This window comes from Balaenoptera ricei, chromosome 3, assembly GCF_028023285.1.
Source record: "Balaenoptera ricei isolate mBalRic1 chromosome 3, mBalRic1.hap2, whole genome shotgun sequence".
Classification (NCBI taxonomy): Eukaryota; Metazoa; Chordata; class Mammalia; order Artiodactyla; family Balaenopteridae; genus Balaenoptera; species Balaenoptera ricei.
Genome location: NC_082641.1, coordinates 173,585,329 through 173,720,392, shown reverse-complemented (window position 1 = coordinate 173,720,392; position 135,064 = coordinate 173,585,329). Strand labels below are relative to the sequence as shown.

The 135,064-nt window shown below is 53.8% G+C and overlaps 11 protein-coding genes across 16 annotated transcripts in view; 7 read left to right on the top strand and 4 right to left on the bottom strand.

Moving 5' to 3' along the window:
• Positions 1–7,489, top strand: part of ASF1B (anti-silencing function 1B histone chaperone) — a 9,717-nt gene extending 2,228 nt beyond the window's left edge. The window contains exons 2-4 of the mRNA XM_059919811.1: positions 3,627–3,742; positions 5,722–5,898; positions 6,280–7,489. Coding sequence (XP_059775794.1) covers positions 3,627–3,742; positions 5,722–5,898; positions 6,280–6,486 — 500 coding nt within the window. The 3' untranslated portion in view covers positions 6,487–7,489. The remainder of the gene's footprint in view (positions 1–3,626; positions 3,743–5,721; positions 5,899–6,279) is intronic.
• Positions 7,490–9,333: 1,844 nt separating this feature from the next.
• PRKACA (protein kinase cAMP-activated catalytic subunit alpha) lies at positions 9,334–25,547 on the top strand. The gene is made up of 10 exons (XM_059918296.1): positions 9,334–9,583; positions 17,064–17,125; positions 17,585–17,713; positions 20,198–20,296; positions 21,324–21,406; positions 22,168–22,294; positions 22,387–22,482; positions 22,586–22,708; positions 24,755–24,919; positions 25,337–25,547. Exons 1-10 carry the CDS (start codon positions 9,538–9,540, stop codon positions 25,460–25,462), a joined length of 1,056 nt encoding a protein of 351 aa, XP_059774279.1. The 5' UTR covers positions 9,334–9,537; the 3' UTR covers positions 25,463–25,547.
• On the top strand, positions 14,577–14,814 carry SMIM46 (small integral membrane protein 46). Its single transcript, XM_059919810.1, has one exon. It carries the CDS (start codon positions 14,577–14,579, stop codon positions 14,727–14,729), a length of 153 nt encoding a protein of 50 aa, XP_059775793.1. The 3' UTR covers positions 14,730–14,814.
• Positions 25,548–27,783: 2,236 nt separating the features above from the next.
• On the top strand, positions 27,784–31,096 carry SAMD1 (sterile alpha motif domain containing 1). Its single transcript, XM_059918295.1, has 5 exons — positions 27,784–29,125; positions 29,548–29,842; positions 29,935–30,031; positions 30,130–30,241; positions 30,353–31,096. Exons 1-5 carry the CDS (start codon positions 28,172–28,174, stop codon positions 30,509–30,511), a joined length of 1,617 nt encoding a protein of 538 aa, XP_059774278.1. The 5' UTR covers positions 27,784–28,171; the 3' UTR covers positions 30,512–31,096.
• Positions 31,097–32,273: 1,177 nt separating this feature from the next.
• On the top strand, positions 32,274–35,129 carry C3H19orf67 (chromosome 3 C19orf67 homolog). Its single transcript, XM_059919809.1, has 6 exons — positions 32,274–32,628; positions 33,316–33,457; positions 33,575–33,675; positions 33,762–33,947; positions 34,289–34,423; positions 34,888–35,129. The coding sequence occupies exons 1-6, from the start codon at positions 32,294–32,296 to the stop codon at positions 35,060–35,062; spliced, it is 1,074 nt and encodes a 357-aa protein (XP_059775792.1). The 5' UTR covers positions 32,274–32,293; the 3' UTR covers positions 35,063–35,129.
• A 3,159-nt stretch (positions 35,130–38,288) lies between these two features.
• MISP3 (MISP family member 3) lies at positions 38,289–40,789 on the bottom strand. 3 transcript variants are annotated; one of them, XM_059919807.1, is made up of 3 exons: positions 39,519–40,766; positions 38,932–39,005; positions 38,289–38,671 (listed from the first exon to the last, which is right to left on the bottom strand). In XM_059919807.1, exons 1-3 carry the CDS (start codon positions 40,084–40,086, stop codon positions 38,654–38,656), a joined length of 660 nt encoding a protein of 219 aa, XP_059775790.1. In that variant the 5' UTR covers positions 40,087–40,766; the 3' UTR covers positions 38,289–38,653. The 3 variants fall into 3 exon arrangements, 2 of the variants coding, with proteins under 2 accessions (XP_059775790.1, XP_059775791.1); XR_009502686.1 differs by having other exon boundaries at positions 38,647–38,671; positions 38,932–39,052; positions 39,519–40,789; XM_059919808.1 differs by lacking the exons at positions 38,289–38,671; positions 38,932–39,005 and adding an exon at positions 39,008–39,089 and having other exon boundaries at positions 39,519–40,789.
• Positions 40,790–45,859: 5,070 nt separating this feature from the next.
• PALM3 (paralemmin 3) lies at positions 45,860–54,605 on the top strand. Its single transcript, XM_059918294.1, has 7 exons — positions 45,860–46,000; positions 48,632–48,680; positions 49,580–49,660; positions 50,183–50,325; positions 50,464–50,548; positions 52,233–52,278; positions 52,375–54,605. The coding sequence occupies exons 1-7, from the start codon at positions 45,960–45,962 to the stop codon at positions 54,366–54,368; spliced, it is 2,439 nt and encodes an 812-aa protein (XP_059774277.1). The 5' UTR covers positions 45,860–45,959; the 3' UTR covers positions 54,369–54,605.
• Positions 54,606–54,750: 145 nt separating this feature from the next.
• On the bottom strand, positions 54,751–71,233 carry IL27RA (interleukin 27 receptor subunit alpha). Its single transcript, XM_059918291.1, has 14 exons — positions 70,983–71,233; positions 70,422–70,539; positions 66,958–67,115; positions 66,718–66,875; positions 65,060–65,219; positions 64,682–64,755; positions 61,509–61,692; positions 61,235–61,423; positions 59,235–59,336; positions 59,002–59,160; positions 56,326–56,451; positions 55,847–55,940; positions 55,568–55,661; positions 54,751–55,448 (listed from the first exon to the last, which is right to left on the bottom strand). Exons 1-14 carry the CDS (start codon positions 71,080–71,082, stop codon positions 55,194–55,196), a joined length of 1,971 nt encoding a protein of 656 aa, XP_059774274.1. The 5' UTR covers positions 71,083–71,233; the 3' UTR covers positions 54,751–55,193.
• Positions 71,234–71,379: 146 nt separating this feature from the next.
• RLN3 (relaxin 3) lies at positions 71,380–89,803 on the bottom strand. 2 transcript variants are annotated; one of them, XM_059918293.1, is made up of 3 exons: positions 89,570–89,803; positions 73,152–73,350; positions 71,380–72,213 (listed from the first exon to the last, which is right to left on the bottom strand). In XM_059918293.1, exons 2-3 carry the CDS (start codon positions 73,333–73,335, stop codon positions 71,984–71,986), a joined length of 414 nt encoding a protein of 137 aa, XP_059774276.1. In that variant the 5' UTR covers positions 73,336–73,350; positions 89,570–89,803; the 3' UTR covers positions 71,380–71,983. The 2 variants fall into 2 exon arrangements, 1 of the variants encoding a protein (XP_059774276.1); XR_009502528.1 differs by lacking the exon at positions 73,152–73,350 and having other exon boundaries at positions 72,131–72,213.
• A 508-nt stretch (positions 89,804–90,311) lies between these two features.
• Positions 90,312–122,332, top strand: RFX1 (regulatory factor X1). Of its 3 annotated transcripts, none has more exons than XM_059918289.1 (22): positions 90,312–90,664; positions 97,541–97,913; positions 104,888–104,997; positions 105,235–105,318; positions 105,997–106,104; positions 107,045–107,161; positions 108,277–108,372; positions 108,774–109,145; positions 109,839–109,933; positions 113,171–113,537; positions 115,338–115,519; positions 116,538–116,657; positions 116,748–116,863; positions 117,090–117,208; positions 117,291–117,400; positions 117,852–118,003; positions 118,078–118,175; positions 119,596–119,745; positions 119,840–120,048; positions 120,481–120,634; positions 120,718–120,763; positions 120,913–122,332. In XM_059918289.1, the coding sequence occupies exons 2-22, from the start codon at positions 97,592–97,594 to the stop codon at positions 121,080–121,082; spliced, it is 3,297 nt and encodes a 1,098-aa protein (XP_059774272.1). In that variant the 5' UTR covers positions 90,312–90,664; positions 97,541–97,591; the 3' UTR covers positions 121,083–122,332. The 3 variants fall into 3 exon arrangements, with proteins under 3 accessions (XP_059774272.1, XP_059774271.1, XP_059774273.1); XM_059918288.1 differs by having other exon boundaries at positions 97,537–97,913; XM_059918290.1 differs by lacking the exon at positions 108,774–109,145 and having other exon boundaries at positions 90,317–90,664; positions 97,537–97,913.
• Positions 122,333–122,438: 106 nt separating this feature from the next.
• On the bottom strand, positions 122,439–130,387 carry DCAF15 (DDB1 and CUL4 associated factor 15). The gene is made up of 13 exons (XM_059918287.1): positions 130,230–130,387; positions 128,547–128,644; positions 128,322–128,457; positions 127,577–127,683; positions 127,358–127,497; positions 127,102–127,272; positions 124,497–124,931; positions 124,300–124,391; positions 124,069–124,197; positions 123,891–123,976; positions 123,552–123,656; positions 123,359–123,474; positions 122,439–122,967 (listed from the first exon to the last, which is right to left on the bottom strand). Exons 1-13 carry the CDS (start codon positions 130,359–130,361, stop codon positions 122,912–122,914), a joined length of 1,803 nt encoding a protein of 600 aa, XP_059774270.1. The 5' UTR covers positions 130,362–130,387; the 3' UTR covers positions 122,439–122,911.
• Positions 130,388–135,064: the final 4,677 nt, after the last annotated feature.

Genomic DNA, 135,064 nt, shown 5'->3' with positions numbered 1-135,064 from the left:
TGAGTTCTGTGTCCAGGGTTCTTTATCTTTGCTATAACCTGGGAAAGAAGGCATCCTATTTTAGATGTGGAGCGTAAACAGGACTCAGAGGAGGGAAAGGGGGTGCTATTATTATTTATACCTGGACAATAAAGCTTTTGCTCAGAGAAATTCCAGTTGGAAAGCCAACTCTGGCCTAGAAATCTAGACTCTTTGGTTGTACCTGTTGAGCTGTCCTTCACTCTAACCTGCCAACTTCCTTTCTGCCTCTTCCCACAGAGCAGAGAGAATTTGTTTCCTGCCTCCCAGACAGATGGAATGGGCCTGGCTCTAGAAGTCTCTCAGATTCTGGAGGAATCTCAGTCTTGTTACCTGGTGACTTCAGACACTGGCAACTGAAGAGCTGAACACCCAATCCCCAGTCTGACCCATTTCTCAAGGGTTCTGAACCCCTTTTGCTCTCTTTTCTCCTCAGCATCTGGAAATAGATGCTTCCAAGGCATGGGTCTACATTCAATACATTGGGTGTGTTTTTCCCTTGTTTAGTTGAGAAATTCAACAGGTACTACTTGAATAAGTCTTGGAGCCAGATGTTCTGACCCACACCTAACACCCTGAGGTCAGGCCAAGGTTCATATGTATGATTACGAACAAAGGGAAAGTGATAAACAGAAAAAGACCTACTAGATAAGTTGTTGTTTTTATAAATTTATTTATTTATTTACTTTTGGCTGCCTTGGGTCTTCATTGCTGTGCCCAGGCTTTCTCTAGTTGCTGCAAACAGGGGCTACTCTTTGTTGTGGTGCATGGGCTTCTCACTGCGGTGGCTTCTCTTGTTGCAGAGCATGGGCTCTAGGCGTGCGGGCTTCAGAAGTTGTGGCTCGCGGGCTCTAGAGCGCAGGCTCAGTAGTTGTGGCGCAGAGGCTTAGTTGCTCCACAGCATGTGGGATCTTCCCGGACCAGGTCTCAAACCTGTGTCCCCTGCATTGGCAGACGGATTCTTAACCACTGCGCCACCAGGGAAGTCCTGTCGTTTTTAAGGCAGGAAACAGATTCTCCAGCTAGTTCAACTACGATATATATATTTTTTTAACGTGTCTTTCATCATATCATTGGTTTGGGTTTTGTTTTCATACATAGTAGAGCAGCATCTTGTGCAGTGGTTAGATTATAAAGTTAAGGCATAAAGACAAAGTGTAATGTAAGGAATTCCCTGGCAGTCCAGTGGTTAGGACTCTGCACTTCCACTGCAGGGGGCCCGGGTTCAATCTCTGGTCAGGGAACTAATCCCACAAGCCACATGGCATGGCCAAAAAGAAAGAAAAAGTAATGTAGTCAATTTACCCTTGAAATTACTCAGAATGTTAGGCACACAATGTTACATGTGTGCGACTGTGTCCCATATTCAGTAGGACTGAGTTTGTGCTGTGTTGGTGATTGATGCCCCATATCTCATTCAAAAGTGAAGTCACTTCAGTATGCTTCTGCTTAAGACACTTGAGCAGGTTTCAGGCAATTCCAATTTGTAGATCCTCATTTCAGTCATCTTCTGTCTTCCATAGGTGATCTTATCAGCTCCTCTAACCCTTGAGTATTTCTCTGCAGTCCTTGGTTAATTCTCTGGTTTCTTTCTGGCCTGTGTGGAGGGAGCCATCGTGACCCATTTGCTTGTCCACCTGCATTTCTCTCTTCTGGTCAGCCAACGTGCTTTCTTGGTAAACAAAATCTTTGTTTAGGTTTTGCTAACAGTATTTTTTTTTTTTTGGCTGCACCATGCAGCTTGTGGGATCTCAGTTCCCCAACCAGGGTTTGAACCCGGGCCACAGCAGTGAAAGCCCAGAATCCTAACCACTAGGACACCAGGGAACTCCCTTGCCGACAGTACTAAATGCTGAGAGCCCACGGCATACACCACGGCCTGCTCTATTAAAATCTCCTTTTTGTCTCCCCCTGCAGCACATTAGTTAATGCACACATGTGTGACTCCCCTGGTGATGGGGGAAAAGGCCAGAAGGAAAGATATCAAATGATAGAGCTATGTTAGAAAGGTGAGAACAGAGCTAGCTTGTTTTCTGTTCATCCAAAAATGTTATTTCTGGTTGTGTCACTACTTGTAACAAAAATAAATCAGTAAACTTAACTCCTCCCTGCAAATAATAAGAGACTGGAGTTTGACTGAACCCCAGTGAGCCCAATGGCCACCACCTCCTACAGATCTGTTAGGGTCCCTGAGTAGAAGGCCTGGGTGTCAGCTGCAAAAGGACAGGAGGCCAGTGTATCGAGAAGGGGATGGAGCCCAGGTGACAAACCTCCATAGTCATGGCCCGGCATTGCTGTGCTTCCAAAGTTGAGTGCTCTTGTGGGACACTAGACCAAGGAACAGGGCAGCTTCTAAGACAGTTTGCTTCCTGTGAAAATCACAGCTTGTGAAACTTTCCCTGGCTGCTGGAGCCATAGGTTGTGTAATTTCAAAGAACCTAAAATAAGTTTCAGGTCTCCTGCCAAATTTCCGTGTAGTAGCATGACCTTGCCCCTGATACACTTGGACCTCCTGCAAGAGGCCGCAGTCACTGGGAATTTCCTGTGATTGACGGGCAGGGTCTCATTGAGCACTTTCCCTTTTATCTTGCCGGAACATACCCAGGAATGTGAGTCCCCTACTGGATGGGATGCAAGAAAATTGGGGTTCAGAGGATGGCCTTATGATGCCATATTTGTTGACTGAGTCGCTGTTGCCCTTATGTCTGAGAGCAGGCATGACTTGGTGCCGGATCTGGAGGACCCGGGGACTGGCTGGCTCCCCCAGCGACCTTATCTTCCCCTCCTGCCGGCTGGCTGTCCTACTGGATTGCAATCTGCTGCCCTGCCCCAGTTGTCGAGGGATCTACTCAGTTCGGTGGCACCGGTCCCTGTGTGTGAAAGAGGATGCTGCTTCCTATCCCAGCACCCAGTGGGCAGGGCCCTCAAATGGCCCAACTCCCTGCTGTTCCCTCCTCAGCACGCCTCCATGCCTCTGTCACGTGGCTCTTAATTCAACCTCTGCCATACGGTTCACCCTCAGGCTCTGAGAGGCCCAAGTTTCCCCGGAGGTGCAGAGTCAAGGTCGCCTGGCAAAGCTAGGCCCACAGGAGAAATTTCCCCACCGGAAATAGAGCTTCGCGCCTGCCCCAGTGATCGGGACCGCAGTGCCTGGCACTTAGTGCCCAGTGGGTGTCAGGTGTCCTTGAGAATGAAAATCTATCAATAGGGCTTCCCTGGTGGCGCAGTGGTTGAGAATCTGCCTGCCAATGCAGGGGACACGGGTTCGAGCCCTGGTCTGGGAAGATCCCACATGCTGCGGAGCACCTAGACCCGTGAGCCACAACTACTGAGCCTGCGCGTCTGGAGCCTGTGCTCCGCAACAAGAGAGGCCGCGATAGTGAGAGGCCCGCGCACCGCGATGAAGAGTGGCCCCCGCTTGCCGCAACTAGAGAAAGCCCTCGCACAGAAACAAAGACCCAACACAGCCAAAAATAAATTAATTAATTAATTATTTAAAAAAATCTATCAATATATTAAGGACCTATCCAAAACTAACATGAGAAGGCCCTTTCCCAGCCTTCTTGCTGTCAAGCTGTTTCAGTTCTTAACACCCTGTGTCCTTGCAGATCTGGAGTGGAAGATCATTTACGTAGGCTCAGCCGAGAGTGAAGAGTTTGATCAAATCCTAGACTCAGTGCTGGTCGGCCCTGTCCCAGCAGGGAGACACATGTTCGTCTTTCAGGTAAGAAAGGCTAGGCTTTAGGCCTTGACACCTAGAAACATCCTCTTCTACCCAAAAGCACACAGAATGGTTCATTGGTCAAAAAGTTCAGGTTCAAATCCTGGCTCTGCTCTCAAGCACTGTCTGACCTCTCAAAGGTACTTCAGACACCTCCCTCTCCTCCACCGCTATGTCATAACTGTTACCATGAGCCACTGATTTACAGTTGATTCTCATTACTCACGGGAGTTATGTTCTGTAAAGTTGCTGCAGACACTGAATTAGTGAATTAGTGAATACTACATCATTGCCCCTAGAGGAAATACAGCGTTATTTTCCTGCGAGTCACATTTTTAACAACCAGTCAATACATAATCTTGTTTTATGTTTTTCTGTTTAAAGACAACTTATTTTGTATTGTTGATTTATTCACATTGACCGCATGGCCCACATCACTAGAACTCATGCCTGAACAAAGCTTATCTAACACACATGTTTTCTCTATGAGGTACATCCCTTCTTGCTTTTAGAAACAGGGCAGCACTCAGCACTACGCTTTGGGGCCCTTGTAAACAGCAAAATTACCAACAAAAATGCAGAAACCGTGGCCCTGAGACCGCAAAAAAGACACGTGTTTACAGCCTGAGACTGCCTTGTTCTACCTCAGCTGGGAACGTGCACACTGAGCTACTCAAATCCCACCCCTTCTCTGTGCATGTCCTTAAATGACCGTGAAAGCCCCTGAATATTGATTTGGGGGTTACAAATACATTGTAGCAAGTAGTCGAATTGGCAAATACAGAATGCATGAATAATGAGGACCCACTGTAGCTGCTAAATAGCTCTAATCCAGCATCACGGGTTGTTGTCAGAAATGCAGGCTTCATGTGATTCTTAGGCACACTAAAGTTTGAGAGCCTCTGCTCAAATCCATTCATTTACCTGATCTTGGCTATTCCCGCCCCAATCTAAGCAACCTCATCCCATCACCTAAGCCCTCACCCACCCATATCCAATCCACCTAACCTACCCCACAGCCAGGACCGGCTTCCTGGGCATGCGACCCATGCAGTCACACTGGGCCCCACTCTTGGTATGATGTTCTGCTGTCACTGGCTGAAACTTAACTAATTTTTGAACATGAGGCCTTGTGTTTTCATTTGTTTGTTGCTTTTTTTTTTTTTTTTTGGCTGTGTTGGGTCTTTGTTGCTGCGTGCAGGCTTTCTCTAGTTGCGGCGGTGCTACTCTTCCTTGCGGCACGCGGGCTTCTCATTTCAGTGGCTTCTCTTGTTGCGAAGCGCAGGCTCAGTAGTTGTGGCGCACGGGCTTAGTTGCTCCACGGCACGTGGGGTCTTCCCGGACCAGGGCTCAAACCCATGTCCCCGGCATTGGCAGGCGGATTCTTAACCACCAGGGAAGTCCCTCGTGTTTTCATCTGTGTTGGTCTCATTTTGCACCAATCGTATAGCCGATCCTGTCCCTAACAACACACCCCACATCTGTCCGCTCTCTCTTCTTCTCTACTGCCTGATCTAAGCTACTGTCCTCTCTCCAGGATGACCTCTGTAGCCTCCTGCCTAGTCTCCGTGCTCCCGCTTAGCCCTCTTCCTATCGCAGCTCCACTGGCCTCCAGGGTCGTCTTTTCAGACAGCAGGAGTGATGCCACACTTACCTCCTGCTAAACATTCTCGATCTTTCCCAAGCCCTTAACTGACTGGTACCTACCTGCTCACCTCCTGTTCAGCCTCATTTTGTACTGCTCTCCCCCTTGCTTACTACACTCCTCCTCAACACCATATACTCCTCCTTGATGGCACCTGTCACATTCGGCACTTTACAGACATTTGTGTGATTGATTCTGTCTTCACCACTGGACTGAAAACCCCTGAGGGCAGAGACCCATACTTTTGGCTCAGTAAATATACGTTGCTTGAGAATCGTATTACCGGTCAAGGTGTGACTGGCAATCAGTGCTAAGGCCCAGCCTGTGTTTCCCCTAGGCCGATGCCCCCAACCCATCCCTCATCCCTGAGACTGACGCCGTGGGTGTGACTGTGGTCCTCATCACCTGCACCTACCACGGACAGGAGTTCATCCGAGTGGGCTACTATGTCAACAATGAGTACCCTAACCCTGAGCTGCGGGAGAACCCACCCCCAAAGCCAGACTTCTCTCAGGTGGGTCCTTTCTCCACACTTCCTGCTTCAGACAGGCTGGCTCCTTCGCACCTGGGGGTAGTTGAGTCGTTGGAATTGGGAGCCAAGGTCACTTCTTAAGGATTTCAAGTAGTGCTCAGCTCTTGCAGCGCCGGGCTAGAACAGGAAAGAGAGAGGTCTTTGTTTCTCAGAATTTTGCCTCGCAGAATCAAGATTAGATAGGCCCCGGCCCTAAATCATGGTGCACAGGCATTCCTTAGAGTTCTACACATATTGTTGGTGGTGATGGAATAAACAAGGTCTGCTCTTCCTGGGCTTGGGGCGGGATCTGAGAGTGCCCTGCTCTGTGGGAGTAATGCGAGGGCATGCTAACGAGGGTTGACGTTCCTTTTCCTGCCCCAGCTCCAGCGGAACATCTTGGCCTCAAACCCCCGGGTGACCCGCTTCCACATCAACTGGGACAACAACACGGACAGGCTGGAGGCCATAGAGAACCACGACCCAGCCCTGGGCTGCAGCTTCCCCCTCAGCTGCACTCCCATCAAGGGCTTAGGTCTCCCTGGCTGCATCCCTGGGCTCCTCCCTGAGAACTCCATGGACTGCATCTAACTGTGGGACTCTACGCCCTACCTGGGCCCAGCTGGGACTGCGGCCAGTCTCCTGGCACATCTGGAGGGGGCAGCCGGGCCTACAAGAGAGTCTCAGGGAGGCCACATGGAGGACTTTGGGGCCATCAACTATATCCAGGCCAGTCAAACTTGACACCAAGGAAGGAAGGGGCTTCAGGTCTCTCTCTCTCAGCCCCGGCCCAGAGGATCACCTCACCTCTACTGCCCAGGCCTGAAAGAAGCAGGTACTTCAGTTCTTAATTCTTTCTCTCTTGTGTCCTTTCTCACTTCCACACACATTATAAACTCCACCTGCGGGCCATTGTGCCACCGCACTCCAATAGTACCGTTGACCCAAAGCTCTTCCCACAGACCTCCCTGGCCTGCCTTGAGGCTTTCTTGGTCTATGCCTGGCAAGGCTTCAGCCCTGTTGGGCCAAAGGCTCTGTCATTCATTTTCCTTCCCAAACATCTGAGCAGATCCACCCAGCTTTCTGGAGTCACAGGCCAGGAGTCTTGGTAGCAGGTGGACCCGGACACAATTTCTGTCCTTCTCCTAGGATGATTTTTAGGTCTTTTCAGTCCAGTAGCCCTCTGGAAAACTCTGTTCCCAAGAGGGTGATGAGCAGGATGCTGAGAAAAGATGGCTGATGCTCCTCTCAGTCACAACCACCTTCCTGCTGCCTCCCAACTGGATCTGCCTTTCCCTGGAGGCTGCCCTTGTGAGAAGATGGAATGTTGGAGGGGCCTTTTGTGCTCTGTCTCAGTATCGGTATCAGGGCCCCTCTGCTTCTGGCTGCCTTGATCTGCCCTCTGCTAAGACCTCATGCTCTCAGAGGCCACAGTGCAGACAAGAGAAGCAGTAGGGACCCTGAAAACCTTCCCCCCTCCGCCACGCTCCCCACCCTTGCCCGCATCCCCTCGCTGCTACATGGATGCTGTTGTGTTTGCAGTTTGTCTGTTAAAGTGTTTTTATATTAAATATGTTTGGTTGGTCTAAAAATAAAAGGCACTTCATCTAGACTGTTTCGGCTTTTGTCTTGGGTAGACTGAGGCAGTTCGTCCATCTCTCCTCATGACTGGGCAGCCTCCGTCCCCAGCCAGCAGGATGACGGCTCCTTGTGCCCTTGCTCAGCTTCTTACTCTAGTCTTGCTTGTTATAGTTGTATTCCAGACTGAGGTCCAGGGAGGGGTTTTTCTTTGTCAAAACTTAAGCAGCCCAGCTGTTCTGTAGATAGAGCATAACCAGTGATTGTTCAGACTTTGACCTTGACCCACAGAAATTAGTTAACATTGTACTCCAAGGATACACACGGCAACACTTTTAGTAAATTTTACTTAGCCTTACTTTGTAACTCCACAGCCCCAGGTGGAGTGGTTTGGCTGATGAGCCATTTCCCCACAATTCACAGAAAATCATAGACTCTTCCTTCCCTGAGACTATGGTGGACTTAGGAACATGGGTCCAGACAGCTGCTGGGTGGGGTGCAGGTTGTATACAAGTCCAGAGGCAAAGCAGTGAATTGGCTTGTAGACCTGAGACGAGCTAGCCTCCCCAAGCCAAGGAGAGCTGCCTCATCCAGTCTCCTGCCCATCGTGTCACTTCCTGCTTGGGCCTTCCTCTACTTCAGTGGTTCTCAACTGGGGGCAGTTTTGCCCCCCAGGGCACATTTAACAATGTCTAGAGATGGTTTTAGTTGTCACAGCTGCCGGAAGAGAGGGAAGTTCTACTGGCGTGCCGTTGGTAGAGGGACTGGAGATACTGCTAAACACCCTATAGTGCACAAGACAGCCCCCCACCTCCACCCCAGCTAGGATGATCTGGCCCTGAATGTCAGACATGTGGCAGTGGGAAACTGACCGTCCTCAGGCTGTATTTAAAGGGCACCCTGAAAAAAGGGGCATCTTGCACTCCTCTGCTCCAGAAGAGGTTCCTTTTGCATTGCCCAGACAGAGGGAATCCTCAGTCTGGCTGTGCCCTAGATTCCTCATCTGTAAAATGGGAGTGATGAGACTAGTACCTACGTGATAGGAGTGTGGTACGAAGTAATGTATTTAGCAAGTGCCAGCTCTTACTACTGGCATGAGCCCAGCGTGGGCACCCAGCAAAGGGATGGCTACTGAGCGCCCCCCTCCCAGAGCTCAGCATCCTCCTGAAGCTCGGGCTGTAGCTGAGGGAGACCCAGGAGGACCCCGGCATGGACCCTGGGCCTGCTGCTGCTGTCCTGCGCCAGGCCTTATGAATGACGACGGCTGGCGGCCCGGAGACCTATGACCCGCGGGGCTTGCCGCGCCCCTCCCCCGCTGGCAGGTGGACAGCGGCTGCGCCGGGGTTGGGGTGGGGGGGCCGCGGCGCCAACCTTGGCTGGCCGGCAGCCGCTGCAGCACTGAGCGGGGGCGGGGGACTGCGGCGCGCACGGGCCCGGGCGAGCGCCCGCCTGGACCGCCTCCTGGGCCTCGGAGCGCGGCGCCGCCGCCCGCCAGCCTCCGCCGCCCCGCCGGGCGGGCCCGGGCAGTAGACTGCACCTCCGCCCCGCCCTCTCACCCCCGGATTGACACTGAACGTTCTGCCGGGGGCTTGCCGGACAGCGCGCCTCCGCCAATTGGCGGCCTCGCTGGGCGGACCCCAGGCCCTGTCGCGAGCCTCGGCCAATCAGACGCGTCGGCCCGCCCAGCTGGGGCCTCGCAAGCGCGCGAGTGGCCAGGCGTCCTAGGGGCGAGTCATGGGGCCGAGAGCCTATGGCAGCACGGGAGGGTCACGGAGGACCAATGGGCGGCGGCGCAGCACCGTCAGTCAGGGCCACCTAGGCCAATGAGCTGCGGGCTGCGGGGGCGTCACGGACAGCAGCAGCGGACTTGGGCTGAGGTTCCCGGGCGGGCGGGCGCGGAGAGACGCGGGAAGCAGGGGCTGGGCGGGGGTCGCGGCGCCGCAGCCAGCGCAGCCAACCCGAGGGGCCGCCGCCGCCGCCGCCCAGCGCGCTCCGGGGCCGCGGGCCGCCTCCAGCACCCGCCGCGCCGCAGCTCCGGGACCGGCCCCGGCCGCCGCCGCCGCGATGGGCAACGCCGCCGCGGCCAAGAAGGGCAGCGAGCAGGAGAGCGGTGAGTGCCCGGGCCGTGACCCCGATCCCGGCCCCGCGCTGCCAGCCCCCTCCCTATCCATCACTGCCTGGCCCCTCCCCCCACGCGCCCCCCCCCCCCATTTCTCTCTGCTTACCCCCCAGCGCCCCTTCCCCTGCCTGTCCAAGGTTGGGGCCCAAGGCCCGCAAATAGCCCCGTAGGAGCCCCCTTGCCAAAGACCGCCCCCCACTGCAAAGACTGTGCTCCCCCCCAGCTGTCACTGCCAACCATGGCACGTATGACCGCTGGGGCCCCACCTGGGGCCCTGTCACCACCCCACTGCCTCCTTTCTTGGTCCCTCTCCCCAGATTCTAATCCCTCCACTTCCTCACTCACCTCTTACACAGATGTGACCCACTGCCAAACCCCGACCCAGGCCTCTGCCAGTCTGAGAGTGCTATGGGGTATGCCTCCACCCCGCAGGGACCTTGGCCACTTGGTGACCACACCCCTCCCCCCTCCAGCCCCCGCCATCTTTCTCCTGCCCTTCCCCTCTTCACCTTATCACAGCCCCCCTCCAAACCCACTCTGTCCCCTTTGAGCACTTCCCAGAGCCACTTCCAGCATTGTTTTTCTCTTCTGTGTCACTTGGCATGGGGGACAGGATCTTTCTGGGTCCCTCTGCCCCTCTCTCACTCTGTCACTCTCTGTCACTTTGCTTCTCTGCTTGTGCTTCCTCCTCCAAGCAAGCGTCTGTCCCTGGCTGGGGTAGCAGACTGTTTATGAACCTAGAGAACTACTTCTGTGCTTCAAAAGCCAAGTTTGAGCCGATCTTGCTGGAATTCATTGCGTCCTCTTTCTGGGGTTGCGGCGGGGTGGGGGGCGGTGTCAGCAGAGAGCCCCTTCCCATCTCCTGCTGTGCCGTGAGCTCTAGGCTCCTTGGAGGGCCCTTCAATAAATGGTTGTTTCACAACTGAGGCTCTGTCATTCACCCAGTCCCCCAGGCTTCTTCACCCGCTCCTGGCTTGGGATGAAAAGTGGGGGATGAAGAGGGTCTGGGTTTAGCAAGGTTCATTCAGCTTGAGCTGGGATGGTGAGAAGGAGGACTCAAGGGATGGCAGTTGGGAAGAGTAGTGGTTGACATCTAATGACTTGCTTTGCCAAGAGACAAATAGATTCTGACCATTCCCAGCGTTCAGCCAGAGAGGGGACTATTTCCCCGTCAGCTCCCAAATATATTGGCCTTTTCCAGCCAGCCGGGGAAAGAGAGTCTTTATCAGGAAATGCCTTCAGAAATGGTCTCCAGCCCCTTCCTCAAGTCCTCCAGCTCTTAAATTGTCATCACTCCAGGCCTAAGGCTGGACCTCAGCTAGGATCCCCTTCCAGTTACCCAGAAATAGAGTTGAAAAGGAATGGCCACATCCAAATATGCTCTTCCCAGTTACTGGTCTCAAACCCCAGTGTCTGAGTTCCCTGAATGCTCCCTCCCAGAAAGACCCAGGCATGAAAGCCAGGGAACTTTATTCCCACCCAGACTCAAATGGCAGAACTCAGAGTCACCGAGCAACCATGGAGAGGCCTGACATGTCACCGATGGGTGGGGGACGGGAAGGCAAGTGCCTGTAGCTGAGCGCTTGATGACAGAGGAGCAGGTGGGTAGTGACCAAAAAAGGTCTGGGCATGAGCTTGGAGGGGACTAGGCAGAGGGGGAGGGGCCAGGCCCCCAGCAGGTGAGACCGGCTGAGAGGTGGAAGGTGGAGGCAGGCAGCTGTACATTTCAGTGGCTCAGTTGAAAGTTGGGGAGATGACATAGTCCTGGAAAACTTTCAAGGCGTATCAAACACATGCAGTGGGGAGTGGGGGTGGAAAGCCACACAAGGAAAAGGAGCCCTAAGAAAAAGATCAGAGGCTTCGGAAGGAACCGCTAATTCAGAGCACAGGCCGGACACCCAGGAATGGACTGTCATGATGAAATAGAGCCACTGTTTATTGGGCATCTAGGATGTGCCAGGCTAAATGGTCTCCACAGATCTATCTGCTCGAGTGATTTTTCATAATGGGCTGTTATCTGAATTTTCCAAACGAGCTCTCTGAGTTTGACATAGATGATGCCACAGAGGCAGGATTCACATCCAGATCCACCTACCAGACAACTTCCTGGACCCCAGGATTTCCCAACTCAAACATTCTCAAGCCGCCTCCCTGATTTTTACTATATTCACTTCTATTTTGTTAACTTAAATAAAAACTTTGACTCACTTTTGTTCAGATGTAAATTTTGATCCGTCCTAAGCAATATTATAAATGAAATCATGAGATTGCTGTGCCAGTTATATTCTCTCTGATATGCATTAAAATACAATGTAACTAAAAAAGTGAAACATCCCTAAAATCATTTCATGCCCTGCCAGTGGGACCTATGTCACACTTTGGGAAATGCCCTAAGCTGTACTTCCTTCCAGAGGCTTGCAGGGGCTCTCAGAGAAGGAAATAGGATGAGGAAAGAAGCCCCTCTTTGCTTCAAATCTCCGATTCTGAGAGGATGGAGTTAAGACAAAATTTGCCTTCTCGTAACTAGGGTCGGGTGGGGGTGGGGTAGTAGTAGCCAGGCCAGCCTGCAGGGGGCACCTGAATTTCATCTGCCAGATGTCAGCCCTACTGGAGTAAGGAAAATGACCAAACCTTAGTAGGCACCAGTTCAGCATCCTGCAGCCCCCTATACTACTGGCTCCATGCCGGGGCAGGACAGCATTGGTCTCTTCCTGAGAGGGTAGGGATCCAGAATGAACCCTGGGTTGCGGTGGGGGAAATCTGTACCCAAAGTTGCCAGAGCCATTGGCAGGGGCCTGGGTAAGATGCTAAGAGGGCAGAGAAAAACAAGACCAAGCCCTGGGCCCAGAGCAAGCTGGAGGAATTGAGAGAGGGCAGTGGCCTCAAGAGGCCCTGGGGACAGATGGCCAAGTGGGGCTCAGGCCTTGGCTGCCCTGGCCAAAGGCACCCCTGAGAGCTGGTCCATGGGAGAAGGGACAGGTCTGATGAGAAGGAGCCCTCCAGATACCACCACCCCCCCCCCCAGGTCCCAGGGACAAGCAGATCCAGGCTCTGAGAGTGAGAACTGCCCCCAAGAGGTCCCTAAATGGGAAGAATTGTGGCCCTCTAACGTACTGCAGAAGTCTGAGAGGGCCAAACACTGTCTGTGCGTTGGCAGTTGTATGGGTGCCCAAGAGGGTCCTGCCAAGGCAGCTTTTCCTTTAGCCCAACCAGGCTTACAGAAGCTTGAGGGTCCTCTCTGCCCCTTCCCTGCACCCACTGGCCGCAGGTTGGGTTTCTTTTCCTGACACCACCCCACAACTCCCTGGCTCCCCCTATAGGCAGGGCTCTGGGGATGGGCAGCCAAGCTGCTGCAGCAGGTCTCATGAGCCTTCCCAGCCACCATAGTCCTGGTGCCCTGAGAGGAAGACTGAGTGATGGCTTCCAACCCCAGCGATGGTGAGGCTGAGCCCTGTTGCTATAGCAACTTACCAGGCACACTCTGACACTCAAGTCAGGGAAGGATTGCAGTAGAGTTTAGGGAACAGGTGAAGAGGAAAAGTCTGTGGTCCCCTGGCTGGCCCTAGAAACCCTCCCTTACTAACAACCCTGAGCTGGGGGGCCTGGGGAAGAGCGGGTGAGATGGGTGGTTCAGTTCAGACAAGGGGGGATGGTCCACCCAGAGCGGGGGTCCAGCTCAGAGCCAGGCAATGGGGTAGTCCAGCTCAGTGTTGAGGTTCAGCTCAGATTGGGGGTTGGTCCAGCTCAGTGATGGACTCCACGTCATAATGGACAGTGGTCCAGTATAGAATGAGGGTCCATCAGACTGCGGGTTGGTCCAGTCCAGCGTTGGGGTCCAGCTCAGGCTGGGGGATGGTCCAGTCCAGGGCTTGGCATTCCTGCCCCCAGAATTTCCAGGACAACCAGGTTTCGGGGAGCAGCAGGTCCTGAGATTGTTGTCTTGGGGGGTCTGAGACTGGGCTCCTGCCTCCTGATGGGGCCCTGGCTTTTTGAGGGATGCTCTCTCTGTGAGCTCCAATTGAATCCGGACCAAGGTGGAGGCTGGCACCCCTCCTGTGGGAGACATGGGCCGGCTGACAGGCTCTAAAGACAGCAGCCAGCTGGGTTTCCCTTCTCTGCCACTTCCTGTCGTCAGCAGGGGCCATGGGTGCCAGACACTCTCAGGAGAAGCTGACCCTCCACTTCTTTTGGGATCTGGAAAGAAGGAGGAAGATGGTCAAGGCTGCCTCCCCCTCCCCCACCCCGGGGTTTAGCGTTTTGTTTCCGGTTTGGACTTTCATGGCTGAGAGCAGAGCCAAGCACAGGGCAAGGTTTGATAGAGGCCAAGGACATCCCAGGATGCCTGCCATTCCCCTCTCCGCCCCTGCATAGAAGCAAGACAAAGTCAAATGTACCCATTTCTTTCTCAAAGTAGCAGAATTTGGGGGCTCCAGGTTCAAAGAGCACTTGGGGGAGGAGATAGGGTAGCTCTCACTGTGCCCCCCCCCCCCACTCCCGCCTTTCTCTCCAGCTGCTCTTTCGGCTAATTAACGGAGCTCTGGGGCCTCTTTGGGCCCCAGGGAGGCCCCAGCTGCTGCCTGGGCCTGAGCCTTAACTCCTTCCCCTCTGCCCAGTGGGCACTGCCCTGGGCACATTGGGTGTCATCCTCAGGGTAGTCCAGCACCCACTGAGAAAGGCAGGGCCTGGCAGCCCGGGAGCAGTGGAGTCCCTGGAACGGGAAGTTAGCTTTAGCACCCAGCCCCCAGGGCAGGCAGGCCAGCCAGAGGAGGGACACCCTCAGGAGAATCTTCCCACCACCTCCTGCCAAGGAGGGCCTTTACAAACCTTGGCCAGCGGGAGCAGGTACCTTTAAATGCTTCCCTGGCAACCAGCTCCTCCTCCCCTGTCCCCCGAGGCCCTCCCGAGGAAGCCAGCTCAGAGGCTCTGCGTATTCCTGGTTTCCCTGCAAAGGGAAGGTTCTAGGGAGAGCTCAGGGAGGCCTGGGATGGATCTGGGGTCAGGTAGAGGCTGGGATGGGGACTCAGAGACCACCTTCCAGCTGTGGCTGCAGCTGCTTCTCTGGGGCCATCTGACTGTCCGTTTCCTGGGCTACCTGCGCCGCACCCTCTGGGCACCTAAGCCGCAGCCAGCACCCTGAGCCTCGCTGGCCAGGGGTAGATGGGCCCCAGATCACCCCATCCCACTCTACCCCCCATTTTACCCTCTGCTGGAAGAGGCAGGAAGCAGAGGTGAGTATGGGGGCTCCTGGCTGGGGTTCCCCCCATCATTATCTTTCTTTATCTGCCCACTCTTCCTGGTACTGCCACACCCTGTGCCCCATCCCCAAATCTGGCAAGCTGATGGCACCAGAGAGCACACGGCCTGGGCCCTTCAACACTTTGAAAGGCCAGAACAGGGCTGTGTCAGAATCAAGGCACCGTGTGGAGCCTCTTAGTGGGGTACCAGCAGACAGACAGAAGCACAGACCCACCAAGTTGGGAAAAACGGGACATGGCAGTTCTCAGGGATTGCTGAGAGCAAAAGAGGAAGCAGGACCAGGCTTTCTCCTGGATTCCTCTTAAACTCGCTCCTCTCTGCCTTCTTGAGTGGGTGACGGTAGAATCCCAAGAGGGTGCCTTCACCCCCACCTTCATCCAGAATTCAGTGTGTACGTTTGGAGGTTTCCAAGGAAGGTGTTGTGTGTCAAAAAAGATTCTGCCAGTGAAAGCATTGGATGTGGTGCAGCCCCCAGGCTCAGAGAGGTCTCAGACAGTTGGTGGCTCAGCCAGGCACCAGCCTAGGACTCTTGGCCATTCCTTGACCACCCCTTCTCTGCCTGGTCATTCTTTGTAGGGCTTTTCTAGCCCACAGTCTCTCCTCCATCTGCCGTGCTTGCAGCTCCAAGGAAGGCCCTTCTCTGCAAATGCTGAGGGAGAGCCTTGCGGGTGATGGGGGGCAGGGGGATGGCTACCCACAAGGCTCTGGGGGTCCCTGGCACTGCACATGGGTGAGATAGGCAGATGACAGGCAAGGCCAAAGTACAAGTGTGCGGGACCCCTCAGGGTGGCAACGTCCCAGGAACATCAGGGTTGAGGACAGCTCTGTCCATGGGCCATCCTGGTGCCCTGCAACCAGTCAGAAGCAAAGCAGTTAAACCTCGTGGGCAGTGGGGTCCGGAAAGTGATCTGAGACCAGTCTTCTCATCTGTACAATGAGAGTAATAGCAGCTCTGAGCCATCAGTGTAGGAATTAAGCATGGAAAGCACTCAGCACAGAGCTGGCACACAGGGAGGGTCCCTGAACAACAGCGCGCCTGACCCCAGGGGGCGGTTACAAGGACATACGGTAAAAATCCATCAGGTTGAGCATTTAAGATTTGAGCACTCAGTGCTCCTCCTGTATTTTATACCTCCATTTTAAAAACTACTTAAAAACAAAATTAATAGCTGGCATTTATATGGCACTAACCCCTGTACCGGCCACCATCCAAACCCCCTTTGCCAAGATTAACTCATTCAGTCTTCACAACCACCCCACCAGGTCATTACTATTATTATCCCCATTTTACAGATGAGGAAAACCAAGGCCCAGAGGTGCAATCAGTTGCCTAAGGTCACACAGCTCATCAGGGACCAGGCTGGGATCTGAACTTGATCTTATCCCAGAGTCCTGGCCCTTAACTGTTTTTCCGGGCTGCCTCGCCACATGGGCGGGAATGCGTGTTTTCAGGCCTCAGTTTCCTAGGGTGGTAAACAGGGAGAATGGATAAAAGGAAAGTTGACAAGTGAACCAAATGAGATAGTGGACGTAAAGCAGCAAGCCCAGGGTCCGCCAGGAAGTCTTCAATGTTAGCCACATGGTGATGTTCGCCTTGGGGTGCTGAAGGGCCTGTAGGGGGCAGGCATCAGGCGAGGCTTCCCTTGAACGAGCTCTGGAACGAGGGCCCCTCCATTGGCAAAAGTGGGAATGGAGCCAGCTGGGGGCCAAGGCAACAGCTGAACCCCCCAAGGGCGCCTGCTACCCGAGCCCCAGAGGCCTCCACCCCGGGCCAGCCTCCCCAGAGAAGGGGCCAGAGGAGCAGCCAAATCCCGAGGCTATAAATACCTCGGCTGGCGTCGTCCCTGGCCCTGGAATGTCGGTCAGAACTGGGGCAAGTGGGGGTGGGCTGGCCTGGGCACCGCTCTCTGTCCCCCTGAGAGTGACCCCCGAGTTGCCCTGTCCCCCGTTTTGGACAGAATTGAGGCTGGACCCCACCTCTCTGTAGTAAAGGAGACCCCAGACCCCAGCCCAGATCAGGGCCCCCCCCCCCCCACCCTGCCGCCAGGCTACCCTCAGACTCAGCCAGGATACCCGAAGGCACTGGGAGAAGGTCAGGCTCTGGATTGAGATGACTGCACCCCGCTTTCCACAAATCGGCATCTCCCCAGGAATAGCCCAGGCCCACGCCAACAAGATGGGGTCTCCATCTCACGCTCTCCTCTTTTCCTTTCAGTGAAAGAGTTCTTAGCCAAAGCCAAAGAAGATTTTCTTAAAAAATGGGAAAATCCTGCTCAGGTAAGCACGCTGGGTACAGAGCCCTGGGAGGGATAGCTGACAGCCCCCTGCCCCTCAACTGCATCCCTGTGCCATGGCTAGGATTTTATGGCCCTGTGAAGGGCTCCAGACCTGCCCTCATTTGCTCCCTAGATGCCCATGGGGGCACCTGATCACTCACTGCCAGGCTCCCGCACCCCACCAACCCCGTCCAAGTGGCGGCCCCTGCCCCCCAGGCAGCTGCCAGCAGCTCCTGGGCCCCAGGCCAGGGCCGGATCTGGCCCCTGCCACCAGCCTTGAGGAATGTACCCTCCGCCATCTTGTTTTTCCACCCCCTGTCCTCACCCCCCTAGCTCCACCTGGTCCCCAGGGCCCCCTCTGCTGGTGGCAGAGGGAACACCCCAAACTTTGGCCTAGCAGGCTAGACGGGGTTGGGGGGGTGGGGGTGGTCCCTGACCCTCCAGACCCTTCTGCCCACAGAATACAGCCCATTTGGATCAGTTTGAACGAATCAAGACCCTCGGCACGGGCTCCTTCGGGCGGGTGATGCTGGTGAAGCACAAGGAATCCGGGAACCACTTTGCCATGAAGATCCTCGACAAACAGAAGGTGAGCGCAGCCCTGCCACAAGGCCCTGGTCCCAGCCACCAGGGCTTTGCCTGGGCTGTTCCCACCACCTGGAGTGGACTTCCCACCTATCCACTCACCAGCTATTTCCTGAGCCTCCATAATGTGCCAGACCCAAAGGTGGGAAGGGTACCATGCTGCCTTCAGGAAGCTTTCCGCAGGAGGAAAAAGTACCCGAAGACGTAAAGCCCACACGGGCTCAGACACCTAGCCTGTATCGAGGAAGCCAGAAGTCTTCCTGGGGGAAGTGATGTTTACACAGACCTTCTTTCTGTAAATATTTTGGTTTTGAATTTTATTTTATTTATTTTTTTATACAGCAGGTTCTTATTAGTTATCCATTTTATACATATTAGTGTATACATGTCAACCCCAATCTCCCAATTCATCACACCGCCCCCCGCCCTTTGTAAATATTTTTGAAACCCTACTTTTTGGCAGGCAATGCTCTAGAGCAGCACCATCCAGGAGACATATCACACAAGCCACATAGGGTTTTAAATTTTCTAGAATCCTCATTTTATTTTATTTTTTTTATTTGGTAGCACTGTGTGGCTTGCAGGATCTTAATTCCCCAACCAGGGATCAAACCCCGGGCCCTCAGCAGTGAGAGCACGGAGTCCTAACCACTGAACCACCAGGGAATTCCCTAGAATCCTCGTTTTAAAAGTTTAAAAAAGGCAGAATTCATTTTAACAATATGTTGTAATTAAGCCAGTATATCTACAATATTATCATTTCAACGTATGTATCCAGTGTAGAAATATCCTTAATGAGACATTTTACATTCTTTTTTTTCCATACTAAGTCTTAGAAATCCAGCGTGTATTTTACACATATAACACGTCTCCATTCAGATGTTAATTTTCACTGGAAAGACAAGAAAAAGTAGAGAAATAGAAAAAGCAGATTCATGTAGCCCAGGTTGTTCCAAACAGGCTTGAAAGTTGTCTGGTAACTGTGCCAGGTATCAGTTTTTAAATTTTCTTTTTTTTAAATTTCTTTATTTCTTTATTTATTTTTGGCTGAGTTGGGCCTTCGTTGCTGTGCATGGACTTTCTCTAGTTGCAGCGAGCGGGGGGTACTCTTCTTTGCGGTGCACGGGCTCTAGGCGCGAGGGCTTCAGTAGTTGTGGCACATGGGCTCAGTAGTTGTGGCTCGCAGGCTCTATAGTGCAGGCTCAGTAGTTGTGGCGCACGGGCTTAGTTGCTCCACAGCATGTGGGATCTTCCCAGACCAGGGCTCAAACCTGTGTCCCCTGCATTGGCAGGTGGATTCTTAACCACTATGCTGCCAGGGAAGTCCCTAAATTTTCATTTTATATATATATATTTTTTTCTTTTTGGCTGCCTTGGGTCTTCGTTGCTGAGCGCGGGCTTTCTCTAGTTGCAGAGAGCAAGGGCTACTCTTCGTTGCGGTGCGCAGGCTTCTCAGTGCGGTGGCTTCTCTTTGTTGCGGAGCACAGGCTCTAGGCACAAGGGCTTCAGTAGTTGTGGCGTGTGGGCTCAGTAGTTGTGGCTCGCGGGCTCTAGAGCACAGGCTCAGTAGTTGTGGTGCACGGGCTTAGTTGCTCCTCGGCATGTGGGATCTTCCCAGACCAGGGCTCAAACCCGTGTCCCCTGCGTTGGCAGGTGGATTCTTAACCACTCCGCCACCAGGGAAGCCCTAAATTTTCATTTTAGATACTTCAAATTTTAAACTTGGTTCCCCAGTCAACGAACCACATTTCAAGTACTCAGCAGCCGTACGTGGCTAGTGTGGAATCTACTGGACAGTGCAGGTATAGACCCAAACGATGTAGCTGTGAGCAAAGCAGAAAAAGCCCCAGTGCAGTGGGGCTTAGAGCTGACCAAGGGGCCAGGCTGCCTGCATGTGACAAGCTGGACTGATGTTGACTAGCTGCATGTGAACTTGGGCACGGCACTTCCCCTCTCTGCATCTGGGCTTCCAAACTTGCATGCTCCCATTGCATACCCCTCAGGGCTCCTGTCAGAGAGTGTGAGACGGCTGCTGGAGACAGCTGAGGGCTGAGGAGGAATTAGCCCTGGGTTCAAGTGGATGTGGGGGGCGTGGTGTCCTCTAGATGCAGGGAAGGTATTTCTAAATCCCCTATCCCTTGGGTGCTACTCCCACCTGTCTGTTTGGTTTCAACTCAGCTGCCCCTTCCTCCAGGAAGCCTTCTCTGACTCCTCAGGCTTCACCAGATGCCTTATCTGGGCATCCACAGGCCCCAAGCTTCCCCATCACAGCTCTGACCCCTGTGGCCTGGTGACTCATGTGTTATTGCCCTGAACTGCATGCCATGTGGGGACAGGCACCCAGCCCAGGGCTTGACAGACCCCAGGCACTCAAACGATTCTGGATGGAGGACCCGGCCCGGCCCTGGCACATCTACTTTTGGGTGGCAGGGAAGAAAAGAGCTCTCTCACACCCCCTCCTCTCTCCTCTCCCCTCCCACCCCTGCAGGTGGTAAAGCTGAAACAGATTGAGCACACCCTAAACGAAAAGCGCATCCTGCAAGCGGTCAACTTTCCGTTCCTTGTCAAACTCGAGTTCTCCTTCAAGGTGGGGTCCCAGCGGCCGCAGACCAGGGCCACTGCCGGGTGGTGCAGCCTCTGGGTTCCCAGAGCTGGGGCTCGGCCAACCACAACCAGTGGTTGCCCGAAAAGGCAGACCCACTGATGGGGGAGCTGTGAAGAAGACCCCCGGGGGTGGACGGCAAGGCAGCCTGGGGCTCTGATAGACCCCAAGTTCAACTGGGCCTGCCAGCTTATAGCTTGATAAACTTGGGCAAGTCCCCCAACCTGGATAACATCCCTCAAAATCATTGTTCCATTGATAGCAAGAACCTGACACACAGCCACAAACTGCCGCTCAGCCTGGGTTCAAATCCCAGCCTTGCACTTCCTGGCTGTGTGACCCTGGCAAGAAACTTCACTCCCATGAGCCTTAGTTTCTTCATCTGTAAAATGGGGATCATGGCCGGCCCCACCTGGTGGGGCTGCCATGACAGTTCCAACCGCATCATGAGCACCCTGCGTGAGCTATTTTGGGTGCCGCCCTAAGCCATGACTGTGAGAGTTGGGAAAGGCCCCTCAGGGCCTGTGACCCTAGCAGTCACAAGGTACCCCACGCTTTGTTTAAGGCTCTGCTGCCACCATCTTGAAATTCATAATCACTTTTTTAACAAGGGGCCTCACTTTTATTTCGAGAGGGGACTCACAAAATCTGTAGCCCGTCCTGGTCCCATTTGACAGATGACAAAACTGTGGCCCCAAGAGCCTTGCTCAAGACAGTCACAGACAGGAGCCACCACAGAGTTCTCTCTGCAGCCCAGGCGTGCCAGCCAGGTCCCTGATGTACCTCTAGCGAGCCCTCACTTTTGGCCCCCGTAAGCAGGATCATGGCTGCCCCTTCTTTCTCATGGGCAGAATGAAATGAGACAGGTAATCAGTGAGCACAGTGCCTGGCGCTTGGAACGTGCTTCACGTGGGAACCAAAATGGTTGTTGTCGCTTTATGTCTGACACCTGCCTTCAGATGGGGCCTGGGGCTTGGGGAGTGGGGCCCTGATCAGCTGCTGCTTCCCACAGGACAACTCAAATTTATACATGATCATGGAGTACGTGCCTGGTGGGGAGATGTTCTCACACCTGCGGCGGATCGGGAGGTTCAGGTGAGCCCTGAGCCCCAGGGGTGTGCATGGGTGTCGTCCGTGGAAGTGGCCTCTCCAGGTCCCTGTGGGTTCTTGTTCCCCTGAGCTGAGGAATCTACAATGTCTTAGCCACCACGAAACAAAACAAACACGGTGACTTAGGCGTCACCATGTAAGTGGGCAATTTCATGTGGTTTTTAAATTTGTGCCATCTTATTTATATAGATATTCACTTTACATACAATAAAATGCACAGGTTTTCAATACCCTGTCCCATGAGTTTTGACAGCTGCATTCACATGTGTAACCACCACCCCAGAAAATTCCCTCAAATGCCTTTCTTGGCAAATCACCACCCCAACAAAGGCAAACGTCCTTTCTGGCTTCAAACACCATAAATGTGTTTGGTCTGGGTCTGGACTTGATATAAATGGAATCACACAGTTCATATTCTTTTGTCCCTTTCTTCTCTCGCTTCACATAATCGTTTTGTGATCCAGCCACATTGTTGGGTATATTCATCATTTGTCCTGGTGGTGGTGTTGGGTAGGATCCCATTGTAGGAATCTATCACAATCTGTGATTCCATTCCTCTGTTGATGGACATTTGGGCTGTTTCCAGTTTGGGGCTGTGTATGAATAAGGCTGCTCTGCTGATGCATTTTGATCGCTAGGCTGGAGGCAGCTCGATAGGCCCACCTGCTGGACCATTTGGGGGTGGGCAGGTCCTGCTGGCGTGGCCACCCACTCTCACCCATCCTCTCCCTGCTTGTCCCCATCAGTGAGCCCCATGCCCGCTTCTACGCAGCCCAGATTGTCCTGACCTTCGAGTACCTGCACTCGCTCGATCTCATCTACCGGGACCTGAAGCCGGAGAACCTCCTCATCGACCAGCAGGGCTACATTCAGGTGCCCACTGGGCTGGGCGAGGGGCAGCCCCAGGTGGCCACAGCCTGAACCCTCCCACCCTCCCGGCCAACTGCCCATTCTTGTGCCCACAGGTGACAGACTTCGGTTTCGCCAAGCGTGTGAAAGGCCGCACCTGGACCTTGTGCGGCACCCCCGAGTACCTGGCCCCCGAGATCATCCTGAGTAAAGTAGGCGCTTCCCTACCCCTCCCACCGCTCTGAGGCCTGCTCCACTGCCGGCGGCCCCCTCCTCACCCTTCTCCCCTCACCTGCGCCCCTCCTCTCGCTCCAGGGCTACAACAAAGCTGTGGACTGGTGGGCCCTGGGCGTTCTCATCTATGAGATGGCCGCTGGCTACCCACCCTTCTTCGCTGACCAGCCCATCCAGATCTATGAGAAGATTGTCTCTGGGAAGGTGAGGCCCGGATATGGGGGCTCAGCCCTAAGACTGACCCTCCCCTGCCTGTCCTGCTCACTGTGGAGCCCTGGTCGTCATTGTCAGAACAGTCTAGGGAATTCCCTGGCAGTCCAGTGGTTCGGACTCTGAGCTTGCTTCCACTGCAGGGGGCACAGGTTCGATCCCTAGCTGGGGAACTAAGATCCCGAGTGCTGTGTGGGGCGGCCAAAGAAAAACAGAAAAAGAACAATCAAGAAGTTCATCAAGTCAGGCCAGGTGGTGAAGCCAGACACACCCACTACGCTAACTGAGGCCACCACTTCACACAACCTCGCTGTCTGATTCTGGACCACAGTGCCGAAATCCTAAGGGTTTTCAACACCCCAGGTCTCACCCAAACTCCTGCCCTGCCTGCCAGGAGGCTCGTCTCGTCTCTAGTCGGCCCCCTTAGCATGAATTTTCACAAGTTTCACAGCAAAAAAGCGAGCATGTTCAGTTCCCAGGCGCTACCCCAGACCCCTCCGGGGAGTCACTTTGGACATAAGGCCCTGCCTCCTTTCCCAAGTGCAGACTTTCTAACTTGGAGGGTGCGGGTAAGGGGTGGCGGAACCGTTAGAGCCCCGGAGTGCATTGAGTACCCACTGCCCCATGCACCCCCTCGGTCGTACCCCAGCACTCTGAGGGAGTGAGGAAGCTGAGGTGCAGAGATTGGACATGTCTGGTTCAAGATCACACGGCAGCATCGTCTCAAAAGAGGTTGGGGACCCCACCTCTGACTGCAGCTCACCCACCTCACCAGGAGGACCAACCATCCCTCCATCTGACCCAGGAAATGGTGGGAGTGGCTCCCAGCTCAGCCAAGGTGGGCTGACCTGGCTCTAAGTCCCAGCTCTGCCACCCATCGGCTTTGAAACCTCAGGCCAATGTCTTCGCTTCTCTGAGTCTTATCCATCTCAGAACTGGGGAACTAGCCACTTGCCTCTCAGAGAGGTTGAGAGAATCACCACCTGCAAAGTGGGGTCACTAAAAAAGGGAAAGATGAGGTGTCTGCCACCAGGCAGAATAGAAATTGCCAAGAAAATGGCCCAGAGTGGGGAAAAAGAAAAAGAAAAAGCCATAGACGTTTTCGAGAGGGGAGAGAAGATGAGCATGACTCCCTTCTTTGTAGCATTTCACAGTTCCCACGCACCCTCAGCGGGATTATCTCCCTCATGCAACCCTGGGATATCTGCCCCGTGCCAGAGAGGCAGGCACAGGCCCAGAGAGGTTAAGGGCCGTGGCCAAGGTCACACAGCATGGAAGAGGCAGAGCAGTGCTAGAAGTCGGTTCTTGCAACTCTAAATCCAGTGACTGCATACAAAGCTGTGGACTCAAAGCATTTGGGGAAAGTTTCTGGAAGAGTTGAACTGAGCCTAAAGAATGGAAGAGCCTTAGCTATGCAGAGAGAGAGAGAGAGAAATAGACAAACAATTATTTCTCTCAGAAGCATGAATATTTCTGAAGTCCCCAGACCCCAGCAGAGCTGCCTTAGGAAGCAGCGGCTAAGAATGCAAGTTCTGGAGTCCAACAGATCCCAGATGGAACCAACTTGCCCTGCTCCTCTCTGGGATCTTGGGCAAGCTGTTTAATCCTTCCGAGCCTCAGTTTCCTCTTCTCAGGAAACAGAAATGGGAACCTCGGGAATTCCCCGGCAGTCCAGTGGTTAGGACTCTGGACATTCACTGCCGAGGGCCTGGGTTCAATCCCTGGTTGGGAAACTAAGATCCCACAAGCCGCATGGTGCAGACAGAAGAATAAAATGGGAACCTCATAGCTCTTACCTCTCCAGCAGCATCAGCATGGCCCAGGAACTGGCTAGAAATAAAGACTTTCAGGCCCCACCTGAATCAGATATCCTGAATCAGAAACTCTAGTGGGCCCAGCAAGCTGTTTCAATGGAATTCCGATGCACACTCTGGTTTGGGGTCTTCCACCCAATAAGACAATTGGATGGTGAAGGCAGTGTTCTGGGCTCCCCACGCTCCAGATCAGCTTCCCAATCTGTCTGTGTTACCCCCTCTCCAGGTGCGGTTCCCGTCCCACTTCAGCTCCGACCTGAAGGATCTGCTGCGGAACCTCCTGCAGGTGGACCTCACCAAACGCTTTGGGAACCTCAAGAACGGGGTCAATGATATCAAGAACCACAAGTGGTTTGCCACGACTGACTGGATCGCCATCTACCAGAGGAAGGTAGGCCCCCCCCTTCCCCTTGTGCTCTGAGGGTTTTGGAGGGGGGTGGGCAAGAGCCAGGGAGTATTGCCAATGGAGAGATGAAAAGGGAAGGGGAATTTGAAAATAGGCTGCAGGCTCTGGGTCAATTTAGATGAGGCAACTTAGAGCATTGGGGGTATAGAAACAGAATTGTGGGGTCATTTGGCCACTCTGTGACCTTGAACCGGAGACTTCCCTCTCTGGAAAGTAATTTCCCCATCGGTGAGTTGGCTATAGTAAGATTCTTGGGTTGTTCAGATGAGTCCACACCCTAATGCTAAGATCAGACCTGGGTCAGAGTAAGTGATCTCACGAATGTTAGCCCATTCGCATTTATTGTTGTAACGATGATTATGTTGACTGCTGAGGTCTGAATGGTTCTTGACCCCTCTCCAGGTGGAAGCTCCCTTCATACCAAAGTTTAAAGGCCCTGGGGACACGAGTAACTTTGATGACTATGAGGAGGAAGAGATCCGAGTCTCCATCAATGAGAAGTGTGGCAAGGAGTTTTCTGAGTTTTAGGGGTGTGCCTGTGCCCCCATGGGTTTTCTTTCTTTGTTTCTTTTTTTTTTTTTTTTTTTTGTGGTGGGTGGGAGGGTTGGATTGAACAGCCAGAGGGCCCCAGAGTTCCTTGCATCTAATTTCACCCGCCCCCGCCCCACCCTCCAGGGTAGGGGGAGCAGGAAGCCCAGATATTTGGAGGGAAACACCAGCTGCTCCCCCTCACCCCCTTCTCCCTCCTGCCCCCCCCGCCCCCCCTACCGCTTTTGCCTCCCTCCTCCCCCACAGCCCCCAACCCTAGCCCACTTCTGCCTGTTTTAAACGAGTTTCTCAGTTCTTCCCTTCTTCAGGTCAGACCAGGTCTTGCGGGTGTGTTAGGGACAGGGTGTGGAAAGAGGGGCCCAAACTTAACTCCAGCCACCTGCCCCCCCCCCCAAAAAAAAACCACAGGCACCACTCTCTAAGGGCGAATGAATGAAAGGCTAACCTTCCCTTCAGAGCAATCTTGCCAGGGAAGGAAAGATTTTAGTGACATGTTCAGCGGGCTACTAAATAGAATTTTTTAAAAAAACAATTTACAATCTTATTTAAGTTCCACCAATGCCTCCCTCCCTCCTTCCCCTCCCACCCCTTCCCATGCCCCTCCTCCCCAAATCCATTTTAACAAGGCTGGGAAGCAGACTGTAAATGAAGGAGCTGGGGTTCAAACCTCCCCCCCAAGCTGCTAATCTCCCCCGCCCCCCTGCCCCGTCGGGGTCCCTGCCAAGCCTGGAAGGGTCTCAGCCCCTTTAGGAAGCCCCCACTCCCTTCTGCCCCAATAGACCTGTCTTCACCCTTGGGCTTCGGGACCCAGACAAAGCAGCTGCCCCTCTCCCTGCCAAAGAGGAGTTGTCCCCTGAAAAGATAGAGGGGGAGCCCTGAGCCCAGGGTCTTTCCTCCCAGTAACACTCTCCCCAAACTTCTTAATTTTATTCTCAACTAGATTTTAATGTCCAGCCTCCTTTCAGTCGGGAAGGCCACCCACGCAAAAGGAGGCAAAGCCCCCCCCCCCTCCCCCAGATGGCCCAGAGTTCAAGGCCAAGGTTGCTGGGGAGGGGCTGCTTGTTTTATTCACCCAGGAGCCTCCGCCCCCACCCCCCCATCCTGGGCGCTCCTCCTCTGCTTAGCTGTCCGCTGTCAATCACCCGTTCTCCCCGCCCCCCCCATTGTGGTTTTTTTCTCTCAATAGAAAAGTCGGGAGTCACCCCATTCATCCCCATATTTGTCCCTCTCATAATTTCTCCCCATCCCAGGAGGAGCTCTCAGGCCTGGGGTGGGGCCCCGGGTGGGCGCGGGGGCGATTCAACCTGTGTGCTGCGAAGGACGCAACTTCCTCTTGAACAGTGTGCTGTTGTAAACATATTTGAAAACTATTATCAATAAAGTTTTGTTTAAAAAAAAAGTGTCGCTGGTGTTCCTGACTTCGGTCACCCACCCACACACCCCCAGGGGGTTGGAAAGGGAATTTCGGACCCCAGCGTCCAGGCTGATCAGCACCTGGCCTGGAGTCCTTGTAAGACCGGGTTTAGCTGGAATTCTGCCACTCTCCCCGCCCCGCAGGAGAAGGGGGCGCCAAACTGCCCTCTGACCCCAGATTAGGGGTCCCCGCATTCTGAGGCGCGCCCCCTCTGCGTCCAACCAGAGGCCGAAAGGGCGGGCGCTCTAGAGAGAAGCTGGGGCCGGCGCGCCGGGAGGCCGAGCGGCGGCGGGGGCGGCCCTGGTAGGGGGGTATGGGGTGGGGGTGACGGTGCGCGCCCCCCTTCCCGCATCCTCCCCGCGGAGCCAAGCGCGCCCAAGGGGCGCGGAGGCGTCGGTGGTCCGAGGATTCCCGCAGCGCCGGCAGAGCGCGGTGGCCCGACCCACGGGCGGCGAGTTCCCGGTAAGTGCGGTCCCGAGAGCGGAGCGCGCCGGGGAGGCGTGGAGAGGGGGGCTGGGCGCCGGGGACGTCTGGGTCCCGCGCCCAATGGCTGGAGGGCGGCCGAGCACCGCCCGCCCGCCCCGCCCGCCCCGCCCGCCCCCTCTCCCCTCCCCCAGGCGCTCCCCTCCCCCTCCCCCGCCCGCCGCTTTCCCCCGCCCCCGCCCCGGCGCCAACTCCGCGGCGCCTCCTTAAAAAGCGCGCGGGAGTTGTAAGGGGGGGCCGGAGCGAGCCGGAGTGAGCGAGAGCGCAGGGTAAAGGGGGCGGGCGGGGGGCCCGGGCTCCACCTTAAAAGCGGGCGCGTGGGGGTGGGAGGGAGGAAGGCGGGCGGCGGGGAGGAGGGAGGGAGGGAAGGAAGGGGGGCCGGAGTGTCCCGGGCGCAGGGCGCGCGTGCGGCGGCGGCGGCGGCGGCGGGGAGGGGCCGGCTGCGCCGCGCTCCCCTCCTCCCTCCTCGCATCCCCGACCCCGCGCGCGCCCAGCAGAAGCGGGTCTGTGTGTGCGTGCGTGCGAGTGAGTGAGTGTGTGCATATATTTTTCTCTCTTTTCTTTCTCTCTCACTGTTTTTTCCTCTCTCTCTCTCTCGCTCCCTCTCTCTCGTTCTTTTTTTTTTTTTTTGCAAAGAAACAGCAGCGCCGCCGCCGCTCCGCCGAGGCGCTGCGCCCCCCGGGGGGGGAGGCGGAGGAGGCGGGCAGCGGCGGAGGGAGGGGAGCCGGGGAGGGGGGCGCCGCGCTGGGAGGGAGGCAGCGCGCACGGTGCAGCCGGGCCGGGCGGGAGGCATGGCGGGGCCCCCGGCCCTACCCCCGCCGGAGACGGCGGCGGCCGCCACCACGGCGGCCGCTGCCTCGTCGTCCGCCGCTTCCCCGCACTACCAAGAGTGGATCCTGGACACCATCGACTCGCTGCGCTCGCGCAAGGCGCGGCCGGACCTGGAGCGCATCTGCCGGATGGTGCGGCGGCGGCACGGCCCGGAGCCGGAGCGCACGCGCGCCGAGCTCGAGAAACTGATCCAGCAGCGCGCCGTGCTCCGGGTCAGCTACAAGGGGAGCATCTCGTACCGCAACGCGGCGCGCGTCCAGCCGCCCCGGCGCGGAGCCACCCCGCCGGCCCCGCCGCGCGCCCCCCGCGGGGGCCCCGCTGCCGCCGCCGCCGCGCCGCCGCCCACGCCCGCCCCGCCGCCACCGCCCGCGCCCGTCGCCGCCGCCGCCCCGGCCCGGGCGCCCCGCGCGGCCGCCGCTGCCGCCGCCACAGCGCCCCCCTCGCCCGGCCCCGCGCAGCCGGGCCCCCGCGCGCAGCGGGCCGCGCCCCTGGCCGCGCCGCCACCCGCGCCCGCTGCTCCTCCGGCAGTGGCGCCCCCGGCCGGCCCGCGCCGCGCCCCCCCGCCCGCCGTCGCCGCCCGGGAGCCGCCGCTGCCGCCGCCGCCACAGCCGCCGGCGCCGCCACAGCAGCAGCAGCCGCCGCCGCCGCAGCCACAGCAGCCGCCGGAGGGGGGCGCGGCGCGGGCCGGCGGCCCGGCGCGGCCCGTGAGCCTGCGGGAAGTCGTGCGCTACCTCGGGGGCAGCGGCGGCGCCGGCGGCCGCTTAACCCGCGGCCGCGTGCAGGGGCTGCTAGAGGAGGAGGCGGCGGCGCGGGGCCGCCTGGAGCGCACCCGCCTCGGAGCGCTCGCGCTGCCCCGCGGGGACAGGCCCGGGCGGGCACCATCGGCTGCCAGCGCCCGCGCGTCGCGGAGCAAGGTGAGCGCGCCGCGGAGGGGGGCGCCGCGCGGTGGGCAGGTGCGGGCGAAGTTGGTAGCGGGGCGCGAATCCCGGGAGGAACCGGGCCGCAGGCGGCCGGGGCTTTGCGCTTCTTCCCTGCGGGCTCGGCGGGTGGTGACCTTGGCAAGTGACTTGATCTTCCCCAGCCTCAGTTTCCTCTGCTGTAAAACGCGACTTAATAATAACAGTAGCGACTCCTTGGGGTTGTTGAGCGAGTTTAGTGAGATTTGGCTACTGAGGGCTTTATTAACACAGAGCTTGGCATGGAGTGAATGTGTAAAAGTTAGTCCGTGTTGATATTAAAGGTGGTAGTGAGGCACACCACTTGGTCTTGGATCCCAGGGATTGGGCCCAGGGCCAGAACAGCTACTAACCTTGCGTGCCTCTCTCCCTTGCACCAGAGGGGTGGAGAAGAACGAGTGCTTGAGAAGGAAGAGGAGGATGAAGATGATGAAGATGAAGATGATGAAGACGAAGTGTCTGAGGGCTCCGAGGTGCCCGAGGGTGACCGTCCTGCAGGTGCCCAGCACCAGCAGCTTAATGGCGAGCGGGGCCCTCAGAGTGCCAAGGAGAGGGTCAAGGAGTGGACACCCTGTGGACCCCACCAGGGCCAGGATGAAGGGCGGGGGCCAGCACCAGGCAGTGGCACCCGACAGGTGTTCTCCATGGCCGCCATGAATAAGGAAGGGGGCTCAGGTAAGGACCCCTCTGGGTGGGGGAGGGTGCCTGGTGGGAAGGAACCGAGCCCCAAGACAAAACCACAGGCATATGCTTTTTTTATTTCCCAGCCTCTGCTGCCACTGGGCCAGACTCCCCATCCCCCGTGCCTTTGCCCCCAGGAAAACCAGCCCTACCTGGGGCTGATGGGACCCCCTTTGGCTGTCCGTAAGTTGGGGTGTTTGAGACAGAGGGGTGCCGCCCAGGTGTGTATAACAGAACCAGAGGAGCATCACTGCTCACTGGTTCCCTCTGTTCCAACACAGTTCTGGGCGCAAGGAGAAGCCGGCTGATCCTGTGGAGTGGACGGTGACAGATGTGGTAGAGTACTTCACCGAGGCTGGCTTCCCCGAGCAGGCAACAGCTTTCCAAGAGCAGGTGAGTTCCTGACCCTCAGCTTAGCCCCAGCGTTCCAAGGCCTTAGTGGGGGGTGTCCTCTGACCCTGCTCGCTCGCTCTCTCTTTCTCTCTCTCTCTCTGTCCCACCCAGGAAATCGATGGCAAGTCTTTGCTGCTCATGCAGCGCACAGATGTGCTGACCGGCCTGTCCATCCGCCTCGGCCCAGCCCTGAAAATCTACGAGCACCACATCAAGGTGCTGCAGCAAGGCCACTTTGAGGATGACGACCCCGATGGCTTTCTAGGCTGAGCTCCAAGCCTCACCCCTGCCCCAACCCATTCCAGTCCCATCTTACCCAAGACCCCCAGGGTCCGGGAGCTGGTCGGGGACACCCTCAGCCCTCATAACAGATTCCAGTGAGGGGGCATTCCTACTCATCTTTTCCCTGTGTCTCCCCAACACACACACCTCTGGCCCCCAGCACATCCTGTACTCCATGATAGAGGAGTGTGGGGTGGGACAGGGCCTACTCATTTCACCCCAGGAGGCCAACCCTCCCCCTCACCCAGTCTAGGACATTTTTGGAAAAATAAAATGGGGGCTTCCCATCTTCCCTAGATCCTCTTCAGTTCAGCCAGATGTTTCCTATATAAATGTTTTATTCTGTCTGTTCATTTTGGTGGGTGGCCGTTCCTCCCTCCCCCACCACCCAGGCCCCTTCCCAGTCTGTCCCTGGCCTCCAGCCCCTGGGAGCAGCTGGGAGGGGGGGGTCCCTGGATCTTCCCTACCCCTCCCATTTCTTTCTGTTCATTGTCGCTCCAGCTGGCTGTATTGCTTTTTAATATTGCACCGAAGGTTTTTTAAATAAAATTTTAAAAAAAGAGAGAAGAAAAACATGCCACAGCGTCCATTTTATGAATGTAGTCGGGGAGGTGAAGATCCACACCAGCCTCCTGGGAGTCTTGGGTTAGGACAGAATTGTTTGAGGAGGGAGACAGGTAGTAAATGGGGCTGCCCCACAGCCAGCTAACTGCTCCAGGAGGACAGGAATATTTGCTGCTTCTGCCGTCTCCCCATTCCCAGAACAGCGCCTGGGCACACAGTAGGTGCTCAGGTATTTGTTAGGTGACTAGCAGTTAACTCTGGGCTTTACGGGCATTCTCTGGGTTCTCACCACGGCCCCGTGAGGCAGGGCTCGTGAAAAATCCACTTTACAGACGTGGCAGCTGGCTCATCACAGCAAAGATGCTTGCTCAGGGTCACGCAGGGTGCAGCTCGACACCTGTCTGAGTTCTTTACCCAGAGTCTTTAAGTATAATTAATGTGTTTGGCTTCATAGCTCTATTATCTGACAACCTTTGCATGTTACAAAGAATCCAGCCTACAATTGTTGCGGGCAGGGGTCTGTTTTGGGCCCATGGTAGGGTCTCCAGGCCTCCTGGTCCTCTCCATAAAAGGGGCAGAAAGGACTGGGCCATCAGATGAGATCATGGGATGGGAAAATTTTTCCAAGTGAAAATTTTTATTATTGTTAGTAACAACCACTACATCACAAGCGCTACTAAGTTCTAATGCAGTTTCTCAACTCCATTCGTTTTTTTAAAAAAATATACAGATTCCGTGTCCTGGGAGTCAGAGACTCAGCGAGTGGGGCGGGGCCATCCTCGTTTTCTATACCTGCAACCCCGGGGTTTGGACGCTCGGTAGAGACCCCTCCTCCCTAGGAAACCGCCTCAGAGAGTCAAATGCGCTGGCCCCGGGCCGCACCCCCAGGACACTGCCGCTCCAGCAGCGGCCCAGGTCGCCTCCCCCGGCGCGTACCCCACGGCCAGGTTCCGGGAGCGCGCGTGTGCGCGGGGCGCCGCGGCCGGGCCGCGCAGCGCGAGCCGAAGCGGCTCGCCCCTTCTGCGTGTTGAAATTCAAATGAACTGAACTCCCTCCACGCCGCGCCGGCAGAGAGGTCGAGGCCCGGGTGAGATGGAGGGGGACGCGCTCCCAGCCAAGTACGAGGTACCCTGGGCGGGGTCGAACCTGCGGCCAATGTGAGCAGCGGAGGCTTAAAGAGCTCTGGTCCCCGCCTCCCGCCGCACGATGGCAACCAGGCGGTGGTTCTTGGGGCCGCTCCCCGCGGGCCCTGGGGAAACGCCGCTCCCGGACGACTTGGAACCTGGGGTACAGCCCTGCGAAGACCCCTCATGGTCGCCTCCCACTGGCCGACCTGGGGACTCACCCCAGGCGGAGCCCGAGGATATCCAGGGGCAGCTGCCCGAGGCCTCCACCTCTACGCCTTTCCCTGAGCCTCTGGCCCCAGGCCCCGGGCCTGCCCCTCCTTGCCTACCCTTGGACACCATGTTCAGCCCCATCAGCGAACAGCTCCGTTACCTGCTCAAGAAGGCAGATGATTTCCAGAGCTACTTGTTCTACAGGTGATGTTGGACGGGGTCCTAGGTTCTACCCATGGATAAGGAGACGGAGGAGGGGATAACAAAATAGGTGACATACACTAGGTTTGCAAACTCAAAAGCATTAGGAGACAGAGGAGGTAAATGAAGCTAGTGATTAGCAATCCAATTTCGAAGAGTTATGAGGACTGTGTAGAAATTTGGGGTTAGGGAGTGCGGGCTATTATGTGGGCCCTTGGGGTTGCCAGATCGCTAGAACTCTTCTCCCACTTTTTAACCGTTGGCTTAGGTTTTGAACCCTGGGCAGGCTAAACAAAACCTATCTGAGCAAGATTGGCCTACTGGCTACCAGTTTGAGACCTCAAAGGATAATATGATTCCCAGACCAAGGGAAAGGGGGCTGTGATTCTCATATATCAATGTCCATGGGAATCCCCTGGGAGGCTGTTTAAACCCTAGATTTCTGGGCTTCACCCGGGGAATAGTAAGTCAAAGTCAGTCTTGGGACTCAGGTGTCTGCATTTTAACAAGTGTTTCAAATGTTTTTGATGCTGGTGGTCCTGGAAGATGCTCTGAGAAAGGGCTGACACTGGGGGATTTTGTTCGTAGTGGGGGTCCAGGTCAGGGATACAGGTGGGCAGTGAGTGGAATGGGAGAAATTGGTGGGGGAGCCAGGGACCTCAGGCAAAGGCCCCCTTCTCCCTTCAACAGGGACCGAGTGCAGAAGGAACAGCTGGCGAAGGCCATGCCCACCTTCTTGCAGATGTGTGAGCCCTACTTCCTGTACCTGGAGGCAGCTGCACGGAGTGTGCCCCCCATCTATGGAGCCCTGCAGGAGCTGATCCGAAAGGGGGTGTGTGGAGCAGGTTTCCTAGACCCTCTGCCCCTTTCTTCATCCCTCAGGCCTGGGGGATGAGGAGGACGCTCCTGGCAGGCCAGCTAATCACATTATGCCCCCTCTTCCATGCAGCTGTTGGAGATCTCCCAACAGCTGACTCTGCGCCTGGAACAGCTGGTCCTTATGTATGCATCATTTGGGTTTGTGAACCTGGAGGAGACTGACCCCCTAAGGTAAAAGGTTAGGAGACTGGGATTGGGGTCAGGGGTGGAGGGGTCCAGGGCATACCCTCATTCCCCACTCTCCCATCTCCTGCCAGCATCTCCTGTTTCTTCTGCGGGAGGTTCTCCATCAGTCCTTCCCACGAGGTGTCCATCTTTAGATACTGTGCCCCTGCCGCCTACACCGCCAGCCGCTTCCCCCGATACCTCTATAAGAAGATGCGCTGGAACCTGGAAACCACCCCAGAGTCCAGCAGCCAGGGGCAAGATTCCCGTGTGGATTAGTGAGTCCCCTTATCAGAATCAAAGTCCTCCCCTCTCTATGGAGAATGCCAGTTTGGGCCACTGAACCACCACCATCAAAGTATGGAAAGCCAAGCAGGAAATCAAGGACATTTGAAAGGTCATCCCCACCTTTAAAAATATATATATGCCCCCATCAAAATAAAAGTCCTCATCTTAAAAGTAGGCTGACAGTGAGAAAAGGCCTCAGTATTGAATCATATCCCTACCTGAAAACTTGAAGGCAACTTCTGATGAGTTTCCACCATACCTCCAAAATTAAAACCCTCCAACAGAAGTTAGGAAACTACTCACATTTAATTGCTGCCCCTTCCCCTCCCAGCTACTTCCTGTGCTACAGAGATACATGGGAAGACACAGGCAAGAGTCCAACCAACTCATGCCCCCAGATTCAGAAGCTGTGGTCCATCGGCCGATGGGTGCCCCTAGGACCAGCTGAGGATGACCTTTATTCATGGTAGGAGCTAGGGCGATGGCAAGGTGGGCGTGGGGTCTGGAGGGAGGGGCAGAACCCAAACAAAGACCATCTACCTCCTCCAACACTGTTTCCATTGGTAATAATGATAGCATCTTATTGTGCCCTGAAAAGCGCTTTATGCAGACTCGTGTAACAACCCACTGAGGTCTATACTACTAGCCCCATTTTACAAAGAAGGAAACAGGTGCTCAGAGAGGATAAATTACCTGCCCAAGGACACACAGCTAGCTGAGTAATTGGCCAGGTCAGGGCTACAGTTGTTCAGCCTCCCAGAGCCATTACCCTCTGTGTTTCTCATCAACAAGAAAATCACTTTCCCCCAGGGTTTTTCCCACCCCTAGCTGAAACAAAGCCTCTCTCAGCCACAGCCTCTCACTCAAGGGGAGGGGCTCCCGAGTAGCAGGGGGCGCTCACATCCAGGCCTGTCTCTCCCCGGCCCCCAGGATTTTGTCCCCGCAGCCTCCTGGGGACTACGAGCAGCTGCTGACCATCGGCTTCGAGGAGCCGTCGCACATGCTGGCCACCGACCTGCTGGTGCAGATCCTCACGGGCCAGGCAGGCACGGCCCGGCCCCCGAGCGCCGCCGGGCCCGCGGCGTGGGCCGCGCAGGAGTCTTGAACCTGGAGAGAGGGTGGGAGTTGGAGCTTGACAGTTCCAAACTCCAGGAGAGGGAGTAGTGGAGGGGCTCACTCGTTCTCCTAGTGCAGCTCCGCCTCGCCTTCCAAGGGGCCAGGCCGAGCTAGCCCGTCCGCACTGGGTCCGGCCCGGCCGCGGGGCCCTGTGGGTGGACACACCGGTTTTATGTTAAATAAAAGAAAGAAAGAGGTCACAGGCTCAGCGTCCGCTCGGATCGCCGCTCCCCTCCCCTTGGAGAGAGGGGGACCCCGCCCGCTCGCGCGGCCTTCTGGGAAATGTAGTCTCTGGAAACAAAACCATAGTCCACCGACTGGCGGACGGAAGCTCAGAGCATGCGCAGAGGCGCGCATGAAGCAAAAAGGGAAGTAGCTGCTCCTGTCAACAACCGGAACCCAGAAAACCGCAAGTTTCGGGTAGCCGGGAAATTCAACGCCCACTGTGGGAAGGGACGCAGAGCCATGCCCACTCTTATGTTTTGACCCGGAAATTATTTCCCTGTACCGAAAAAGACTATATTTCCCAACGTGCCCCGGGAAAGGGCCAGCCATCAGTTTCCTAAGAGCCGAGGTTAGATCTTTACTTCCAGCTTTTGGGTCTTGTCTTGTGCAGGTCGCTGTATCCCCTGGGTGTCCGGGGCGCGGGCTGGGTGGGAGAGCCGGGAGGCAATCCAACTTAGGGTCGCTAAGCCTCACCCCAACCTTGGACTGGAGAGAAGACACGGGTTGAGAGGTGAACTCTCCTGCCAAGAGCTACGGCGACCAAGTGGCGGAGCCTGGACCTGAGCTGGGTTCTTCTGATAGCAACTGGTCACTTGCGAGGGGAGGGGTGTCCTTGCTGACCCGGCTGTCACTCAGCTGCGAGCTACCCCCCTTTAAACTAAGGGACACCTTTTGGTTCCCCCTAGCATTTTCAGAGTGGGAGGAGAGACTTGGAGCCCTGCTTCATGGAGCAAAACACTCGCTTACCTAATAGTCCCTGGTACATAGTATTATCATAAGTATTATGATTATCCCAGTTTACAAATGACAAAAATGAACGTGAGAGGTGAAATAAATCAGGATTGGACCAAAACCCTTGTTCATTCGGGGTGGGATTGGAGGCTTCTGGTGACAGTTTCTGACTGCATTAAGGATTTTTTAGTCCACGACCCAGGTCTGAACGGGTCCAAAGGGGTTCTGAAGTTCCCTGACACGGATTTGAGGCGCCCCCACCACCACTGTTTAGCCCAGTCCAGTAGAAATTTAAAATGAGCCACAAATGCGAGTCACATATGTAATTTCAAATTTTCTAGTAGCCACATTAGAAAAATAAAGAGGTCAGAATTTTAGTGATATTTTTATTTAACTTCATATATCCAAGATATTATTCCAACGTATAATCAATGTAAGAAATTATTAATGAGATATCCCTCTTTTTTTGTACTAGGTTTTTAAAATCTTTTGTGTACTTTACACTTAAAGCACATCTCAATTTGGACTAGCGACACGCAGATTTAATCTATCTCCCTTAAGACAAATCCACAAGCCACTTAAAACTAGATTTCTGGTGGGTGGTGACAACACTGGGAGAGGAAGGAAACAGGTTTAATTTCTTGGGTCCTGTCTACACCCATGATTCTCTAACTTTAGAATCATGTGGAGGGTTTGGTCATTAAGTCTGGGATGGAGGCCAAGAATGTGTTTCTTACAAGTTCCCAAGTGATGCTGACGTTGCTCGTCCAGATACCACACTTTGAGAAATGCTAGCCTACATCGATCTCATGGCTCTCAAACTTGGCTCCATGTTAGAAGCACCTGGGGAGCTTTACTGATGCCAAGGCCTCTATCAGATTCTGATTTATTTGGCATAAGGGTGCCTCAGGTAATTTTAATATGCAAGAAAGTTCGAGAACCCAGGTCTACACTTAAGCAGTTCTGTCAATTCTACATACTTAATTCTTAGCTCCCCTGCCAGGGATTAAGAACAGGTTCTTGGCGTTTCTATTTTCCACTTTGGCAGTGCTGGCTCTTTCCTGCTTTTCTCTCCGTACCTCCCAGAGTCACGGTCAACCATGTGTTCAGTGTGCTGATGATGGGGTCAGGGGTGGGTCCTTGGGCTGAGCTACTGTTGGGGTGCAATGCTGTGTGACCTAGACCAGGGCATACAGAATTGGACAAATCCAGGAGTTTAAACAATGATTCTAAAAGTCTTTTCTGGGTCTCAGTGCACCTCTAAGAAGCTGATACACTAAAACCGCAGGATATACTGCACAGATGCAGTCTTACAGCTTATCTTGAATCCCATCCAGGGGAGCCTTGGACCCCTTGTCTTGGGACAGAGGGAAATTAAGGGGGGCTTGCCAACTGACAGCCATAAGCCCTACTGCAAACAGGTGTTCTTTGCTGTCCCCTCCTGCCCCCCACCAATTAAAGTTTTCTAAATAGTCACAAAGTTTGGTAGATTTCTCTTTTAAAGGCTGGGTTTCCAGTTGCTTTGGGGGTGTTTTTGTTTGTTTATTTTTTGTTTTTTATTTTTTTGGCTGCACCATGGGGCTTGTGGGATCTTGGTTCCCAGACCAGGGACTGAACACAGGCCTTGGGCAGTGAAAGCACAGAATCTTAACCACCGGACCACCAGGGAATTCCCTCCAGTTGCTTTTGGAAAGCAGAAGCTTGACACCACTAAGCTCACTCATAGCACTGGTGATATGGAAGAACACCTACCTGCCTGTTGAAATGAGGCATTTGTTTTACAGCACACCCTGTCTCTCTCTTAATATCTGCCTAAGGTCTGTAGGCATGTGAGGTTTGCAATTGCTAGGCAGATTATAAATGGCCTTGCATGCCCTACTAAGGAGCTTGAACCAATACCACTCCTTTTTTTTTGTAGCCATTGTTTATGTCCCCAGGGCGGGAACAACCTCTTATCACCTCTGTCTAGCCAGCACCCTGCGCGGACATGTCGTTTGGCACCAATAAATGTTGACGAAATCTGGAAAGGGTGGGCATGAGTTCGTTTGTCCCAACGCCGCAGTTCGCGCCCGCGTCGCCAGGGGGCACTAGGACCCCGGCCGGGCAGGGGGAGATATGCGGCCCTGGAACAGGGAGATAGGGGACATTCTGCATTCCAGCCGGCGCCTCCGGCGACTTTCTCAAGCCTAGCTCCTCTCGCCGCGCTCCCCCGCCACCCCACCGCAGACGAAGAGGACCCAGAAGAAAACAGCCTGCACTGCCCAGAAAGAAGGGGCTTTATTGGGGAGTGGGGACAGCCGAGGAGGTGACCCCTATCTAACAGTCAAGGCCGGAAGGAGAGGATAGTTCCGTTTGCAGTTAGGTGGAGAAGAGCGGGGCAGTTTTACTGGCGGGGCTGTTGATGGTGGTGTTTCCCAGTTGGGACTAACAGTTTTATAGAAGATTCTGGTCAATTTCACAAAGTCAGGTTCGAGGAGGGGCTGATCGATTGCGTCTTTCCTGGCTCAGACCTGTAGCCCCTCTCCAGGCCTTCCGCCGATCCGGAGGGCACTCCTGGGCGCCCCTGCCTGGGTCCTCTGACGGGCATGTTACCTTCGTCCGGGGACCCCAGCCGGCTCGAACCTCAAGGCTTCCGCTCCTCCTGGAGAGAGGGGCCAGACCGAAGGCATGCCTCGGGGGCCCGCGCACCGCGAGTGGGGACACCCAGGCGCCGGGTGGGGCAGTTTGGGCCCCAGGACCACCGCCTCCTCGACACCCCTGGGCCACGTCCGGGACTTTGGGTCCTAGCGCAGAGTGACTTCCCAGGGGGTCCTTTCCCCAGCCCAGCGTTCTCGCACGCAGAGGGTTGGGGTGGGGGGGCAGCGACAAACGCCTGAGGCAGGAGGGGAAAGGGGTTCCCACCTGCTCCAGACCGTTCTCCGAAGCCTTTCTGCGGGGAGGCCAGATCACCGCCAGCTTTCCGTCGCCCCTGCTCGCTGCGGGGGAAGGGGCGCTCAGCCGAGATTGCCCCTCCTCTCACCAGCTGGAGGCGGCCAGGACGAAGGAGAGCGGCCGCGCCCCTTAAACACACACAGGCGTTCACCCCCCTCCTCCCCATGGAGGCCTCCATCATGAGGGAGGAGGGAGGAACCCGAGGGAGGAGGGAGGCAAACAAACCCAGGGTGGGGAGGTAGGAACCCGAAAATTCAGAGGGAGGATCCAGGTGTGCCAGAACCCAGGGAGGGTTCCCTGGAACCCGACAAAGACATCTGGAATCCTCCTCCCTTCCCCCACCACGAGCCTAGGGGGGGTGGATCTGGGAGTCCGACGGGGGGCGGGGGTGTGGAGCATAGGGATGGGCAGCCCAGAAGGGGTGAGTTGAGAGGGGCCCGAGGAGTCTGGGAGCCAGGATGGGGGACCCTGAGGATCAGAGGGCCACTGGAATTGGGCAGTCGGTGAGAGAGGCTGGAGCCCTGGGAATTCCCAGCGTAGGGGCGCCAGTGGCTTACCAGTTAGGCTGGGCGCGGGCTCCTTGAACTCGGCGGTGCCGTAGACGCTGAGGCGCTGGCGCTGCAGTTCCCGCTCGCGCTCATTCACCTCGCGCACCTCCTGCTCCAGCAGCGATGGTGCGATGGGCGGCGGGGCGCGGGCCAGCACCGGGCACCGGCCCTGCACGACTGAACGTGGCCGGCCTCCGGGCTCAGGCAGCCGCTGCGGGTCCGCGCTGCCCTCCGCCGCCGGCGAGGAGCCGCACCCGCCAGCAGCCTCGAAGAAGCGCTTGAGCTCGCCCAGCGGCTGAGGCGGCTGCCGGGCGCGCTGCTTTGGGACCTCGGGGCGCGCTAGCGCCGCCTGCCGATGGGCCTCCCGCTCGATGTCTCGCTGCATCTGCGCGCCCGCCCGAGCGCGCTCCAAGGCGCGCGGGAGCGCGGAGCCGGGGCCCGGCAGGGTGAGCACCGGCCGCACACGCAGTTCGACGAGTTCGCGGCCCGCGCGACCTGGGCTCAGGCCCCGGCTCCGGCGCAGGCTCTCCTCGCGTTCGCAGCTGCGGCGGATTTCGCGCTCGATGGGCGTCTCCATGAGCGGCTCCTCTGGGGGCTGTTGTGGGGTCTCGGAGCGCAGTAGAAAACGCAGCTGGGGGGATTCCGAGTTTGACTCAGAGGAAGTTTCCGGACCTTGAGAGGCACACTGCTCCAAGAGCCCCGCGCCTCGCGCTTCACACGGTTCAGCGTCGTCGCTGCCTCGCCCAGGACTCTCAAAGCTCTCAGCTGCGGTCGGTCCAGGGCGCTCTGCCTCCTGCCCCGCTGATGGCCCGAGGACTTCTCTCTCTTGCTCGGGGGTCTGCGTGCCCTGGTCTGGGGAGGGCACGGGGACCTCGCCGCCTGGCCTGGGGACCTCGGTATCCTGCTCTGCAGCAGGCCCGGGAATTTCTCTGTCTAACCCGGGGGGCTCAGGGCCCCGAGCTTCGGACGACCCCAGGGCTCCGCTCTCCGGCCCGGGGGCCTCGGTGTCCAGGGTTGGGAGCAGCTCGGAAGCCTTAGCTCCCAGCGCTGGAGTTTTGATGCCCAGAGCTGGGCCACACTGCCCTGCGCGGCACCTGTGGCTGCAGTCGCCGTCCGCGAGTTCCAAGGCGTAGCCTGCACCGGCCGCTTCTCTGACCCGCCCCTGGCCTCCAAGAACTGTCCCCGTGGGCAGGGCCGAGCAACGCCCCCTGCACCTGCAGGCAGGACTCCGGGCTCCGCCCTGGCCCCGCCCTCGAGATGGGGGCGCCTCAGCTGGGCGCTGGATTTCTTCCACTAGCACGCCTCAAGTCAGCTCACGGCATTGGCCCTTTTAGAAGAGGACGTCCCTAGACCTAGCCCGCTACCTGGGACGCCAGTCTGGGTGCAGTGTTCACTCAGGGGGCGCCACCCTGGAACCTTTTCGGCCTCACGTCCCCGGCATTGCCAGGAGGCTTGGCCCTAGCTGCACGCCTGGCTGGGCCTCTGAACAACTGTCCTCTGTTGGGTTGTCCCCCGAAGCCATCTTTCCGGGGCCTTGCCTGTCCCGCGCAACAGCAACGCCCACGGCCTCTGGGCTGTCCTTCCACCTTCCACCCCTGCAGTGCACAGCTCGGGCTGGAGGGGGCGCCAGGAACCGCCTCACCGCCCGCCCCAGTCTCCCTCTCAGTGCCTGGGTTCAGCAAGGTTCCGAGCGGTGAGCCAGCGCCCGCGCCAAGCCCAGAAGGCACTTCCCCTCACCCCCTCCAGGAAAAGTCTGCGAGGCGTCCACCGCCAAGTGCACTCCCAGATTGAGGGACGAGGGAGGGACGCACACACAGAACGCCCAGGGCTCAGCAGAGCGGCTGAGGTTTGAAAGGCGGTCACCTTGAGCCCAGGCGACTGGGAAGGCTCAGAGAGGTATCCAGGCTTGCGGGAGGAAGTAGCTCCCTGCAGCTGGGGCCAGATTGTAGCGTTCAAGGCCAGGATCGATGCCGGGAGCAGGCGACCTACCCCCAGGGACATTTTCCACTCTCTTCCCCTGGGCTCTCTCCAAAACGTGCCTCCACCCCCCACCATTTTGGGGTGACCAGTAAGAAAGATATAGTTACCTAAAGAAAGTGGGGCGGGGCTACACAGCCTCAGGAGCCTCAATAATCCCCCAACTCTCTGCCTACCCTGGTGACTCCCCTTTCTGTCCACCCTCCCACTCTACTTTCTCCTTGATCCCAATCTCAAGCTGCTACCCTCCTCCCTCTGACCATCTGACCTCCTTCCTCCCTCTGACTCTATTGACCCAATTGGAATCAGGCCCACCTGGGTTCCCGCCCACTCAGAACCTAAGTGTCAGCCCTCTCCAAGGCTCAGTTTCCTTGTCTGTAAAGTGGGGATAATAGTGCTTACTCCCTCGGGAGGTGATGAGGATGAAAACTATACTTCTGGAATGAGTTGTCTCTACAGTGGACTCTTTACTTTATCACCTCCTGTCCCTCTTCTAGCCATGCTTACTGGGCTCTTGGTTCCACCATGCCACTGAACCTTCTCTGTCCAAGGACCTCCGTGACCTCCATTTGCCAGACCTGATCACTGGCTCCTCCCTGATTCCCTCTCCATTAGCTCCTTGGTCTTGGAGGACACCATCCTCTCCTGATTTCCCTCCTACTTCCCAGGCACCCCTTCTCAGACTTCTGGTTCACCTGTTATCAATGGGCTTCCTTCCCCTCTGGCTTCCATTGGGTTTGGCTGATGGGAGAGAGGTGAGTGAGGTCAGGATGTTTATCCCATGCCCCCTTCCTCCAAGCTTTTTTGGCTGTGTCCCTCCACAGCAGGTCGCAGCTCCACACAGCTCTCTCCCTCCAGGGCCATGGGGCGGTAACAGCTCCTGGCTGTTGCGAACCCAGGGTATGCACTATGCCTTGATTATTTCCTTCTATTGAGTTCTCATCAATTACTTGGTTTAAGTATACAATCTCTTTCCTGCCAACACTCAGACCTTGACAAACTCCAATCTCATGCTTTAAATACCATCTCTATGCTGATGTCTCCCAAATTTATATCTCTAGCTCTGACTTCTCCCCTGGGTTTTGGACTCATATCCAACAGTCCCTAGTCTAATAGATATGCCAAAATGAACACTTTAGAAACTGAACTCTAGGTTTCCCCCAACTCTACTCCTCTCTACTATGTATAGCAACTCACTCATTCTGTTTTTCATGCCCAAAATGTAGAAGTCAGACTCAATTTCTCTTTTTCCCTCAGCCCCTGCCCCAATCCATTCATATATTGGATTGCTGTTTGCTCTGCCTCCAAAATATATTCTGAATTCGTCCACTTCTCGCCACCCTTGTCCCAGACATTCACTGTCCTTCAGTGACTCCCCACCAAACTTAGAAGAAAAATCCAAATTCCCTACCCTGGCTCAGAAGGCCCTTCCCACTTCTCAGATCTCATCTCCTGACATCTCCCTTGATCACTCCTCCATCCCAGCCTTCATGCTTTCCTCAAACCCCCAGCTGCATTCCCACCCCCAGGGCCTTTGCACTTGCCTTTCCCTCTGCTTGGAATGACTCATCACATGGTTGGCTTCTGCTATTCAGGTCTTGGTTCTTCAGAGAAGTGGTCTGTGATCACCCAGCCTACATCAAACACAGCTCTTCTTTAACCCTATCCCTGTTATTTTCTGTAACTCACCCAATACTGCAGCTATCATCATTTACATTTATTTCTTCCTTTATTTGTATATTATCTGTCTCCCCCTACCCCAGGCTGGAAAGTGAGCTGCATTACAGCATTTTCTGTTTGTCATGCTCACCCAACTCCCCCATGCCTGAAACAGTGCCTGACACATAACACTTGTTTAAGAATGTTCCCAATGCTGGGAACAAAGAGATAAACCAGACTTGGAAGTTGCAGTTGAGCTTGGGAGACAGACACAATTATAAACAGAACAATCTTGCCTCAACGTGGAACACAGGACAAGGGTACAAAGGGAAGCCTATATATTATACATCCAAATAGTTAACAGTTATAAAATCAAACTACAAGCAACTAAGTAAAATATATTCTCTCCTCCAAAAGGTGGGAACAACCTAAATGTCCATCAACAGATGAATGGATAAACAAAATATGATACATCCACACAATGGAATATTATTCAGCCATAGAAAGGAATGAAGCACTGACACATGCTACAGTATTGATGAACCTTGAAAACATTATGCTCAGTGAAAGAAGCCAGACACAAAAGGCCACATACTGTATGATCCCATTGATAGAAAATGTCCAAAATAGGTAAATCTATAGAGACAGATGCAGATCGGTGGTTGCCAGGGGCTGGGGGGAGGGGGGAATGGGGAGTGACTGCTTAATGGGTACAGGATTTCCTTCTGGGGTGATGAAAAGGTTCTGGAACAAGATAGTGGCAAAAGTTGTGCAACACTGTGAATGTACTGAATGCCACCAATGGTAAATTTTGTTGCGTGTATTTTACCGCAATTAAAAACTAACTTTTCAGGCTTCCCTGGTGGCGCAGTGGTTGAGAATCTGCCTGCTAATGCAGGGGACACGGGTTCGAGCTCTGGTCTGGGAAGATCCCACATGCCGCGGAGCAGCTAGGCCCGTGAGCCACAACTACTGAGCCTGCGCGTCTGGAGCTTGTGCTCCGCAACAAGAGAGGCCGCGATAGTGAGAGGCCCGCGCACCGCGATGAAGAGTGGCCCCCGCTTGCCGCAACTAGAGAAAGCCCTCGCACAGAAACGAAGACCCAACATAGCAATCAATCAATCAATCAATCAATCTTTAAAAAAAAAAAACAAAAACTAATTTTTAAAAATATGTTCTCTCAGGGGAATTTCCTGGCGGTCCAGTAGTTAGGACTCGGCCCTTTCACTGCCGAGGTTCAGGTTCAATCCCTGGTCGGGAAATAGATCCTGCAAGCTGTGTGGCGCTGCATATATGTATATATATATATATATATATATATATATATATAAAATGTATATTTCCCTCTTCCTATCATGGCAAATATACTTGTAGAATGACCTAGAAGGCCAGGTTCAATTGAAAATATTTTGAATCCCTAGGAGTTTTGTACTTGAATGTGGGACACAGGAAAACCCCAGCCCTCAGTCTGGCCCCTTTTGCTTCCCACCCCCAACTGTCCTACACAGCGAGGAGCCTTGTGCATGCACCTAGGGAACCCATCCCACATGCCCATGCTCTTTCCTCACCCCACAGCTGCCCTTGGCCACTTCTTGGCCACCCTGCGTAGGATCTAGAGCAGGGAGGGACGATTTAGCTGGGTACGTTCCCTTTGCCCCGTGGGGAGCAGGCCCTCTAACGCAAGGGGCCCAGGGGACTTCCCTGGCGGTCGAGTGGTTAAGACTCCACGCTTCCATGCAGGGGGTTTGATCCCTGGTCGGGGAACTAAGATCCTGCATGCGGTGCAGTGTGGCCACAAAAAATAAAAAATAAAAATAAATGAATTAAAAATGTTTAAAAATAAATAAGTAAAGCAAAGGACCCAGGACAAGGGCTCTTCTCATTGAGGTTTATGTCAGAATTGCACAGTGTGACCAGGGCTGTGATGAGGGAAGCACTGGGGGCTGCAGAAGACCAGCCTGGAGAGTAGAAATGATTTCCCCAAGAGGGTGGTTGGATGAAACATATAATCAGCTGAGAAAAGGGGTGCTGGCCCTTTAAGAATGGGATGTGGGGTAGAACAGGGACCCTCAAGATTTGGGTAGGAAGCTCTCTAGACCTTTCCCATCACCACACTCCCCCAATAGTTATCACATCTAAGGGGTGTCCAGGGTCCTGGAGGCTGTTTGATCTAATTCTCTTATTCTCCAAAAGGGGAAACTGAAGCCTAGAAACCTAGGGGAAGTTGCCCAGAGTTGTCCAGAGTCCAGACTTTCTGGTTCCCATGGGGCACAGGCTCTGGTCTCCAGAATCCTCTAGCTGGATCAGCCCTTCCTCCTCGCCCCAGAACCAGGGTCCAAGAAGGGAGGGCAGTTAGCGTGTAAAAGTATCCCTGGTGTGGTGTGCAACAGTACTCAAAGGTGGGCGACCCTTGGTGGGCAACTGGACTAGAAATGTCTAGGGGGGCAAGTGGAGGTGCCACTGTCTGAGGGGGTCAGGGACTCCCAACTCCCGTCCACCCGCTAGACCACACATGTGAGAGTGTGTTTGCCAGGAGGCAGCTGAGTGCAGCAACGAGGCCACTGGCTGGTAAATAATTGATCAGGACAGCTGATAGTACCTCCCCAGAACTGCCCGCCAGCCCCCAGCCCCCCTCGCCCCGGCCCATGCGTCTCCCGCCTCCTGGCCCAAACCAGCTGGACCAGCTCTCCCAGTGCCCGCCTGCAGCCCCCCCCCCCCACTTCCGACAGCCAAGTCACAGCCTCCAGGGCACCTTTCGGCAAGCGGGTGGTGGGTCCTGGACTCAGAGACCAGAACGTGGGCTTCTGGGCAGAGATGGCCCTGCAAAGCCAGGTGTGGTCTCCGGCCACACCCATGTAAGTGTCTGGGGTCAGGGGGGCCAGTGGGCAGGGCCTGGGAGGGGTTCATGGAAGACATTGGCCTTTCCACGGAGCAGGGGAGGTGAGAGCTCCAGCTAGCCTCTCCTAAGGGGGCCAGGGAGAGTGAAGGGCGGCCGGCAGCCAACCCCCCCAGGCTCTTCAATGCCCCCCTCCCCAGAAAGTTGGGTGGGAGGTGTGAACCCTCACCCCCTTCTTTTTTGGGGATTTTCCGCTGGCAGGCCCAAGCCCAAAGTCCAGCCTGGGGGGTGGGGCTATTACTTGGGTGAGGGGCAGGGAATGTCAGGGTCTCTCACTCCTATGTTTTGCCTCTAGAATCATCCCTCAGTGTCCAGGGTGGGAGGAAATGCTTGAGATCCAACAGGAAAAAGTTAGCAGCTCCCAAACTGGGAAAGAGAATGGCAAAATGGAAATGATCACCTGCTTAATGAAATGACCACCAACTGTTCCTGGTGGGGCAAAAAGCCACCACCGTGAATGTTCTTCTTGTAGAGTTAGAGATAAGCAACATCTAACGAAATGTGCAGATTATTTTAATATTCGAGGTGTGAGGGCTTTTTAAAGTAAGAGGGTGGAGGGGCTCCAGAGGTTTGTAAAGAGTTCTGGAAAAGGGGCTCCCCCCAGGGACCCCAATTTGGTTCTTCACTCTTCTGGGTTCCCCGTTGCATTATTCACCAACTACAAACCTGGTTGCCTAGCAATGGGAATCCGATCCTCCCCCCAGCAAGGAAGAGGCAGGGAGATTACATCTTGGGGGTGGGAGAGCAGAGGGGGGGACTTTAGCCTTCCCCCCAGGGGCAAACTTATTAACAGGGGGTCTGAGCTTCCTTTGGGATACCTTGTAAAGCATGACTTCAGCATCCTGCCCCAACTGGAATTGGGGACACCCCAGACTGATCTCTTGTCTCGTGGCCGTCAAGAGGAGGATGCCTAGACTTCCCTCTTCCCCACAGTGTTCCCAGTATTTGGGATCTGAGAGCCTTGAGTTCCAATCCTGACTCAGGGACATGAGACAAGTCTTTTTGCCACTTCTTGGAGCCTCAGTATTCTCATCTGTCAAATGGGGACAGTACTACTATGGATACTTACCTTCTAAGATGGTGGAGAGGGTTAAATAAGTTACTGTGAGTAAAGCATTTAACAGTGCCTGGCACGTGGTGTGCACTGGCTAATGGTTGGCTGATTTTCTTCTCAGTTGGAATGCCAACTCAGCAAAAAGTTGACTACAGTGTCTCAAGATCAGGGCAGGGAGGCGGAGGGGGAGGTGGCTGTGGGAGCCTAGCGAAAGCCCCATAGAGCACTTAGAGTGCTATAAATAGTAAGTGCTAAATGTGAACTCACTATTATACCTTCATGGTGAGGCCAGAGAAAATCTGGGAAGGCCCCACCAGAGTTTGGGCAATGAGGTTAGCTAGTGCTCAACTTAATAAATGTTTGAGGGCTTGCTCTGTGCCCACCCTGGGCTAAGTGTCAGGGCCAACAGGCAGACAGTTACATCCTTCTAGATATTGGCCTGTGAAGCACCTGCACATAGTCAGTGCTCAATGCATGTCTCTGATGATAGGCTGATGTAATGATGACTGTCCCTGAAGTGTCCTGCAATACCAGTCAGCCTCCAGCTTCCAGGGGGAGCCCAAATGGACTAGGGGTGGCCCTGGAGGCTGGGAATTGGGGATCCTGGGGTGCTTTGAGGAGGACAACGATGGGGGTAATCTCAGGTTAAACCTTAAACGGTGAGTCACCCTCCCCCTCCTCCCAGTTCAGAGTCCAGCACTAGGCAGTGTGACCTGGTGACCCTTGCCCCCAGGGATGGTGGCTTGCAGGTGGAGGAGGCAACTCCGGAGTTACCATGGCAATGGCATGTGTCCATGTGGGATGGACACTTTTCTCCCCAGACTCCCTCACCCCCCAGCGCTTAAGGGATGCTGAGTAGGAGCCAAGGTCCAGAAAGGGTGTGGAAATGGAAAAAGACACAGAGCATGTTCGGGTTTGGTGGGATTCGAGAGTTTCTGGGAATGGCTATTATAATTAATCAAAAACATTATTAGTCATGGGAATTATTTAAATTTTTTTTTTTTTTTTTTTTCTTTCTGGCTGTGCTACACGGCTTGTGGGATCTTAGTTCCCCGACCAGGGATTGAACCTGGGCCCTCGGCAGTGAGAGCATGGAATCCTAACCACCGGACCGCCAGGGAATTCCCTAAAATTATTATTAATAATAAACTATGCTACTGTTTTGGGAGCACGATGTCCTAAGTTTTTTCCTGCATGGATACTTCCTTGCAAGGCCATCTCTCTCTGCAAGGTGAGGGTCAAGCTATCCCGGTCCATTTTACAGATGGGGAAACTGAGGCTCAGAGAGGTGTTGTCAAGCCTAGGAAGGGATTTAGCTCAGTCTGTCATGGTCTCTGCTCTCTTCCCCTCACAGAACCCCTGCCCTCTGCCCCGACTCCTCCCAGGTGCAAAGGGGAAATAGAGGAAAGTGCTGGGTTTTGGTTGGTTTCCAAGCAGCTCAGGGATCTTGGCTCAGAGAAGGGTATTCGAGAGGCGAGCCTGCTGAGGTGTGGGCCCCTGGGAGACCCCTTTGGCAGCCCCTCCCTCTCCCTGCAGGCCCATGGCAGAGAGCTCCCTCTACCGGCAGCGGCTAGAGGTCATCGCGGTAAGTGAAGCCCTACCAGTGCGGTCAGCCTGGAGCCCTGGGCAACCCTAGCCTTGCCCCAAGCCCTTTCCTCTCCCCCCTCCTATCACAGGGAGCAGGCCTAGGACTCTGAAGGTGCGGGGAGCACCCTCAGCTCCAGCCTTTCTCGGGGCGCCCCACCTAAATCCTCAGGCCCCTCCGCTCCCCAGTTCCTCTGATCACTGACACCCCTAGAATGGAGAGCTGCGAACTCCGCACTCTCGAAATCTATAGCATCCGATGCTCCATTCTTGAACCCCAGTCTCCAAGATACCCCATGTCTGAACCCCATCTCTCAGACCCCCGTATCTGGACCTCATCTCTCTGAACTCCCATATTTAAATCTCCATCTCTGTGGACCACATCTCTCTGAACTCCCCATCTCACTAACCCCCATCTCTCTGGACCCCTTCTCTACATCCTAGTCTCGCTGGATCCCCATGACTGCCCCTCCATTTCCGACCCCCCCATCTCACTAGCCCCCTCCCTTTGATCCTCATATCTGGACCCCCATCCCTCTGAATCCCGTCCCTCTTAACCCCATATCTCAGACACCTCCCACCCCCGGATTCCCATTCCAAGGCCCTCCCATCCACAGACCCCAGTTCCGCGCGGGCGAGGCCTCTGCAGCATCCCGGGCGCGGCCGGCCCCGCCCCCGCCGGCCCCGCCCCCACCCGCTGCTGAGTCAGGGCCTCCGCAGCCCCCTCCCGGCCCGGGGCCCAGACTTGTGTTCCGCCCCCGGCGCGGCTTGCAGTCCCGGGAGTCCCGGGAGCCCCGGGAGCCCCCGGGAGCCCGGCGGAGGAGGGAGGGAGGAAGGAGGGAAGGCGGCCCCGCCCGGCCCCACCCGGCCCGCGGGCAGCTCCGGGTCCTCTGTGCGCAGGAGAAGCGGCGGCTGCAGGAGGAGATCCGCGCCGCGCGCCGGGAGCTGGAGGAGGAGAAACTCCGTGTGGAGCGGCTCAAGGTTGGGGGCGGGCAGGGGCGCCTGCTTAGCCCGGGCAACGAAGTGGGGGTGTCTGTGAGAGTCAGTTCTGGGAACCAAAGGAAGATCTGTCTAAACATGGGAGGCGGCATTGGTTCCAGCTTTGGGGGCGGGCGTCTTCCCCAGCTTGGGAGAGTGGGTGGTTGTGATGGGGACATTTGTTCCACCTTTGGGAAGAGTATGGGGACAATGGAGGTGTTTGTTCCGCTTTGGGGTAGGGAGGGGCTAATAGGGACATTGATTTCACCTTTGGGGGTGTCTGTCCCATTCTGGAAAGGTTGGGGAGATTGATGGGTGTTTTTTTTTCCAGCGTGGGAAAGCTATGGGTTGGTAACGGGGTGTCTGCCCCACCTGGCATTGTTGGGGCACGTATCCCAGCCTGAGGGAGAAATGTCTGTCCCATCTGGGTGGTTGTAGGGCAACAAGAAATCGGCCCAGGGTGGGACGTCCAGAGGGGGGCGCTACATGAGGTGGGGTAGTCCATGTGCCCCTTGCCATGCCCAGAGGAAGTCTCTCCGGGAACGCTGGCTAATGGACGGGGCAGCTGAAGAGCCAGAGCGGCCCCAGGACCCCACCTCACAGGACCCGCACTCACCTGAGGACCAGGCTCAGGCCCGCATCCGGAACCTGGAAGGCAGCTTGTTCACGTGAGTAGGGCCCCTGCCTGACAGCTTTGCCCCAGCCTGACTAGGCCAGGCCCCTCAGCCCACTCCAGTTGACACTTTGGGTGGGGTTGGTCCATAAGCCTGGGGTCCAGGCTCCCAGCAGCCCCTTCTCTTCCCCAGACTCCAATCCCAGCTGCAGCTGTTACAAAGTGCGTCCACAGGTGCCCAGCACAAGCCCGCAGGCAGGCCCACCTGGCGCCGACAGGTGAGGAGCTAGGGGAGCAGGCGGTGGGAGGAAGGGGTGTGGCAAGCAGACCCCAAAGCAGGACCTCTCCGAGCACAGTTTAGATTCTGGGTCCTCTGCTCTGTGGTCTTGGGCAAGTCGCTTTCCTTGCCCAAGCCTCAGTTTCCCCATCTCTAAAATGAGCATAACAACAGCACACACCTGGAAGAGGTGTGAGAGAGGGTCGGTGAGATCACAGCTCAGTACTCGGAACAGGCCCAAGGGACCGTTTTGATATATGGTTGCCAATATGACCTGAATGAGGAAAGCAGTCAGCAAATGTGGGGAAGTGTTCATGGAATTCACTCTCAAAGGTGGAGAAGGGTCACCGTGAGATGCTCTCATGATTTGGGGCATCTGCATGGCTTTTGGAGTTTTGGGTTTTGTTTTGGTAATGCCTCTATTAAGATACAACGCAGGCCATACAACATACAGGTTTTTGAAAACCAAGACTTCACATTAAAATCTGGCTCTCTGGGTTGTCCTTGAAGTCCAAAGATCCAGTAACATTTGCACCTGGCCACAGTGAGGTGTGGGTTTTCCAGAGTCCCCACATCTCCCTGATGCTTTACCTTGGATCCCAGGTGCCTGTCTCAGGACAAAAGGGGAGAGGAGACCTTTAATTGGGATAGGAAGCACTTGTTGGGTTTTTAGTCTAAGCCGGGAATTCCCTGGTAGAGATGCGCAAGGCATGATTCCTGGCCCAAGAGAGCTAACGGTCCAGATGAGGAGATGGGGTGCAAAGAGTGTGAGGGGGGAGCCCAGGATATAGGGGAAGCTCATAAGAAGCACCTGAGTGAGGTTGGGGGCTCAGGGACGGCTTCCTGGAGGCAGTGACATCTATGCTGAATCTGGAAGGGAATCAGGAATACAGGCAGAGGAAACAGCCTGGGCAAAGGCCTAGAGGCTGGAAAGAGGAGGGTAGGATAGGAGATCTGTGGGGTTTGGCATAGGTGGCCTGCAGGGCTGTCCTCAGCTCCCCTCCCTTGGGCTCATCTTTCCCTTGATCCCTTCCTCACTCCACTCTAGCCACCCTGACCCTCTGTTCTATTCCTTGAACTTGCCTAACTCACTGTAGCCTCAGGGCCTTTGCATTTGCTGTCCCCTCCGCCTGGAATGCCCTTTCCCACCTCTTGACTCAAGGCTGGCTCTTCTCACCTTTCAGGCCTTTGTTCAATGTCACCTCCTCCAAGAGGCCCTCCTGCATCTTATACCTAAAAGAGGCACCCCATCACCTCCCAGGCATTCCCCAGCCCCTTATCCTGCTTTTCTTTTCTTTTCTTTTTTTCCTATCATAGCCCTTCTCACTCCCTGAATTACAGATTTGTGTTTTATGTTTATTACCTGCTTCCTCCCACTGGAATGTAAGTTCCAATAGCAAAAGGCTTAAGTGTCCCTTAAGTAACCTCAGTAGCTGGCAGAGTAGGTCCCCAATACAGAGAGATTGGCTGCATGGCTACAATATTGATTGGGCACCTACTGTGTGCAACGCAATGGAGCAGAGGGAGATAGGACAGGTGAGGAAGGCTGAGGTACAATAGAGGGTTTGGTCCTGAAGGTAATGGGGAGCCATCGATGGTGTTTGAGCAGGGGAGAGGTACTGGCATGCAGGAGGCTGGAAGTGGAGATGTGGGCTGGCCTGACCTTGTTTCTGCCATCCCTGCAGGGTCACCGTCCTCTATCCCAGCCCACCGTGGAGGCAGGTCCTGCAGGTGGGTGTTTTGAGGTCTGGGGGTCGCAAGAGGAAGGGCCTGAATCTCACTCTGTTGCCCCATCTCTCCTTCCCCCTTCTCCTCTGACGCCCCCAGGCCAGACTGATCTAAACAAGAGAGCCTCCATACCAGCCGGACCAGTGGGCACATACCCAGAGTCCCCCTCTAAGTCCGGAGACGAGGCTGTCGGGGCTCCACCAGCCCCAAGGAGGATCCCTGGGGCAGCAGGGCCCTCCTCAGAAGCCAATGGCCCCTGCCCTGGATCCAGCCCCCCTCCGGAGCAGGAGCCGAGTCAGGGAGGGGCAGCATCTGATGGGGGAGTGAATGAGGCCAAAGGAGGAGGCATGGTGAAGGTGGTGTGGGAGGGGCTAAGGGCCACGGAGGACTGTACCGCGGGGGCCACAGGCCCGGAGCTGGAGGCTAAGGTGGAGGAGATGGTCATGGAGGCCATCGGGGACAGACAGGAAGCCGGACGCCCAGAGCTCCCTTCGTGGGTCAGGGAGGACAGGGGTATCGTGGAGGTGGTCTGGGAAGGGGTGGGAGGCACAGAGGGCAGCGACTCAGAGGCCATGGGGGAGGCGGGCAGAGGCCTGGAGGCTGCACAGACCAGCTCACTGAGGCTCCAGGAGGGACCGGGGGGAGCAGCTTCTGGGGAAGGGGAAGGTGCCCCCAGGGGCAGCCCTGATGGTGATGGGCAGGGGGGCTTTGGAGGAGCGGAGGGGTCCTTCATTTGGGTGGAGAGAGTGACCCTCAGTGAGGAGTGGGAAGAGCTGGTGGTGGAGGGGGTGGAAGGGCCAAAGGCACTGGGAAGGGAGGGAAAGGATGAGAGTCCACCCGGGGCAGGCGGCAGAGGCGGGGAGGAAACGTGGGAGGTGGAGAGGAGGTGGGCAGAGGAATCAGCGGGGAAGAGAGGAAGTGAGGGAAAGGCAGACGCGGAGCCAGAAGGAGCAGAGATGTCACTGGTGGTGGAGAGGAAAGGAAGCGAGGAATCCTTGGAGCCGGAGAGGAGAGGAGTCGAGGAAAAGGTGGAGACAGAGATGGGAGGAGGTGACAAACCACTGTCGGCAGAAAGAAAAGAAGTTGAAGGACCTCTGAGGGCAGAGAGGGAAAGAGGCGAGGAGCCGTTGGGAGTAGAGCAAAAAGGAGGTGAGGAAAAGTTAGAGGCAACTGAAGAACCATTGGTGACAGAAAGAAAAGAAGGTGAGGAATCACTGATGGTAGAGAGAATAGGAGGTGAGGAAGCATTGGAGGGAAAGGAAAAAGGAGATGAGGAATCACTGAAGGTAGAGAGAACGGGAGGTGAGCAGCCGTTGGAGGCAGAGGCAAAAGGAGGTGAGGAATCACTAAAGGTACAGAGAACGGGAGGTGAGCAGCCGTCGGAGGCAGAGACAAAAGGAGATGAGGAACCACTGAAGGTACAGAGAACGGGAGGTGAGCAGCCGTCGGAGGCAGAGGCAAAAGGAGGTGAGGAATCACTAAAGGTACAGAGAACGGGAGGTGAGCAGCCGTCGGAGGCAGAGACAAAAGATGAGGAATCACTAAAGGTACAGAGAACGGGAGGTGAGCAGCCGTCAGAGGCAGAGACAAAAGGAGATGAGGAATCACAGAAGGCAGAGAGAATGGCCGGTGAAGAGCCATTGCAGACAGAGAAGACTCAAGGAGTTGAGGAAGATCTGAGTCCAGAAGAGCAGAGAGAGTCAGGAGGAGGAAAGGAATGTCAGGCAGAGGAAGTGAGTGAGGAAGTGGCCCCCCTGGGGGCCAAGGAGGAGCCAAGGCCGGAGGAAGAAGGACAGCAGCCCCAGGAGAAGCAGGAAGGCTTCCCAGAAGCAGAAGCAGTGAAGCCCCAAACCTCTGATGAGGGCCAGGACCCCTCTGGGGATGCCACCCCCCTCCTGGCAGAGACCCCAGCTCAGGAGCAGCCTGCTGAGTGCCAGCCACTGCTTCAGGTGGAGGAGCCCAGGGCCAACCCCAGTGCCCACACTGTGCCCACCTATGCGCCTGCCCGGCAGCCGGACCCATCTGCCCCTCCTGAGGGCGAAGAGGCGAGCGGCCCTAAGCAGAAGACGTGCCAGTGTTGTGCGGTTATGTGAGCCCACGCCCTCTACCCCGCTCCCAGCTCCTCTCACAGCTACCTCGGCCTCTTGGCATCAGCAGATGGTCCCAGGTGCAGACAGGGCACCACGGGACTGGTGATGGCACCTGGGAGCCAGCTGGTCCACATGTCCATCTCTACCTGGGCTTCCGGACCCCTTGCCCGCTGCCTGTGACCCTGGCCTCCTTCTGTGACAAAGCCTTTATACTTGAAAATAAAATGTTGAGCATTTGGACAGTGTGAGTGTGTGTGTTGTTGGCACAGAGCCACCTCACCGGCTCCTGGTGGGAAGTGGAGGGCTTCCCTCTGCTAGAATCAAAGATTATGAATCAGTGAGAGTGTAGATACGGCTGCTGTAACAAAAAGACCTCAAGCTACAGTAGCTATCAAAACAGGAAGAATTTATTTCTCTGGGCATTTCTGATCCATGCGATCACTCGGGAACTCTGGTTCCTTTCCATTTCTTGCTCCACCTTCACCTTGGGTATGGCCAAAGCTGGATCACAGGGCACATCAATGCTCCAGCTCATGCGAAAGAGCCCCCACGCAGACCCACTGTAGGCACATGTCACCTCTGTTTATGTTCCACTCATAAGAACTCAGTCCGTGGCTGCACCTAGCTGCAAGGGAGGCTGGGAGTGCACCCAACTACAGTTCTGTTATAGCAGCAGGACAGATGTGGGGAGGCAGCTGCCACTCTGGATTTTATATATTTTTCTTTGCCCCCTCATCCATCCGTATATTCCCTGTAGGGCCAGGCCCTTTGCTGTAGGGGTCCTTCAATCTCAGCTTTTCCTTGGCTGGGTGTCCTCAGGCAAGTGACTCAGCTTCTTTGAGCCTCAGTGTCTTCATCTGTCGAATGAGCACCCCTCTCCCCTCCTGGGGTTGGTTCCGTCCATAACCTGGAGCCTGGGGTGTGGCCCAGAAGGCCCAGCTCCTCGGGTGTGGGCAGGAAGTGTTTCTCATACCCAGAGTCCAGTGGGGCTGAGGCCTGGGGGGCCTCCGTAATCGGTACCTGCTCTATCTCCTCCACTTCCAGGATGGGCGAGTCCCCAGGGGGCTGGGCCTGGGGCACCTCCTGGGAAGAGAAGAGGCTGAGATTCCTCCCCTCATACCCCCCGATTCTCACCTACTCCCCACTGTCCGAGCTCTCCCCAACCCCCCCGAGGGCCCTGACAAGCCAAGCTTTCTGCTCACCTTCATGTGGGGCAGGCTGAAATTACTGTTGGCAGGATCAGGAACCTTCTCCCAGACCCAGTGGGGTAGTACCTTGTGCCGCAGGTGGACGCACCTGGCAAGCAGGTAAGAGTCAGGGCAGGGAATCCAGGCGGCTAGACACCCATGCCCGGATTGTAGGGTCCAGGAACGTCACAGAGACCTGAAGCATCATCCCCTTCCCGCATCTCCCCCCAAGCTCAGCTAACGCCCAGCTGCCCTCCCAACCTGGGCAGAGACCCATGTGTCTGACAGCCTCACCTTCCGGAGGTGGCTAGGCTCACGCCACAGCCCGTCAGGAGCAAACCCCATATGAGAAAGACAACTGGCAGAACTTTCCATTTCAGGGTGTTATCTGGAAGGGGGGGGAGGGGCAGAAGAACATTTGGACACAGGGAGGTGGGGAGGGGTCAGGGAAGGCTCATGGGTGGAGCTGGGAATGGGTAAGGGAGGTGGATAAAGGGGCCTATGAATGGGTAGGGGCTAAGGGTGGGGGAAATCTTGGGGCGGGAGTGGGGCTTGTGAAAAGGTCAAGGTCAAGGTCAGGGATGGGGTGAGAGGGTCAGAGACACACATTGCTTGATAATCCACAGCAGTATTTAGCAGCATCAAAATGCACCATCAACATCCCGAAGTCTAAATGTTGTCCACCCCCTGAAGTTCAGTAATGATTAGATAACCCCCTCCAATGCCCCCCTCTCTGGGCCCCCTCCCATGGCAGTCCTGCCCCAGGCCCGTACCTGGTAGGTGAAAGCGGAGGCTTGGACCCGGTGGGCCCTGTCCTGCGATGGTGGACGCGGTCACCCACAGCTCACAGGTACCCCAGTGAAGGTCGGGCAGGGTGATGGTCCGGGTGCTGCCACTCACTGAAGAACACACCCAGAGCGGTTGGGGAGGCAGTCAAGTCCCATCTCAGGACCTTTGCACGTGCCATGCTGTCTGCAACACTCTCCCCCAGATATCCACATGGCTCCCTCCTCATCTCCTTCAGCTCTTTGCTGCAAGGTCACCTTCTCAGCGAGGGCTTCCCTGACCGCCCCCGCCCCACGATTAAAATAGCACCTGCTCCACCACTCATCTTCCTTGCTTTATTCTCTAACCACCACTTATCACCATCTGACACACTGCTTAGACATTATTTACTTTGTCTATACCTGCATGTCCCCCATTAGAAAGTTAGCTCCACGGGGGCCATATTCCCAGCACCTGGATCAGTGCCTACACACTTGAGGAGCCAAGTGCTTTTGAGAAAGCACTCAAAAAAGATATACAGGGGACTTACCTGGTGGCACAGTGGTTAAGAATCCGCCTGCCAACGCAGGGGACACGGGTTCGAGCCCTGGTCCGGGAAGATCCCACATGCTGTGGAGCAACTAAGCCCGTGAGCCACAACTACTGAGCCTGCACGCCTAGAGCCCATGCTCCGCAACAAGAGAAGCCACCACAATGAGAAGCCCGCGCACCGCAACAAAGAGTAGCTCCCGCTCGCCGCAACTAGAGAAAGCCCACGCGCAGCAACAAAGACCCAACGAAACCAAAAAAAAAAAAAATGATATACAGTTGACCTTTGAACAATGCAGAGGTTAGGGGTGCCGACCCTCCACTCCTTTAAAAATCTAAGTACAGTATAATTTATAGTCCACCCTCCTTATCTGTGGTTCCTCTGTATTCCCAGTTCCACATTTGCAGATTCAACCAAACGCAGATGGTACTGTACTATTTACTGTTGAAAAAAGCCATGTATAACTGGACCTGCGCAGTTCAAACCTGTGTTGTTCAAGGGTCAACTGTATATCTGAATAAATAAAAGGATGCATGAGTATCATATTCCTCACCTGCACAGAATCCAGTGAAGGGAAATTCACCCCAGACGAGGGGAATACATTTGCACCTCCCGGAATTGTTTTTGTTTACTTTTTAACTGAATTGCCCTTTTTGGTTTTCAAGCCAAGAGAGGAAGCAGCTTTTTGGTTTGTTATAGGATTACAGGAGACATGACTACGGATCAAGATATACTGCCATAGAAAGATGTCCAAGTTAAATCATCAGGTGAGAAAAAGAAAGTTGCAAAACATCACGTTCATAAGCTTCAGGGGCCTATAACGTAGTCCTCTTTTAATTATAGGTACATGTACACATAAATATATATGATTTTTAACCTAATGATATCTATATACTTGTGCAAGGTGCAATCATGGCGAAGTATCTATGTTAAAAAAAAAAATAGGCTTTATCGGTTAGAGACAAATGCTGAAGTACCAAATTGTTTAGGGGTGAAATGATGCCAAAGGCTCTAGAAAAAAAAAAGTGTGGGGATAAATTGAAACAAGATTGATAAAATGCAGAAAACCATTGAAACTGGATGGTGGGTACACAAGGATTTGTTATACTATTTTTCCGACTTTTGTTTGTGCTTGAAATTTTCTATAATAAAAAAGTTTAAAATTTTCAGAAAACACAACTCCTATCTCTATGTTAACGTACGCATGGCAAAATATGGAAGCTGCGTTGTCAGTATCGGTGAAATGATGAGAATGACGATATACTTGAGTATTCGTCTTTAATGTGTCGGTTTTTAAAACAAGAACAGATAACTTTGGTAATTAGAAAAAAAAGGGTATTTTGAATTTTTATTATTTTTTTGCTTTTTCTTTTTATTGTATCTATATGAGATGATGGAAGTTAACTAAACTTATGGGAATCATTTCACAATATAGGTAGGCCAAACCGTTACACTGTATACCTTAAACTTACACAGTGATGTTGTCAATTACATCTCAATAAAACTGGAGTGGAAAGGGTAAAAAAGATATTTTAAAAAGGAATTTGTGCTCAGAGGAATAATTTAGCCTACACCCAAAGGTATAAAAAAGAAATACAAGTCATCTTTAGGGACTTCCCTGGTAGTCCAGTGGCTAAGACACAATGCAGGGGACCTGGGTTCAATCCCTGGTCAGGGAACTAGATCCCACATGCCACAACTAAGACCCGATGGACCCAAATAAATAAATAAATTTTAAAAATCATATGTAATCCTACAGTCCCTATTGACATTGTGGGGGAGTTTCTTTCCATATTTGTGCCTCTGCTTCGCTCAGTGCTGGGTTTATTTTACAAAAATGGAACCATCCCACAAAGTTTTACAATCCTTTTATCTTTTTCACTTAATAAAATATGACAGGCATCTTTCAATGTCAATAAATATAGATCGGAGTCTTCATTCTTAATGGCCAAATGACAGTCTATTACACTGAAAGCCACCTGGGTTATTATTCACTAGGGAACCCATGATAGCGTGTGTTCTCCCAGGGGCTGAGAGGGAGCCAAAGGGGCCCATCTGGGGGTAAGGGGAGGGGTAGACTGATGGGTGGGTCTTGTGGGGGCTGGGAGCAGGGGCAGGAGGCAGTGGAGCTCACCATTCATGCAGACAGAAGGCCTGGTCCCACTCTGTGCACACAGGGTGTAGTGGGTGAGATGGCCCCGAAGTTGGTGCCTTGGGACCTCTCCCCACGCTACAGCAGGGGTCCCTGGGGGGGCATCCTGGAGTCGCCAAAGCATTGGCCCTGCCAGGGGTACTGGTGAGAGAAAGTCAGCGGGTCAAGTTCTGCCAGGGTTCCAGGACCCTCCATCCTCCAACCCCACCACTTACCTAGTTCTTCTCTGAACTTCCAGACTGAGGGGGCAGGGGCCAAGCCCCAAGGAGAGACTGCTGTCACCGTGATTTGGTAGGGGACCCCTCCTTCAAAATCCCCTGAGTGGGGGAGGAGCAAAGACCAGTTAGAGTTGGCTCCCCTCCCCAACTCATTTCTTATTTTGTAGGCATCTTCGTTTGTGTCCCCAGAAGGACACCTTGATATAAGAATTTGAATAAATGTAATTTATCTGGGAGGCAACCCCAGAAAACACCAATAGGGCAGTGGGGAAGTGAAGCAGGGAAGGAAAGTCACCCAGTAAATATGTGTTAGAGAACAAGTTCCCAACGTGGCCAACCAAGGCTCAGTCCCGCTGGCGAACTCTGTGTGGCAGTAGAGAGCACAATCCTGAGCACCATCCCACCCGAGGAGGGTGGGAGCTGGGGTATTTATCCATCAACCATTATCAGTCATTGATAGAGGGCTGCATCTGAGGGACCTTGATTTCCCGGCACTTCCAGCTGTCCAGGCGGGCAAAATGCTTCACATCAGAAAAAGCCCTCAGGCCAGGAATGCAGGTGCCAGAGGCTGGGAGATAGTCAAATGCTGGACTATAAGTGGGGCCCTGACACCAGCCATCACAGTAAGTAAGGCTCCTGAAATCCCTTCTCAAAACCTAATGCTGCCATATGGCCTTCCCCAACTGGGAATTTTCCAGAATTGGGGCTCCTCTTCTTTTGTCCATATATACTTATGGGTCTTGGGACTCTGTCCTAAATCTCTAGCTCAACACCTTCTCATGCTCTCCCAAGTTCTTTACACCAAGGACAGACTCCCCAGTGTTAAATCTCAGCCTAGAACTTATTGCTAGACCTGAGACTTGAGTATCTGATAGTCCCATGGACAATTCCACTTGGATGAGCACATCAGGTGCAACATATCCAAATGGGTCCCCAAAATTCTGCTCTAAGACTCCCCAACAAGAATCTGCCTGCTTCTCTCCCTTCCTTGGTCCCCACCTGGTCCAGTCCCCACCATGTCCCACTTGGACATACGCAGTCCCTTCTCCCGGGTCTCTTACCTCCAACCCTTGCCCTCCCAGTCTGTTCCTCCCACAGCAGCCAGGGGGAGCCTGTAAGCACCTGAGTCAGGACACATCCTTCCTCTGCTCAGAACCCTCTGTGGCTCCCACCTGACTCAGAGCAAAAGCCAAAGTTCTCCCCATGACCTACAGGGCTTTGCACACTCTGCCCCATCACCTCCCTGCCCTCACCTCCTCCCACTTTCCCCCTTGCTCATTCCACTCCAGCCACGCTGGCCTCCTCACTGCTGCTCTAACACATCAGGCACAATCCTGCCTCAGGGCCTTTGCACTGTTTGTTCCCTCTTGCTTTTCCCTTAGACATCCTCATGGCTCTCTGTCTCGCCTCCTTCAGGTCTTAGTTCAAATGCCACTTTCCCAGAGAGGCCTTTTCTAACTTTTTTTTTCTGAAATAGCTATCCTCCCTCCTCTCCCTTACCCTGATTTACTTTGCCCCAATTACATTACAGATGTACTTGTTTTTTGTTTCATTGGGTGCCTGCCCTACAAGATGAGGATGGAGATGTTGGTGGGGATGAGGGTGGGGATGCTGCTGAGAGGAGAGTAGGATGATGGTTCAGGGTTTAGCTTCAGGAGCCTGGCTATGTGGTTCAAATCCTGGTTCTACCACATAATTGCTGTATGGCCTCAGGTGAGTTGCTTAACCTCTCTGGGCCTTTTTCCTTATCTGTATGATAATAACAGAAACCTACTTTATAAGGAAGTTTGAATGATTTAATGCTTATGGTAAATGCCAATACACATCAGCTGCCATCACTGTGTACCAGTGTCTAGAATATGGCCTGGCACACAGTAGGTAGTCAATGAATATTTCTGGCATGAATTAATGATACTTGAACACTCTCTTCTGCAAATCCAGCCATCAGTCTGCTCTCCAACAGCTGAAATGGGAACCCAGGTGTCCTGGGGCCTCACCTGGCAACACAGCACTGAGGTTTCCAGGAGGAAGCCAGACCCAGTTGAGATCCTCCAGGGGGTCACCATCTCGAGCCCAGTCCACCACATGCTCCTGCAGCTCCCCGGACCCCTGCTGCCAAGTCACCAGCAGATCCGAGCTTGCAGGGATGCTGCTGACCACCACGCCGTGAGGGGCAAAGCCTGGACCTAGAGGATGAGGAGGAGAAATCTCAGCTGTCCACTCGGGAAGTCCCCTCTTGCACTTGCTCAGAGGAAGCTCACAGCCTCTCACCCAAGCAGGCCAAAGAGAGGTTGGTAGGAGGCTCCCAGCTTGTGGCGTTGACGGCGGACACCCCAGCCCACTCCGCTTGAGTGGGGATGGAGAAGCTGCAGCATGGGGTCTCCTCCTGGTTCACCTCCTGATCTTTTATCTGGAACCAGACTCTGTAGCTCACCTGCACGCAGTGCCCCGAGGCCTGAGGGATGAGGGGAAGAAGCGGTTAATATCTCCCATTTATCAGGCACATACTGTGCTTCTCAGTGAGGTCACCTGACAAACCAGTCTGTGAAATATTTTTGTTTCACTCTAAGATGAAGAAACCGAGTCTCAAGAGTGGCTCAGTGGCAGAGGTGGGATTAGAATACAGCTCCTGGGCCAGAACTAGGGTGAGGTGAGTGAGGCACTCACCTTGGCGGCAAAACAAGAGAAGATACCAAAAATCCAATCAAGATAAATTATATTTTAATGCAATATTTTTTAAAAAAATTTTTTATTGAAGTATAGTTGAATTACAATGTTGTGTTAATTACTGCTGTACAGCAAAGTGACTCAGTTATACATATGTATACATTCTTTTTCATATTCTTTTCCATTATGGTTTATCCAAGGTATTGAATATAGTTCCCTGTGCTATACAGTAAGACCCTGTTGTATGCAATATTTTAATCAATCAAAATTAATGCAGGGATTTCCTTGGCGGTCCAATAGTTAAGTCTCCATGCTTCCAATGCAGGGGACGTGGGTTCGATCCCTGGTCGGGGAACTAAGATCCCACATGCGGCTCGGCGCGGTCAAAAAAAATTTTTTTTAATTAAAAAAAATTAATGCAAAAATGAAAAACCATGACAAACAAATTATCAAGATTTTAACTAAAGACAGGATCTGACCATGCACTTATATGACCCTGTCTTCCCTCACCTTACCTTAGTCTGTCGTGTGCAGTTCTTAGGGACTGCAAAATTCCCACTGTTGTATAGAGGAGTAATTACGCATACCAAAGAGGATAGTACCCTCCAGAGTGCTTTGGGGAAACTTGTGAGAATATTTGGTTGCCTCAATGATTGGTATTTGATGGGCAAGAGCCAGGGACACTACCCTCTCCTAGAAACAAAAAAATTGTCCCACGTCCCTTGTGACTTTTGAAGGTCATCCCAACTGGAAACTTCTGTAGATGAAAAACCTGTCTAATAATTTTAACTGATCCTAGAACCAAACACATTTTGATGTATAAATACAAAACCTTTTGGGACCTGGTTTTAACATTCACTGAATTTTAAAATATTCTGAACATATGGGGACTTTCTAAGCACTTTTTATTATCTATTTCCAGTACAATCTGTGTTCTGATCAGAGAATTTTTCAATGTGCCCAGCATCACCTCATCCCTTTGAAGTCCTTGGAAACCAGCTCAATAGCCTAGCATGTGGATGATTTTGGTAAATGTCCTGTTTGCATATGGAAAGAATGCATGTTCTGATGTTTCCTATGTGAGTCCATTAGGTTGTTTGTTATTTATATGTTCAGATTCTCTGGATCTTGACTTGTTTTTCCATCTGCTTGTTATGAAATTACTTAGAGGGGTATGTTAAAATCTCCCACGACGGTTGTGGATTCATAGAGTTCTCCTTGTAGTTCTGTCAATTTTTACTTTATGTATTTTAAAGCCATGTTATGAGGTACATACAGATTTAGTATTCATATCATACTGGTGAACTGAATATTTTGCATTATGTAGTAGCCTTATTTCCCCTTTATTTTCTACTGAATATTACAATACACTGTACACTGTATGTTATAATACAATATACTGTATTATACACATTTTAAAATATACGTATATATGGGTTATATTAGCTATGTATTTCATTTCAGTATAGTAAGGGGGCATTACAAAGTATGTGTTATAAAATAGAGGCACAAGGGACTTCCCTGGCAGTCCAGTGGTTAAGACTCTGCACTTCCAATGCAGGGGGCACAGGTTTGATCCCTGGTTGGGGAACTAAGATCCCACATGCCGTGCAGCATGGCCAAAAAAAGTAAGAAAAAAAATGAATTAAAAAAGTAATAAAATAGAGGCACTGAAACTGTGAATTAAGGTTTGAAAGCCAAAGAACTTCAGCTCTGCCACTTAGCTGTTGTTTGGTTTGGGGTAGCCTCTCTATGTCTCATTTTCTCATCTGTAAAGTTAGTTAATGTAAATAAGTGTTGTAGGCGAGGACCTGGCACATAGTAAGAGCTCTGTAGGTATTACGCATGGTTAAAGTTAGTGATATTAGATTGTGTGGCCCAAGAAAGTATGAGCCCTGTTGTTTCGTTTTTTGCCGTATTTATTGTGAGCCAGGGCCTTGCAATGTCTGGAACACGGTAGGTGTTCAGCAGATGTGCATCAGTGAGGACTGTTTCACTCTTGTCTGTCATCTCACAATGCCCTTTAATACTAGCATCAAAGCCCTTAGCATATTCTGCTATATTTTGTGGAGCTGAGTCTAGTCTTGCTTCTAAATCTTTGCACCTGGTGTCCCCCCTGACTGGAACACTTGTACCCATCTTCATGTCTCAGCTCAGATCTCCCAGATTCAGCCAACATTGGTGGAGTCTTTCTCTGCACCCAACACTATGCCAGGACCTCTCTGAGCATCCCCTCCTTGAAGCCCTGAAGCAACCTCAAGAGAGCAGCATAGTAACCTTTGTCTTGTTTACATCTTTGTTTTTGGGGGGTTTTTTGGTTTGGTTTGGTTTCTTTGTTTTTTGTTTTCTTGGTGGTTTTTTGGTTTTGTTTTTTTTTTTCCCCACTGCTCAGCTTGCAGGATCTTCGTTCCCAACCAGGGACTGAACCCAGGCCCTCGGCAGTGAAAGCCCAGAGTCCTAACCACAGGACCACCAGGGAATTCCCTACATCATTGTTTTTTGGGTTTTTAATATTTATTTATTTTATTTATTTGGCTGTGTTGGGTCTTAGTTGCGGCATGCAGGATCTTCGTTGTGGCATGAGGAATCTTTTAGTTGCAGCACGTGGGATCTTTAGCTGCAGCATGTGGGATCTAGTGCCCTAACCAGGGATCAAACTCTGGCCCCCCTGCATTGGGAGTGCGGAGCCTTAGCCACTGGACCACCAGGGAAGTCCTCTACATCACTGTTATTTGGGGTTTCCTGACATGTGCAGAGATATGGTCCTCACAACTCACCTTCCACAGAAGCAGAGGTTCCTGTCCGCCTGGTGCCCCACAGATGTTCCCTGATATCCACACATCTTTTGGAGCTGGCAAGGATGAAAAAAGGAGAGACCATGTGACTAAGTTCTAGCCAATGAGATATGAGATGAAAGATATGTGCAACTTTGGGGTTGTGCTCTTAAAGTGCAAGGGCAGGCTCCCCGACTCCTGGGGTCCCACTGCGCTGGAGTTGTCTTCAATTTTTTTTTGCTGTGTGAGCTTGGGAAAGTTGCTTAACCTCTCTGAGGTTCAGCTTCCCCAACTATAAAATATGACAAATGAGAATGGCATGATTGGCCAGACTTCCAGGAGAGGGGCTGAGGGTGTAGGGGTAAGCCCAGAGATCCTCACCAGAGGGTGGTGTCTGGAAGGACAGAATGGGGCTCCACTCGCTCCACAGATCCTCTTCTTCTTCCACTTGACAGCGGCCAGATACCTCATAGCCAGTGGCTAGCTCCAGGTCCTGGATATCAACAGGGGTCAGGGGTATGGACTTCACTTCTGGTTCCAGCTGGGGGAGAGACAGGGGAGAGTGATGAGGCTGAAGATTGAATTGAAAGTACTTGGCCTTATATGTCAGTAGGATGACCAATACTGTCCTGCTTTGCCTGGGATCAAGTGGGTTCGTAGGACACAGGGCTTTTGGTTTTAAAATTGGGACAATCCCTGGAAAAAAAGAAACAAGTTGATTATCCTCTGTGCCAGGTATAGCGGTAGGTGGTAAATTCTATTATTAATATTATTCTCATTTTACAGATGAGGAAAACTGAGGCCAAGAGAGGGGAAGTGACATACCCAAGGTCACATAGCTGGTGAGTTCTGGAGCTGAGATTCATACCCAGGCAGTTAGATTGCAAAGTCTGCATCTTAGCATTGCTCTGAATTGCATGAATATTCACAGTGACAACAACTCTGCTCTATATTGTAGTGTTTTGCATGAAAAGCTGTGACTGAGACAGTGGGTTATCCCCAATATCCATTCTCCCCTTCTTCCTTTGGAAATAGAACCCTTGCGTATCTGTCGGGAACATGTGTGTCAAGAATAAAGACTACATTTCCCAGTCTCCCTTGCAATCAGGTGAGACCATGTGACTAAGTTCTGGCCAATGAAATATGAGATGAAAGATACTTGCAACTTCGGTGCTGTGCTCTTAAAGTGCATGGGCAGGCTCCCCAACCCCTGGGGTCCCATTGCACTGGAGTTGTCTTCCATTTATTTTGCTGTGTGAACTTGGGAAAGTTGTTTAACCTCTCTGAGGTTCAGCTTCCCCAACTATAAAATAGAGATCTTAAAAGCATCTACTATATAGGGAGGTTGGGGGTACTCATCAAGATAATCCATGCAGATTGCTTAGCTTGGGCCCTGATGCGTGGCAGGTGCTCAGAAATGTGAGCTGCTTTTATTACTTTTGAGTGTTTACTGAAAACCAGGCTCTGTTCCTCATCTGTAAAATGGGTAGGCATAAAACACATCTACCTCAAAGAGTTCTTGTAAGGATCCAATAGACAGCTTAGAACAGTGTCTGGCACACAGTAGATGCTAAGTGTCTGCGGTTAACCTCTTATTTTAAGGTTAATGTAAGCTATTTGACGATTTTTATTCATTCACAAAAATGTTAGAGGAAGTTTACTGAGTTTCTCAAAACTTTCAAGTGGAAGGAATTCCCTGGAGGTCCAGTGGTTAGGACTCCTTGCTTTCACTACCGAGGGCCCGGGTTCAATCCCTGGTCGAGGAACTAAGATCCCGCAACCACAACCTTGCGGCGTGGCCAAAAAAAAAAAAAAAAAAATTCCAAGTGGAATTTGGATTGGGACTGCATGGAATTTATAGATTATCTTGGGGGAACATTTTTTAGCTGAACAAGATGCATGTACAGGCCTTCTGTGAGGAATGTGGACAGACTCAGGGCCAGCTGAGGAATGAGCTCTGAGCTAGGTGTCTGATTTGGGAATGATGTCCCAGGCCCCGCCCAGAGTAGGGTGGGGGGAAAAGGGTCCCTGACACTCACCAGCGTCCAGGCCATCTCCTGGCATCTTCGGTAGTAGAACTGGCAGACCAAGACCTTATGGGGTGGCCACACAGGAGGGGCCCATTGGACAGTGGCCTCTAGGGGATCATCCTCTGAGAAGTCCACATCAGGGTACAGCTGGGGGGCATCTGGCTTCACTGAGGAAGGGGAGGTGCATTGAGCCAGGGCCTCCAAGACCACCCACCCCACACATAGCAAACCCCCACTCCCGCCTGTTACTTCGGGTTTCGAGGTTCACGAAGACTGGGGGCCAGAGAGGTTGGCCTGCCTTGGCCACCCAGACAAGGAGTTCGTCAGACGTGGTAAGCTGTTCCCGTGGAATGGTCACCCAGCTCTGCCCAGTGGGCACTGCCACAGTCCAGGTTTTGTTGGAATGGCTGTGAGGAGAGACGCGAGAATCGGGGCAGCATACAGTGGGCTGGGCCCAGAGCCGTAATGATAACATATTTTCTGCCTGGGTTCAAATCCCAGTTCTCCTGCTTCAGAGCTGTGTGACCTTGAGCAAGCAACTTAACTTCTCTGTGCCTCAGTTTCCTCATCTACAAAACGAGGGTGATAAAACTGCCTCCTGAGGGACTTCCCTGGTGGTCCAGTGGTTCAGACTCGGTGCTCCCAATGACCACGGTTCGATCCCTGGTTAGGGAACTAGATCCCACACGCCCCAACGAAGATCAGTGTGCCACAACTAAGACCCGGCACAGCCAAATAAATAAATAAGTAAATGTGTTTTTTAAAAAGTGCCTGCTGAAAGGGCTGAATAGGGGAGGGGAACAATGAGATGAGAAATGGACTGCATTTAGAACAGCAAGTGTCAGGGGCACAATACATGTTATATGAGCATTGGTTATTTTATTTACTGAGCACCTATTACATATACGCACATTTACTTCTATGCAACTGTTCAGTCAGCAAATATATACTTCTGTTGTAGAAGCTGGGAATAGGATTATGACCAAAGCAGGCAAGGACCCACTATCCGGAGCTGGTGTTCCAGTGGGGGAGGCAAATGAGGAACTCAAAAATATATAACTGAATAACTGATGGTGGTATAAGCGATATAAAGAACAATAAAGCAGGGTGAGGAGGATTCAGTGTGATGATGGGATGAAAAGTGACAGTGCTATTTTAGGAAAGGTGGTCAGGAAAGCTCTCTGATGAGACTTTTGAATGAAGGCCTGAAGGATGTGGTGTGGAACCACGCGATACCTGGGGAAGAGCATTTTAGGAAGAGGGAGCAGCTGGTGCAAAGCTCCTGAGGCCAAACTGTGCCTGGTGTTTTACGAAGAACAGCGAGGAGGAGGCTTGTACTCTGGAGTAGAGTGAGTGAGCGAGAAAGTGGGAGGAGGTGAGGGCGGGGAGGTGACAGTCAAATTATACAGGGCCTGATGGGCTGCAGGAAGGATTCCGGCTTTTACCCTGAGTGAGGTGGGAGCCCTGGAGGGCTGTGAGCTGGGGAGGGACATGCCCTGATTCAAAAGTACACAGGTGTGGGACTTCCCTGGTGGTCCAGTGGTTAAGAATCCGCCTGCCGATGCAGGGGACAGGGGTTCGAGCCCTGGTCCAGTAAGATCTCACATGCCCCGCGGAGCAACTAAGCCCGCGAGCCACAACTACTGAGCCTGTGTGCCACCACTACTGCATACTGCGCGCCTAGAGCCCGTGCTCCGCACCAAGAGAAGCCACCGCGATGAGAAGCCCACGCACCGCAAAGAAGAGTAGCCCCCAATCGCCACAACTAGAGAAAGCCTGCGCACAGCAATGAAGACCCAACGCAGCCAAAAATAAAATAAATTAAAAAATAAATTAATTAAAAAAAAAAAAAGACTCCGTGCTCCCAATGTAGGGGGCCCGGGGTTCGAGCCCTGGTCAGGGAACTAGATCCCGCATGCTGCAACGAAGATCCCACATGCTGCAACTAAAACCCAGAACAGCCAAATAAATAAATAAATAAATATTAAAAAAAAAAATAAGAACAGAATTTCACAGGTGTCCTCTGGATGCTGTGGTGGAGAACAGACCATGGGGCTAAGGGTGGAAACCGAGTCCAGGGAGGAGGTGACCGCATGGTCCAGGCCAGCGATGATGGGGACTGGACTATGGTGGGGGCTGAGGAAGTGAGGAGTGCCAGATTCTGGATAATGTAGAAGGTAGAGCTGGCAAGGCCTGCTGATGGATCAGATGTGGGTGACAGAGAGAGAGAGAGAGAGGAGTTGAGGACATCCCAAAGGGTTGGATTTCAAAGGTTCAAATCAAGGCCTTCAGAAAAAAACAACAAAAACACATGTGTTATGTTATGTTGCTGGTAGGAACATAAAATGGTGTAGCTGTTGCGGAAAACAGTTAGGTGGTTCCTCAAAAAGTTAAACACAGAACTGCCATATGACCCAGCAATTTTACTCCTAGGCATATACCCCAAAGAACTGAAAACAGGGACTCAAAAACTTGGACACATTATGTTCAAAGCAGTGCTAGTCACGATCACCCAATTGCAATTGCCCAATGGTGGAAACAACCCAAATGTCCATGAACAGATGAGTGGATGAACATAGTATATCCATACAGTGGAATATTGTTCAGCCACAAAAAGGAATGAAGTTCTGATTCGCCACGACATAAATGAACCTGAAAAACATGCTAAATGAAAGAAGCCAGATACAAAAGACCACATGCCATATGATTCCATTTACGTGAAATGTCCAGAACAGGCAAATTCAGAGACAGAAAATAGATTAGTAGTTGCCAGGGGATAGGGAGTGTCTGCTGTTGGGGATGGAACTTCCTTTAGGGGTGATGGACATGTTTTGGAACTAGATAGAGGCACTGGTTGCACAACGTTGTGAATGTACTCAATGCCACCGAACTGTTCACTTGCAAACGGTTAATTTCATGTTATGTGAATTTCACCTCGTTTAAAAAAAGGGGAAGACCTTCTCTTACTCCCTCATCCTCTACCAATTAAAACCCTAGGCCCCCCCTTCTGGACATGGATGGTGGTGATGGTTGCACAACAATGTGACTCTACTTAATTCCACTGAACTGTACACTTAAAAAAGGCTGAGAAAAAAAGGTGGTAAATTTTATGCGTATTTTACCATCGTTAAAAAAAAAAAAAAAAGACCAGCCTCCCATCCCAGTTCCCATCTTCAAATGTTCCTTTCCCTCTCCTCTCACTTAGCCAAACTTGAAATGAATTTGTGTTTCCATGTGTGATTCATTGTGAAGCAACATCAGTCACCCCCTCAGAATGTGGGCTCCACGAGGCTTTCTGTGTCTCTTTCACCGTTGCATCCCCAGCACCAGACCAAATGATCTTTTCATATGCTCAAAGAGGTTAAGCTATTTGCCTAAGGTCACACAGCAATAAAAACAGCTTCTAATCATTAAGCATTTTCTTTTCCAAGTGCATAACTCACTGAATTCTCAGAACCAACCTTGAGAGGCAGGTTCCATTATTATCACTACTTGATACAGGAAGAAACAGAGGCTCAGAGAGGGAAAGTGACTGGTCCAGGGTAACACAGCAAGGAAATAAGGGAACCTGGAATTGAAGGGCTTGAGAGTGGGGCAGGGCTGGGGGGTGCGGATGGGCAGGACTAATGGGTCCTCTCAACCTGAGAAGTCTAGAACCTGAGTGGTCACTCTTCCAAAGCCTCTGTTTCCCCAAATCACTCCATTGTACTCACTACTTCTGGCTCTGGAGGTACAGCGTGGAAGGGGCTCCCAAGTCCCCAAGAGGCTCCCATGAGCAGTTCAAGTCGCCCAAGGGTCCAAATCCATAGCACTGCAGTGGCCCAGGGCTGCCTGGAGAGGGAGGAGGGAGGGTCCGAGGGAAGGGGGTCAATTCCCCCAGCCGCCCTCCCACCCCAGAACTTGAACTCCCCCCACCCCCGACAACTGTGGAGGGCGATCCAGGGTCCCTTACGGAAGTGAGCAGCAGGAAGGGGGCGCTGGGCACCGCTCCCCAGGCTTCGGGCATAACTCCTCCCTTCCCTCTACCAGCCACATCCTGTTACCACCCGAAGAGCCCTTTCCCCTACCACCCCCCAACCCCGGACCCTGGCTCCCACCTCCCTGCCGCCCATTCCCCAACTCCTCTCCTCGCCCGGTCCCTGCCCCCGGGGGGGAGCAGAGTGGCATCCGGACCTTTGTCATTCATTCCGCAAACTTGCGGTTTACCCCGGAGGATGTGCGCTTTCGCGGAGCGCGGCGGCAGAGCGCCGACACGAGTTCGCTCCGTAACTCACCCTGGGGCCGAGTCCTGCAGAACAGCAGCGTCAACAGGGACAGCAGAACCAGCTTCGGCCGCGGCCGCGGCGGGAAGGGAGCGGCCCGGGTTCCCCGCATGGCGTCCCCGCACCCCCAGTCCGGCCCGGCCCTGCCCGGCCCAGCGCTGCAGCGCGGCCCGCTTAGCTCTCGGGGTCCAGCGCCCGAGCAGCGACGGGAAGCGCAGCCACCCCTCCCAGCCGCCTCCGCACCTTGCGCTTCGGCTCCCCGCCCCTTAGCTGCGCCGGAAAGTCCCTCGCAGGGGCTGAGGAGGGGTAGTGGGGGTGGGCGGCGCTGAGGCGTGGCCGAGCTCCGCAGACACCTGCCCCTCCCCCTCCCCCCCCACAAACACGCACTCACAGGCTGCCGAGTCCTTTTGAATTTTTTAATCTGTGGGGTTGGAGAAGGTTCTGATCCGTTCCCCCCACTGAGCTTCCCACCCCAGGATATGAAGGGAACCCAGGGGTCCCTCCACCAACCCTGGGGTCCACAGCTCTAGAACCCCCAGCAGGCGAGGTCGGAGGGAGAGGGGCTGGCAGACAGGGGGAAGGGAGCGGGCAAAGGCTGCAATGGGGCAGCGGTATAATTGGGGCTGGCCAGGGGACAGTGGCCACGGTTGGGACAGGAGAGAGTGACAGTTCGGGTAAGGGTCTCAGCGTGGCCAGTTTGGGTAGAGTAGGGGCATCCATTGCCGCAGGAGACAGTATGGGCCAGGAAAGGCATGATATGGGCTGCGGAGAGGTCAGGGTCCCCATTTGGCCAGGCGGGGGCACAGCTTGCTCAGGGTCAGGATAGGCAGGCCGCTCAAAGGTCAGTGTTGGGTAGGGGGGACTCTGGCCAAGTCCACAGTGCCTGACTTCTGAGACTCGCTGATGAATGAATGCATGAGGGGCCAGAAGCAGGTGCCCAGCTGGACACCGGTTAGGTGGATGGCAGGGCTGGGGCGTTCACCCTGGTGCTCCCCGGCTGCTCAGTTCCCCTTCTAGCAGAGGCTGCTGATTTCACTCTTGCTGCAACCGTACTTGCAACAGTTGCTGGAGAGGCCAGCCAGGACATCGTGGCTGGCCCGCAGCGCCCCTGGGGTGCCCTGCCAGCCCGGTCGGCCTCCATAGAAGGCCTCGGGGGACTTGGTCGGGGCCAGCCACTCGCTGGAGGCCACTGCCTCATCCAGCTCGCTGTCTGCATTGGAGTCTGCGTCTGGGAAGGCATCCCCTGCAAAAGATGAGAAGAGTTAGTGCTTGGGACTCTGTCATACCCAGAGTCCGGGCTCCTGGCTGGTCCAGCTACTTCTCTGTTCTTGTGGCTCAGCCTTGGGATTAAAGATTTTGATTCCACTCAGGCCTGGGTTCCCGCTTTGATGGGCAGCTTACTCAACCTCATTGAGCTTGACTTTCCTCTTCTGTCGTGTCTTTTCCCCTACTATTTATTTACCGAGGACCTGATGGTTAAGAACATGTGTTTGGGAGCTGAACTGACTGAGCACCAATCCCGTTATCATCTCTCAGCTTCCGTTTCCTTGTCGGCAAAACGGGGATAGTAATAACTCCTACCTTCTAGGGTTTTATACAGAGTAGATGATTTAATTAATACCCATTTAAAAAAAAAAAAAAACTTAAAATAGTGTCTGGCACATGGTAGGCACTCAACTTTGTCCTAATCTGTTTTCACTCAATTTTGCCGCTTAACAAACCTGCAAGATACAGGGGCCGTGCCTCCCTTTTGCAGATAAAGAGGATCAGGGAAGGAAAGCAACTTGGTTAGGAGGGTCACCTACTAGGTGGCAAATCTAGCCTTGTACTCACCACACCCCTCACACTCCCTTCCCTGAAGGCTTGGAAAGCACTTTAGTTTCGGCTTCTGAAAGGCACTTTCCAGTGTTGGGCAAAGAGCAGCCTTGCCTAACGCAGGGCATGGGGCTCCCAAGTGGCAGCAGACTTTTAGCTGGTGTGGATGGCTTGCTGCCCCTCCCTCATCCGGCTCCCCCAGCCTTGACACAGCTTTGAGGGCCTGGCCCATCTCCCCAGCTGCACGTGGTGGAGGAGGGACTCCCCTGCCCCAGCCCCTCATCTCACCTCCGTCCCTGGCTCCTTGGACCCATCTTGTGTCCTGTCAATGCCCCTGACACACACACAGCACCTCTCCAGCCTCACCCATAGCTTCATAGGCCAGGATGTCTGACCGCCTCCACCGGGAGCCCCCGCAGGTGAAGATGACTGCTCGGATGAATTCACGGCCGCAAAGCTTCACTCTGTAGGGTGCTGCCTGGGCCTCGGTCCACAGCTCCCCAGCCAGCACCCCCATGGCCAGCAGCAGCAGCAGCGGACGTTTGGCCATGCTGAACAGGGCTGCCTGAGATGTGAGAGGTGGCACAACGAGGCAGCTTCCTGTGGTTGGTGCCTCCACCGCCTCCTGGCCCCCCATTTCCACATCTTAGCTCCCGCCTCCTGTCGTGGAGGAGCAAAGTAACCTCCTTTATCTCCACCAGCAGAGAGGAGGCAGGCATGCGGCCCCCTCCACCCCTCCAGCACTGACCTTTCCCATTTCCCAGGACCAAGCGATAACCTTTCGCCAGGGATGGGGTGATGGGGTCCAGTTCACTGTCATCTTCAACAGAGAGAGGTGAGAAGGCCTCCACTTAGCAGAGACCAGGAACCCAGACCCCCACCAGACCGGGAGAGAGGGCACGGCCAGCCCCCCATCACCACCATACTGCTAGGGTCCCAGGCCTCCTCCGTAATAACAACAATAATGAGTGCTTACACAGTATGGGCTATGGGGCCAGGCACTGCTCTAAATATGTATATTTGTTTAATTGATTGAATCCTCCCAACAACCTATGATAATAGTTCTCAAAATTTGAGCAAGCCTCAGAATCTCCTGGAGGGCTTGTTAAAACACAGATCGCTGGGCCCTACGTGCAGAGTGTCTGAAAATCTGCATTGGCAACAAATTTCCAGGCCATGCTGATGCTGCTGGTCCAGAAACCACACTTTTATTTTTTTTTTAACTTTTTATTTTATATTGGAGTGTAGCCAATTAACAATGTTGTGATAGTTTCAGATGCACAGCAAAGGGCCTCAGCCATACATATACATGTATCCATTCTCTCCCAAACTCCCCTCCCATCCAGGCTGCCACATAACATTGAGTAGAGTTCCCTGTGCTCTACAGTTGGTCCTTGTTCAGAAACCACACTTTTAAAAGCCACTGGACTATGACACTAGGACGAAGACTGTCTCCATGTTACAGGTGAGGAAACAGAAGAGTGACCTAAGGTGCCCAAGATCAGCTAGTAAGTGGAGGTGAGAGTTGGGGTTCAAACAGAGCCTCTGGCTCCAGAGCTCATGCTCTCCAAGGGAAAAAAAATTTTTTTTAATTTTTATTGGAGTATAGTCGATTTATAATGTTGTGTTAGTTTCAGGTGCACAGCAAAGTGAATCAGTTATACATACACATATAGCCACTGTTTTTTTAGATTCTTTTCCCATATAGGCCATTACAGAATATTGAGTAGAGTTCCCTGTTCTATACAGCAGGTTCTTATTAGTGATCTATTTTATTTATAGTAGTGTGTGTATGTCAGTCCCAATCTCCAAATTTATCCCTCCCCCCAGGGAAAATTTTTAAGGATTAAAAAAAAATGTTGGGACTTCCCTGGTGGTGCAGTGGTTAGGAATCTGCCTGCCAATGCAGGGGACACGGGTTCGAGCCCTGGTCTGGGAGGATCCCACATGCCGCGGAGCAACTGGGCCCGTGAGCCACAACTACTGAGCCTGCGTGTCTGGAGCCTGTGCTCCGCAACGGGAGAGGCCGCGACAATGAGAAGCCCGTGCACTGCGATGAAGAGTGGCTCCTGCTCGCTGCAACTGGAGAAAGCCCGCGCACAGAAACGAAGACCCAACACAGCCAAAAATGAATAAATAAATAAATAAATTTATTAAAAAAAAAAAAAAGTTGGGACTTCCCTGGTGGTGCAGTGGTTAGGAATCTGCCTGCCAATGCAGGGGACACGGGTTCGAGCCCTGGTCCGGGAAGATTCCACATGCCACGGAGCAACTAAGCTCATGTGCCACAACTACTGAGCCCACGCGCCTAGAGCCCATGCTCCCCAACAAGAGAAGCCACTGCAATAAGCCCGCGCACCGCAACAAAGAGTAGCCCCCGCTCGCCGCAACTAGAGAAAGTCCGCGCGCAGCAGCAGACCCAACGCAGCCAAAAATAAATAAGTAAATTTATTTTTTAAAAAATTGTTATGGGGGGCTTCCCTGGTGGCGCAGTGGTTGAGAGTCTGCCTGCCAATGCAGGGCACACGGGTTCGAGCCCTGGTCTGGGAAGATCCCACATGCCACGGAGCAGCTAGGCCCGTGAGCCACAATTACTGAGCCTGCGCGTCTGGAGCCTGTGCTCCACAACAAGAGAGGCCGCGATAGTGAGAGGCCCGCGCACCGCGATGAAGAGTGGCCCCCGCTTGCCACAACTAGAGAAAGCCCTCGCACAGAGACGAAGACCCAACACAGCCAAAAATAAATAAATAAATAAACAAAGTAAACAATGAGTTTAAAAAAATACATTAAAAAAAAAAGACTAAAGTTTAAAAAAAAAAAATTGTTATGGGGACAGAGTTTCAGTTTCGCAGATGAAAAGGGTTCTGGAGATGGATGGTAGTGATGGTTGCACGACCATGTGAATGTACTTTATGTCATTGAACTGGACACTTAAAATGGTTAAGATGGTACATTTCATGTTATGTGTATGTTATCATAATTTTAAAAATAATTTTTAAATGTTTAATATCATATACAGAGAGGAACTGTCGTGTGCTGGGCAATGTTTAACAGTGGGCTTTCCAGATACAAATGAACTTATTTACAAAACAGAAATAGACCCACAGACATAGAAGACAAACTTATCATTACCAAAGGGGAAAGGGGTGGGGGAGAGATAAATTAGGAGGTTGGGATTAACAAATACATACTACTGTATATAAAATAGATAACCAACAAGGACCTACTGTATAGCACAGGGAACTATACTCAATATTTTGTAATAACCTATAAGGGAAAAGAATCTGAAAAAGAATATATACATATGTATATATATATACACATATATGTGAATGTGTGTATAACTGAATCACTGTTCTATACACCTGAAACTAACACAACATTGTAAATCAACTATGCTTCAATTTTTTAAATAGTTTTTTAAAAATATTTATTTATTTGGCTGCACCGGGCCTTAGTTGCAGCACGTGGGATCTTTAGTTGTGGCATGTGGGATCTAGTTCTCTGACCAGGATCGAACCCGGGCCCCTTGCGTTGGGAGCACGGAGCCTTAGCCACTGGACCACCAGGGAAGTCCCTATACTTCAATTTTTTAAAAAATAAATTTATTTATTTTATTTTATTTATTTTTGGTTGCATTGGATCTTCATTACTGCATGCGGGTTTTCTCTAGTTGCTGCGAGCGGGGGCTACTCTTCGCTGCGGTGCGCGGGCCTTTCATTGCGGTGGCTTCTCTTGCTGCAGAGCACGGGGGCTCTAGGTGCGCGGGCTTCAGTAGTTGCGGCTCGTGGGCTCTAGAGCACAGGCTCAGTAGTTGTGGCACACGGGATTAGTTGCTCCGCGGCATGTGGGATCTTCCCAGACCAGGGACTGAACCCATGTCCCCTGCATTGGCAGGCAGATTCTTAACCACTGCGCCACCAGGGAAGCCCCCTATACTTCAATTTTTAAAAGTATTAAAAAATAACAAAACAAAACAAGTAAACCCCAATGGGTTCTCCGGGGAAAAAAAGGCCCTGATTTACAGCAGTTATAGGTTTCTGGCCAATTTCAAGCTACCAGCGTGATATCAGTGTGATGCTGCCAAATTCCTGAAAAGGTAACAATCCGTTTTCACAAGTCAGTATAAGCCGGCTCCAGGACACCACCAAAATGTGAAAAACATTGCAATTTGCGCAATTTAAAAAATAATGAATTTTTTTAAACACCCATGTCATCATTACCCAGATCAAGAAGAAGGACAGTGCCAGCACCACAGATGTCAACCCCCCCACCCACGCATCCCCGGTCACAATTTCTTCCCTACAGAGGTAACCACCATCCTGACTTCAGCCATCACCACTTCTTTGCTTTTTATTCGTTTTGTGTGTGTGTTTTTTTTTTCACCGTGCCACATGGTTTATGCGATCTTAGTTCCCCAACCAGGGATTGAACCCAGACCCTCTGCAGAGAGAGCTTGGGGTCCTAACCACTGGACCGCCAGGGAATTCCCTGCTTTTAATTAGTTTTAACACCAACCTGGGCATCTCTGAAACAGATAACTGAATCTCTGAAACATAACTAAGTCTATTTCTTTTTTTTTTTTTTTTTCCTTTTTTTTTCGTTCTAACAAATTGAACTTTTTATCAAAGTTCATACAGACCTGGGCACATACAGAAAAGTGCCCAGATCATCAGTGGACACCTGGAAGAATTTTCACAAACTGAACACACTTCTGCATCCACCCCTCAGGTCCAGAAACAGAACATTCCCAGCCTCCATCCAGAGCAGGGAAATTAAACTCCACCGTCTGGGAGGAGGAGTATGGAAGAATTTGTGGACATATGTTAAAACTATACTAACTAATAAACGCTTTGAGTGAGATGCTTTGAAGCTATGCAAAGATCCTGTTTCCCGTTCCGCCCACTGATGTTAGCATTCATTGGTGGATCGTGTGCATTTGCTATTATATATTATTTGGAATTCTTCTGTAAGGAAGAGCTGTTTCATCTCCATTTATTTACTTTTTCAATTATTTGTTTATACCAATATGGACTCATGAATAGTTATTTTTATTCTTTGGGTTAAAATTCAATACTATTATTATTTATTTCACCGCCCAAGTTGTTTCAGCTTCAGCCATTGGGAGCTCTTTCAATTGGTCCCTGCTCTAAGCATTTTCTTTCAGGCACTGCTCTTTTGACATGACTCTCTCTCTCTGTCTCTCTCTGTCTCTCTCTGTCTCTCTCTCTCTCTCTCTCTATATATATATATATTTAAGTACTTCCTTACTGTCTGGCACCACAAGATGTTCCAGGCTCATCTTGCATTTCCCCTGCCCCAGTCCTAGTATCAGCCATTTTCCCAAGGAGCCTGTGTTCCCTTCACTGGAGAGTGGCATTGAGAAGCCAAGACCTGGATGCTGAGTCTGTTCATTGCTACTGAGGGTGGGAGTTGATGTTGTTGCTTCTGGGCCTTCTCAGCTGATAGCATCACTTTTTAAAAAAAAATATTGAGGTAAAATTCATATGAAATCAAATTGACCATTTTAATGTTACATGTACGTGCATGTTCATAGTAGCACTAGTCACAATAGCCAAAAAGTGGAAACAACCCTGATTCCCATCAACAGATGAATGGATAAACAAAATATGGTCCATCCATACAATGGAATACCACTCAGCCTAGAAAGGAACAAAGCAATGACACATGCTACAATGTGGATGAACCTTGAAAACATTATGCTGAGTGAAAGAAGCCAGACACCAAAGGTCACATAGTGTATAATTCCATTTATAAGAGATGTCTGGAATAGGCACACCCATAGAGACAGAGAGCAGACTAGTGGTTGCCAAGGGTTGGGAGGAGGGAGGAATCGGGAGTAATTCCTATCAGGTATATCTCCGGGGTGATGAAAACATTTTGGAGCTAGACAGAGGTGATGGTTGCACAAGATTATGAATATACTAAATACCACTGAATTGTTCACTTTAACACGGTTAATTTTATGTTATGTCAACTTCACCTCAATTTATTTATTTGTTTGGTTTTTTCGTTTTTTGTTTTTTGCCACACCGCGCAGCTTGTGGAGCTTCCCCAGCGAGGGATCGGAACCGTGCCCCCTGCAGTGGAAGTGCAGTCCTATTTAATTATTTATATTATATATTTTTAAATTTCACCTCAATTTACAAAAAACAACAATAAGGGCTCTGGTGATGGGCAGAGCTGGGTTCAAATCCCATGTCTGCCTAGTTCCTGCTGTGTGACCTTCGGCAAGTCACTTAAGCTCTCTGTGCCTTGGTTTCCTCACCTGTAAAACAAGGAGGATTCAATGAGTGCGTCAAATTCTTTAAACAGTCTGTGGCATGCAGTAAGTGCTGCTTAATTAAATGTTATTTCTTTTTTTTTAAATTTTTTAATTTTTTAAATTTTTATTTTTATTTTGGCTGTGTTGGGTCTTTGTCGATGCACGAGGGCTTTCTCTAGTTGTGGCGATCGGGGGCTACTCTTCGTTGCGGTGTGTGGGCTTCTCATTGCGGTGGCTTCTCTTGTTGTGGAGTGTGGGCTCTAGGCATGCGGGCTTCAGTAGTTGCGGCACGTGGGCTCAGTAGTTGTGGCACGCGGGCTCTAGAGCTCAGGCTCAGTAGTTGTGGTGCATGGGCTTAGTTGCTCCTCAGCATGTGGAATCTTCCCAGACCAGGGCTCGAACCTGTGTCCCCTGCATTGGCAGGCGGATTCTTATCCACTGTGCCACCGGGGAAGCCCCTTAAATGTTATGTCTACTTGACACATCCCCTTTGGATTCGAACTTTATTCCTTTGTCCTTTTCTTCATGACAGACTCCTGGCCTTGGTTGCCCCCAAGGCCAAGGACAATGCTCCAGAAGACAGGAGTCGTATCTGACTGTACTGCTTCAAATGGGCTGATGAATAATATGCTCCCCTCCTCTGCCTCTTCTCCTGGCCACTCTCTAGGGATGTACCCTTCTGCCCTTTTCTCCATATCCCCAATCCTGGCCCAGGGGTTGCTGATGAACAAACACATCAGGAAATATCTGTTGCCTGACTGTTTGACTTTAACTGACTGTCCCAGAACCAGAAGCTTCTTTTGTGCCTCACACAGAATCAGAATTTTGAGCCCATCACAGCTGAGTGCAAATCCCAATTCCTGCGAGCAAGGCACTGCACCTCTATGAGTTCCTTGGGAAGATGTAGATAATAAGCGTATCTACTTTATGGGGTTGTTTGAGGACTTGGGTGAAATTATGTAAAGTGCTTAGCACCGGGCATAACACCTAAGTACAGAGGGTTGAATGGTGATCACTTCCTGGTGATATATCGCAGGACCTGTGAACGTGATCTTATTTGGAAAAAAGGATCTTTGTGGATATAATTAAGGACTTTGAAATGAGATCATCCTGGATTATATGGGTGGGCCCTAAATCCGATGACAAGTGTTAATAGGCAGAGACAGAAGAGATAAACCAAGTGAAGATAGAGGCAGAGATGGGAGTGATGTAGCCAAAGAGACCAAGTCATGCCAGGAGCCACCAAAAGCTGCAAGAGAGCGAAAGATCCTCCCCTAGAGCCTTGGCAGGGAGCCACGGCTCTGTTGACACTTTGATTTCGGACTTCTGGCCTGCAAAACTGTGAGCGAATAAATTTCCACTGCTGTAAGCCACCCAGTTGTGGTGAACTGTTACAGCAGCCATAGGAAACTAATATATAAGAATTGGGAAATGTTACCTGCTACCAATATCATTATTGTTACTATCACCAACATCATCATCACCACCATTATCATGGGCAGCATAAAAATGCACTTAAGGGACTTCCCTCGTGGCGCAGTGGTTGAGAATCTGCCTGCCAATGCAGGGGACACGGGTTTGAGCCCTGGTCCGGGAAGATCCCACATGCCACGGAGCAACTAAGCCCGTGTGCCACAACTACTGAGCCTGCAGTCCAGAGCGTGAGCCACAACTACTGAGCCCACGTGCCGCAACTACTGAAGCCCGTGCGCCTAGAGCCTGTGCTCCACAACAAGAGAAGCCACCGCAATGAGAAGCCCGCGCACCACAACGAAGAGTAGCCCCCGCTCGCCGCAACTAGAGAAAGCCCGCGCGCAGCAACTAAGACCCAACACAGCCAAAAATAAATAAATACATTTATATTAAAAAAAACACCTACAACCCAGATCTTTAAAAAAAAAGCACTCAAATCTTACCAATCCATCCTAAATAAAGCCATTCTCCTAATTTGTTAACTAATTTTATTTATTTTTCTTTCTTTCTTTATTTAATTTTTCGCTGTGCCAGGTCTTATTTGCAGCATGCGGGATCTTTTAGTTGCAGCATGCGGGGTCATAGTTGCGGCATGCGGACTTCTTAGTTGTGGTATGTGAACTCTTAGCTGCGGCATGCATGCGGGATCTAGTTCCCCGACCAGGGATCAAACCCGGGCCCCCTGCATTGGGAGTGTGGAGTCTTACCCACTGGACTACCAGAGAAGTCCTTTTATTTTTGAACAGTTAATACATTCATGGGCTTCAGAAAACGAAAAGTATAAGGTTTATGCTGCAGTATCTCCCTCCCAAGTCTTAGTTCCCCTCTCTTCCCCCACAGGTAACCCACTGCTCTTGATTTCCTGAGTATCTTTCTGGAATTTCTGTGCACATATGAAAAGAAATATGAATACAAGTCCTATCCCCCCACCCCCTCCAACACACACACACCTGCTTTTACATTAAAGGTAGCATTAAAATGTTGGGTTTTTTATTGTGGTAAAATATATATAACATAAAATATACCATTTTAGCCATTTTTAAGTATGAAGTTCAGTGGCATTAAGTACATTCACATTGTCATGCAACTATCACCATCATCCATCTCCAGAAATTTTTCATCTTCCCAAACTGAAACTCTGTACCCAGTTAAACAGGTACTCCCCATTTCTCCCTCTCCCAGCTCCTGGTAACCACCATTCTACTTTTTGTCTCTATGAATTTGCTTATTCAAGGTACATTGCAAATTGGAACGATACAGGACTTTCCCTTTTGTGTCTAGATTCTTGCATTTAGCATAATCGTTCAAGGTTCATCCATGTGGTAGAATGTGTCAGAATTTCAGTTCAAGGTAACATGTTTTACATATTCTTCTGCACCTTCCTCCTCCACCCCCGCCCCAACTTAACAACAAATGCTGGAGTGCTCCCCTTTCCAAAGCTCTCTTTGCACCCTTGTCATTTTCTACAGCCGGATAGTATTTTGCCATGTAGATACCCCATAGTTAATTTCACTGCCAGAGACAGACATTTTTTTCATTTGTTTGTTCTTAGGTTAACACTGCAGTGAAGAACCTTGCACAAATGTCATTTCACACATATGCAAGTGTATCTGTATATAAATTCTGCAATGTGAGATTTCTGGCTCGAAGATTATGTGCATTTGTAATTTTTACAGATATTACCAAATTTCCTTCCTTGAGGGTTAGATTAATTCACACTCCCTCCAGCAATGGATGAGAGTCCTGTTTCCCTTCAGCTTCACCAACAGAATATTATCAAACTTTGGATTTTTGCCAAAAGAACAAGTGAAAAATGGTATCTCAGAGTAGAGAAAATTTGCATTTGCCTAACCACAAGCAAGATGGAACATGTTTCCATATTTCCATGTGTTTAAGAGCTATTTATAGTTTTCTTTTTCCTCTCTGGTCACCTTCCTTGTCCATTATTCTTTTAGGTTGCTGATCTTTTCCTTCCTGATTTCTAGGAGTTGGTTTTTTTTTAAATTTTTGTTTCTTTTTTTAAAAAATTAATTAATTATTTTTGGCTGCGTTGGGTCTTGGTTGCTACGAGCCGACTTTCTCTAGCTGCCACAAGCAGGGTATACTCTTTATTGCAGTACGTGGGCTTCTCACTGAGGTGTCTTCTCTTTGTCACAGAGCATGGTCTCTAGGCGCACAGGCTTCAGTAGTTGTGGCACGCGGGCTCAGTAGTTGTGGTGCACAGGCTTAGTTGCTCCGTGGTATGTGGGATCTTCCCAGACCAGTGCTCGAACCTGTGTCCCCTGCATTGGCAGGCGGATTCTTAACCACTGCACCACCAGGGAAGTCCCTTGTTTTGTTTTGTTTTGTTGGCCGCTCCAGCAGCTTGCAGGATCTCAGTTCCCTGACCAGGGACTGAACCCGGTCCACGGCAGTGAAAGCCCGGAATCCTAACCACTAGGCCACCGGAACTCCCCTAGCAGTTCTTATACGTTAAGGAAGCTTACCATATGGTTATGAAATGTGTAGTAAATATTTTTTCCCAATTTGTCATTTCTCTAAACTCTTAAGATTACTGACCACTAACATTTATTGAGGATTTGCTACATGTCTGGCTTTGTCCTAGGTACTTTAAACACACCATCTCTTTTCAACCTTATTGACACCATTTTTCATCTCTAAATACTACAACACACATTTTCCTACATAATATGATGCCATTTTCACACCTAACAAAATATACAATCATTCTTCAGTATCATCTTACACCAAAGCGAATGTTAACATTTCCCTGAGTCTCTGAAATATCTGTTTAGGGTTGGTTTAGAGCAGTGCTGGCCAATAGCACTTTCTCTGATGATGAGAATGTGTTTTCCCATACAGTAGTCACTAGCTACATGCGGCTGTTGAGTGCTTAAAATGTTTCCTGTGAGACTGAGGAACTGAATTCTTCACTGTATTTTATTTTAGTTTCTTTAAGTTTTAATAGCCACATGGAAAATTACAGGCCAATATCCCTGATGAAGCTAGATGCAAAAACTCTCAACAAAATATTAGCAAATCAGGGACTTCCCTGGTGGTCCAGTGGTTAAGACTCTGAGCTTCCACTGCAGGGGCTAGGGTCCGACCCCTGGTCAGGGAACCAAGATCCTGCATGCCCTGCGGCTCGGCCAAAAAAAAAAAAAAATTAGCAAATCAAATTCAATGATACAGGGCTTCCCTGGTGGCGCAGTGGTTGAGAATCTGCCTGCTAATGCAGGGGACACGGGTTCGAGCCCTGGTCTGGGAAGATCCCACATGCCACGGAGTGGCTGGGCCCGTGAGCCACAACTGCTGAGCCTGCGCGTCTGGAGCCTGTGCCCCGCAACGGGAGGGGCCGCGATAGTGAAAGGCCCGCGCACCGCGATGAAGAGCGGTCCCCGCACCGCGATGAAGAGTGGCCCCCGCTTGCCGCAACTGGAGAAAGCCCTCGCACGAATCGAAGACCCAACACAGCCAAAAATAAATAAATAAATAAATAAATAAATAAATAAAGTAGTTATGAAACGCAGCTTTCTTAAAAAAAAAAAAAAAAAACAAATTCAATGATACATTAAAGGGATCATACACCACGATCAAGTGGGATTTATTCTAGGGATGCAAGGAGGTTCAACACCTGTAAATTAATCAGTGTGATAAACCACATTAACAAAATGAAGGATAAAAATCATGTGATCATCTCAAAAGATGCAGAAAAAATATCTGACAAAATTCAATATCCTTTCCTGATAAAAACTCTCAGCAAACTGCTATTCAGAGGAAATGTACTTAATGTAACAAAGGCCATATATGACAAGCCCACAGCTAACATCATACTCAACACTGAAAGTTTTTCCTCTAAGATTAGGAACAAGACAAAGATGCCCACTCTCACTACTTCTATTCAACATAGCACTGGAAGTCCTAGCCAGAGCAATAAGGCAAGAAAAAGAAATAAAAGGCATCCCCTCCCGTAAAAATAGCCACACAGGACTAGCAATTACCATATAAGACAGTGCAGATGTAGAATATGACTTCCTCACCCAAATACATCTCACCTGTACTCACTTTCTCCATTATTCCCCTCCCACTTGGCCCTCAGCCTTTTGCAATGTGATATCTGCCCCCTGGCAAATTGCCACTGAACCCAGGTCTCACCCCAGCCCTGCTTCTCCCCAGATTCTATCATAGCTTCATTGGTTCATGCAAAGCCCTCACCAGTTTAATTTCTGTCCCCTCCATCCCAGATCCCCAATTCCTTGCCCTTCCCAAACCTTTGCCAGCATCTCTAAGGCATTTGCTACATGTTCTTAAGCTGGTAGATATTCTTAAATAATAGGATGTATCATTTTGTATGTTTATACTTTTACTTTACATGTTTATACAAGTATGTTGTAATTTTCAAAATGACATTGTATACTAGATCTCCATCTGTATCCTTTTCAGTGATACATTGTGGGATTTTTTGTTTATTTTGTTGCCTTTTTTTTTCTTTTTTTAACCAGATTGAAAGCATTTATTAACTTCTTTCCTTCAGCCTCCTCCCAACAAAAAGTTGTCTTTCCACTGGGGGTGGGATTTGGGGGGACGGGGAATAGGTTGACACAGGTTCATGTAGATATGCATGCACCCCAAGCATTTTCTCTAAAAGCCCAAGTATTTAGGGCATTGTCTCTCAGATCTTTGTTATTTTTAAATCTCAGTCCATTCCTTTCTTTTACAAATCTTCTTTTCAGTGCCTCCAGAAATAGGTTTCCATGCGTGAAGATTGTCTTCACGCATCAAATTCATGGATATATCTGCAGTGTTTATATATCAAACATATATATATATATATATATATATATATATATATATATATATATATATTTCTTTTACCCTACTGTGTACATAGTTTGAAAAGTTAGAAGAACCACCCTGGGCTTCCCTGGTGGCGCAGTGGTTAAGAATCCACCTGCCAATGCAGGGGACATGGGTTCAAGCCCTGGTCCGGGAAGATCCCACATGCTGCGGAGCAACTAAGCCCGTGCGCCACAGCTACTAAGCCTGCGCTCTAGAGCCCACGAGCCACAACTACTGAGCCTGCGTGCCACAACTACTGAAACCCGCGTGCCTAGAGCCTGTGCTCCGCAACAAGAGAAGCCACCGCAATGAGAAGCCCGCTCACTGCAATGAAGAGTAGCCCCTGCTCACCACAACTAGAGAAAGCCTGCGCATAGCAACGAAGACCCAACGCAGCCAAAAATAAATAAATTAAATAAATTAAAAAAAAAAAAAAGAAGAAGAACCAGCCTGCTAATCATTCACTACACCTCGTGTTTAATAAGCAGAAATGCACAGGCTTTTAAGATGAATTTCCAGCATAACAGAAGGACATCTTGTTTGCATTTCAATGCACCAAGTGCCAGATTCTTATTTCATTACTCGCTGGCACATTAATGGATGGCTCTTAATTTCTTTTTTTCTCTCTTTTAGCAAAACTCCATGAAGACCTCTCACTCGTGCCACTTGGGTCAGGAGCAAGGTTGCCTTATTTTAAAACGCTATAGTGTCTGAGTTTCACCGCATCAGCATCACATTTTTTAAGAGCTACTTTGTTGCTTTCACTGGTAGATTAGTACTCTATATCATTCAGCATTCTTATTTCATCTTTCTAGTCCCCGAGGGATGGACACCTACATTGCTTCCAACTTCCTGCTTCAATGAGCATTCTTATCTGGTGCAAAACTCAGTGAATATAAAAACTTGGAACAGAATTACCAAAGTTGTAGTTCTCTCAATTTAACAGGGATCCAAAAACTGGCTTAAACAAGAGAGAATGTTTGTCTCTGCTGGCAGACAGCCTGGGGACCCTGGGTCCTTCTGTCAGTTGCTCCACCATCCTCCAGGGCAGTATCTCCAAGGACATTTGGCTGTGTCTGGGGACATCCTTGGTTGTCACACCTGGCGAAGGGAGGGGGGTGGGAAGGTTGTGTGCTACTGGCATGTAGTGAGTGGTGGCCAGGTATGCTGCTCAATACTCTACAGTGCACAGAATATCCCCCTGCGACAAAGAACAATTCGGCCTCAAATGTCAATGATGTCGCCTGCCCTACAATAGTCCCCACTCTTTTTTTTTTTGTTTTTGGCCAAACTGCGAGGCATGCAGGACCTTAGTTCCCCAACCAGGGATGGAACCCATGCCCCCTGCAGTGGGAGCTTGGAGTCTTAACCACTGGACCACCAGGGAAGTCCCCCACTCCTTTTTGTCATGACTGATGCGTTGAAGACACTGGGACAGTTGTCCTGTAGCACACTCAACCCTCGGGGTTTGTCAGTTGCTTCCTGATGTCATTTAACTTGTTCCTCTACGCTTCCCATTTCCTGCAAACTGGATGTTAGGTCAAGAGACCTGATCAGAGTCAAGTTTAACATTTTGGCAAGATGTGTCCCAGGGGAAGCTGTGAACTTCCATTGGTATCACATCAGGAGGCCCCGGAGGCCCAAGGGTCCCTCTACTGTGATGCTCAGTTTCATTGCAGCTAACACTGGTGACAGTCTGGCCTCTGTGATGAAGTCTGCACCCCTACACCTAGTGAACCCTGGGCGTACCTTGTTCCCCATCATCTTCTCACCTGATGTTTGATAACACCCGTCGATGAATACTGCCCAAATCAATTATTTCATTGGCTTCTGCAAAATGGTGATTGTTCTAATTCTCTCATTCCTTCTAGTTTTTTTGGCCATGCCACACAGCTTGCGGGATCTTAGTTTCCCGACCAGGGATGGGGCCAGGGATCAAACCCAGGGCCCCTGCAGTGGAAGCGCGCAGTCCTAACCACTGGATCGCCAGGGAATTCTCTCCTTCCACATTTTTTAGCTGGCATTCTTAGACTGTTTGGTGACCATGAAAAGTTACTAATGGGAAGGCAAGACCGTGCTTAATTCCTTACTTTTAATTACCAACATTTTCGGAAAGGAGTTGGCTGAGAGCTTCTTCCAATGGGTTAATAAGTGTGTGTGCGTTTTAACTTTCAAATCGAGGTATAACATACATAAAGTGCACAGATCTTAAATGGAGAGCTCAGGGAATTTTTACAGCTACATACCCGTGCAACCACCACCAGATAAAAATATAGAGCATTTCTAATCCCACACTACCTTCCCTGCCATTAAGTTTTATAATGAGTAATTTTAATTGAAGAAATGATTTCCAGGCTTGGTTGTACCCATCTTGGGGGTTCAAGGACTTCAGGAAGGTGGGGAAATGGGTGAGAAGTAAAAATAGGGCTTCTTGGCACTCCCCCACCCAACATGGCTGGCTCTGGCACCCAAACCTGTCTCACAGAAGTAGCTGCAAGGGTCGAGCAACTTGCTTTGCCAGTCAGGATTTATCCCGGGCACCTCCTGCCTGGAAGTCTCATTAATTCTTGGGGCTCAGCTAGCATTTCCAAGCAGATGGGGACTGCCCCTTCTAGTCTTCCATCGAGGGTCACACCCAGGGGCAGCAAAGCACACTGGAAAGTTCCAGAAAAGGAGACAGGCTGTCTGGGTTCTGCTGCCTTCAGTTACATGATCCTAGAGGAGGTACTTTCCCTTCTGAGCCTTTGTTTGCTCACCTGTCAAGTGGGGGGAATATTCCGCTTTGCTGGGTTCTTGGGAGGATTTCTGCAGAATCATCAGACTACCTTTACATTTCTGACCTCACCTCTTGGCACTTTCCTCTTTGCTAATTCCACCCCTGCCAGATGTTTGTTCCAGTCTCCAGGCCTTTGCTTCTGCAGTTCCCTCCACCTCGCTTTTGTGGGGCTTGCTTGCTTTCTACAACTCAGGCGCAGTTCGAATGACCCCCTCCTCAGGTTACATGGGCTACAGCAGTCTCTCTTATCATGCACACTCTAATGTTGATTTTTTTTTTTTTCCTTTAAAGAGTCTTTGTTGTTGTTTTTTAAATTGAAGTATAGTTGATTTACAATGTTGTGTTAGTTTCAGGTGTAGAGCAAAGTTATTCAGAGATATATATATATATATATATATATATATATATATATATATATATACACTTTCTCAGCTCCTTTTCCCTTATAGGTTATTACAAAATATTGAGTATAGTTCCCTGTGCTATATTATCAGTCCTTTCTGATTATTTTCTATATAGTAGCGCCTCACAGCTCTTACGAACCTGTCTTGAGTATTAATTTCACTGCTTATCGTGTCTCCTCCTGTAGTAGAATGCAGAGTCTAGGGACTTGTCTGCTTTTTTCACTTTTACAGCCAGGGCCTTGCACGAGGAAACTGTAATGTTCGTTGAACTAGGAAACATAAGCCCAGAGAGGTGGAGCCACTTTCTCATTTGTCACACAGCAAAATCTGAATTAGAACTTCAGGCTTTGAGCCTTTGCTTTCTTTTCCCTCCCTCTTTGGTGGGGATTAGGACACAAAATTTAAGGGGTGTCAAAAAAATTAGTCATCGAGATATTTTTAAAAGTCAAAATTGGGAATTCCCTGGCGGTCCAGTGGTTAGGACTCTGCGCTTTCACTGCGGAGGGCCAGGGTTCAATCCCTGGTCTGGGAACTAAGATCCTGGCCAGCTGTGCCGCCGCTAGGAAAAAAAAAAAAAAAAGTAGAAAGAAGCAAGCTGTGTGTCGCCGCCAGGAAAAAAAAAAAAAAGTAAAAATTAATGTCAACAAAAAGCAAAAGATGAGATTCGACCTTGCACTCGCATGACTCACCCCGCCCTAATCCCAGTCCTGGCAGATCCCGTCTTTATTTAAAATTTTGCTATTCTGTTCACCATGGATTTATTTTTTTCCCAGTAATTTTGATATTTAAAAAATATTGCAATATTTCATTAGAATGTTATTCATCTTGATGATTGAGTTTTCCCACCCAAGACGCTCACCCTAGTACAAGCCCCGCCTTTGTCTCTTCTCCTCCCCTAGAGAAACTGAGGCACGGAGGACTCGGGGTGGGAGTGGGGGAAGGATGGGGGAGCTGTGTGGAGCCGGTTGAGCAACCCGAGCTGCCCCGGGAGGGGCTGGACGCTGACCTTTGTTTATCGCCCGCGGTAGAAGCAGCTAATTAAGTCTCCCCCGCCTGCGGGAGACCTTTCCCAGGTCGGCGCGCGCCTCCTGCGGGGCCGAGATGGCCGCGGTAGCCCCGGCAGCGGTGACCTTTCCGGGTCCAATGGGGCGGGGAGGCGGGAGAGCGGGATGGGTTTAGGCGGAAATGGTGGCGGGGGTGTCGCGGCCCTGGGATCGAACCCCGCCTCGGCCCCCCACGTTCATCCTACCACCATAGGGTAATAGGGGGAGGGAAAGAACGCCCGGTGACGTCATCGAACCCCGAGCCCGGCCTCCGCCGCCGACGTCACAGACAAGCAGCGCAGCGTCACCGCATTCCTCCCGTGACGTCAGCGCGCGAGGCCAAGAACTGGCCCATAGGGGAAGGGAGAAGTCTGAAGGAAGAGATCTTTCCTTTCTCGCACTTTATATTTGGTAAGGCGTTTAAAGTACGCAGAAACGGACTACCACTCCCATCTGGCCTTGCGTGCTGCGCATGAGCACAGCTTCCAGCGAGAGAGCGCGGCAAACCTTTGGGCTAGATTGACGTCCCTTTAGTCGAACCAAAAGGCAAGTTTTACGGCCGCAAACCAGTCCGACCTCACAGGCCCCACCCCTTTATTCTTAGCCCGCAGCTTCCTTGAGGGAGTGACGGGCTCCTCTGCCTTTGAGGGCTTAGTTTCCTTTGATTAACATTCACACCGATGAATCAGAGCGCCGAGAAGTCGAGAGGATGTTGAAATACGTGCCTTGGAGCCAATAGCTTAGCGGCAGGGCCTGGCGCCGTCCAATCACTTTTCCCAGTGCCGCCAATCACCCTGGACCCCGCCCCCGGCGGGTGACGTAAGTAGGGTGGGTAGCAACAGTTGCCCCGGTGAGGGAAACGGAGGCGCCATAGCCACGGTAGTCGTGGCGACCAAGCAACCCGGCAACGCGAGTCAACAACAACAACCGACCGGCCGACCCCCACCCCCACCCCCCTGGCCCGGCCTGGGGACCCCGCCACGTTCTGTCCCCCTCCCAACATCGCCTCCGAGACCTGTGGAAAGCCCTTCCGCGGACAGAAGTAGGGAGACGCCGAGGTAACCCGTGCGGCCCCAGGGTGGCGGTCCGGGCCGGGGAGGACAGCGATGCCCGGGCGGCGGGTGTCGCTGTAATCATAATCTTGGGGGAAGGGGCGAGCGGTCAAAATGGCGGCGGCGACTGTCGGGGCCGTGGGGGAGGGGGCTGGGGCCCGGCTGGGGCTACACCACCCGCCCCCGGGCCCCGCAGCCCGGCCCCCGCGAGGGGCGGGCGCTCGCAGGCAGACGGCGAGTGGAGGTAGGCCGGCTAGCCGGGGCGGGGGGCTTTTATATGTCGGGAGGCGCAAGGGGGCGGGACTGGGAGGGCTGGGCCAATGGGAACGAGGGAGGGGCGAGGCGGGACCGAAGTGGGTGGGCGGGGCCAGCTCATAAGGTGTGGGCGGGACCGGCCGGTGTCCCGGGAACCGGGTGGGGCAGCTGCCGCCTAGGCATTCCTGCTCCCGTAAGCGATGGAGGTCACCTGTGCCTTGTCACTTTAGAACCTGCCAGGACTCTGTCTACCACATGTGTGGCCTCAGTTTTCTATCCTGTAAAGTGGGGAGAATCACTGCCATCGCCTCTTTTTTGCATTTCAGGGACTCCTAATTCCTTTCAGGAATTTCTCTAGGGCTCATTCTTGAACTTTTTACTCCTATCTACTTTTTCTGAATTTTTTTATAGATTAACTGTTAGTCTTGATTTCAACATTGCTGTTCGCTCCTACATCTGCCTTCTCTCTGAGAAGAGGTGAAGGTAGACAATTTCATGAAGCTGTGGGTAGGGGTATGGCTTTAGTCTGGACGATTTGGTTCGCAGAAAGTGAAGCCCATGGCAGAGAGGAGTGATCTTGGGTGACTGAGTTAGAAGAACAGAAACTTGATTGCTTCTATGTGGGCAGCTCTAAGATCTAAGATCTCATCTTGTCCCTGGGCAGGGGGCTTGTTCCTGGAGATGGGACCATTCCTAGCTGTTCTGCCCATTCTGGTCTTCCTTTGGGGAAGGAAGTAAATGATGGAGTAAAGGGCGCCTGAGGAAGTTTATGACGCTGCTTCTCTTGGCTAGACACATGTTTTTGTGTCAGTCAAGTTGGTGTCAACTGGGTCACATGTCACTGAGGAGGTACCAGCTTCCAGAGCCACGTGGGCAGGGAGCCTGGACACCGAGGTCAGAGGGAAGGGGAAGTGTTCCACGTTTGTTAGAGGAGAATCTGAGTGACTGCTTTGCCGGGAGACAAGATCTGCCAGCTTGGGGAAGATTTTTTTTTTTTTTTTTTTTTTAAATAGCAGCTGGGCCAAGTCCACTGTGCTTATTCTCTGTCTTGCTTTGGAGCTTGGCATCAGCAGAGCCGAGTGCATGCTGCAGCCGTTTTCTTTTAAAATCAATTAGTAAACTTCAGGGAGAAGGAACGTTTCAGGTTCTCCCAAAGCCTTCCCTCAAGAATTTGAGATAAGGCTTGGGGGTGTCACTTCTCCAGGGACTTTTCCCAGGTCAGGAAATAACCTGATCTGGGAAATATTTCTAAAATCTAGAAATAACCAAGTTGCCAGGTCATCGGCACCTATTAGAAAGGCAAGCTCTGAGCAGAAAGTGATCTAGTCTTGTTAACTGCCCCTCCCCCTTCTTATAGCTTATGCATTTGAAAGGCCCAAGCCCAGAGGGGCTATTAGACTCCTGAAGGGAACACTGGCTTTGGTCACTTGTCCTTGAAACAAACAACTGCTTTCTAGCTGTATGCTCCTGGGCAAGTAACTTCTCTGGACCTTAGTTTCCTCCCATCTAAACTAGGGACAGTGATCCTTGGTAATGATTTTAATCTCATATTACTTTGCTGTGGATCCCATAAAAGAATACATGTTGAGCATCAAATACATAGTAACTGCTCAAACTATGTTGGCTGCTACTGTTATTATGATGGTTGTTGCTTCCTGCTCAGCCTTTGGAATTATACCATTCGCGTTTATTTTTATCATTTTGAATCGGGTGACAGCCTAGTGGCTTTAAAGCTTGACTCACTTGCTGTGTGGGCCGATGACTGGGATCCTGGGAAGCTGAGTGCTAGGACTCTAGTTTCTAGTGGGAAAGTGTCACTCTCCTAAGGCCCTTCTCCAGCTTTAGGAGGGTAGCCAGAAAGAAAATTTTTCCCTGGGCCCAGGCTCAGATCCAGCCCTCCGGGGGGCAGCTGGATGAGCTGGAGCTGTGGGTGTCATGGGAAAGGTGGGGACCTGGGAAGGGTGTCTCTGGAGCTAAGGGTCTCTCCCTCCCCTTCCTGCCACACGCCCCAGCATTTTGGGGCTGAAGACAGGGGATAGGCTAGGCAGGATCCACCCCCTCCCCATCACCACCTACTAGGGACACGGCTTCCAGATAGCACCCACACAGCGCATAGTCTTCCTGGCCTAAGAGGCTTGTTCTGGACCAGGAGGCATCACCTGCCCCTGTAGCACAAGCTTGCTGCTGGCAGGAGGCAGTAACTTTTTCACAAGGTCTTACCAGTTGCTAGATTTGAACCGGCTTTTGACAGTCACTAGCAGTGTGTTCCCAGCATTGTGGACACTCATTTGACAGTAAAAGTTGAGCCCCAGCTGTGTGCTTGTCAGTGTTTTAGTAGCTGGGGATAGAGTCATGGGCAAGGCAGGTCACATCTCCACCCCTGGGGAAAGCTTACTTTTCTGGTCGTGGAGGGAAGAGGAAAATAAACAGGATACAGGGCCAGGAAAAAAATAAAACAGGAGTATGTACTCCAGAGGGCTTGGAAGGGGGTTACCTGAGACCTGAGAAGGTGGCATATGAACTAGGACATGAGTGATAAGGAGCCAGCAGGTGGAGGCGAGGAGAGCATGCCAGTAGATGGAAGAGCTGGTGCAAAGGTCCTGAGGCAGGAGGAGGCCTGGAGCATTTGGGAAGCCACATTGTGGCTAGAACATTCAGAGTGAGAAAGGGGACTGGAAAGGGCCAGATCCCACAGGGCCCTGTGGGTCATGGGGAGGGCTCTGGATTTTATTCTCTGTGATGGGGAGCCTTGGAGCCTTCTCAATAGAGAAGTGACACGATAGGGTGTGTGTTTTCAAAGGATCTTATAGACTATACAGGCAAGAGTAAAGCCAGGAGCCAGTGATGAGAGGGTCCAGGCGAGAGATGATGGTAGCCCAGACTAGCATGGTATTGATAAAGATGGAGGGAAATACCCAGCCTTAGGATCTATTTTGGAGGAATTATTGACAAGTCTTAAAAACTAACTGGCTAGGGAATTCCCTGGCAGTCTAGTGGTGAGGACTCCGTGCTTTCACTGCTGGGGCCCGGGTTTAACCCCTGGTTGGGGAACTAAGATCCTACAAGCTACGTGGTGCAGCCAAAAAAAACACAAAAAACCCAAAAAAACTGGATATAGAGGATGAAGGAAACACACATTATTATATTTAATTTCCCCATTCCCCCAAAGTGAGGGAAGTGAGGTTTTCTTTCCACTTCCTTGGGAGGGCCTTGTCCAAGATGTAAACCATTCAGTTAAGTATCTGGCATCTAGAACAGTTGGCAAACTACAGGCTTCACCTGTTTTATATGGCCTGTGAGCTAAGACTGATTTTTACATTTTTAAGAATGATATTTTGTGACATGATTAATATATCATGATATGTGAAAATTATGAAAATTCAAATCTAAGTGTCTAGAAATAAACTTTTATTGGCACCCAGCCACACTTGCTTGTTTACATATTGTCCATGGCTACTTTAATACTCCAGTGGCAAAGTTGAGTCATTGCAATAGGCTGTCTGCCTTCAAAGCCAAAAATGTTGACTTCACAGAAATTTGCCAGCCCCTGACCTAAAGAATTGATTCAAACATTCTCCAAAAACAGGTGTTGGCTTTGAAGATAGGTGCAGCCATTGGTGCTTTTTTTTGGCAGTTTCATTGCTAAGGAACAGATTTGCTGAGTCATGCTCAGATAGCCGGGGGAATGCCTCATCCTGTATAAATATTTGTGACTTATTCCTCTCTAGGGAACACCCTACAGAACTCTGCTTAACCTAGTCTTCCACAAATGGCAAAAAAAAGAGGGTTCCCTGGTGAAATAATTATGGGAAATATGTCATTCTGTATCATTGTTCCTGGAGACTAACAATGACAGTGCTGAGAAGGTCTCCAATAGAGAAGTTGGTTTAACTGTTTTATCCATCTCCCCTTCCCCTTTTTGAGCTCAGCCTTTCAGTTGTCTCATCACCACCTCCCCCTGCCCCTGAGGGGAAGGGAGGAGGCCTGCAGGGTTGGCACCTCGAGGAGGAGAAAGCACCAGCAAGTGTGGAGCTTTTTTTTTTTAATTAATTAATTTATTTATTTATTTTTGGCTGTGTTCGGTCTTCGTTTCTGTGCGAGGGCTTTCTCTAGTTGCGGCGAGCGGGGGCCACTCTTCATCGCGGTGCGCGGGCCTCTCACTATCGCGGCCTCTCTTGTTGCGGAGCACAGGCTCCAGATGCGCAGGCTCAGTAGTTGTGGCTCACGGGCCTAGTTGCTCCGCGGCATGTGGGATCTTCCCAGACCAGGGCTCGAACCCGTGTCCCCTGCGTTGGCAGGCAGATTCTCAACCACTGCGCCACCAGGGAAGCTGAAGTGTGGAGCTTTTAAAGCCCTTTTGTGGTGGGAGGGGCCCCTAGAGGCCAGCTCTCCTAGGGCTGGGAAAGTCCAGGCCAGGGTTTCTCAGTGCCCCCAGTACCACCTGCCTCTGAATCATCCAGGGGACTAGCTCCAACAGTAGACTCCAGGGTCATCCCAGACTCTGGCAGTGGGGCCTAGGAACCTGCCTTGAACTAACTCCCCAGGTGAGGCTGATGAACACCAGAGTCAGAGTCCCCCTTGGCACCTCTTTGCAAGAGCTTGAGGATTGTGTCTCTCTCCCCCTTCCAGCCCCAACTGGCATGGATGTTTGTTGAATGAATAATAATAATAGCAACTTCCACTTCTCAGTGCTTGTTGCGTGCTGAGCTGATCACATTGGATCTTTACAACAGCCTTATGAATCAGGTGTTCTCATCATCCCCAGGTGACAGATGGGAAAACTGAGACCCAGAGGAAAGTCAGTTACATGTTTATGAATTAAGAGACAGGCCAGGGTTCACGTGGAGGTGGGTCTGACACTGGGCAGACAGGTGCTGATCAGCTGCAGTGACTTGAGCACCTGATCTGGGCCAGAGTTTGGACCCAGTAGTATGAGGAGACCTGAGGAGGTGGGCCTCTCTAATGCTGGCAGAAAAGAGTTTGGGAAGGGCAGGGGCTGGGGGAAGATGTCTTCTCTGTGTGCATGGCAGGCAGTAGCCTCTTCCCTCTCCCGGTGGGCAAGCTCCCCCTGCTGCCGGAGTCCCTGGCAGGCCACCCTTCCGTCCTGCCCAGTGGGAAAGCCCAGAACAACTCCCCTGGACCTGAACCAGGGCCCATTCCCCCTTGGCAAGAGAGACCATGTGCCTCACCCAGCTCCTGGGAGAGGGACCACAACCTTGTAGCAACCACAAAAGCTGCCTCTGCCTGGTCAGGTGGGCCCCATTCTGAGGTCAGCGGCGGCTGCTGGGCCTGCCCTGTGGCCAGGACCTGTTCCCAGCCCAGCTGCCCCTGGCCCTAGAAGGCCACTTTCCTTGAGGAGCTCACATCTGGTGTCACCACCCATAACTGCCCTCACTTCTGTGGCAGCAAGCAGCTCAGGAGGCTTTTTGGACTCAAACAGCTTCCCTGTGTCTGGCACCCCACTGGGAATGATACTCAGCCAAGAATCCAAGCCCAGATGGCAGGCAAGTAGGGAACTGGCACAGGTTGGCTGGGAGATAGCTTTTCCCATGACTTTCCTTTCTGGCAATTAGCCAACTAGTCAAGAGCTTAGAATGCCCAGGGTTCAGACTCAGTCCTGCCACTTCCCTGCTGTGTGGCCTGGGGCAATCTCAGCCTCTCTGAGCCTCAGCTCCTCCTCTGGCAGAAGGAACCCAAATTCAGATGTGATTGTTGCAAAGTTTTAAAGTAAATAACGTAGGGGGACTTCCCTGGTGGTGCAGTGGTTAAGAATCTGCCTGCCAGTGCAGGGGACACAGGTTCGAGCCCTGGTCCGGGAAGATCCCACATGCCGCGGAGCAACTAAGCCCATGCGCCACAACTACTGAGCCTGCGCTCTAGAGCCTGCGAGCCACAGCTACTGAGCCCGCGTGCCGCAACTACTGAAGCCAGCGCGCCTAGAGCCCCTGCTCCACCGCAATGAGAAGCCCGGGCATCGCTCGCCACAACTAGAGAAAGCCTGTGTGCAGCAATGAAGACTCAGTGCAGCCAAAATTAAATTAATTAATTAATTTAAAAAAAAAGAAAACCACAAGCTTTAAAAAAAAAAAAAAAGTCATGTAGGGACTTCCCTGGCGTGGCAGTCCAGTGGTTAAGACTCCACGCTTTCACTACAGGGGGCGCGGGTTCAACCCTGGTCAGGGTACTAAGATCCCACGTGCCACGTGGCGTGGCCAAGAAAAAAAAAATTAAAATTAAGTAATGTAAAGAAAGCACTCAGCACAGTGCCCAGCCTGCAGGAGCCCTCAGGAGAACTGTACTATTTGTTTTTGGGTGAGAGCCGGAGCTCTTCCAGCACAGGGGTCCCCCAGGCGCTGGGGCCTAGGAAGGAAGAAGGCAGGAATCCTGGGCAGGGATGAGTGGAAGAGGGCAGACCAGCTCTGGTCCATACTCAGTTGCCCTGCAGTGATGGATTCGTTATATCTTGCCACCAGCCTCGGGATTTAATTAAGTTACTGATGAACCCAAATATGTCTCTAGGGAGCCAGGAGCTGTCCCTGGTTTCCTCTGCCTGTAGATTAATTCTTGTTTTTCCTTCTTTTTTTTTTCCTCCTCTTCTCCCCCGCCCCACCTTTCTTCCCAAGCAAGCAAAAAAAAAAAAGAAAAGCCTTATTTATTATCATTTTCCCCACTGTTGGCATGGCAACACAGGCGTACGTTACTGAGCTACAGGCAGCCCCGCAACCATCCCAGCCGCCACAGGCCCCTCCACAGGCCCAGCCCCAGCCACCGCCACCACCACCCTCAGCAGCACCCCAGCCCCCCCAGCCCCCCGCCACCACCGCCACCCCCCAGCCCCAGTATGTCACCGAGCTGCAGAGTCCGCAGCCTCAGGCACAGCCACCGGGCGGCCAGAAGCAGTACGTGACAGAGCTCCCGGCCACCCCCACGCCCTCGCAGCCGGCCGGCACGCCCGCCCCATCCCCGGCGTCCCAGCAGTACATCGTGGTCACCGTCTCCGGTAAGTGGACACGTGCTCAGAGCCAGGGCGCTCAGTGAACAACCCCAAAGGGAGTTTTGGGGAGCCTAGCATCCTGGATGTGGGGGCACCCTGGCGGCCTCCCATTGTCACTTATTATGCCTGTTACCAGGAGGGCAGCTTTTAAACTCTCTGGGGTTCCCCGGTGGGATCTGGGGGGGGCGCCTCTGGGGAAGGAGTAGTCAGACCAAGCAGCGAGGCCTCTGTGCCCCCAAACTCCTCCCCACCGGGGCAGCTCTTAGAGCTGTTTCTGTCTCTATCCTCAAGTAAGGTGTCACTTGAAGAAAGGATTGGGCAGTGGAGTTAATTTGCAAACGCCTGCTGGAGATGGAGGGTGAGCGCACAGCCATCATCCGTAAAGGGATCGTAGCAGCTTCGAGCGCTCAGGGGCTGCGTGTGAGGTGCTCCCTGTGGCAGTTCAGGGAGGTCCGCTGGGCGGCCTGGAGGGACCACTTCCCCTCCCCTCCCATTTCATTTTTTGGCAAGCCTCAGGCCAAGCGGGGCTCTTGGCTGGGCGAGTTCATGAGCATGTGATGTGGCCAAGGGCTCCTGTTTGTCACTGTGGCCGCCCCTTGAGGCTGTGGAGCAAATGACCAGGAAGCTTGGGTCATGGCACCCATGGTTCCTGCCTAGAGCATCTTCCCCGTGCCCGCTTATTCTAGAATGGGGATGGGCTGAGCAGAGGGAAGTGGGAGCACAGGGTCACGACAGGCAGTCTCTCCCCTAAGGGAGAATGGGGAGCTCCGAACAGGGCTCGGCGTCGTTAGTGGTTTCTGACGGGCTCTGCGTAGAGGGGAGGATGCAGCGAAACCTCAGGTTGAGGCTGGCCCTGGTCCTCCCAGAGCGGACAAGGAAGTGGTGGGGGTCCTAAGGGCATCCTGGCAGGCTGCGGAAGGAGCAGGTCAAGACTGCGTTTAGGACCATAGGACAATAAAGAGTCAAAATTTGTGGCAGTTGACATGGCCCCATAGGACCAGGACAGAAGCAGCTGGGCCCCGACAGCATCCTGGGGGCTCCTGGCTGTGTCGGGGTCCCCAGGGAGGGCCAGGGGGTGGGGCACGCAGGGGCTCAGGACAGTGACTCTTTAACACACAGACTGGTGTGGAGGGATGGCACGCGAGAGTCAGCTGAGTGCAGAGCGAGGCCAGGCCAAGGACGTGGCCAGGGTCACCGGGCCACAGATCTCCAGGGGGTTCTTGGCGCTGCACAGGGATCCTGATACACTTCCTAGCCAGCATACGCCTCACTGTCCGAGAAACCCACTCCCCCATCTCTCACCTCTGTCACCTCCCTCTCACTCTGTGCTCTTGACCCCTGACCCTGCTACTGACCTCACTGGGGACAAGGCATCATCACATGACAAGAAGGACCCCTTCTCCCACCCAGCCAGCCTCCCAGCACCCGGGCTCCATCTGCACCCACCAGCTCTGCTTTCTGGCTTCTGGAAGGGTGAATCGGCCCCCTGCCTGTTCCAGGCTGCCCCCTCCAAGACTTGCTTCTGCCATCCCGGCCTCTTCACTTGGTCCCTCTCTTGCTGATCTTTTCCACCTGCATGAAAAGATGCAACAGCTCCCATTTTAACCGGGCCCCCCAGGCCCTGCACCCCCTTCAGCTGCTGCCTGATTCTCTTCCCTTTAGGTTAGAATTCCTCAAAGGATTCATCCTCCCTTCCTCAGTCTCTTCTCCCTCACCTCAGCCACCTGCACCTTCCCTCCCCATAGTCCTACGCAGGGTCACCCATGGCCCCTATCTGGTCGATCCACTGGTCACTCTCTGTGCTTCTCTTCCTTGGCCTCTGGGTAGCGCCTGACACACTGGTCCCCGTCCTCCCAGAGATGCCCTCCTGCCCTGGTCTCTGCCCACCTCCCTCCTTCCTCCTCATCTCCCTGACTTTGTCAGCAATGACCTCATCAGGTCTGAGGCCTCCTCTGTGCTCCAGTGATTCTCCCTTCGTGGTGGCCTTGTCCAGCATCTCAGCTTCCGACGCCACCTCTTATGCTGGCAGTGCCACATTGAGGTCTGCATCGTGGGCCTCAGCCCTGAGCCCTAGCTACCTGTGAGCCAGCAAAGGGACCTCTCAAACCAGCATGGCCAAATAGAAGTCTGGATTTTTTTCCTTCTTCAAATCTGGCCTCCACTGAGATTTCCTTGTCCTAGTAAATATCACCCCCAGGTCTGGGTCAGCCTTGATTCCTGTCTTACCCATCCTTTTTTTTTTTTTTTTTCTGGCCACACCGTGCGGCATGTGGGATCTTAGTTCCCTGACCGGGGATCGAACCCTTGCCCCTGCAGTGGGAGCGCAGGGTCTTAACCACTGGACCGCCAAGGAAGTCCCCTGTCTTACCCACCCTTGAGCAAGCAAGATCTCTTGGCTCCACCTCCTCAATGCAGCCAGAACCCACCCCTCTCCCACCTCCACGGCCCCCTACCCTGGTCCAGCCTCTGCTCATACCCTTCACAGTCCTCCCCCTACGGCAACCAGAGGGAGCCTCTTGCCAGCTGTTGATTAGGTCCCATCATGTCCCAGCTCAACCCAGATTATTCCAAGGCAGGTGGCCCTGGGGGCACTCTCTGAGAAACCCTGGCCTGGCCTTTCTTGGCCCTAGGAGACCTGGCCCCCTGTGGCTCACAGGAAGGGGCTTAAAAAGCCCCACACTCCCTGTGCCCCTGCTGACAAGTGTCCAACCTCCTGACTCTGGCCTTCAAGGCCTGCTGGCCACCCAGCACTACCTGGTACTAACCTGCCCCCTAGCATACCTGCTTCAGCCCCACTGGTCTTCCTGTGGCTCCTCAAACCTTCCAGGCTTAGTTCGCCTCTGGGCCTTTGCACTCACCTTGCCCTCTGCCGGGAGCGCTCCCATCCCAGACCTTCTGGTGCTTCATCCCTCGTGAATGCTGGCCTGACCCAGCTCAGCCCTCATACCCCATCAGCCCCTGGGCAGCCAAGAGCAGGTAGGAGGGCTTGCCTGTCACCGCTCGAGGACTTTTCGTAGCCTACAGGGCATCTTATTGGCCCTGAACCTCCTGAGTGCTGGCTTTTGCTGCTTCAGGTGTCCAGGGTCCCCAGAACAAGGGTCTGGAATGGATGCACATCTCCAGACCCCAGAACACCCCAAGTCCCAGCCTACCTCCTCTCTTCCCCTTGTCTTCTCCAGCTCCTCCCAGCACTCCCCCAGGGAGTCCCTGGTGCTTACAGGTCAAAGCCTTTGTTTCCCTCCTCCCCTGGTCCCCCCATCTTGCTGTGGGGCACTCAGTGTGGACGGGTTGCAGTGTTGGCGTGAATGGCTGTTGGCGTGAATCTTAGCCTCCCTTCTTTGGTCAGGCAGTGGCTTAATTGTCTTTCACAGTGGTCCTGGGGAAATTTCATTTCCCTTCTGCTCCCAGTTCTGCCAGGAGCAAGCCTGTCCCCGGAAGGCTTACTGGGCAACGCTTCCTTGATTTGTTCTAAGAGGAGGTTGGGTTGCGCCCTGTCACTGAACTTGTGCTGCTCCGTTCACCCCGCCCCCATCCCCTTGCCGTGATTTCCTAGGGTTCCAACATAACCCTCTCCCAGTTTTAGTGTCCCTTTTATCTAAGGGTGGCCTTTGGGCCACGTGAGCCAGTCCTAGGGGTGGAGGTGGGGGTGTAACTGACACCAGCAAAGGCTGCTGCAAGGTGCCTGGGGTTCCTCCGGAGCCAGAAGCAATCTGAGCTGAGCAGGGACCCAGGGAGTGGCAGGGAGGAGGCAGGGAGGGGCCCTGGACGCAGACCTGGAGCCTAGGCTGGAAGCCAGCCAGGAGCAGCACAACTAACCCGATCCTTGCAAGCTCTGCCCTAAGGTGACTTTGGAGGTGATGGGAAGGAAGCTCCAATGTCCCGGCTTAGGAACAGTCCTCTAGATCCATAAATCCCTGGCCTCAGAGGCAACCGGACTCTCACCCGAAACCCGGGTGGAAGGAGGGCATTGTGGGTCCCGCCAGCTGTCCCTAGGAAAGTGAAAGTGAGCCTGTGGAAGGGGATAGGGCTGGGCTGCAGGAGGGACCATGTCCAGCCTCTCCTCCCTGCTTCTGACTTGGAGTCCTTGGGAGTCCAGCAAGACTTGTGTCCAGGAGAGGGACATGGAGGGTGTTTGTCAGTGTCCCCAAGCATAGATGGGGAAACCGAGGTCAGGGCAGACAAGGGACTCAGGACGCTGGGGGCAGCAGGAGTCCACAGGCCCCCCCAAAGAACCTTTGACTGAAATCATCGGCAGGATGGGAGCAAAGGATCAGGAGGGAGAGGGCCATGACTGCCCCATCTGTTGTCCGTGGTGAACTGGGACCCAGCTTGGAGTCGAGCCTCTCAGGTTTCCCTCTGTCTTCCCCTAAGTAGCTCGTGACATTTGAGGCATGAGTAGGTCTCAGTGAGGAAGTGCAAGGCCCAGGGAGGAAGAGACACTCATCAGACTGAGGGACAGGAAATCAGCTGCCGCTTCCTGACTGGAGACTTGAGACAGCGGGGCCCTCTCTGGTCTGGTGCACATGCCCAGAATGGAGTTTGCAGACAGATGCAGATGCTCGCGGACTCAGTGACCCCCTACGCACACATAAACACACACACACACACACACACACACACACACACACAGCCAAGGCTAGACACAATGGTAGGGAGCCTGCCCTGGCTACAGGAAGACAGGGGCTCACACACAGGAAGCCCCTTGTCCAAAGAGTAGACTCTGGAACCCCACCTGCCCGGCATGCCCTCCTGGCCTGGCAAAGATGGGGATTCCGGCCTTGAGGGCTACCCCAGAGGCAGGAGATGGGCAACACTGGTTCCCAGGGCTTCCCTGTCCCAGGCAGATGCTTGATCTCAGCAAGTCCCCAGGCCTCCAACTGCTCAGGGTCCCGCTTAAGGATCAGCCTTGGCACTTTCATCAAAGCACCAGGGCCTAGGAGGTGGCTGGGGCCAGCCCCCAATTCGCTGCCCACCCTGAGCCAGGCTAAACCTGCCACGGGCCTCCCCTGTCAGGCACTATCCCTTGGGCTGTGCCTGGCTTCCTGTGCCTCATGGACACCCAGGTGTGCCGGGCCCCTCACGTGACTTGGGGCTTTCTCAGGTTCCTCCCAGCGGGCCAGCTCAGTGAGGGCCTCCTCTTTTACCATTCAGGGAAGCCTAAGTACAATAGATGCAAGGGACAATTCCAGCAAAACATAGGAATCGGTGCCCCCTGGAATTGGTTGCGGAGGCAGCTGGCCAAGCAGGCCTGCGGTTCCACTGTCCGCCCCACATCTGGCTACCACTCCCCCACACCCAACATATATACATTCATGTGCTCTGCCCCAGACTTGGCCCCTGAGGTCCTTGCTTCTACCTGGGGTGACCTTTCTGTCCCGGCCAGGCCCTTCTCCATGTCTCCCCACAGCAGCTGAGGCCCAGCTCCCCGCTTTGGAAGCTGAGCCCCAAAGGGATGCTCTGGACCTTGTGGTGTCCCCATAGGCCCCCGGCTCACTGTCCTCTGGTACCCGCGTGCCTGAGTCTGCACACCACTGCCTTTGGGCCCTCAGCCTGGGCCTGACCCTTGACTCTGGGTTCCACACATGGTGTGACATTCATGTGGGCACAGACACGAGCCTGTGTTCTGGTCTGCCAGTTCCTGGCTGGGCGACCTCGGACAACTTACTTCCTCTCTTCCGGTCTCTGTTGCCCTCTCTAAAAACAGAGGTAATAAAAGTTCTTTCCATTTCCAGCTGCCCAGGAAGACCCTACTGCAGTGCCTGGGGCACCGGAAGTGCTATAGTTACTTTTATTATTCCTTGCCCACTGCCCTCCAATCCCACCAGAGGGCTCCCAGGGGATGGGACTGGGACCTTGGCTCCTTCTGGCAGCACATTGGAGGAAGGGCAGGCGCATGTGTGCCCCCAGCCCTAGCCCACAACTGAAACTGCTGGGAGCAACCAGGCGACACAGAGGGGGTGGGGCGGATTGTGTCCCAGCTGGGGTGAGGGTCTCCCAACCAGTGCCTCGCAGGGACACTCGTGCTCCACGCCCCTCCCTCCCCCCCAGCTCCCCTGTTAATCACTTAGCGAGATGTGCATGAAACTCGACCCGTGCCTTCCTGATAACATCTCTGGGTACCAGCCTCCCTCCTGACCCCACAGAGTGGCCCCAGCCCCGGGAAGGCCCCGCTCAGGCTCTGCCCGCTGGGAGGGAAGTGTGTTTATCCCAAGAGGACAGCCAGGAACTCTGCATCCACTGGGGGGATTAGCTCCCCAAGGTTGCAGGTATAAAGCTGCCCGCACAGCCTGCTGTTCCCCAAGAGGTGGGCGAGGAGTGCTGGGCAAGCTCCCCGGGACAGACGGGGCGGTGGGGCAGGTGGGCACCATGTTCTATGATTGCCTCTTCTTGGCTGCCTGTCAGCGTGAGTACCCGCCTGCCCAGCTCCAAGCCCTCTGCCCCCCCCGCCCCACCCCAGTGAGGACCGGGAAGCAGGGACGGTGGAGAGGGAGGGAGTGTTTGGCCGCAGGCCCGTGAGACCTTCTGGGGCGACTTCTCTGACCAGCTTCCATCCCTGGGAAGCCAGGGGTCACTTCAAGGAAGGTGGCCCCGACGCCTTGCAAGGCTGTGGGACCTGGGGGGGGGCGGGGGGCGGGGTCAGTCCCGGTCCACAGTCCTGTCTATTGGGCAGAGGGGTCCATCCCTCCGAGCCTCTGCTGCATCATGGCTTCTCAGTCACCGCTTCTGGTCTGACTTCGGGACAGTGAGGGTAGGGGTGAGGAGGGGGGCTGCTTCTGGGTGTTAGGGATTGTAGGCCCTTGGGGCCCCCAGCCCACCCCAATGGGCAGTGTTGGGGCTGACCAGGGGCCAGGCAGGATTCTTGGAGAGCCTAGCCCCACCCAGAGCTGGCTTCAGGCTGCATCGTCACATCCCAGCGGGCTCAGGCTCAGGGTGGGGGCAGTGGCAGCAGGCAGAGCTGACCTGGTGACCTTTCCCTACAGAAGGTGCCATGCGGGCCAGCGAGACTGTGTCAGAGACCAGCCCGGGCTCCACGGCCAGCCAGACCGGAGTCCCCACTCAGGTGGTGCAGCAGGTGCAGGGCACCCAGCAGGTAGGACACACACCCCTGCCCCAGGGGTGTGTAGAGAGGGCACCTGAGGGGGGCAGCGAGGCTGTGGCCGTGGGTACCTTGCTTCCCCCCTGGTCCTGTTGCCCGAACCATCTGCTCACCTGTTCTTATCAAGATGTTCACTGCTGCCGCCCCAACAAATCCCCCCACCTCCCCGCCCCGGGCCGGGCCTCCCCGGGGAAGCCAGCGCGGCTCAGGTCCTTCCTCCTTCCCCCACAGCGGCTGCTGGTCCAGACGAGCGTGCAGGCCAAGCCGGGCCACGTGTCACCCCTCCAGCTCACCAACATCCCGGTGCCCCAACAGGTAAGCGCCCCGCACCCAGCCCCCGCCCTCAGAGCCTCCCCAGGGTGCGGAACCCACCCCGTGGCCTGCTCTTATCTACCCTCACCAGCACCGAGGCTGTGGGGCCTATCCAGGGGCTGCCTTACCTGCTGCCTCCAGCCGGTGAGGCCGTGTCAGTCAGGGCCCACTGGGGAAGGAAGAGCTGCAGGAGTCATCTTAACAGAGACACCTGAGGATTGACAGTAAGGCACGCGGCTGGTGGGTCCAGCCCCAGTGTCCCAAAGCAGAGACGCCAAAGCCGATTAAGAGCCAAGAACCCATAGCCAGCACAGGGGCGTGAGCGCATGGCGGTCTGTCGCCTGGAAGGCTACACACGGGGTGCCGGCGTCCAGTGTGGACCGGGACAGAGTCCTGTCGGGTTTCAAGGGTGAGAGCCCATTTCCTGTGCCCTGTGGAGCCAGGCTCCCTGGACGCAAACTCCAGCTCTGCTGCGCGCGGGCTCCAGGATCTCGGGCAAGTCCTTTCGCTGTCCTAAACCTGTGTGAAGTGGGGGAGCGACTGCAGCATCAGGACTGTCAGGGCGAGTCTGTGAGCTAGCAGGCATGCAGCCCTAGAACGGCGCCTGGCACGGCACAGGTGCTCCTTAAAAACACACAGGCCGTTGTCAGGAGCTGTGGTCCTTCTCCCCTCTGGCTCCAGGCTCTCCCCACACAGCGTCTGGTGGTGCAGAGCACGGTCCCGGGCGGCAAGAGCGGCCAGGTCTCCCTGACGGTGCATGGCACGCAGCAGGTGCACTCACCTCCTGAGGTAGGTGGCGGCCCCTTTGGCCGCCCTCCCCACCCCTCTCCCCGGAGGAGTCGGGACTCACTCCTCCCAAGTCCTCGTTGACCCTGGGTGGGGTGGCTCGGCCGCCAGATCCTAGCCCTGCTGGCTCTGAGCTGAGCCCGGCTCCGGGAGGAGGAGGCAGCTTCTCCCCTGAGTCGAGGTGGGCCTTGAAGCTCCAGCGCAGGGCACTGCATCCCAGGAGGCAAAGTGGGCCCCTCTTCCCTTGACAGGGTGGGTAGAGGTTCCTCCTCTGACCACAGGGTGGAATCCAGGGACCCCTGAACACCAGTGAGGGTGTGGAGGCAGGCGAGCCGTGGGTGGCCGGGAGCATGGGTGTCAGCAATCGGAGCTCAAGGTCAGATCCCTGGCTCAGCCATTCAGTCCTGGGGACTCTGGAAAGGCCCTCAGAGCCTACTGAGCCCAGAGTTAGAAATGTGTAAAACAGTTAATGATACCCCCTGTGACACAGCACGGCCCAGCGCTATCGGGCTCTGCAGCCAGCCCACCTGGGGTCAGCACCTGGTGCCACCACTCACAACTATGTGGCCCTGCATATGTCCCTTCCCATCTGTGCGTCAGCAACTCATCTGGAAAGCAGGGGTGCCCTCACCTATCCTTTCTCACTTCAGGGCTGCAGCCCATCTGATGATGGAGGCAGCAGGTGGCCCATGAGCTGAGGCTAGAGTCCCAGCCCTCTTCCCTGGGGAAGATGGGTCTGAACTCTGAGCCTTGCATCTGGGATGACTGGGGCTGTGGTGGGGACCAGGCATTTGGATGCAAAGGATGGTTACCAGCTTAGGTGGTTGGATACGTCCCCTCTGGCTGCTGCCCTCCCCTAATAGCTCTCTGGACAGCCCTTTCGAGCAGGGTTTTGTCAGGCCCCGGCTGCTCCACACACACACCGTGTCTCCTTCCATTGCAGCGGTCGCCAGTGCAGGCCAATAGCTCCTCCAGCAAGACGGCTGGGGCCCCCACGGGCACGGTGCCTCAGCAGCTGCAAGTCCACGGCGTCCAGCAGAGTGTCCCCGTCACCCAAGAGGTGCCAGGCAAAGGCGGGCAGTGGCAGGGGCGAGGGTGCTGGCCAGGCGGCCTCTGCATCCTCCTTCAGTTGTCAGTGGGAGCTGCAGCGGGGAAGGCCTGTGAGAGACAAGCAGATGGGGGTCCAGCCCCAGCCTGCCACCTAGGCCTTTGGCAAGCACCTCTGCTTCTCTCCAGACTCCGCGTTCTCACCTAAATAACGGCTTCTCCCCGAGGGCCTGGGAGCAGGGTGGTTGGGGCCGCCGTGAGGATGAAGCGTGTCCTCGTGGAAAGCACCTAACACTGAACAGGCACTGGAAACAGCTTCGAGAAACAGCCTTGGCCTCTCTGGGCCCATTTGCCTGGAGGAAACCCCAAGGCCGAGTCCTGGCTCGCCCCTAAGGGGCTCAGGGAGAGGCCTCAGCCTCCAAAACCATGCCCAGTCTTCTGCAGGAGGCCTCACTCTGAGCTGCCAGCCACGGCGGCCAGAGCAGGTTAAGAGGCAAGGGCTGTCTGCCATCTGGTCGTTACCGCTCAGGTTGGGAGGTTCCCAATCCCTCGGAGAACCAGATGAAAGCCATAGACCCTTTCCCTGGAGGAAAGCAGAAACCCCACCCTGAAGGATTCATAGATACTCTCCTGCCTGGCACCACAGCCCCTCTGAACCTCTAGGCCTGGGTTCAAGTCCCGGCCCCATCACTCAGCAGCTTCCCGCCTCCCAGCCTCTGTCCCTCACTCTGTGCCCTGAGGGTGATGCCGGCATCCCCTCCATAGCATGGAAGTAAGGACAGCCAGTATCATGGACGTGTGGGATAACCCATGTAGGGAGTGGGGGTAGAGAGCAGGGAACCCCTCAGTCAGTCCCAAGTTCAGCTCAGTGCTACTTCCCATCAGCCTCACCTTGTTGAGCCTGGGTTCCACACCTGTAACATGGCGCCCAGAGGCAACCTGGTAATGAACCTGGAAGGCACTTGGTGCAGGGCCAGCAGTGAAAAGCTGGAGAAAGGTGGCGTCTTTCCTTAAGGGGCTGCTGTGAGGCTTACATGAGTTCACGTGGGCAGGGGGTGGTGCTTAGGGGCAGGTGGGCAGCCATCATCGCCATCGTTACCATAGTCTGACTTGCCTTTCCTTCCCCAGAGGTCCGTGGTCCAGGCCACTCCACAAGTGCCCAAAGCTGGCCCCGTGCAGCAGCTCACAGTGCAAGGGCTCCAGCCGGTCCACGTGGCTCAAGAGGTGTGTGTCTCCCCCACCTACCTCTGGGCAAACTGGGGCCGGGCCTGGGCTGAGCTGGGGAGGGGTGCAGGCCCCTCAGGCCGCAGGGAGGGAGTGGAGCTCCCCTGGGGGGATGTAGGTGGGGAGGCAGCTGGAGCCTTCAGAACCGCAGCCCCATCCTGGGCTCCAACTCTGGCCTTGGGCTGCGGACCCAGTCCTGGAGCCTTACTCTTTCCGGGCACCTGGCAGTTTAAGGCCCAGGTTTTGCTTAGAGAGATCTGGGTTCTCCCTTCCCTCACACGGGGTGGGGATCTTCTGGTCGGGTTGCTAAGTGAGCTCAGCAGCCTCGTGGGCGGTGGAGGCCTGGAGCCCCACCCGCGGCCGCCCCCGGTGACCCCCCAGTGTCTCTGTTTGTCCTCCAGAGCTCAGGCAGTCAGTTTCCCGCTAGGAAGGCAGAGCAGCAAGAGCCCCGGCCCACGCCGCCACCGGAGCCGCCGCCCCGGCCGCCCACGCCTGGGCCCGGGTCGGGCGTGCTGGCCCCGGAACCGCCAGCGTGCAGCGGGGAGGCCCCGCAGCTAGGCAGGCCCGAGCCGCCGCCGCCCCGTTACGAGCCGGGCGCCGAGCCGTGGGTGGAGCTGGTGGGCGTGCTGCCCCCGCACCTGCTCCTGCCGCAGCAGAAAGTGGTCCTCGAGCCACTGCCCGGGCTCCCGGCCCGAGCCAGCCCCGACCAGAGGGTCAGGATCCAGAGAGTCCCCCAAGTGCTAGTGTTCGGCACGGCCGCCACGGCCCTCAAAGTAGGTGGCGGACGCATGGGCGGGGTGCAAGGGGCGGGCGGGGGCGGGATCCGCCGGCCCCGGCCCGCGCCCGGCCCCGCAGGCCCTGTAGACCCCACCTCCACCCAGCCAGTCTGGGGACCCGCCTCTGATCCCCCCTAAATCGGGCTCCAGGTCCCAGGCTCTGCCACTACAGATTGGGGTGGGGGATGGGGTGGGGAACTCAGGCCCCGCCCCTAAGACTTTGTCAGTAGTTCCAGATTCTGGCCCACAAACAGGGCCCCACCCCTGGCCCCGGCTCCGCCCCTAGCATCCGGTTCAAGGTTTTAGGCCCCGCCCCTGTAGACGGGGGTCCGTCCCTGATGCAGGCTCCAACCCTGAAGCCATGTCTGTAGTTCCAGGCTCCGGCTTTAGTGACAGCCTTGTACCAGGACTTGGCTCTGCCCTTGGGTTTCAACTTTCACACCCACGGTAGGACCCCGTCTGGGGTCCCCTCTACGCACCTCAGGCCCTACCTTTACTGTCCCCAGCCCAAGCAGAGAGTCCTGGCTTCTCCTGCCACAGCTGTGCCTGATTCCCAGCCCTGGCCCCGCCCAGGGTATTCAGAGAGCCCAGAAGTGCAGCCTTCCAGCTGGGGAGCTGCCAGACTTTTAGGAGCAGAGGCGAGGAGCTGGGCCACCCCTGACCCTCTGTGTACCCTTCCTCCTGTGCCAGGTGCAGCAGCTCCAGCAGGTGCCAGTCCCACATGTGTACTCCAGCCAAGTGCAGTATGTGGAGGGCAGTGATGCCAGCTACACGGCCAGCGCCATGTGAGTGGGGAGGGGACGGGGGGGAAGGGACAGGAGGAGGGGCAAGGGTCTGCTCAGGACCCCCCGGGGCTTGCGGCCCCAGCCCCCAGCGGACCAGCCAGCCTTCAGGGCCTCAAGTGGCGGTAAAGCAGAGGGGACCCTGGCAAGTTGGGAAAGGCATCCCAGCAAAGCATAAGACCTTTGGAATCAGGTTGGTCTGGTTCTATGCAAAAAAAACAGAAAACAAAAATGGAAAAAAAATTTTTTTTTAATTTTACAAGATAAAATTTTCTAAGGAATAGGGAATGTTAAACTGTGAAAAAAAAGTTTCCTTCACTCCTGACCCCCAACCCTGCCCCAGAGGGGATGCTGTGGCCCATTTCTTTGTTTCCTCCCAGAGATACTCTGAGAATAGAAATTACCCCCTTTCTTTACTCAGAAATAGAGGCAGTGTGTTCTGTCCCCTATCTCTTCCCCTGCCATGTAGCTTGAAGCTCTTTGACCACGTGGGTCCCAGTCACCCTCTTTAACCGCTGTGGGATACTCCAGCATACAGCCGCAGCATGAATGACATAGCCAATCCCCACCCAGCCAACACGGAGGTGACTTCCACTCACTGGTGCTGCGCACAGCTCAGCGTCAGCATGTGCCACATCAGGCAGCTGTCAGCCCCAGGCCTGCCTTAACCCCGGCTCTGGCCCCTTGCTGGGGATGCTCCATGCATATTACCATGGAGAAGGATCTCCCCTTCTCCATGGGAACAATTCCAGGGCTTATAGTCTCTCTAGTTGTTGTTTCAGTTTTTGGAAGCTTCATTTGGCTTTTTTTGTATTTGCCTGATTTTTTTCTTACGTCCCTGCCACCTGCTTCTTGTGGGCATGACACCGGGGGTGGATTAGCTCATGGAATGACTTGGTCTCTGGGTCCTGATGCTGTGGCTGACCCCAAAGGGTGTGACCCTGGCACCTGAGTCGTGCTCTACGGCATCCAGCTGCCTCATAGTTCTGTTGATTTATTTCCAGTGCTGCCAGTTTCTCTTATCTGTGCAGTTGATCAGAGCTGGCAGGGACCGCAGAGGACATTCCAAAGAGGAGCCAGGCTCCCGAGGGCCCCCAGGGGCTCTTCTGCCTCTCCTGGTCTGTCTTTTGCTTCCTTTTTTTTTTTTTTTTAACAAAATTATTTATTTATTTATTTTTGGCTGCATTGGGTCTTCGTTGCTGCACGCGGGCTTTCTAGTTGCGGTGCGCAGGGGCTATTCCTCGTTGTGGTGCACGGGCTTACTGCGGTGGCTTCTCTTGTTGCGGAGCATGGGCTCTAGGCGCACGGGCTTCAGTAGTTGTGGCATGCAGGCTCAGTAGTTGTGGCTCGCGGGCTCTAGAGCGCAGGCTCAGTAGCTGTGGCGCAAGGGCTTAGTTGCTCCGTGGCATGTGGGATCTTCCCGGACCAGGGCTCGAACCCATGTCCCCTGCATTGGCAGGCGTATTCTTAACTACTGCGCCACCAGGGAAGTCCTGGTCTGTCTTTTGCTTCTGGTTCAATTCTTCCTTCTGTGATTATGTGTTTGATCACACGGAGTCCATTGTTGCCATCAGATTCTTCTGCTATGTGAAGTTTTTGAGGAGGACACTGTATCTTGTCTCTCCCTCATAGTGGGTCATTACCATGTTCCCAGCCCTTTGCTGGTCCAGGTCCCCACGCTGACCAAAGCCACAGCCCTTGGGCCTCCGTCCCTGGCCCTGTCCAGCTTGTGTCCAGAGATACACACATTCATTTATTCAGTCATTCAGCAAACAGTTACCAAAGCAATGTTTTCTGGGAGCACGTGTCGCGTGTAGGGTGCTGGGCTGGTTTTGGTTTCTGCCAAGGGGAGCATGGGCACTTACCAGTCCCTGCTCAGGTCATGCACTCTTGGTGTCACTTGTGCAGTAGATGTGGACTGATGCGAACCAGGGCACAGTGATCAAGAGCTGCATCCTGGTGTCTGATGGGCAATGCTGTGCACGTCAAGTGATCACATCCCGCACCCCAGAGCCTCTCCTTGCTGCCCCCAGAGGCCCCCACGACTCCCTCCGCTGCATCCTTCAGCACCTTCTGAGCCAGGCCACTCCTGACGGGCCTCCCTCCCTTTCTGGATTCTAAAAATTTAACTTATGTTTTTAAATCACTAATGCATTGAGAGGACTCAAAAATCAAAACTGTGTCCAGCCACGTTTGGTGAAGTGCCTGCCCCCATACACGGGCCCTCCACCCTCACAGACGGAAGATATAGTTACGAAATGCCATGTAATCTCCCCCTTCTTCCCACTCTCTGCACCCTTCCCTGCCTCTTTTGTTCACCTAACCGAATGTTCTGGAGCTTGTTCTTTGGCAGGACCCCAAGACCTTCTTCCTCCTCTCTCACCCCTGTGTAGGATTCCATCACCTTTTAACTTGACATCCCACTAAAGATGGACACCCCCCGCCCAGTCATTTTTACTCTCTTGCTACGATTTGCAGCCTTGAGCTCATGTGACCTGATGCAGATCCTGGGATAGCTGGAGAAGTCTCCAGGGTGGGGTGGGTTTCCGGGTCAAAGGGAAACACATCTGTACCTCGATAGTCATTGTTGACCAGCCCCTCAGGGTGACGGCTGCTGGATTTAGAAGTAGAGCCCCCGCTTCTCCAGCACCCTCTTCCTGCCTCATGTACCTTGGTGTGTACCAGCTTCCGAAGTGCCCTCAATTTACCTTTGTACTTGGCTTCTGCTCTGGCTCCCTCGCTAAGGCATTACCACCCCTGGGGGGACCTTTTCTCTCTCATCCACTGTTGGGTCCAGCATACCTAGAACAGTGCCCAGCATACAGCAGGCACTCAATAGTTCTTTTTTTTTTTTTTTTCCGGCTACATTGCGTGGTTTGTGGTATTTTAGTTCCCTGACCAGAGATTGAACCCGGGCCCCTGGCAGTGAGAGCGTGAGTCCTAACCGCTGGACCACCAGGGAATTCCCTCAGTAGTTCTTTTTATGATTGACTGAAGTGTGTAGCCTATTGCAAGTTACTTAGCACTTCCAGTTCCACTTCCTCCCATCTGAAGTAGGGACTCCCAAGTCAGGGGGCCGCTTTGAGGATTAAGTGAAAATTTGCCCATCCTGCACCTGGGGTGATGCCCGGGGCTGTTGCTTCCCGCTCTCCTTCTCCCCCCGCTGCAGGCCCCCCTCAGTCACGCCCCTGTGCCACCCAGCTCTTGTCCCCTGACTGCCTCCCTCTACTTCTTTCGCAGCCGCTCCAGCACCTACCCCTACCCTGAGACGCCACTGTACACGCAGACGGCGGGCACCAGCTACTACGAGGCCGCGGGCACAGCTGCCCAGGTCAGCACACCTGCCACCTCCCAGGCGGTGGCCAGCAGTGGCTCTGTGCCCATGTACGTGTCCGGCAGCCAGGTCGTCGCCAGCTCCACCAGCAGTGGGAGTGGGGCCAGCAACAGCAGCGGCGGCGGCAGTGGCGGCGGGGGAGGCGGTGGCGGGGGCGGTGGCAGTGGCAGCAGCAGTGGCAGCGGAGCGGGCACCTACGTGATCCAAGGCGGCTACATGCTGGGCAGTGCCAGCCAGTCCTACTCCCACACCACCCGTGCCTCACCAGCCACTGTAAGTGCCAACCCAGGCCCCAGGGGAGGGGGTGGTGGGAGGGGGACCCTGGGTGGAAGCGATGGGTGGTGGATGGTGGTTGCTGGCCACCGTCAGCAGGAGCCTGGGTAGCCTGCTGTCAGGGTGCTCAGGTGAAGATGGCCTGGGATTGAATCCTCGCTGTGTGGCCTCAGACAAGTTACTCAGCCTCTCTGGGCCTCAGCTAATATGCATGACGCTCTTGGAGCTATTACCCAAGAAGTGTCATCTACTCTGATAGTAACCGGTGATGGCGGATAGATAGCAAGGGGAGGGAGATGCAGGCACCACCATGCAAGGAGCTGCCCCGAGCAAGGTTCTGTGTCCATTCCGAGGGCAGCGAGATAACCTTCCTCTGCCAGTGGGGCTCTGTGGAGCAGCCCTAGATCCTAATCCTTACTGGGCCCCTCACCAGCTCTGTGACTGTAGGTGGGTTGTCCTGGGGTGGTCCCCGTCCTCTTGGAGCTTGGCGTCTGGAGCGATGGCTTCCCCTCGTTTTTTTTTTGTTTTTTGGTTTTTTTGATTCATTCATTTATTTTTGGCTGCGTTGGGTCTTCATTGCTGTGCATGGGCTTTCTCTAGGTGCAGTGAGCGGGGGCTACTCTTCGTTGCGGTGCGCGGGCTTCTCATTGCGGTGGCTTCTCTCATTGCGGAGCATGGGCTGTAGGCGGGCGGGCTTCAGTAGTTGTGGCACATGGGCTTAGCTGCTCCACGGCATGTGGGATCTTCCTGGACCAGGGATAGAACCCATGTCGCCTCCATTGGCAGGCAGATTCTTAACCACTGCACCACCAGGGAAGTCCCTTCCGCTCATTTTTAACCGTCGCCCTCTCCCATGGCGACCCATTGTGGACCCCATAACCAAGACAGAAGGTTTCTCAGAAGACAGGACCTCCCTCACGCACCCAAGCAGCCTGGCTTCTAAGTCTAATATTTTAATGCTGGTCATAACCCACATAACTGATTTCATGACTCCCTAATGGGTCCTGAAAACATGCTTCGCTAGACCAGTGACGTCCGATAGAACATCCTCCAGTGATAAATATTTTCTCTCTGTGCTGCTTAGTGCAGAGGCCTCTGGCCACATGAGGCTATTGAGCACTTGAAATGTGAGTTTCAAGGTCCCAGGAACTGAGTTGTTTTTTTAAAAAACTATTTTGAAAGAATTATAGTCACAGAAGCTGCAAAATAGTACAGAGATCCCTGTGGACCCTTCACCCAGGTTACCCCACTAATTACATTTTACGTAACTGTAGTACAGGATCTAGCTAGGAAACTGACATTGGTACAATGTGAGGGTGTCTACTTCTGTGTCTTTTTATCACATGGGTAGGTTTGGGAAACCACTATCACAATCAAAATGCAGAACTGTTCTGTCACCACAAACTCCTCCTGCTAACCCTTTTTAGTCACCCTTGCCCTCCTCCCTCCCAACATCGCTAACCCCCGGCAATCACGAATCTGTTCCCCATTTCTCTAATGTTGTCATTCCGAGGATGTTCTATGAATGGACTCATACTTTACATGACCTTTTGACATTGGCTTTTTCCATTCAGTGTAAATTAATTTAACAGCCCTATGTGGCTGGTGGTGACTGATTTGGACAGTGCAGTTCTAGAGAGTTCCACTGGATTTAGTTCCCATGGGAGATTGTGATATGACACCCTCTCCAGTGTGGTTGTCAGGATCACAATCAGAAATAAATATAGAGAGCACTTAGCAATGAGCACTTGAGAAATGGAAGCAATTCTTAGCATTCTTCCACCCCTCCTCGGGCCCCAGGTCCAGTGGCTCCTGGACAACTATGAGACAGCCGAGGGCGTGAGCCTGCCTCGGAGCACCCTCTACTGCCACTACCTGCTGCACTGCCAGGAGCAGAAGCTGGAGCCTGTCAACGCCGCCTCCTTCGGCAAGCTCATCCGCTCTGTCTTCATGGGCCTGCGCACCCGACGTCTCGGCACCAGGTGGGACCACCTGCCCCTGACAGTCCCTAGCAGCCACAAGGCCCAACCTCACCCTAAGTTATCGAGGTCCTCAGCTCCCCTTGTCCCCTCACTCACTCCACTCCAGCCCCACTGACCTCTTCACAGCTCCTCTGACACTTGCATGCTCCTACCTCAGGGCCTTTGCACTGCTGTGCCTTCTGCCTCACGTACCTTTCTCCATCTCCTGACTCAAACGTCCCCTGACCCCCTTAACTAAAACTTCAGCCTTCCCTCACCTCCTTGACATCCACCCCCCTTACTTTATCCTCCTTAGCACTGAGCACCATCCAACATGCCTTTTATGTTACTTCTCCTTTCTGATCTGTCTTCCAATGCTGAAATGCACGTCCCTTGAGAGTGCAGGGGCTACACACAGTCAGTGCTTAATCAGGGCCTATGAGTCAGTGAATCCATGTAGGAAGGAGCAAGGAGCCCTCCCGTGAACCCTCTCTTCCTTGCCTCTCCTTTGCGATCCCCCACACCTCTCCAGGCTGAGCCCCGCTCTTCTGCTGGTTCCAGCTCCCAGCTTAGGCCTTAGACATCACCTCATTCGTGCATTCATGCACGTGTACGTGCAGAACCTTGGGCAAAGTACTGCATGTCTCTGTGCCTCAGTTTCCTCAGCTGTCAATCTAGGATGCTAGGAGTACCCTTCACAGGGTAGGGATGAGGAACACGTGGATTCGAATATGCTAAGTACTCAGAACAGTGCCTGGCAAATTGTTATGACTAGCAGGCAGCAAATACCTGCTGAGTGCCTGCCCCTGACTCTGGCCCTGTCTTCACAGAGCTCAGTCTGCAGTTGGGGGCCTCTCCTGGCACCCATAGTCCCTGTGGCTTCCCCAGCCCAGCACCCCCAGCTCTGTGGAGATATGGGTCTCACCCCCTGGGCTCTGTTCGGCCCCCTAGCAGAGAGGAGGCAGGTGTGATGTGAAGCTCCTGGTGGACGATCGGTGACCACCCCCAGCCCAGCCCTCATCCTCTGCCTCCCTCCCAGGGGCAACTCCAAGTACCACTACTATGGCCTGCGCATCAAGGCCAGCTCACCCCTGCTGCGGCTGATGGAGGACCAGCAGCACATGGCCATGCGGGGCCAACCCTTCTCGCAAAAACAGAGGTAGGAGGGCAGGGCTGGCCCGGTGCTGGCGGGCAGGGAAAGGCATGGCAGCCCGTCCCCACTCCAGTCCCCTGCCTATCCCTTCTCCAGGCTCAAACCCATCCAGAAGATGGAGGGCATGACCAACGGTGTGGCCGTGGGGCCACAGCAGGCCACTGGGCTGTCGGACATCAGTGCCCAGGTCCAGCAGTACCAGCAGTTTCTGGGTGAGGGCTCCCTGGACTCTGGGGTGGGCCCAGGGCAGGGTATGTGGCCCCCGGAGAGTGTGCAGATGGTTCACTTGCCCTCCCGGAACTTCTTTGCCCCCACTGCACATGGGGGAACTTCTGCTTGGTAGCAAAGTGGTGCCAACTTAATAGGATCCCAGGATGAGGCTCGAGGGGGCAGGCAGCTGGAGGATGAAGGGGCTCACGGTGTCTCCTCTGCCCCCAGATGCCTCGAGGAGCCTCCCTGACTTCTCAGAGCTCGACCTCCAGGGCAAAGTGCTGCCCGAAGGCATCGGACCTGGGGACATCAAGGCCTTCCAGGTCCTGTACCGGGAACACTGTGAGGTAGGGCATCTGGGCAGTGGGCAGGGGCGAGGGAGGGCCACGCTGCCGCTCAGCCCCCTTGAGCATCCAGCCTCCCCAACAGGCCATCGTCGATGTCATGGTGAACCTGCAGTTCACCCTGGTGGAGACGCTGTGGAAAACCTTCTGGAGGTACAACCTGAGCCAGCCCAGCGAGGCACCGCCGCTGGCTGTGTGAGTGCCTTTGGGGGAGGGGGGAGGAAGGGAGGAGGTTGGGTACCATGTGAGTCAGCCCCCAAGGCTGGGGTGGGCAGACCTCAGACTTCATGCAGGAGTGGGGGCTCCTCTCTACCCCTGCAGTTTGTGGGGTGCACACGGCCTTCAGAGCCCACCTCCAGAGTGTACATTGGTACCGGTCTGATGCTCGGTGTTTGGGATGGCGTGCCCCACCAAGCCATTTCCTCCCTGCGGTGGGTAGATGCCTGTGCCCCAATGTGCAGGGTGTTAAGATCCCTGTCTGACCCTGGGGGCAGTGGGGTCTGTGTCAGCCTGACCCCGGGGGTCTTCCAGAGACAGAGAGTACCTGCCTGACCCCAGGGTGGGGTGAGGGTGCTGTGCCCTTCTGACCCTGGGTACAGGACCGTGGAATGTCCTCGTGACCCCCGGGTGGGGTGGGTGCCCACAGGCATGATGAGGCCGAGAAGCGGCTGCCCAAGGCCAGCCTGGTGCTCCTCTCCAAGTTCGAGCCCGTGCTCCAGTGGACCAAGCACTGTGACAACGTGCTGTACCAGGGCCTGGTGGAGATCCTCATCCCCGATGTGCTGCGGCCCATCCCCAGTAAGTGCACGGCCGCCCGGTCCCCGCACCCCACCCCACCCCTGAGTCCTGACCAGCCCCCCTACCACCCACAGGTGCCTTGACCCAAGCGATCCGGAACTTTGCCAAGAGCCTGGAGAGCTGGCTCACCCACGCCATGGTGAACATACCCGAGGAGATGCTGCGGGTGAAGGTGAGGGCGTGAGGGGGTCTGAGGGGCCAGCTTGGCCCACAGCCCGGGGCCTCCCTCCCGGCTGGGGGCGGCTGGGGGCCTCGGTCTCCTCTGCCTAACAGGCGGTAAGATTTGTCCCCGTTTCTGTCCCCTCAGAGTGAGCTTTGGCCGTTGTCTTTACAAACCAGCTTCCTCAGGAGCCCACTTCTGAAACACAACCTGTGTGTGGTGTTTTTGTATGCAACACAGCATCTTAAAATAAAAACCAAATGCACACTTGAAGTAGTTCTCTTCAGAGAGCTTCAACAGAAAGTGCTTTAGGTGTTCAGAAAGAGATAAAATCTTAAAAACAACAAAAAAACCAAAAACAAAAACGTCTATAAGGAAACAGAATAGCCCTCTTCGTCAATGCTGCACATTCACTAACTACCAAGATGTGAGGAATTAGATGGGGTGTGCTTGCTCTTGAGCAAAAAAAAAAGTTTGTTTTCAAAGTCCTCAAAATGCCAACAGGACAGCTAAACAGAAAGGGATGTCTGAAGAATGACCCCTGGGTACGCTGGACACAGGGCTGGGGTTGGGGACCTGTGGAGAGAGTAGAAGCTGGATCCCAGGGGAGCCCTTCAGAACGGGCAAGACTTATGTATTCATTCATTTATTCCACACGCATTTATTGAGCACCGGCTGTGTGCTCGGCATGGTTCTGAGTGCTGGGAGCACAGCAATGACCAAGATGCACAAAACTCCGGCCCTCCCGGAGCTGACGTTCAAGGGAATAATACAAACAAAATGAAACCAAAGGTTATGGAAGCAGTGCCCTTTCTGAGCAGTGCCCTCCGAGATTTACTTGTGTCCTTTGATGAAAAATAATAATGCTGTTCAGATATAATACACTGAGTTTTTTGGAGGCATTCTTTGGATGGGTGGTCGCCCAAAGTTTGAAAGCCCTGACCCTTTGATCTCCCAAAGAAAGCAACAAGGTACATTCCTCCCTTTTTTTTTTTTTTTTTAATTATTATTTAGCTCCTAACTTTTTTTTTTTTAATTAATTAATTAATTAATTAATTTATGGCTGTGTTGGGTCTTCGTTTCTGTGCCAGGGCTTTCTCTAGTTGCGGCAAGCGGGGGCCACTCTTCATCGCGGTGCGCGGGCCTCTCACTATCGAGGCCTCCCTTGTTGCGGAGCACAGGCTCCAGACGCGCAGGCTCAGTAGTTGTGGCTCACGGGCCCAGCTGCTCCGCGGCACGTGGGATCTTCCCAGAACAGGGCTGGAACCCGTGTTCCCTGCATTGGCAGGCAGACTCTCAACCACTGCGCCACCAGGGAAGCCCCATTCCTCCCTTTTAGGAGAAAGAAACAGGCTCAGAGAGGTCGCATTGGGTGGGGCAGGGGACTGCGCGGGGTGGGTTCCGCGGAAGCCACAAGCCCTGGGCCCCACAGGTGGCAGCGGCCGGTGCCTTCGCGCAGACCCTGCGGCGCTACACGTCGCTCAACCACCTGGCGCAGGCGGCGCGCGCTGTGCTGCAGAACACCGCGCAGATCAACCAGATGCTGAGCGATCTCAACCGCGTGGACTTCGCCAACGTGCAGGTGAGCGTGGACGGGTCAGGCGAGCGCGGGGCGGCCCGGCGGCTCCGGCCCGGGGCGGCGGCTGAGCCCCGGGCACCCGCCCACTGTGTCCCAGGAGCAGGCCTCGTGGGTATGCCGCTGCGAGGACCGCGTGGTGCAGCGGCTGGAGCAGGACTTCAAAGTGACTCTGCAGCAGCAGAACTCACTGGAGCAGTGGGCGGCCTGGCTGGACGGCGTCGTGAGCCAAGTGCTTAAGCCCTACCAGGGCAGCGCCGGCTTTCCCAAGGCCGCTAAGCTTTTCCTCCTCAAGTGGTCCTTCTACAGGTGCGCGCTGGCTGGGCGGGATGCGGGCGGGGAAGGGGCTGGGCGGGAGGACGTTCCTCCCACCAGGGCCGGACCCAGAGAAGGCTCCTTTGCTTTGGGATCAGGCCAAAATGGGACCAATGAAGGCCCCGCCTCTTCGAGGAGGGTGGGGCTGGATGAGGGCCCCAGCCCCACCCTCTCTGGCTGGACCAGAGAAAGCCCCACCCCCTGGGGGACTCGGGTGCTTTTTAGGAAGTCGAGGGTCCTGCTGGTGGTGGGCGGGGCTAGGGCCCTCCTCCCTCTCTGAGGGACGCCTTCCCTCTCTGACCGGGAAGCCTGTGCGGGGCCGGGCGGTAGTAGCTGGGCTTGCTCAGGCCTGGGGTCCTTACGGCAGGGAAGAGGGGCGCGGGGCGGGTCCCGGCCTGAGGATTTCCTCTCTGTCGCCTCCCCCAGCTCCATGGTGATCCGGGACCTGACTCTGCGCAGCGCCGCCAGCTTCGGCTCCTTCCATCTCATACGGCTGCTCTACGATGAGTACATGTACTACCTGATCGAGCATCGCGTGGCCCAGGCCAAGGGCGAGACCCCCATTGCCGTCATGGGCGAGGTGCGCACGGCGGGTCCGCTGAGGGCACGGGCGGGGCGCCCCTGGGCAGGACCCTCATTCCTTCTCCTCTCCCCTCCTTCCAGTTCGCCAACCTGGCCACCTCGCTGAACCCCCTGGACCCGGACAAAGGTAGGTAAAGCGTGCCCCTACCCAGGGCCAGAGTCCAGGGGGCGGCGTACAGCGAGGCTGGGGTGGAGGAGGCGGCGGCTGGGGCGCCATGTGGCGGCCTGGTGGCGCCGCCGCCCCGCGCTGAGCCAGGCCTGGTCCGTGTACCCCAGACGAGGAGGAGGAAGAGGAGGAGGAAAGCGAGGACGAGCTGCCGCAGGACATCTCGCTCGCGGCCGGTGGCGAGTCGCCCGCGCTGGGCCCCGAGGCTCTGGAGCCACCGGCCAAGCTGGCGCGGACAGACGCACGCGGCCTCTTCGTGCAGGCGCTGCCCTCCAGCTAAGCCCGTGGCCTCCCCCATCCCCCCACACCACCCCCCGCCCCGCCCGCCCTACCCTGCTGCCCCTCCTCGCCAGGGTCCCTCACAGCTTCTGTGGCTTCGCTGTCACCGCTCCAGCCTCGGCCGGGGCCGGGAGGGGGCCTCCGAGACAGGGAAGGTAAGGGGGTCCCTGCCCCGGATGGGGCGGGCACAATCACCGGGCCGGGCGGAGCCGCAGCTGCAAACTCTGACACAAAAGACGTGCCTTAAGGAACCCGCCGACGTGCCCAGGTGCCCCCTGGGGCAGCCAGCTTGGCCCCTTGGCCCCAAAGGCTGCAGCATCTCCCTCCCCCAGCCCCACCCCCACCTCCCCAGGGGGCAGGCAGGCAGGCCCCCTCCCTCGCGGAACTGTTAACTTATTCAGCTCGCTGGCTTTGCACAGCCTGTCCTAGGCCCAGCCCTGAGCCCCGGGTGGGCGCAGGTGGGCATCACCTGGGGACCCGCCACTGTCAGCAGCAGCCCCGGGATCCCTCCCCCAGCAACCCCACCGCTTCCCACTCCTTGGTATAAGTGCAATTAAAGCTGTGGGTGTCGCATCTCCAGAGCTGGGCCCTCCCTTGCCCCGCATCCCTAGAGGGGGGCACTGCCCGGCCTGGATAGGGGGAGGGCAGAAGGGGCACCACCTCCAGCTTCCAAAGAGCAGCAGGCTGGACCGGGCGCCAAGCCCGGAGGGACCTGCTGCAGGCAGCGGGCCCGGAAGTGCCCATGCCTGCCCCAGCCAGGGCTGGGTGCTCCGCTCGCTCAGATCCTGGGCCCTCCTCGCCGCTGGTTTGTAATGGAATCTCTATGCTCCTACTCTCCCTGGAGACCGTGCTTCTCCTCCATGCGTGCGATCCCCGCCCTCCACATGACTATTGTGCGATTTGTGAGCGCCGCCTGAGCGGAGTCGGTAACTTGTTGGGTTTTTTTCCAACCATCATGGCCTTATCTGTTCCGGTTTTCTCAGTGTTTTCAACCTGTGAGATAGACGTTTATGGCAAAAAGCGAAAAAAAGGAAAAAAAAAAAAAAACCTGATCTATTGTATAAAAATCACTATTTTGTGTGCTCCGTGTGCTACAGCTTTTGGGGTGGCTTGCCGACTCCCCCTCCTTACCCCTCGGGGCTTCCCTTCTCCTGGTGGTGAAAGTGTCCACGCGTGTGGTAGTCTAGTGTGCCGAGCTGTTTTCTACCTTTTTGTAGTCTTTCTTAAAACACAATAAATTCCGCTGTGATATTTGGCTACTGCTGACTTGCCGGGCGTTGGTGGGAAACTTGGGGCTGGGGGCTCCAGCTGGGCCCCGAGCACCTGAGTGGCAGGCAGTAAAGGGAACTCAGTGAGGTTCAGAAATAAAACATTTATTATGTGAAGAGGAACAACAGGGCCGGGAAGGGGAGGTGTGATGGCCACGAGGTTCACCACCTCAGGTCGGGGGAGAGGCTGGGGGTGGACAGGGCAGGGGTATGGGATCCATCTGGCCTCCCTGGGGTGGGGGTAGGGGGGCAACGTCCACACCTGTAGCCGAGAAAAGGGGCAAACTCGCGAGGAACGAGGGCCCATGCCCAGCTTGGGGTGAAGGCGGGCGCTCAAGGCTGGTGGGGCAGGGGGCTCCCTCCCTCTGCCCCTTTCCAACTTAAATAGGCATAAATAAGAAGCGTCCAGACTCTCAGGCCACCAGGGGCTGCCCCGCCCAGCCCCCTCCCCGCAGCCTAACACTAGTGCCGGCCATCGGCCGGCCGGCAGAGGCTGCCGGGAAGGCGGCCAGCTCCCGGGCCGCGGAGGTAGTTGGAGTCAGTGTCCAGGGCGGCCGGGCCCTCACAGCACAATCCACGTGTATCGCTCACTGTCCGCCAGAACCTTCAGTGAGCACCCTGCAGGGAAGGGTGGGGACAAAGCCTTGGAACCTTGGCCTGCCCAGGCTGTAGGAGAGGCCTCTTTCCCCGACTTGATATGGGCCCAGAAGGTTCTGGAAGGCAGGCACCCTGCGACGTTATCTCTGCCTCCTGCCTGCAGCCTTTCAATAAAACGTCTGCTGAATGACTGACTGAATGACAGGCCGGGGGCCCCCAGGTGCCACACCTGAGCTGGCCCCCCGGCCTTGGCCTGGGCTGCCCTCCCCTCACCCAACGCCACGGTGTCCACTAGCTCAGCCAATGTGCTCCTCCATTCAGCAACACTTAGGAATTAGCGCGTGCTCTGGGCCTGGCCTGGCCCCAGGATAAGGACCTCAGTCCCGGACTGTCGTCGGGTCACGGGGCCCACCTTTGTGCAGCGCCTCGTTGGTCATCCTGTTGACGTAACGGCCGCTGCTCTCAGGCACCAGCCACTTCATGACCATGTCCACGCAGCTCTTGCGGTATGAGCTCCAGACGCTGCCGCTGAGGGAGAGGGGGTGAGCAGTTCTCCTCACCCTGGCCCAGCCCACCCCCAGCCCTGGCCCCCGGCCCTGCCTCACCTGGTCTGCCCTTTGACCTCAGTGAGGTCGCCCACGCTGACTGTCACAAAGATGCCCGTGTTGAGGTCCCATGCCACCTTGAGGCTGGTGTGATAGGTCTTTGGTCTACAGCGGGGAGGGATGGTGAGCAGAGGAGAGAGGGAGTGGGACCACGGGGTCCCTGAGCTTGAACCCAGGCTACCCAGAGGGGCCTTTATCTTTGGAGCAGTAATGCAGTGGCCAATCCAAGTTCTGGTGGGCAGGGGGAGGCTTCTCACATCCCCCCTTCCCCCCCACTGAGAGGTCTTGAGTGCAGGGCCCTGCTGGGCAAGGGTGAGGGTGGGGTCCCTGCCCACTCACCGGAGCTGGCCCTCCTCGGTGGGGGACGGGAATGCCAGGAGCAGCAGGCCAATGTTAATGAGGACCTGGTTGGTTTCTGGGCAGACCTGGGAGGCGGGGGGCGGATGGTGACACATACTGAGAGTGCTGCCCAGAGCTGGGAGGCCCCGGGCCTGCCCTGCCCGACACCTTGGCCCACCTCCAGGATGACAATATCGTAGTCGCTGAAGGAACAGAACTGGTGACCCCAAGTGGCATCATGGCGGATGACCTCGTTGATGACATACTCGAAGTCCAGTGTGAGCTGCTCCACTGTCAGGTACTGACCCTGTGGACAGTGGGCAGAGGGGGAGGGGGAGGATTTCGCCAACTGCCATCCCAGCAGGTCCCCCGGGAGCTGCCCCTTGGCCTGCCCGCTGCCAGCACCAACCTGGACGGCAGTCTGCTCCCGCATGGGCCGTAGGTTGCGGCCGCGGAGATCAGTCACCACAAAGGGCAGAGAGATCTTGTCGTCCTCCAACTCTGAGGGGGCAGGATGTGGGGGTAGGGATGGTGGTGGGAGGCCTAGAGGCCCCTCCAGGCCAGCCTCCCATGCCTGGGACCCCACCAGGTGGGCTCCCCGCTCACCATCCTCTGGCTCCGTCCCCTCACCGGACCCCAACACATAATACAGCTTGGTGTAGTTGACATATCCAGGCTCGGAGGCGGGCACCTCTGCTGCAAGGGGGCTGTCCCGGGGCACCGCCTCCCCACCTGGGGCTAGGGGCTCAGAGGGCAGGCGGCAGCGGCTGCTCGAGGGCCCCGGGCAAGGGGGTGGCCGGACTTCCTCCGAGGTCCCACCCTTGGCCTCTTTGGCCCTGCGGAAGATGTCAGCCACAAACTCCTTGGCTTTGGCGATGGCAGGCGAGTGCTCGGGGGCCCCAGAGGGCCGGGCTGGGGCCGCTTCGGGGCAGAGGGTGGGGAGGACAGGGGGCATTTCTGGGCTCTGGGGCCCAGGGGGGCTGGGAGGGGCCGGGGGGTAGGTGGTGTGATCATACAGGATTTGGCAGAAGCTGCTATCACCTGGAACATAAAAATAAAAGGTGATGGATGTGGGAAAGGGGTCAATAGATGAGTACAAGTCGAGAATGCTCTTCCGATCTCCCTCATTATGCTGGGGGGTTCTTAGAAATCCACCATGAGGAGACGCCTCTAGAAGATTTACATATTCTGAGATCAGTCTGAAACACCCAAAAGGGAAAAAGGACTTTTACACACACACACACACACAATCATGTTCATTCAAACCTTACTCTTGAGCATCTGCTGTATGCCACACACTGAGGACACAGGAGTGAACAAGACAGACAAAAATCCCTGCCCTTGGTAAGCTGACATGTCATCATCATACCAGATAAAAGCCACTTAAGTTTGACAGTTTACTACACAGCCCTCTGTCCTTCCCAACGCGAGCCAGACCAGCACAGGCACAGACTGCCCGAATCCCAGGCCTCTATGACTTCATCTGACTGGGAGGCAGATCCCCCTCTGGGGAATGTCAGTGTGGAGAACCCAAGGCATTCACTGAGCAGCACCATGGCCAGGCCCTGGGCTCTGCCTGCCCTGCTTCATTTGGGCCCCGCTCAAGCAACCCTTGGAGAGGGGAACTGTCCTCCCACTTCAGACTCGGGACTGAGGCTCAGAGGAACTTGTCCAAGGTCACACTGAGAGATAATACAAGTCTGCCAACGAACTCCTGTCTGCCAGAGTGGTGGCACTTCTTCCGGAGGGGAGGGGGAATGAGTGGAAAATGTTCAAGTCAAAACTCCCCCTCTGTGTGAGTGCCCTCCTAGGGTGAGATGAGTGTTAAACACTGATGACAATGCCCCTCACCTGGGCTGTGTGCGCACGGGCTGAATCCCGTCCCATGTGGTCCTTCCTAACGGGGCAGGGGGTGGCGGCCCCATCCAGGCCTGGCTTGTTAGGGGCTCACGGCTTGGCGAGAAGCAGGGCCTTGCCCATGCCGGCACAGGTGGCCAGGGCAGGGGTGGGAGGCCCCTGGACAGGCCTGAGGACAAAGCACCCTGTCCCTTGCTGGTCTGTGGGCTTCGTTATATACATAGAGTCCTCTTTTCATGTCCATTCCCCTCACACCCCCAGGGACAACCATTTTAAATGCAGTTAGTGGGCATCTTTTTTTTTTTTTTTTTTTTTTTTTTTTTTGCTGCACCGCGCAGCTTGCAGGATCTTAGTTGCCCGACCAGGGACTGAACCCAGGCCCTAAGTGAAAGCACGGAGTCCTAACCGCTGGACTACCAGGGAATTCCCAGTGGGCATCTTTATTTGACTGCATTCTGGCAAAACTGGAACACGTTTTAAATTTAAATATAAGTGGTATCACTATCAGGTGATAGATCTTCTTGTGTTTCTTCTGCACTTGAACATGTCTTTAAGGTACACTCTCCACAGATGTGCTCTCCCTGCTGACCCAAGGGAAGTACCCACCCTGTCCTACCTCCCCAAACCCCAGCGATGGACACCAGGCAGCCCCTGGCTCCCGCCACCAAACCTTCAGACATGTCTGGGTGCAGCGCTGCTGGGCCACAGGCACCTCTCTGGCCATAAGGCCCTGGGAGAGCGGGAGAGCCCCCAGGGCCCCACGCTGCCACCAGCCAGTGGCATTATCCAGCTTTTTAACATCTGCCACTCTGCTGGGGGACATCACCTGATTTTCACTGGCATTTCTGCGATCATCAAAGATGTAAGAAGGCCGTCTGTCCACTAACCACTCCCTGAAATTTTTAATCAACATTTCTCTTTTTGCAGAGAAGAACAACGCACTGCACTGTCTGTCCAGCATGGCAGCCACTGACCACATGTGACTACTTGAACTTAACGTGACTAAAATTAAATTTAACAACTCAGTTCCTTGGTCACATGAGCCACGGTCAAGTGGCTACTGGTGGTAGCTATAGCAGATACAGCAGATCTGGAACATCCCAGCCCTGTGGAAAGTTCTAGTGGACAGCGCTGGGGTGGGCAGTGGCTGGGTTCGGATCCCACATTCCCACTTCCTGGCTGTGTGACCTTGGATGAGGGACTTCACCTCTCCAGGGCCCTGGTCTCCTCATCTGTGACGCGGGGTAGTGACAGCACCGAGCTCGCAGGGCCGCTTGGCCAAGTCATTAGGTCACAGGGCCCCGAGGCTGACAGCGCACGCGCGAAGGGCCTGTCCTCAGACCTGGGGGCCTACCTGCCGAGTGGACCGAGACGGCGCAGGCCACCAGGGAGTAGCTGGTGTTGAGCAGCACCACCTGGTCCTTCTTGAGCTGGAAGGCGGGCTGGAAAGTGGGGAAGGGGTAGACCACCTGGTACTTGGTGTGCAGCATGAAGCCATGCCGCAGGCACTGCGCGCTCGGGTCACCTGCAGCGACACAGGCCACGCAGGCTCAGCTGTGGCCCCAGGGCGGGGAAGCAGGCAGCCTGCGCCCCAGGCCCCGGCCCCTCACCTGGGTGGGCGCGGCTGGCGTCCCGGCAGGCGGCGCAGCGTCCTGGCGGCGGCACGGCCACGGTGCTGATGTAGATGTCCCGGTGGTTCTCATCGCTCATCATCATCATGTTCATGAGCATGCCGTTGGCTGAGCGAGTGCTGGGGGCCAGCACAGCCTCAGAGCCTGGCCCAGGCGCCCGCCCCACCCACCCCTGCCCACCCTATCCCTAAGTCTCACTTGAAGCCGAAGACAATGACCTTGGAGGCGTCACTGGGCCACTCGCACACGGTCAGGTACAGGTCACTGTAGATCTCCTCATCCTGGAAGAGCCGTACCTGCCGGACCTGAGAGGCATGTTCGGGTCGGGGGTCCGAGCGGGCCCGGGGCCCACCCGAGGCTGCACCAGCCAGCAGTACCGGGCCAGGGAGCCCCAAACAGCCCCCACCAACACCCCTCTGCCTTCCTGAGGACAGGCTGAGGAGACTCACAAGCGTTGCCCCTCACAAGTGGGGGACACAGGGAGGCCAGGCCCAGGATAGGACATGGCCAAGGAGAGCCCTGCCCCAGCAGAGGGGGCTCAGCCAGACACAGCGGTTCCAAGCCCAACCCACCCTGAAACCTGCTCGCCTCTCTGAGCTCATGTGTAAACTGGGGTTAACGGCACTCACCTCCTGGGGTGGGGTATTTGAGGAGTCGAGGTCAGGGCTAAATTGGGTGTGGCAGCCTGCTCGGTCCTAACAAAGCTAATGGGTCCCTCCTGGCTTGAGCCGTCAAACCATATGAAATTGCTGCCATTTACCCATTTTCAACTCTAAAAATGGCAATTTCCTACACTTCGACCTAACACTTGGAGTCTCAACAATGGCCCCATGGGTACACTGTTTTCACTTTGCGGACATGAAACCTGAGGCTCAGAGGGGTGCCGTGACCGGTGGGAGCCGTGCTGTTGGAAGGGACAGCCGAGCATCAGGCCTGGCCCTACCAGCTTGAGCTTGCTGTGGACGTTGAACTCCCACCAGTACAAGTGGTAGATGTAGAAAGAGAAGTCGTCGTCCCCGCTGCTGCTGGTGTAGGAGAGAACATAACGGCCGCACTTGGAAAAGCCCAGGAAGATGTGTCTGTGTGGATGGGGGGAGGGGCAGAGTAACCAGGTCAGGGCCAGCCTGCCGCCCCACCCAGCCACCGCCCTGCCTGGCCCCAGCCTCACCCTGCGTAGAGAAAGTCTTCATCCACGATGTTCTTGAGAGAGACGCAGACCCTGGGTGGCAGCTTCCGGAAGAGACGAGGAGAGAGCTGCCCACTGATCTGAGGAAAGGGCAGGCAGGGCTCTTGAGGCACCACGTGGCGGAAACAGCCTGCAGCCCCCCAGTCCCCTCACCCAAGGCCAAGCAGCACCTTTGGGGTCCAGCCCAGCCATGCAGGCCTACTCCCTGCCAACCATAACGGTCCAGGGAGGTCCAAGCTCTGGAAGGTGCAAACGGCGTGAGCCTGACTCTCCACCAGGGACCCGAGCCATCCTCCCACCTCCAGAGCCTCAGGGTTCCTCTTGCCTAAGCCCCCAACCTTTGAGGACTAGGGCTGGCATCACCTCCCCCAGTCACCCCTGGCCCAGACTGGGCCACGGAGCTGCCTTCCTGAAGGCTGCCTCACTGCACAGTGAGCTGTGGGCATCGAGAGCCGCTAAGGAGCCTGGGATGGGGGCTTGATCAACTACACTCACCTGTTCCCGACCCACTAGCCTATACACGGGGCGCTCAGGCCCCTCGGGGGCCAGCTGAGGCAGACAGAGGGTAAACCTGACCAGTGACCTTCCAACTCCTGCCCGATTCCCCCTTCCAACAGACTCCCTCATCCCAAAAACTTCACCAAGGACGGATTTGGGGGGCCAGGCAGGCACAAGTTGGGCACTAGGGGATCAGAGCACCTTGGACCCTGCTATCCAGTCTAATGGGGGAGATACAGCCCAGCCCTCAAGGAGATCCCAGGGTGGAACAGCCCTGTCAGCGAGGCCCAGGCTGCTGGGGAGACACAATCCCTGTCCAGGGAGCTTCCAAGCTAGGGGCGGAGCCACAGCCCAACCCAGGGAGCAGTCAAGCTGAGGGTGGAGACTGTCCCTGCCCAAGGAACTCCAGTCAAAAGGAGAAGCCACAGCCCTGCCCTCACAGAGTTCCCAGCCTAATGGAGAAGGCACACTACTCCCGATCCATGGAGACACAGACCTGCCCCAGTTGCTGCTGACCTGACAGCAGATTGTCCGCCCTCCCAGAGTTCCCAAACTGATGGGGGAAAGATCCCAGCACACTGAGAGTTTACAGTCTCATGGGGAGACAGAGCCCTGCTCAGGTAGCTGAAGATCAGGCCTTCTCCAGGGAGCTCCCTCCCATTCAATGCGGGAGGCAGACGCAGTTACAGGAACTCCCAGCTCCCCTGTGGTCAGAGCTGGACAGAGAGAGGAACCCCAGGCGGAGGAATCCCAAAGCCGGTAGCAAGGGCTCTGCCAAGGGGGCGGTAAGGCTCCATAACGGAAGGGCCGTGGGAGCAGGGTTTTGAAAAATGAGTCTGACCCTGGATCGCCCCCTTCCTCCTTACTCCCCCAGTGGCCTCTAAGGCCCCCTCCATCCAAGCCCCCTTCCCGGGGCCCCGCCCCCAGCCCCTCCATCCAAGCCCCATCCCCGGGACCCCGCCCCCAACCCCCTCCATCCAAGTTCCCGCAGCAGCCCCCCCAATCCAAACCGTCTCCCCGGGGCCCCGCCCAACCCCTTTCCTCCGAGCCCCCCTCCCCCGGGGCTCCGCCCCCAACCCCTCACCCCGCGAACGCCCTCCCTCCCTCCGCCTCCCTCGTCCCTCCTCCCCACCCTTCGACGCGCTCCTCCCAGACTCCAGGCCTCACCTTGACCCGCTCCAGCTGCTTGAGGACGTGCTCCCGCCGCCGCCCCGTTGCCCGCTTCCCCCCGGCACCCCCGGGGCCGCCGCCGCCGCTCCCGGTCCCGCTGTTCCGCTCCGATTTCGAGCTGGGCGCCATTTTCACCCCCTCCCTCCACTTCCGGAGCAACCGGCCTCTTCGCCCCACCCCTGCCGCCTCTTCATTGGCCCTTTCTCGGCACTGCCGCCCGCGGGTTGGGTGAAAGCCCGCACTCAGGGCCTTTGCCCGCTACGCCTGTCCATCACAGCCATCTCGGCCCCTGATTGGTAGAGACGGTACAGTCCCCGCGGCCTGTCTCCGTATTCCCTCCTTCCCGCAGGGACGCCCCCGTCAGAGGCCCCATTTGCGCCCCTCGCCGAGATGACTTTGACTGAATAGGCAGAGGCGCCCATCAGTCTCCACGGCGTCACGCCCCCTTGTGGCTGGTGGGTTTCCATGGAGACCCAGGCGGTCCAGGCCTGTGGGCGGGGCGATGGGAGCCTGTGGTCCAGAAGGGCCAGAATTCCCAGCCCAGGGATGTCCGCGCCCCGTCCGGGTGCGCGGAGGCCTGGCGAGCATCCCGGGGCCACCGGGCCGGGCCGAAGGAAGGGACTTGCAAAATAAAAGGAAGAAATTCGATTAAAACATCTTTCAGATGGTCTGGGGGGCGGCCTGGCTGGATGATGATGATGGTAATAATGACAACATTAATCACTTGTATATCACTTTACACTTGCCAGAAACAGTTCTGAGCTTACGGTTCTATGTAGAAGGTCGCTGTTATGCCCCTTTTATAGATGATAGTAATAACAGTTGTTTAATGCCTGTTATGAGTATCATCTTCCTGTGCTTTTAGCTCATTTAACTTTCAAAAACCGTTTTGGGGATGGGTCCTTTTATTATCTTCATTTTACACATGATGAAACTGAGCCTTACAGTGTAGCGCTCCTGAATGGTACATATATACCCCAGATGCGAACTGTTACTATAATTAGAGAAGAATCAAATGGATCTGGCTCTCATATTCTTCCAAGCCTCTCACATTCATTTATTCAACAAATACTTATTGAGCACCTACTATGTTCTAAGCACTGGGGATACAGCAGTAAACAAGACAGATAATAAACAAGGAAATCAATTTATGTTATCTAATTCCAGCTAGGATTAGAGAGGAAGGAAGAAGGCTGCTTAAGCAGGGCAGTTAGTGAGGGGCCCTGTGAAGGTGAGGAGGAGGAATATTCCAGCAAAAACAAAGGTTTCAGGGTGGCAAGATTGAGAGACCATAAAAAGACCAGTTGAGCCAGAGCAGGAATGTGCAAGGAAGAAAGTAAGAAAGGAAAACAGACAAGGACCAGGAAGGAGGTAGGGAGTGTATGAGGCTTGTAGGTAAGAAAGACACCTGGGTTTCACTCTTAAGCATAAAAGGAAGTCTCTGGAAGGTTTTTAATAGAGGATGATGGAATCTGAGATGAAATTTAAAAGATCATTGTGATCCAAAGAATTAAATAAATACTCATGAGTCCATACTGGTATAAATAAATGATTGAATAAATAATTGGGGGGGGGGGAAGGGACCAATCTTCCTTATAGAAGATGAGGGATTAATAATAATAAAAGTAGGGGACTTCCCTGGTGGTCCAGTGGTTAAGAATCTGCCTTCCAATGCAGGGGACGCAGGTTCGATCCCTCTTGGGGGAACTAAGATCCCACATGCCATGGGGCAACTAAGCCTGCCCGCTCTAGAGCCCATGTGCCACAACTAGAGAGCCCTCACACTCCGCAACTACTGAGCCCTCGCGCTCTGCAACTACTGAACCTGCACGCTCTAGAGCCTGTGCACCATAACTAGAGAGAAGCCCGCGCGCCACAACGAAGAGCCTGCGCTCCACAATGAAAGATCCTGCGTGCTGCAACGAAGATCCCGCAACTAAGACCTGACGCAGCCAAATAAATAAATAAACAAACAAATAAATAAAAATAATAAAGGTAGAAGGAATGAGGGAAATAGAAAATCATCATCACACAATTACCACAGTAATCATTGCAGCAAGCAAGATCTACCAATGGATGCTAAAATTCATGGATGAAACTTGAAGGAGAAGTAAGACTTTTGCCTACCCTAAAGGTATCGCCCCTAAAATATTTATTCAGTACTGGCAGTTTTTAAATATATGTCCACAAATTATTTGATGTGCCTCCCTCCAGGAGGTGGAGCTTAATTCCCCTCGTTGGGTGTAGGCTGGATTTAGTGACTCACTTATAAGGAAGAAAGAATGGAAAGGGGACAAGTAACCTGGCACTGAAGAAACCTGGCAGATACCACCTCAATCAAGTGATCAAGTTTCCCATCATAGTAATAAGTCATGTGCATGTCATGGGCTCTTGATGTGATGTGATGACACTCGCACCTCTCTGGCATCCTCTCCAAAACCCATAACCTCCATCTAATGAGGAAACATCAAGTGATTGTCCCAAATGGAGGGACAGGACATTCTACAAAAGTCCTGACCAGTATACTTCAAAAATGTTAAGGTCATGAGAAAGCATGACCAAGAAACTGGCACAGTTTAGCGGAGTCTAAGAAGACATGATAACCAAATGAAATGTGATGTCCTAGATGGGATCCTGAACCAAAAAAGGACATCAGAGTGTCCTTTTTTGGGGAAATTCATATTAAGTCTGTAGTTTAGTGAATAGTATTATACCAACAATGGTTAATCTCTTAGTTGTGACAAATGTGCCATGGCTAGGCAAGATGTTAACATTTGGGACAGTTGGGTGAAGGGTAGACAAGAATTCTTTGTACCAACCACCTCTGCAAATTATCTTAGTCTGTTCAAGCTGCTATAACAAAAATACTATAGACTGGGTTGATTTACAACAAACATTTATTCCTCACAGTTCTGGAGGCTGAGAAGTCCAAGATCAAGGCGCTGGCAAATCTGGTGTCTGGTGAGGGCCCACTTCCTGGATTGTAGACAGCGCCTCCTTGCTGTACCCTCGTATGGCAGAGAGAGAGACAGAGAGAGAGAGAGAGGCAGACAGAGAGCTCGAAAGCTCCCTTATAAGGGCACTGATCCCATTCATAAAGGCTCCACCTGCCAAACCTAATTATCTCCCAAAGGCCCCAACTCCTAATACCATCAAATTGTGGGGGGGTGGTTAGGGCTTCAACATTTGAATTTCAGGGGGACACAAGTACAGTCCATAGCACAGACCTGTAAATCAAAAAATTTTTCAAAATAAAAAGTTTTTAAAGAGTTTAAAAGTTTTTAAAGGGGGAAAGGACATTATGGCTGTGATGGTGTCTTGAATTCAGATAGTAGCAGCAGAAAGAGAAAAGTGGTCATATGCAGAGCTGAGGGGCGATGCTCATGGATTGGATATTGGGGTGGAGGCGAGAAGGGAGTTAAGTCAGTGACTTCCTTAAGCAAGATGAAGGCAACCAGACAGGGGGTCCCCCTCATCCCCTTTCCAGAGCCCCACCTACCCCAATGGAAGAGACCTTGTATCCGTTATCCATTGTTGTATAATAAACAACACCAAAAACAGTGGTATAAAATTACAATAATCATTTAGTATTATTATCTCTCACAGTCCTAAGTGTCTGTTGGGCTCAGCTGGGCAGTTCTCACTTGAGGTCGCTCATGCAGTCAGATGGTACCTGGGGCCGGAGTCACCTCGAAGGCTTTCTCATGCCTCATGCTGTCTGTCAGCAAATGCTGTCTGTCAGCCAGAACAGAACAGAGTGGTCTGTCCAAGTGTCTTGGGCTTCCTCACAGCATGGTGGAGGGGTTCCAAGGGCAAGTCCTATGAGAGAGAACTAGAAGCAATCTGTATCATCTTTCATGATCTAGGCTCAGAAATGGCATTGTATAACATCTACCAAACTCTATTGATTGCATTAGTCACAAAGGTTCACCCAGATTCAAGGGGACAGGACATAGAATCCACCTCTTAATGGGGGAATGGAAGGACATATTGTAAGAAAATCATGTGGTCCCAAAATTTAAATAACTATGCAGTAAAGTTTTAATATATATTTTAAAAGCACATGGCATTTGAGTTATTGTCACGGCCACCTTTGGAAATTACAATCTGCCATAGTCCTCTTATCAAATGTTGATAAATGTGAATTATCAAATATTGAATATACAAAATAATAATTTTAAATACATGTATATGCCTTGTATAAGAATAAAAATTTTACCAATATTCTTGAAGATCCCATTATCTTTATTCCTCCTCAAGGTAACAATATTCTGGAATTTTGTTCTATCTTTCTCATATGTTTATATCCCTAAATAATATATTATTTGTTTTGCCTGTTTTGTACTTTTATATAAATGGATTCATAATGGTGGGGGTCTCCTACGACTTGCTTTTTTCACTCGACAGTATGCTTTTATGATTCATCCATATTGTGAGTAGTTGGGGATGCATTTATTTTCACTACCATATAGTGAATGCCCCATGATTTATTTATTCATTGTCCTGTTGGTGGAAAGTGCAGCTATTTCCAGTTTGAGGGCTATCATGATCAGTGCTTCTATGAGCCCTTTTGTACATAGGGTTCCCGGGGAACCTGTGCAAGAGTTTATCTGAGGCTCATACATTGGAGTGGAGTTGCTGGTACGTGTCAAATTGTTTCTCCAAAGTGGTCGTGCCAATCTACACCTGTAGCAACAATGTATGAGCGTTCCAGTTGCTCTACATCTGCAGCAACACTTGACATAGTCAGACTTCTTCAGATGTGTCCTTTACCAGGTCAGAAACACAGCACTGATGTGTCAGTCATCCCTGCTGGGAGCATCCCAGTCAAG

Excerpts from the sequence above, each read along its gene's own strand:
- SMIM46 (XM_059919810.1), top strand. The coding sequence starts at position 14,577 with ATGGATCTGGGGTCAGGTAGAGGCTGGGATGGGGACTCAGAGACCACC.
- PRKACA (XM_059918296.1), top strand. The coding sequence starts at position 9,538 with ATGGGCAACGCCGCCGCGGCCAAGAAGGGCAGCGAGCAGGAGAGCG. Across the intron at positions 20,297-21,323 it reads AACTCGAGTTCTCCTTCAAG|GACAACTCAAATTTATACAT; the intron begins GTGGGGTCCCAG and ends TGCTTCCCACAG. Across the intron at positions 24,920-25,336 it reads TCGCCATCTACCAGAGGAAG|GTGGAAGCTCCCTTCATACC; the intron begins GTAGGCCCCCCC and ends ACCCCTCTCCAG.
- RLN3 (XM_059918293.1), bottom strand. The coding sequence starts at position 73,335 with ATGGCCAAACGTCCGCTGCTGCTGCTGCTGGCCATGGGGGTGCTGGCT. Across the intron at positions 72,214-73,151 it reads CCTGGCCTATGAAGCTATGG|GGGATGCCTTCCCAGACGCA; the intron begins GTGAGGCTGGAG and ends CATCTTTTGCAG.
- IL27RA (XM_059918291.1), bottom strand. The coding sequence starts at position 71,082 with ATGCGGGGAACCCGGGCCGCTCCCTTCCCGCCGCGGCCGCGGCCGAAG. Across the intron at positions 59,337-61,234 it reads CCTCAGTGCTGTGTTGCCAG|GGGATTTTGAAGGAGGGGTC; the intron begins GTGAGGCCCCAG and ends TCCCCCACTCAG. Across the intron at positions 56,452-59,001 it reads GCCTTCTGTCTGCATGAATG|TGAGTGGCAGCACCCGGACC; the intron begins GTGAGCTCCACT and ends TGTGTTCTTCAG.
- DCAF15 (XM_059918287.1), bottom strand. The coding sequence starts at position 130,361 with ATGGCGCCCAGCTCGAAATCGGAGCGGAACAGCGGGACCGGGAGCGGC. Across the intron at positions 123,657-123,890 it reads ACCGAGGAGGGCCAGCTCCG|ACCAAAGACCTATCACACCA; the intron begins GTGAGTGGGCAG and ends TCCCCGCTGTAG. Across the intron at positions 122,968-123,358 it reads CAACGAGGCGCTGCACAAAG|GGTGCTCACTGAAGGTTCTG; the intron begins GTGGGCCCCGTG and ends CCTTCCCTGCAG.
- C3H19orf67 (XM_059919809.1), top strand. The coding sequence starts at position 32,294 with ATGGCAACCAGGCGGTGGTTCTTGGGGCCGCTCCCCGCGGGCCCTGGG. Across the intron at positions 32,629-33,315 it reads CAGAGCTACTTGTTCTACAG|GGACCGAGTGCAGAAGGAAC; the intron begins GTGATGTTGGAC and ends TCCCTTCAACAG. Across the intron at positions 34,424-34,887 it reads GAGGATGACCTTTATTCATG|GATTTTGTCCCCGCAGCCTC; the intron begins GTAGGAGCTAGG and ends CCCGGCCCCCAG.
- PALM3 (XM_059918294.1), top strand. The coding sequence starts at position 45,960 with ATGGCCCTGCAAAGCCAGGTGTGGTCTCCGGCCACACCCAT. Across the intron at positions 46,001-48,631 it reads TGGTCTCCGGCCACACCCAT|GCCCATGGCAGAGAGCTCCC; the intron begins GTAAGTGTCTGG and ends CTCTCCCTGCAG. Across the intron at positions 50,549-52,232 it reads GGCCCACCTGGCGCCGACAG|GGTCACCGTCCTCTATCCCA; the intron begins GTGAGGAGCTAG and ends CCATCCCTGCAG.
- SAMD1 (XM_059918295.1), top strand. The coding sequence starts at position 28,172 with ATGGCGGGGCCCCCGGCCCTACCCCCGCCGGAGACGGCGGCGGCCGCC. Across the intron at positions 30,032-30,129 it reads GGGACCCCCTTTGGCTGTCC|TTCTGGGCGCAAGGAGAAGC; the intron begins GTAAGTTGGGGT and ends GTTCCAACACAG. Across the intron at positions 30,242-30,352 it reads CAACAGCTTTCCAAGAGCAG|GAAATCGATGGCAAGTCTTT; the intron begins GTGAGTTCCTGA and ends TGTCCCACCCAG.
- MISP3 (XM_059919807.1), bottom strand. The coding sequence starts at position 40,086 with ATGGAGACGCCCATCGAGCGCGAAATCCGCCGCAGCTGCGAACGCGAG. Across the intron at positions 39,006-39,518 it reads GCCCGCGCCCAGCCTAACTG|CGAGCAGGGGCGACGGAAAG; the intron begins GTAAGCCACTGG and ends CTTCCCCCGCAG.
- RFX1 (XM_059918289.1), top strand. The coding sequence starts at position 97,592 with ATGGCAACACAGGCGTACGTTACTGAGCTACAGGCAGCCCCGCAACCA. Across the intron at positions 115,520-116,537 it reads ACCCGACGTCTCGGCACCAG|GGGCAACTCCAAGTACCACT; the intron begins GTGGGACCACCT and ends CCTCCCTCCCAG. Across the intron at positions 116,658-116,747 it reads CCCTTCTCGCAAAAACAGAG|GCTCAAACCCATCCAGAAGA; the intron begins GTAGGAGGGCAG and ends TCCCTTCTCCAG.